The 138,250-nt window shown below is 40.8% G+C and overlaps 12 protein-coding genes and 1 long non-coding RNA gene across 30 annotated transcripts in view; 9 read left to right on the forward strand and 4 right to left on the reverse strand.

Annotated features, from left to right (window-relative positions):
• Positions 1–1,167: 1,167 nt before the first annotated feature.
• Positions 1,168–1,786, reverse strand: LOC141018107 (uncharacterized). Its single transcript, XR_012180697.1, has 3 exons — positions 1,723–1,786; positions 1,430–1,534; positions 1,168–1,311 (listed from the first exon to the last, which is right to left on the reverse strand). It is a non-coding gene; the product is annotated as an uncharacterized lncRNA (long non-coding RNA).
• A 5,303-nt stretch (positions 1,787–7,089) lies between these two features.
• Positions 7,090–15,314, reverse strand: LOC141020171 (P2X purinoceptor 5-like). Its single transcript, XM_073495238.1, has 12 exons — positions 15,178–15,314; positions 14,136–14,286; positions 13,613–13,684; positions 10,278–10,353; positions 9,943–10,039; positions 9,444–9,524; positions 9,196–9,337; positions 8,731–8,867; positions 8,182–8,275; positions 7,793–7,858; positions 7,619–7,701; positions 7,090–7,162 (listed from the first exon to the last, which is right to left on the reverse strand). The coding sequence occupies exons 1-12, from the start codon at positions 15,312–15,314 to the stop codon at positions 7,090–7,092; spliced, it is 1,209 nt and encodes a 402-aa protein (XP_073351339.1).
• Positions 15,315–16,951: 1,637 nt separating this feature from the next.
• On the forward strand, positions 16,952–24,235 carry LOC141015842 (uncharacterized). Its single transcript, XM_073490061.1, has 13 exons — positions 16,952–17,016; positions 17,527–17,871; positions 18,732–18,788; positions 20,885–21,229; positions 21,411–21,509; positions 21,594–21,644; positions 22,636–22,680; positions 22,806–22,826; positions 22,956–23,138; positions 23,232–23,279; positions 23,356–23,418; positions 23,517–23,546; positions 23,639–24,235. Exons 1-13 carry the CDS (start codon positions 16,962–16,964, stop codon positions 23,695–23,697), a joined length of 1,401 nt encoding a protein of 466 aa, XP_073346162.1. The 5' UTR covers positions 16,952–16,961; the 3' UTR covers positions 23,698–24,235.
• A 243-nt stretch (positions 24,236–24,478) lies between these two features.
• LOC141018227 (zona pellucida sperm-binding protein 4-like) lies at positions 24,479–26,869 on the forward strand. Of its 4 annotated transcripts, none has more exons than XM_073493152.1 (10): positions 24,479–24,687; positions 24,785–24,906; positions 24,991–25,093; positions 25,177–25,394; positions 25,469–25,557; positions 25,636–25,763; positions 25,994–26,186; positions 26,277–26,415; positions 26,497–26,575; positions 26,693–26,869. In XM_073493152.1, exons 1-10 carry the CDS (start codon positions 24,627–24,629, stop codon positions 26,782–26,784), a joined length of 1,224 nt encoding a protein of 407 aa, XP_073349253.1. In that variant the 5' UTR covers positions 24,479–24,626; the 3' UTR covers positions 26,785–26,869. The 4 variants fall into 4 exon arrangements, with proteins under 4 accessions (XP_073349253.1, XP_073349259.1, XP_073349263.1 ...); XM_073493158.1 differs by having other exon boundaries at positions 26,512–26,575; XM_073493162.1 differs by having other exon boundaries at positions 26,298–26,415.
• An 861-nt stretch (positions 26,870–27,730) lies between these two features.
• On the forward strand, positions 27,731–33,084 carry dhx40 (DEAH (Asp-Glu-Ala-His) box polypeptide 40). Its single transcript, XM_073491973.1, has 17 exons — positions 27,731–28,123; positions 28,300–28,445; positions 28,536–28,655; positions 28,794–29,030; positions 29,615–29,681; positions 29,768–29,899; positions 30,047–30,146; positions 30,253–30,339; positions 30,490–30,672; positions 30,755–30,835; positions 30,934–31,091; positions 31,197–31,311; positions 31,402–31,510; positions 31,694–31,788; positions 31,913–31,982; positions 32,094–32,322; positions 32,880–33,084. The coding sequence occupies exons 1-17, from the start codon at positions 27,952–27,954 to the stop codon at positions 32,999–33,001; spliced, it is 2,223 nt and encodes a 740-aa protein (XP_073348074.1). The 5' UTR covers positions 27,731–27,951; the 3' UTR covers positions 33,002–33,084.
• A 339-nt stretch (positions 33,085–33,423) lies between these two features.
• akt2 (v-akt murine thymoma viral oncogene homolog 2) lies at positions 33,424–45,309 on the forward strand. Of its 3 annotated transcripts, none has more exons than XM_073491983.1 (14): positions 33,424–33,830; positions 36,036–36,227; positions 36,409–36,540; positions 36,653–36,764; positions 37,765–37,918; positions 38,921–39,052; positions 39,178–39,243; positions 39,350–39,418; positions 40,136–40,258; positions 40,522–40,650; positions 41,129–41,343; positions 42,310–42,397; positions 42,979–43,081; positions 43,206–45,309. In XM_073491983.1, exons 2-14 carry the CDS (start codon positions 36,182–36,184, stop codon positions 43,283–43,285), a joined length of 1,449 nt encoding a protein of 482 aa, XP_073348084.1. In that variant the 5' UTR covers positions 33,424–33,830; positions 36,036–36,181; the 3' UTR covers positions 43,286–45,309. The 3 variants fall into 3 exon arrangements, with proteins under 3 accessions (XP_073348084.1, XP_073348093.1, XP_073348101.1); XM_073491992.1 differs by lacking the exon at positions 33,424–33,830 and adding an exon at positions 33,958–34,145; XM_073492000.1 differs by lacking the exon at positions 33,424–33,830 and adding an exon at positions 33,960–34,123.
• Positions 45,310–47,125: 1,816 nt separating this feature from the next.
• ccnp (cyclin P) lies at positions 47,126–51,623 on the forward strand. 2 transcript variants are annotated; one of them, XM_073489879.1, is made up of 9 exons: positions 47,126–47,279; positions 47,745–47,870; positions 48,154–48,226; positions 48,878–49,047; positions 49,257–49,355; positions 50,027–50,182; positions 50,426–50,584; positions 50,732–50,910; positions 51,094–51,623. In XM_073489879.1, the coding sequence occupies exons 1-9, from the start codon at positions 47,226–47,228 to the stop codon at positions 51,260–51,262; spliced, it is 1,185 nt and encodes a 394-aa protein (XP_073345980.1). In that variant the 5' UTR covers positions 47,126–47,225; the 3' UTR covers positions 51,263–51,623. The 2 variants fall into 2 exon arrangements, with proteins under 2 accessions (XP_073345980.1, XP_073345973.1); XM_073489872.1 differs by having other exon boundaries at positions 47,127–47,279; positions 48,875–49,047.
• A 653-nt stretch (positions 51,624–52,276) lies between these two features.
• Positions 52,277–59,637, forward strand: LOC141009671 (CLOCK-interacting pacemaker). The gene is made up of 4 exons (XM_073482367.1): positions 52,277–52,940; positions 55,066–55,248; positions 55,426–55,625; positions 56,912–59,637. Exons 2-4 carry the CDS (start codon positions 55,074–55,076, stop codon positions 57,923–57,925), a joined length of 1,389 nt encoding a protein of 462 aa, XP_073338468.1. The 5' UTR covers positions 52,277–52,940; positions 55,066–55,073; the 3' UTR covers positions 57,926–59,637.
• A 1,466-nt stretch (positions 59,638–61,103) lies between these two features.
• On the reverse strand, positions 61,104–66,534 carry LOC141020179 (sodium- and chloride-dependent GABA transporter 2-like). The gene is made up of 12 exons (XM_073495250.1): positions 66,420–66,534; positions 66,051–66,138; positions 65,803–65,935; positions 65,586–65,720; positions 65,397–65,500; positions 64,624–64,748; positions 63,571–63,683; positions 63,348–63,485; positions 62,866–62,968; positions 62,154–62,254; positions 61,873–62,043; positions 61,104–61,211 (listed from the first exon to the last, which is right to left on the reverse strand). Exons 1-12 carry the CDS (start codon positions 66,517–66,519, stop codon positions 61,104–61,106), a joined length of 1,419 nt encoding a protein of 472 aa, XP_073351351.1. The 5' UTR covers positions 66,520–66,534.
• An 11,820-nt stretch (positions 66,535–78,354) lies between these two features.
• Positions 78,355–89,179, reverse strand: vwa7 (von Willebrand factor A domain containing 7). Its single transcript, XM_073490774.1, has 16 exons — positions 88,943–89,179; positions 88,546–88,779; positions 86,143–86,239; positions 84,578–84,712; positions 84,270–84,465; positions 83,900–84,069; positions 82,471–82,583; positions 82,235–82,351; positions 81,835–82,056; positions 81,140–81,272; positions 80,866–81,018; positions 80,656–80,748; positions 80,279–80,562; positions 79,613–79,749; positions 79,270–79,429; positions 78,355–79,146 (listed from the first exon to the last, which is right to left on the reverse strand). Exons 1-16 carry the CDS (start codon positions 89,177–89,179, stop codon positions 78,610–78,612), a joined length of 3,018 nt encoding a protein of 1,005 aa, XP_073346875.1. The 3' UTR covers positions 78,355–78,609.
• Positions 89,180–94,748: 5,569 nt separating this feature from the next.
• Positions 94,749–123,794, forward strand: LOC141018381 (von Willebrand factor A domain-containing protein 5A-like). 11 transcript variants are annotated; one of them, XM_073493345.1, is made up of 24 exons: positions 94,752–94,916; positions 95,734–95,816; positions 95,902–96,104; positions 96,197–96,419; positions 97,222–97,397; positions 97,500–97,614; positions 97,747–97,922; positions 98,013–98,101; positions 98,202–98,346; positions 99,267–99,346; positions 99,434–99,548; positions 100,316–100,474; positions 100,630–100,733; positions 101,128–101,345; positions 102,223–102,291; positions 102,688–102,735; positions 103,464–103,565; positions 104,575–104,622; positions 104,889–104,999; positions 106,438–106,470; positions 121,326–121,361; positions 121,710–121,858; positions 122,156–122,279; positions 122,401–123,794. In XM_073493345.1, exons 2-24 carry the CDS (start codon positions 95,774–95,776, stop codon positions 122,478–122,480), a joined length of 2,646 nt encoding a protein of 881 aa, XP_073349446.1. In that variant the 5' UTR covers positions 94,752–94,916; positions 95,734–95,773; the 3' UTR covers positions 122,481–123,794. The 11 variants fall into 11 exon arrangements, with proteins under 11 accessions (XP_073349515.1, XP_073349452.1, XP_073349500.1 ...); XM_073493414.1 differs by lacking the exons at positions 121,326–121,361; positions 121,710–121,858; positions 122,156–122,279; positions 122,401–123,794 and adding exons at positions 106,819–106,967; positions 107,253–107,376; positions 107,498–107,878 and having other exon boundaries at positions 94,749–94,916; positions 97,231–97,397; XM_073493351.1 differs by lacking the exons at positions 121,326–121,361; positions 121,710–121,858; positions 122,156–122,279; positions 122,401–123,794 and adding exons at positions 106,819–106,967; positions 107,253–107,376; positions 107,498–107,878 and having other exon boundaries at positions 94,750–94,916.
• A 314-nt stretch (positions 123,795–124,108) lies between these two features.
• Positions 124,109–132,850, forward strand: LOC141018444 (von Willebrand factor A domain-containing protein 5A-like). Its single transcript, XM_073493427.1, has 19 exons — positions 124,109–124,571; positions 124,664–124,718; positions 124,914–124,961; positions 125,280–125,482; positions 125,575–125,797; positions 126,384–126,550; positions 126,653–126,767; positions 126,900–127,072; positions 127,163–127,251; positions 127,367–127,511; positions 127,607–127,686; positions 127,777–127,891; positions 128,031–128,189; positions 128,299–128,402; positions 130,007–130,227; positions 131,140–131,184; positions 131,769–131,863; positions 132,190–132,338; positions 132,760–132,850. Exons 3-19 carry the CDS (start codon positions 124,922–124,924, stop codon positions 132,761–132,763), a joined length of 2,127 nt encoding a protein of 708 aa, XP_073349528.1. The 5' UTR covers positions 124,109–124,571; positions 124,664–124,718; positions 124,914–124,921; the 3' UTR covers positions 132,764–132,850.
• A 3,306-nt stretch (positions 132,851–136,156) lies between these two features.
• The window catches only part of LOC141018270 (von Willebrand factor A domain-containing protein 5A-like), a 12,008-nt gene continuing 9,914 nt past the window's right edge, over positions 136,157–138,250 (forward strand). For both annotated transcript variants that reach the window (XM_073493209.1, XM_073493203.1), the window contains exons 1-4: positions 136,157–136,215; positions 137,079–137,126; positions 137,386–137,588; positions 137,681–137,903. In XM_073493209.1, the coding sequence (XP_073349310.1) occupies positions 137,087–137,126; positions 137,386–137,588; positions 137,681–137,903 (466 nt within the window). In that variant the 5' untranslated portion in view covers positions 136,157–136,215; positions 137,079–137,086. The remainder of the gene's footprint in view (positions 136,216–137,078; positions 137,127–137,385; positions 137,589–137,680; positions 137,904–138,250) is intronic.

Consider the following 138,250-nt stretch of genomic DNA (forward strand, 5'->3'; position numbering starts at 1 on the left):
AAGGTTGCCTTTACCCTCTCCTGTAGGTTATTCACGATGCCGTTTGTAACCTTTCACCTTTTTAGATTGATTTAATGTCTAAGCTTTGAACAGGACTGGATCATTTCCTGGTTGATTGTATCTGATTATATCACACCACATCATAGATTTCAGCGGGTCAATCTGTATTTTTCCATTCGTTTGATCTGCAGAAGCACTCAAGGTTTAGTTTTGTCACACCCAACCAGTAGCATAACATTTATCCCACAACAGGACAATACCTAATTATTTTGTTTGCTCGTCTTGGCTTTCTCGCCCAGCTGCCCTGCATTATGGTCTTACAATTACCAGTGCCCGAGTTTGGTGTCCTTTCTCAGGACTTTTTGAGAAAGTGGAACTCACTGAATAGAGAGGTGAAGTCACAGCCCTTATGTTGGACCACCGTGGGACCTTATTTCAGAAAAGTATGATTGGTAGTGAATGGCGAGAGATAAATAATTTTTTGACCCTGTTTGAATTGTGCCATGAATTACACGTATGATGTTTGTCAAGTTAAAAGATGTATTTTCAACTCTAGAGGGTTGCAATTTGTCATAAACAGTATACGACTGTGAAAATAGGTCATTAGCAAGACTGCGCACCCAAGAGTATCCTAATTTTAAAGTGTTATTGCACACATAAGCATCCTCATGTGTGTGTTGATAGAGACTGATTAAAAATAAAAACACGAGGAACCCTTAAAGCCAGCACATCTCAGCTACAATATGTCAGTGAAACCACTCATATGATCACGTTAACTGTGTGCCAACTATTTAAATCTTCAGAAAGAGAATTGAAACTGTAACAAAGGACAACTGAAACAAATGGATGAGATCAGTTCAAAGATTTATTCATCCTTCACTCAGTGATTTTGAAACAGATGAGTTGGTAGTCCAACTTTGCATTGCAGCACAGACAGACAACAACCCACATAGCAGTAGGCTGCTGCAGTGACCCACTAAGTGACATCAAGAGGGGATTAAGTATGTTTGCTGGCATGTGTGCCTGTGTGTATGTGCGGCTGCCCTGCTTCCAGCATTATTCATTTGAAAAGAAAAAAATCATGGCTGTGACTACCAGAGCATTGTACAACAATAACAAGACAAATCAAAGACAGGATGTTCTGATTTAAGTTAACATTTGTTTTTCATACTATTTTGATTGAGCAAGAAACAAAAGTGACAGCTTGAAGAGTGATGCCTCGTCTCTAGCAAAGATCTGTTGAGCAGCAGGATACGCCAGCAGCATCTTCAGAACACGAACCCTCACAAGTCCGAGAGGTGATAACACCCTCTGAAAAACAAGCACAACAATATGCAATGACTGAGCCATTCCTCTGTCACTCTGTTATGGTTTTAATCAAAATATTTAAACAAGGGAAAATCAATGCAGTAGGACGAGTTCTACGTACCTGACTCTACGGTCTTGCAGAACTGAGCTGTTGATGAGCACACTGTCTCCGTCCGACAGTCGGGGTCACTTGCACCACCACAGGTGTAGCATGTGAGTGTGAGCACTGATGACAAGACAAAACCCATCAAAATGAACATTTTCATTTGCCACAATATAACACTGGATAGCCTTTCATTATCTAATGGTGCCATTATAAGTTAAAGATTCATATGAAAGCATTCATGTCTTCATTTTGACCTTTGCTTTAGGAAGAATAATGCAAAAATGAAATAAAAACCAAAGTTCCCTCACCTTGAGTGCTACACAGCAGCATCACGAGCGTGAGGAGTAGCAGCTTCATGTTGTCAGATGGTATGTGGACAAACCTCCCGCACAGGCGCTTTTATACTGAGACGCAAACAGCATACCAAACAAAGAATGAGTCCTGCACTTCCTTGTGTCGGATATTCCAGTAACTGCCCTCTAATCCATTTTCCATCTCAACCATGAATGACACCTTGTAGAGCCGGTCCTGTGTATCAGCCAGCTCACAGAACTGACTTACTCAGCTTTCACATAACTGCAGTTGTTAACATAGCCAGATGTATTGTGTGCTTCACCTTTTTACATCATTTTCACTCATTAACAAGGCCTGTGACCTCCACTGACACCGACCCCCCTCCCTCCCCCTTCACTTACATTACATTAATGTAAGTTTTAGTCACTTATTTTGCACATTGCAATATCAGTATCTGCTGCACAATCTAGGTCAAACCTTTTGCAGTACTGGATAAATCTGCACAGTCTTCACCTACTTTAAAATTGGTCACACTCTATTTATTCTTACATTTTTATTGTGTCTTTTAGGTATTTTTAGTATTGTTTGTTGTTTTGCACCTACAGACCACAGCAAATACCTCGTATGTGTAAACTTACTTGGCAATAAAAGCGATTCTGATTCTGATTCTGATTCTGATTCTGATTTTAAAATACTTTTTCTGTGACACAATGGAAGGGGTGTGACTTCCCATCTCTATGCTTAAAGCAGAACTATCCTTGTAAGATATAGCCCGCATCCAAAGGTAGGTTAAAAAAATAGGGGCCAGCTTAGCACCTTTAGCTTACCAGAGTAGCTGACAACTGCTTCTCTACACTCGTTGCTATAGCTATCTTTGGCTATAGCTAGCTGCTGTTAGCTGTACAGCTCAGTTAGCCATGGAGCTAGAGGCTAGTAGCTAGTAGCTGGACCGCAACCTCAGGGAAGTAACCACAGGCAACCGGGCCCAGCCAGTGGACACCAGACTAATAGCCTAAACAGCCTCCAAGACCGATGGAGGTCAGTTTGACCGACAGAGGACACAGTATGGAGGTGATTTACAGCGGCTCCGGTTACAACTACGACCACGCAGATGAGACACAACAGGCAGGAGCAGGAGGCATGCAGTGGAGGACAATAACAATGTGTAGACAGAATTTTGTGGAAACACGAACAAAGACTGTTTTGATGAGTTTTAATTTATATCGATCTTGAAGTGTGAAGTTTGTTTTATGATGAATTGAGGTAATTTAGCTTCTCTTAGATCTGTAAAACAGAGAAACTTGAATCCAGACAGTTGTATTTTTCTGTTTAGTCAGGAGAACAGATGTCCTTTCATTACATTTTGAGAGTTTATTTCATTTACTTATCAGAAAACGTAGCAAACCTGCCGCTGGAATACATCTCCCAGCTGAAAACTACAAGAACTTTACTATCAGATATTTCGATACAAAGTGGAATTAAGAGTTAATGTTAAGGTTAATCTAAGTTCATGTTTCAAACTCAAATTCTGGACATATATTACAAAAACAAGAGTCCACAGTGCTAATGCTAACATGTGCACAATGACAAAGCTAACATGCTAATGTACTGCAGGTAAAATGTTAACCATGCTCTTCATCAGTTCAGTGTGTTAGCACGCTCACTTTTACTGATTAGCACTAAACACAAAGTTCAGTTAGTCTTTGAGAGGATCTGCATTTCCAGTGTGCTCTATATAGATGTGCTAATCCAAAGTCATCGATTTCAACTGCTGAATATCCAAAGGGACGGAGGTAGCACACACACTGTCCCGAAGAAGAGCTACCTTCATCCCTTTGGATATTCACAGCTAAACACAATATGTGTACAAATGAGTTTAAATGTAATGACTGTACAGACACAACACCTTTTTTAGTCCACAATTCAGTAATACTAGTTCAATTAGTTAATCAAATAATTACCTCTTTAATATTATCCAATTGTTAACCTCAGAAAAAGGTGATTGTGTAATTCTGTTATTATGAAAATCTAAATTTACAGTGAGAATGTGAAAATGGAGTTTTAAAACGGAAAATACACAAAAAAGGCGGAAGGCTGTCAGAGATCACATCAATCATGCGAATAAAATGCAGGTTTGATCAAGTACACTTTAAAGTGCACGGGATTGTGACACAACTAAAGAGAAACTGTCACTTAATTTTCCTTCATTAGAATGCGTCTAATATACCTTTATACATGAAAAACAATAACGATGCACCCTTAGCACAACTAAATGAAATAAGATTTAGGCCATGGCATTTCTTTTAACACCCTGTTCTACTGGTGATGTTTGCTTGAATTGGATTGGTGTGTTAAGATCATTGTGTGAAGCATTGAAAGAGCAACATGTTATGTTGTCCTCAACCGACTGCCTCTATGTTATTACATTTAATCACTCAGAAATCATCATCATTGCTCCTCACATCTGACACGCTGATTCTGTGGGTTTATTAAGAGAAATCAAAAGCTGTCTCACTTCCTCTGCGTATTTTCTCATGTTTCTAATATTTTGTGTGTAGGGGGTCAAATAGGGGGTCAAATAGGGTAAATAACATCATACTCTTATTATCTGAATACTCATAAATTCTATACCCCAGGAGCCCTTCTAGTGATTATGAGTAAAGCCTTAATACGATACAATATGCTGTTCAAGCTTGTGCTGACTCTCCCGCTGTGAAGTGTTTATGAGGTTGAATACAGCATGATGTTGCCCTTTAGTGACATCTGTTGGCAATAATGAGGAAGTGCAAGATGTTTTATTATACTGTGCATGAGAATTTATTAGAATAATTTTTTTGTTGTTGTATGTTTTACTCCATTTACAATGAATCGCAAATATTTTACATTCCAAAAGACCCTGAAGGGTTTTAGTTTTTGTGTTTATTTGCTGTCAAAGTTGTTGGCAGGGTAGCTGCATTCACCAAACGGCAAACAGCAAAGACTGCATTGGAAAATACACTTAAGAAATGCAACAACAAATCTCTCCAGAAACAATGTCCTTTGACTTTATATAATCATTGTATTTACCTCCACTGTATTGGAGGGACCAGCCAGAGATAATACCTTTCCCACCATTTCAATCTTTCTGGTCTGAGGTTTAAAGAATAAGTGAAGGATGGTGAAAGTGCTGAGGAGATGACAGATTGGTGTTTACTCGGTACTTCTCCACTCTTCCCCATAGGAAATGTTAAACAAAGAACATGTTTTACTTGTTTTCACAGTTCATTTTTTAGGAAAAGAAAATGTTCACACCCAGAAATAAAGGTATTTCTTGCCACTGATGTCCCTCCTGTGCACTTGGCACTGGCACAGCGTCATGAGTTCAGCTCAACGCCATTTCATCATCTGTACCATTTATTGAATTTATAAACCAGAACTGTAAAAGGCATGCTGGAGAAAAGCCAATAAACATGCTGTCACACAGCAATTATGCCGTGATCTTGTGTAGACAGCCAGAGGCTTCACTGTGTTTGAGCATATTTTACATGTATGTCCAGTTGTGTTATGTTAGCTTCAGGTGCTGCAGCTACTGCCTTACTTAAACTCTTCTTGTGTTTTGCAATTGTTATGATAAACAATGAAGTCAAAATACATCATGTTTCTTATTAAAATCTTTATTTAAAAACGTACTTAAGTAAAAACAAATAATGATTGACCGCTCTGAAGTCACAAATATGTTGGAGAACAAACTGGCACTTCTGTGTTCTCCTTGTGTTTGCTGGGCTAGTAATACACACACAAAAGGAGAACATTTTAGCAAAAAAAAGTGAGCATATTAGCATAAAAAGTTAGCATTTAAGCAAAAAGTCTAAACCTAAAACTAGTTCTGAAATTAGGTGAATCAAAAAAGAGCCTCTGTACAGTTGTAACTACAGTTTTTACTGAGAAAAACAAGTCACCACTATAAAACACCTGCTTTTAGAATGGGGTTTGGTTTACCAGACCTCCAGGAGCAGAGGGTCTTTTAACGTTAATAATACACATAAATTCAGCTGACCTACCTTCTAATAAAGGACCTAATAAACAGCATAAAGTAACATTGGAAGTGGAACTAAACCGACCTGTTGTGATCTCCTCTCAGCTCGTAGTAAACGGTCAGGTAATTAAGCACAAACTGCTGTCAAAACAGAGACAGCGTTCTGCCACGCCACAGGGATTTCATTAGTTTACAATAAAGTCACATTGGACAGATCATAAAACAGCAAAACAAAGTGTCTTAATGACAGAAAAGATGATAGATGACAGGAAAAGGACCTGAACATTCAATAAGGTAGTTGTGTGTGTCAGACAGGACACTCATCATCCACTATTTCGTTCATTAGATAGATCAACTACAACATAACATGATTGCTTCCCTGTCTGACCATCAGATTTGGGCTCCTAATAGCTAAAAATCCATGTGGTATTCTTATTTTATGCCATTAAATTGGCAGAGACCCCAGAATTTGCATTTACCGCCAGTCAAATCAGAGGTGCTGTTTATACCCAAAAGTGGGCGGGGGCTTGACACAAGGGCAAAGTACTTGGATGGGTTGCTCTTATCCATGGGTTGACATGCACACAAAAAAGCAAAAATGTTAGCATTTTAGCAAAAAATGCTAATGCTTACTTTTCTGTGTGGAGTTTGCATGTTCTCCTTGTGTGTGCACAGGTCATGTCTGTGTGTTTGATCTGTCGCCTCCCACAACTCAGGCGAGAAAAGTGGACTTAAAAAGTGAACGCAGTCCCCGGAGAACTGACTCCAAACAACTTAGCACCGCCTCTAATGAGAGTTTGTGCAACATGAATGAGTCTTCCATTCAAAGAGCCACATCAGTGATGTGTGGCATAAACACTGAGCCACAGTGTGAGGCCTCTGTGTAGACATTTGGTGAACAATGACGTTTGAATCAAATATATACAGTATTATACTCCACAGTGTTGTCAAAATAAACTTAGCATTAGTCAGTTGTATCAGAGTTGTCCTTTCTATTTCATCTTTAAGGTGAGGCACTAAATGTGACTTATAAAAAAGTCCTTTTATCCAATCAGCAGTCAGACTTACAACCTTTACACAGCACATCATAATGACCATAAAAAAGTAGAACAACATTAAAAGTGTCCTATCTTGGTTCTTGATATCTTTTAGATTTTCAACAATATTTTCTGCATGAAACATTTAAACATTTTTTACATTTTTTACATTTTTAAAAAAAAATGTTTCCATAAATTAACTGTTGTTTGGTTTAAAAGACTTAAACATACACACAGTTTATGGCTAAAACCTGAATAAAGTCGATGGAATATCTACTCTTGATGGGATTTTTTTGTCTTGGACAAACTTCTCTCACGTAGTGAAAAGACTAAGATGTCAGTGTCTCCTGCTCCACGCTTTTCCCCTCACAGTTGTCTTCAGATGCTGACTTTGGTTTACCTCTGTGGAACAGAGACACACTGTGATGGTTGATGATGTGACATATCAAAATTACTAGCCGAGAACAGCTGAAGATCAGTAACAATTCTACGTTGTTAAACTACATATTATACAGTTATATTCATTATAACAAAAAATTAAAGGTGATGTACATAGCTGTAAGTTAGATAGATGTCAGAAAACTGCTACCAGTGTTACTTTCACTTGATGTACAGATGAATGTCTTTGGAAGAGCTTCACGACTGCAGCACCAAAACAAACCTCATCATTCATTTAAAACTGAGAGCTGGCATGAAGTCACAGACTGATCATATTATAATCCAAAAGTTTGCACATGCACTGTATGCCCTTAAGTTAAAGCATTAAAGACACAAGCAGCGCTAACTGTGTGAGAGCAGTGTGATATGTTCTTAGAAAAATAAATCTCTGCGTCTGTACTCGTGTGTTGCTTTTCATACCTGGATCCTTCAAACTTCCTCTCTCGATAAGAGTCGCCCTTCTTCATCAGGTAGAGAAGGACCATGTCACAGAAGAATGCTCCCTGTTCAATGAAGTTACAGTATATTCAGTGATGTGATCGTCCAAATTGGCAAATATAAAGGTAAAAAAAAAATTCCTGTGCAGTTCCTTACAGCGCCCATCAAAGCCAGTCCTGAAGCGACATTGATGGCTGTTGGGATGATGCTGAATTTCCCCGCCTGTGTATAAAAGCAGAAATACAGGAAATGTGGTTATAGAAAAAGCACAAAAATCATCTTAAAAGCATAAAAGTAAAGGTCTGTCGTTGGTAAAAAAAAATAAATAAATGAACATGTCAGAATTGCAGTCTGCTGAGACACAGTCATACAAACATCACAAACACAACACAAAACGTCTTAAACGTGTTATCTGGGTAATACAAGACCCTGCAAGCTTCTATCAGTTTGTTGTTATGTGCTAACGTTTGTTGCTTTAATCACTTGAACCATGTCACTTCAAAACACTGTGGCAGAGTGGACAGAATTTCACACATTGTCCTTACCTTTCCATGCACCATGATGTTAAACCGGACACCGTAGACTTTGTATAGAGATCGAAAGCTCTCACCAGCACCATCTTTGAAATAACGAGTGTGTCTGTTGGAGGAAAAAAAGAGCAAACATGGAGGCATGAGAACACTAAAAAAACAATAATCTTCAATAGGTTGTGACGACTAAGATTTTTGCATAATTTTCTCCCGTCAAATTGTGTTTTTAATTGTAAATAAAGTTAATAACATTGTCGAAAACATCTGTATCAGCTGATAAAGGCTACAAAACTAAACACAAGCATCTGCAAATAATCATTTCTGCTGACATGACAGGACGGTAAAATGATGTTTTAATTATGCACTCGCGACGAGAACTGTTGACTGAGTAGTTTTCTTATTTCGCCAAGTGAACGTGTACATTTAGGACGAAGAGTAGGCAGAATATGTTAATTCCACAACAAGAAAGTCTCATTGATTGACAGAAACGATGTGCATTTATTTGGCAAAAATCCAATATAAAATGTTGCAGTGACTAAGACAGTGTTTGCAACGAGGTCTCACCTGAAGTTAAATCCCTGGGCGATGGTCTTGTTGGACATACCGATGTCCAGCCGAGTGAAGTGGTACTGTGGCTTGCAGTTGGAGTAGCCTTTGTCGAGGTCACAGTCCCACTCAATCATAATACCAATGGAGCCGCCCTGGAAAACAGAACACAGATTCAATCATATGTCCTATACTCTGATGCCCACTCCCTAACGACACACGTTCACTCCTGCTGTTAAAGCCAGTGTTCTGCCCAAATTTCCAGTGCCTTTTTCTGTTGGTGTGTCCTCATCCTGAACGTAAAAAGGTCAGGTTACAATAATAAGGTCAGCATCTGCACCAGTGTTGTATGGCTTGTAAAAATCAATATAAGCTTGTTGTTTAAAATCTTTCCAGGACATTCAAGCAAGATCTCTGTAGGAGAACATATATACATAAAAATATCTAACAATTAAAATCTAAGTTGCAGAGCGTAATACTAACAAATGTGCTCATGTCCTGGAAGTTGTATCCAGCTCGCCTGGTGATGTCTCCCAGGCGGAAGATGGGGCAGTAGGGATGCAGCTCGTCATCGTATCTGCATTTCTTCAAATAGGAGTTGTCAGTCGTTTCAAGGACATTGGACCTCACAGTGGAAAAGAAAACACAGTGGTGTGAGCTGAAACTGTTTCCAGTTGACCAAAGCAGTACATGGAGAGCTCATGGTGAGTTTGAACACAAAGAGGACTCACTTTGAAAATGTGAATTTGGAAAATAAAATGAAATTCTTGATGTAGATGGTGAAGTTTTCAGCATTTGCCAGCAGAGGTCCTCTGGAAAAAATAAAAAATAAAACAAAGAGGCTTGTTATTACGCTTGTCTGTGCTATGTAATGTGTACTATCATGTGTGTGTGTACTATAATGTGTACTACATACTATCATTGTCAGACGGGAATCTTGCATTAAAAGAAACACATTTTTCAGGAATTGCTGGTTGTTATATCATTTAACATGTTTCCAGCAGGGTTCTGCATTCAGGATAATGTTAAACCAAGAGTTTTTAAACATATATATGTATGAAAATGTAGTTTATTTAATTATTCTCAACCACATTGGCTGTGCATGGTTTTACCTCACCTGAATGTGTGTGTATGTGTGAGGGTGATCAAATCCATCAAAACAGAGAAAGAATATGAGCTTAACTTTTTTCATGTGTGTCACAGTTTTCATATGATTGTATTTCTCCTTACTGTGGTTTGAACATTCTTTCAATAGGACACCAGCCATAGATTTCACAGGTACCAGTGGAGTTTTCATCTTTTCTTACGCATCGGCCACTTCTTATTCCTTAAGAAGGAACAGACGAGCTGAAATCATCCAGTTTTTCACATGTGAAAAGACGCTACGCTTACATTTCTATTGCAAATAAATGGATTATATACAACCAGTTCAAGTGAGAATTCTGAAATTATATTCTTTTTTAAATTTCATTTCATTTATCTGGAAAATACCATGACACAGGGAGTTCAACCTTGCTGGATTTAGACTCAATGGCAATTTAAAATCAGTGATGTTTCTTTCTCACCGTGACCAGCCTCTACCATCTTTCCGTCTTCGCAGTCCTCATCGTCTCGACAGTGGCCATCCAGCACTTTCGGACTCTGCGAACACAGGAAGAAAATGTCACACTGTAAGACGCATGAATCTGGACTTCTGGAGCCGTATGGCAAGGCTCATACTATGGAAGCCCATTAAAATACATACAGTAAGTCAAAAGTGTCTTGTCATGTCGATATAATTTATAATTTCATCTTTTGACTTGGTTTTCATAATTTTGACTTACTAGCTCCTGATTTTGACTTAGTATTAAATAATTTTGATTTAATTTTGACTTCCAAACGTCGGGTGTTGGGTAGCCTTTCAGACGCTGGGGCACCCCGACCGGGTAGAGCCAAAATGTATACAAGAGCAGTGTTTTATGGCTGTGTGTTGCTGTACAGGCTTGCTATTCTCCTTGGCTGTTGCAGTGAGTCAGGAGGCCAAGAGAGGCTGAGTTTACATACCAGGAACCCTCTGGAAATTTGCAGCAGGAGATACAGTTGAGAGAAATGACTAACAGTATAATTGAGACACATGGGCATACACACTCGTAGAAAGAAGAAGGAGGTGTGGGAGCTTTTGTCAAAAGTTTAAAGTCTTTTGTTGTGACTAAGCACTGTGGAGAAAATACAGAGCGGTGGTCGTGCCATCTTCAAGTCATTTGTCGGCATGATACAGAAATCAGGAGAGGGACTATAGACTCTGCCGTCCACTTACATCTGAAGGAGAAAAATAATTCCTTTGAGGACAGCAATATAAACATCTTGGCCAGAGAAGACAGATGGTTTGAAAGAAGAGTAAAGGAAACCATCTATGTCAAACTGGAACGGACCTAAACCCACCTAAAATGCAGTTCCCTCCCAGCTTAACAACCATTCGCACCAGGGCTCACCTAGCCCTAGCAACCCATATGAAGGACGGTTTGACCAACGACCCACAAGTGGCCCTGACGACTCTGTAAGGACACTCACACACAGAGTTTAAAAGCCTGCCAACTCCTCTCCAGTTAGTTAGAACTGAAGAAGCCTCTTGGATGAGAGGTGAAACGTCTTCAAACCTTCATCAACAATAACACTGATGATTCACAACTTTCTATTTCCAGACTGACTTTAGGGGGGTTACGGCAATGTGTCCATCCAACACATACTAAAAACCTACCAATAATAAGTGTGTTTCATACAACTGGGACACCATCTCAGTGAGCAGATGTATCTGAGTAGATTTTTGTTACATTTATGTAAACTTACAGAGGCTGTTTGCTCACCGCAGCGGTTAAGGGTTTGAGTCCGACCTGTGGCCATTTACTGCATATCACCCCATCCCATTTCCTGTAATCTCTCTTAAGCTTTCCTGTTGAATAAAGCCATGAAAAGGCTTTTTACAAAAATACTGAGTCATCCCCATCTTGGCAATTCGAAAATTGTATGGATTTATAATGCCACTGGTAACTGATTGGCACAAGTGACCATTTATCAAGAGATTTAACATGCTTTACAGTTCACTGAATTATCAGGTAAGAAGAAGAAGTTTCTGTTTATTTATGGTTTCATTAATCTTAATTACAACACAGGTCATGTGTAGCTCTTCCCAAACCTTTGTCAAACATTTCTCTCCACATCTTGAATATTGCCGGCTGAAATAGTTTCCAGATGATCAGACGTCAAACAGTGGAGAGTAAATAAAGTAACCTTAAAGCAAACACAGTTAGTCTCTGACAGCTCGAAACTGCAAGCTGAGCAGCGTTCCTGTAACAGAACACAGTGTTTGAACACATCCTGCCCTCCAGCCAGCTGACATGCACAACAGAACACTGACTGTGTTTTACCTTCAACAAAAAAGCATGTTTGTGGTGCTTCCAAGTGACAAGTCCGTAACGCAATAGCAACAGTATGCAAAAACAACAGTATGAGAGGGGTCTGCGTCATTGTCAGTAATACTGAACACTGAAAACAGACTCTTATAAGGAGCAGGCAAAGTTAATTCCCCAAACCAGTGTTTTTCAAAGTGGCGTTCAAGGACCCCACTTTGAGAAACACTGGTTTGGGGGTCCTTGAAGGGGTTCTAGGGGCTCCCCAGCACAAAGGGGAATAATTTATTGTCACTATAATTTAATCCATAAGTTACACAATGACAGAATGAAACTATTTTTGTCTTGGGTTTCATACACTTTCTTTGATAAAACATCTAAAAACAAAATTATCATCAGACCCGGTCCGTGGTCTACTTTGTGTCAGTTTAGGGCTCTTTGACATGAAAACGTTTGAGAATTAGACTTTAGGAGTTATTTATTATATATGAAATAAGGTCTTTTGGAGGCAGTGGGTGTCACATGACCTGCAATTCATGTCCAGTAAACCAAAATCATCGAACCCTCCAAGTGCATTTCCCTGGTGCTCGAGCTAGCCTTCACGCTGATTTATCATCGTTGTCAACTTCGGACTTTGTCGTTAACTTAATGTCAAGATGTAAACTTTTGGAGCACTGTGGGAAAATTAAGCTCCCCTTGTCATAAATCACAAGAATAACGCACATCATGAAATTGGCCTGTAGTTCAGTGAAAATTAACTTAAGTGTAAACACAAAGATTTGCCAATATTTATCTGTCAGGGGTTTAATGTGTGATGCATTTCATGGATTATTGAGATGATTTTAGAGTTTTTTGAAAATGAGGTGACACAAAGATAACATGACTGCTGCTGCAAAATGCATTTGTCAAATACCACTCTGCATAATACCAGGATTATTACTATCATTATGTTATCACATATGTAAATAATTATTAGCACGTAAGATCTAAGAAAACCATTTGACAGCTTCTGTTAGAGAAATACCACATTTTGAGTGTTTTAATTACATGTAAATTCAATCTAATTTGAATACATAAGCCCAATGTAAAGAATCACTATTAATGCAGAGTTTTTCTTTTGTGCTGAGTCCATGTGTATAAAATTAAATAACAACATGCACGATTTATGACAGGAGATAGAATAATCAATTTGAAAATGCATTACTTTTATGTGTAATACTAGAAGTGGAATTTCCCCTTAACTTTATATGTAATAACTGAATAAACACAGAAGGTTTATGTGTAAGTTTTTTATTTAATTCGTGGACATTGACTCTACATGACATGATGAAAAACGCTGCATTGAATGTGACACTGTACATTGAACTTACGTAATAAAATTAGATGGGAAATGTAGTTATAATTAAAATACTTGGAGTCATTGTTTTAAGCATTTTTTTAACGAGAGTACCGTTTACTCATGGAAATCCCACCACAGTTTTACTATTTCAATCAACTCTACATAATATCCTTACCTCAGCACAGTATCCAAGCTTCTGGTTTGGTGTCTCTAAGAAATTTGTTACAACAAACAGAACAGCTTCACCCTGTATGTAGAGAAAACAATGTAAATTAGTTATTTATTGACATCATACTATGATGATGATGTTCACCCGACCCTGCTCCTGCCTGCAGACCACAATCCTGCTTTTTGAGGATATATAAACCCCATTTAAACCCACACACCTCCTACCTGTGTTTGAACTGCTGTCACACAGAGGAATGTGCCTGTTGCCTGTGTGACTATTTGGTTTTTTCCTCCATGCTGCTTGTTCACTGTTTGTTACTTTGCCAGCCCACACTGATGCATCTTACTACTGCAGTTCAGTAAAATCCTGCAGACATGCAGAAAAAATGCTTCGGAAAGTTGTTTTCTTCATTTCTACAGTTTCACTTTCACCAGAGCCCACCGAAGACGTTCACTAGAGATAAAAGACATGAACCTTTGCCCTGAAAAGGCTATATGTTAACATCCTGTAGAGCAAGATGTGAATTCACCTGTGGTGGGATCACGTAGTCCTCTGGTCCCCACACAAGCAGACCAGACTCCGTGGTGTTTGTCACGGAGACTCCTTTCAGTTTAGTTATGACTGAACTCTGGATGGCCTCGTCAGTCTCTTGGTAGCCCTTCTTGCTTAAAAAAACCCACCTGTAAGAGAAAGCAAAAAGATGAATGGCTGAAACTGAAAGTTGTGTTGTATTTTCAGAGGGTTTATGTGTCTATACATAAAACATTTTTAGCAGTAAATACAAATGGAATAAATGGAAAAGGAATAAAAAAGGAGTCTCTATAATCTTCATCGATGAGTTGTTTGGTCTTTTAAATGTCAGAAAATTGTGAAACATGTCATATGAGTGTTTCCCAAAGACCAATGTCTTTTGTCCACAACCTAAAGATATCAAATATACTGTTATAGAGAGTAAAGAAAGCAAAACAAAAAACAAAAAGAAAAAACCAGATGAATCGATCATCGATTATCAAAATAGATGCAGATTAATTTAATTTAGTTGAAAACAAATTGATTAATACTGAGAACCTTCATCAACATAATTGATTAACAGATTATGCATTGCAGCTTTACTATAATCACATAATATTCTGATAAGGAGTTAAAAGTACTGCTAAGATGCAGTCTACAGTATTGTAGAAACACTTTCCTGTCATTTTTAAACCAACAACAATAAATTGAACTAGATAAGGTTTACTGCAGCTTTGTTTTATTTATGGAAATGCTGCAGGGACCACAGAGCCACAAGAGTAGACTGACCATGAGCGAAACTTGGTGTTTAACAGGTTATAGTGTGAAAAACCTGTTCTGTTGCTACATGCAGTCATCAGCCAGCCACCGATACGTTTCTACATTTAAATGTAATCATTTATTTAAAATACCTTTTTAAAGCTACAGCTCGATTAGGGTCAGCATAAACTTCTCACAGTCATTTAGATGCTGATATTATAATTATTTGCCAAGCTTTAGGTAGGCTCGTTTATGTTATATGTTTAACATATGGAATGAGGTCATAAAAGTTGTTCACTTACCCTATAATGTAACCGATGATAGATAACTGGATGAGTCTGTACAAAACTCCAACTCTCTTATTTTTGGCGACAATGTATTTTTCCGTTTTGTAGTCGAACAAGGCGACGAAGTGTCCTCTGAAGAAGCTCCCGGCCATCCTGCAGCTGCTCTTGGATGAACAGTCAAGTGGCCTCAAGCAAAGCAGCAGCGCGGGTCATCACCAGCGTCAAGTCAGCAGCAACAGGCGCGATATCCGGTTAGGGATTTCAAAATAATGGCTGGCCTTCTTGACATCCGGTATTCTCTTGGATTCAACCGCTTTAACGGTATTAGGCTTAAACGATATTGACATTTGATCTGATGATAGGCTGGACCCTAGGGAAAAGGCTGTGGGTCACAAATAGCCCTTTTTAACCAAAGTGAACCCAGTGCTGGTTCTGGGCTGGTTCAACTTGTGAACCTTTTAACAAAACGATTTGTTTTTCCACAGGCATGAGAGCCACGGTAGAGTCATTCCGTCATTGAACATATCTCCAATTTCCCAGCATTGTGAGGAACAACTATGTAACTTTGAACGAATATGACGACATTGACTCTTTACAAGTGTTGCTCCTGGCTTTGCATGTGTAACTGAGTTAGAAAATAGTCTCATTATGAATTTCTTCAAAATTGACGTGTGATGTGTATAGTTTTAGAGCCACCTGGTGGGTTAACACAACTACAACTACATATGTGGGGCTCCTTCTCGCACACCGTACCTGCCCCGGCAAAGGAAAATCCTCGGTGCATGCCAGCTACATTGCAATTTCTATGTCTAAAGACACTTGTGTGCAGAAATAGTAACTTTATCCTTGTTTCACTTTTGTTTACATGTTAAGCTAATGCAAGCTAGCCTCCCAGCTGTAATGTTTTATAGTACTGTGGATAGTAGTCCTGTTATTCTCTGCTGCACAGACCTGAATGCCTGCAGTTGCCTTACACACTGTTATTGCCTGGCAGGCTCATGTTAAATGTGGGTTTCACATATTGTCACTATATGATAAACTTGTAATTCCAGCTTTATGATATATCATGTTTAATGTGAGAAGGGATTTTATTGTGCTTCACATGCAACTGTCATTTTGTATTCCATTTGTGAGTTTTTTCTGGAAGCATATTGTAAATGTAACAGAAAATGGCTCTTATTCCTGGGTACTCTATAAAAAGGCATACATAATGTTACTGCTATACGATCACAACATGTTTGTTTAATGTTAGAACGTTGGCTAAAGGACTATAATGACATTGTGGTGTGAAAATGTTTATTATACTAGTCTTTTGTAAAGAAAAAAAGGAAAATACTCCTGAGCTGGAGACCTGAATGCTTGCAGTTGCCTTACACACTGTTATTGAGGACTGTGTGTTGTTTTCATGCCAGATTAAAGAGTGAGTGTGAGAGCAAGTCCTGTGTGGCCGTGCCATCCTCCCCGCACCATAGACATAAGGGGACAGATCCACCATCATTCTACAGATAAACACCCACAGTTACACATGCCTACATCACTATCCTGGAACAAGTCAGATGCTTTGATGTAGACTGCTTTATGGCCGTTTAATGACAGATACAGAGCTAGGTGAGAGACATTTCAGAGCTTTCACGCATTCTTACATTAGACTGTTGAAGGTGTGAAACTGAAACACAGCAAAGCATTTCCGTAAATGACTAAAGGAACTGTGATGGTCTTGAGGTTTTGTCCCATGATGCTTAGAGGGTCTAGCATGCAGCATAACCACATTGCTAGTTACACTGTACCAAACGCTGACAATGACTGCAGACAGGTTGATTTTAGCTCTGTGCTTCATGTGCGTGTCTTCAAATGGTAAGTTATGTTGAGAGATGTTCATCCTCTTTTGCTAATTGAATTGTTTGATCTATTTGTACATTATTCAGTCGATTTAATTTATCATTGAGTCATCATGTCGTGTTTGGATTTTTGACTTTACATATTGAAAAGTTGGCAAATCTGTTGACGACAACACATTATGATATTTCTACTGTGTAGAGTTGACTACAATATTTTTATTTTTAAATTTTTTCTATTTACTGCTGATCATTATTTTCCCCCTTTAAAACACAAGGTCTACTAACTGATCCAGTAATATTGGACTATTTTTTTTAAAAAAATAGTCTGTGTTATATTTGTAATCAGTGTCTGCAATAAGTTAAATATCATTGTTATGTTATTCTGCTTAATTGGCATATAAACTTGTTATCCAGTTACATGTAATACATTTATTCTCAACCCTGACATTTAATTTGAGGATTTTCAGATAAAAGTTTTGAATATCTTCAGTAACTCATAAACTTGTTCTTGTCTCTTCTTGTCAAGATGAGCCAAACCTTGCGAGTTCCTGTGACGACTCGGGGCTTTGTGAGACGTACACACTCAGTGCTCCACTCGGCTCCTCTGTCCTCCTACCATGCGACTTTTTGACAAGAAGCCTCAACTGGGTGTCATGGGTCCACCTTCCTCAGATGAACCTGGTCCAGCTCACATCTAATGGGCGTGTTAAGTTCGTGGACCCCAGATATGGCCGGGTGAAAGCCTTTCCAAACCAGGGCTCAGAGGGGAACTACTCCATCTGCATTGATGAGCTTGAAAACTCCGACCTGGGGTGTTACCGCTGTGAGCAGGGGAAGGACTGTCTTCAAGTGGAATTAGTAGCTGAGATAGGTGAGAGGATTTCTGTTTCAAGCTTTGAAGGTCTTGCTTTTCTCATTTAGGCCAAACTCGTGAAAGGACAAGCGAAAGAGCATGAGTTTCCTGTGAGATGCATCTTTGTAAAACCACAACTTATCATGCAGGCAGAGTGAGTGAAGAGATTCTGCTGCTGGTTTACATCTGTGCTGGTGTGGCTTTCATTAATTAATGGGTCATGAGCAAAAAAGTTTTTCAACTAGTGCTATAGACATTTTACAAGCTGAGTTTAAGAAAACATAAACATAATGTAGTAATGGGCACACAGGAACTGAGTTGCTGACTGGATACACAGCAGAATTAGTTTGCTGACTGTTTAGATATAGTCTTGTTCTACTTTTCAAGTGAGCTGATGACTGAAATGTTTTAGTAGGTAGTTCTTAAACCAAGGAGAGAAATACTGTGAATCTGTGCTGCCTTGAAGAACAATTTGAACATGGCACATACTGATCACAATTTCATCCACTGTGCTCAATAAGAGCAAAATCTCGCCCTGTCTCAACCCAAGCATGAAGTAGAACTTTATCAAATCATGTAAAAAAGATATAATAAAAATAAAAATGATCATGTTCTTACAATAAAGTTTTCACGTGTTAAAGTGATAGATTTTTTTATATTGCGTGGCAGCAAAACGCCTCCGTAGAAAAGAAAGGGCGACAGTATGTCACCCAGTTTTTCTCAGAGAAAGGTGGGTGTAGTCTGTGAGTGGTTGAATTTAACCTGTTAGCTACATTTACAGATACCTTTCACTCCTTTCTAACTTACATTTAATCAGTGCAGGTGAGTGTTTAGCAAGCTAATTATACTAAATCAGTTGTCCTTGCCCCTCCTACCAGACTCAAGAAAAGATTCATCAGCACGCCGTCCCCGACCCAATGAACCATCTCAAGAAGGTGAGCAATATTGTGTTGAATGACATGTCAGTTAGCATCATTGCGGGGGTCTGTTTTGGGTTTTTTTTTCACTATTATGAAAAAAGGAAACCAAATCTTTTTCAATTAAACACTGTTATTAATTTTCCACATAACGATAATTATATGAAACATAAACAGCCTATAGTTTGTATTGGATGCTGGACAGTTTGAAGCATTGAGTGACTCAGTCTATATTAAAGTTACTGCCAGTACTAAAATAAAACCTTCAAGTCAGATGCTTTGATGCAGACTGAATTATGGCCGTTTAATGACATCTACAGATAAAGACTTTATTAATTGTTTTGCTAACATGTATACTACCATGTGTTCAACTCATTTTCCGTTCAAAAATTTTACAATAAAAAATACATTTAGACTGTTAAACATGGTCTTTAGCACATTTCTTATAGAGAGTATCAGTCTTGCGTCAAATAGTGAATTCCACTGTATGCAGACTGTTGCATGTATGCCTGCACAGTGTTATAATAGTACAGCTCACTGGCAGTAAACATCGTACTGTAAGTGTTGGACTACAAGTTATGTAAAGCTTTGAATGGGTCGACCCGGTCCTGGTGATGTGGTGACAGCAGTTGCACGTGGCCTGTGTTGATGGGGCCCGATGTGATATTTTTTCATGGGGCCGAAAATCCCTGGTGCTGCCCCTGGTCACACTGTGCGAGACACTGACAATAATTGCAGACAGGTTGATTTTTCTTTTATCCCTGTGCTTCATATGTGTGTCTTCAAATGGTAAGTTCCTTTGTGAAATTAAAGGATTAGAGTATTATTTAATTAATAAAATGCGAACTTGCGGTGTTACCGCTGTGAGCAGGGGAAAGACTGTCTTCAAGTGGAATTGGTTGCTGAGATAGGTGAGAGGGTTTGTAAGAGACATTGTTGTTCGAGACATGAATATTTCTGTTTAATCAGCATTTATTTTGAAATTCATTCAGTGAGTGATAATATCAGTATTTAAAGGGATAGGAAGGTTAAAGCCTGCATCTTTCCAAATGACACTCATATAAAATATTATGCAGTAGGGGTGTTTATTGCAAAGCCGAGACTTCTATTTTTCAGGACAGTTTCTCACTTTGCCCAGATTTTATGTTAGTTACAAACATAGATACACCTGAAATACAAAATATTTGTGTTAGATAAACACAGTTGTTACAATCTCGGCCTTTAAATCAGTCCGTGTGACCACAAAGTGTGCCTTCATCTGCGCATCAGAAGCCTACTTTCTTCTGAAGCATCACCAGATTTCAACCGGACGTGGTCTGACAGTGATAGACATTTCAGAGCTTTCACACATTCTCAGTGTTAAAGATACATTTGTCATTGATTTGAATTTAAAGTCTGACCTGATCAGCACACAGTTTGAAAAACAAAACTAGTTCTGTCAAGCATTCAACTGTTGAAGGTGTGAAACTGAAACACAGCAAAGCGTTTCCGTCAATGACTAAAGGAACTGTGATGGTCTTGCGGTTTTGTCCCATGATGCTTAGAGGGTCTAGCATACAGCGTTACCACATTGCTGGTCACACTGTACCAAACGCTGACAATGACTGCAGACAGGTTGATTTTAGCTCTGTGCTTCATGTGTGTGTCTTCAAATGGTAAGTTATGTTGAGAGATGTTCATCCTCTTTTGCTAATTGAATTGTTTGATCTATTTGTACATTATTCAGTCGATTTAATTTATCATTGAGTCATCATGTCGTGTTTGGATTTTTGACTTTACATACGAAAAAGTTGGCAAATCTGTTGACGACAACACAATATGATATTTCTACTGTGTAGAGTTGACTACGATATTTTTATTTTTTTATTTTTTTCTATATACTGCAGATCATTATTTTCCCCCTTTAAAACACAAGGTCCACTAACTGATCCAGTAATATTGGACTAGTTTTTTTAAAAATCCGTCTGTGTTATATTTGTAATCAGTGTCTGCAATAAGTTAAATATCATTGTTATGTTATTCTGTTTAATTATTCTCAACCTGACATTTAATTTGAGGATTTTCAGATAAAAGTTCAGTAACTCATAAACTTGTTCTTGTCTCTTCTTGTCAAGATGAGCCAAACCTTGCGAGTTCCTGTGACGACTCGGGGCTTTGTGAGACGTACACACTCAGTGCTCCACTCGGCTCCTCTGTCCTCCTACCATGCGACTTTTTGACAAGAAGCCTCAACTGGGTGTCATGGGTCCACCTTCCTCAGATGAACCTGGTCCAGCTCACATCTAATGGGCGTGTTAAGTTCGTGGACCCCAGATATGGCCGGGTGAAAGCCTTTCCAAACCAGGGCTCAGAGGGGAACTACTCCATCTGCATTGATGAGCTTGAAAACTCCGACCTGGGGTGTTACCGCTGTGAGCAGGGGAAGGACTGTCTTCAAGTGGAATTGGTAGCTGAGATAGGTGAGAGGATTTCTATTTAAAGCTTTGAAGGTCTTGCTTTTCTCATATAGTGAAGAGCATCGGGCCTCTTCCTTTCCATGGTCACAGACCTCATAGGCCAAACTTATGTGAAAGGACAAGCGAAAGAGCAAGAGTTTCCTGTGAGATGCATCTTTTGTAAAAACCACAACTTCTCATGCAGGTAGAGCGAGTGAAGAGATCCTGCTGCTGGTTTACATCTGTGCTGGCGTGGCTTTCATTCTGCTGATTGTCGGTGGCTACTGCTGCTTGAAGTACATCTGTGAGTATACCTGCCCTGTCTGTCTCCTTCACTGAGCTGATGGATTGGTTGGTTCTTTAATAATACTTTTTGTTTTTATTTCAGTGGGCTATGTTACCTGGACACCCGACAATACAGACAATCCTGTGGCTGCAGGTACTGAGAATGAGCAATAACTTCACAACTGACCAATTACATTAGATGCATCCACGGTTGAATGTTGCTTGGTACACAGTTATTTTAACGTCAGAGCACAGGAATATGAGGACGATTACTAAAGGACGAGTACAACTTTTTATCCAACTTTTTAAAACTTTTATTTATTAGCCTGATAAAGTTTGATTTGTTATAAAGAGTTGCATCTGTTGAAAGTTATCTAAAAAAGATATATCATACAAAGGACAGGGATATATATATATAGGGACAGGGATATATGTATATATACAGTATATATATATATATTTATGTATATACATAACAGGGTAGAAAAAGCATATTGGCAAGAAAGAGTTAGATGAAAAGATTGATAGGGTACTGCTCTCTGTATGCTTAATGTGTAGCCAGAGTCAGGAGGTGATTAGCTTAACTTAGCACAAAGACTAGAAAAAGGGGACACCAAGAGCTGCAAACAAGGTCAGTTGTGAGGTTTTATATTTGTAAAACTTCCCTCAAGCTGAGAAAAGTGATTTCAAAATCTGTGGTGTCTGTAAAGTCTAGGGTCTGAGTGGGAACTTGCAGGCAGGGGAACTCTACTGCACGTATTCAGTGGGCCACATAACCAGGAAGTTAACACGGAAGCCAGAAAACCGCCATCTTTGCATCTGGTATCTAGTAATTATTTAAATCTATGGGGTAGCCATGTGTCTGTCCAAGGGTAACAAATCTGTGGGCACCTTAGGCAAAAGTTTATTAAAACTAATTAACAACATAATATCTTGTTTGCTTAATCTATTTCAAAAAAGAAGGGAAAAAAAAATAAATAAAACTAAAACAACCTTTAAACCGAGCCATGCTCACAGTTTCCATTCTTGATGCTAAGCTAATCTAACAAACTGCTGGCAGTAGCCTTGCATCAATCTCCACATCCAACTCTTGTCGAGACACAAAACAAGCATATTTTCCAAAATGTCTATCTGTCTCACTGCAGGTGCTGGTGCTCCACCTCAGGAAACAGGCAGAGAACAACAGAGAGGTAATCTATCACAATAACGAAACAAACACACACTCTCACTCAAGTAATATTTCTGTTTCTGTTTTATATGACATTTTTCTTTCTTCACAAGAAACTCTTACACAATGTGTTTCATTTTCCCACAGGAGAAGACAACCTTGTCTATGGTGCGTTCACACAGCTCCTCTCTCTCTTTTGATCCTTCATTTCCAAGTCATCTTCATTAATTCACTTTGTTTAAATGTTATCGTATCCCAATGTCAATAAATTCTGAACTGATCCTGTTTAAATGTCAGAAAATGATGACCAAGGCCGAGTGAACCAGTGGGGCCACCCTTTCAGAAATCTCGGCAGTGTACCAGGAGTTCAGCCTCACCCGGACATGACTCAACCCTCTCAGAGTGGGATTTATCCAAACGTGGACCAGTTTAACTTTGAGAGGATGGAAAGTCACAGAAGAAAACAGAGATTTCATAGAGGTGCTTGGTATTCAGTTAAATCACTGCAGTTTGTATTACTGGTGTCTTTTATCACCTTGTCATGAGAAACTCCGTCTTCTCTCTCCCCTCCAGAACTCTTCAACAGATTACGGCAAGCAAGTTTCAGTCGGCATCATTATGGTATGATAAACGTTTGTTATTATAATACATGATTTAAATGCTGCCAGGAATTTCACTTAGTCATTTTATCACTCAGTTAACCAAGTTGACCTCAGCAAGCAGCAAGCCGTGTCGACTCAGGCGAGGAATCAACGCAGAGGTAAGTAGATTTTCTTTGTCTCGAGTCATCTGTCAGAATTATCTGCATGTGAGAATGAACAGCATAAACAAAACTCACTGAGGTGTTTTATTTTGCAGGAAATGTGGGGGAAAAGAAAGTCGATGAAAGTGAGTGCTGACATCATCTGTGGGCATGTTTGGGATGAAATGATACTGTGTGCTGAAACTGCTCTCCCACTTCTCCGTTGTTTCCTCCTCAGATCGTGAATACAAAAACCCGATTTACAACAGGAGCACAGAGCAGCTCAACAACCTGTAGAAAACCAAGGACACAGTTCTGCTGAGGTGTTTTCAACATCCATCCAGTCACTCATGATTCATTTAACACAAAGGGTTTAAACTTGCTGCATGACTTATTGTGTTTGTGTGTTGTAAAACTGCACTGTATTCCACTGCCTGTACATCTATGTGTAAAGATCTTTACATACAAAAAATAAAAGTCTGTATAGTGTATGTGCTGAGTGAGATAAACGTATGTATGTGAGTTGTGTATTATGTAATATGGCCAAATGAAATATCCAAATGACAGAAGCTGTGTGACAAACCAGCACTATAATGTAGTACTGCAGTGCTGCAGAGATGCCCTGGCCTAGCAATCTTGTTCTGCAGATGTAAGAAAACATGTTTGTTTGGTAGAGACCCCAACAAATGTCATGGTTTTAATACTGTTTTCACTGAAAAATAAAATTGTGATGTCAAAATAATGCAATTTTTTTTTTTTCATCATATCGTGTCATCCTAGTTTAATACTTTCAAAATAAACTGCTTTTTGACCAAATAAAACATGTTTGACCTGTGGATAAAACATAAGCTGTCTGTGTGTTTCTCTGTTGATCATAAATGAAAGTAGGTACAGGCCTTCTTACCAAAACGACACAAACACTGTAGCCTGTTAGTAGAAACCAGTTGATTTAAACACTGGACCCCCATTCTGTGAGGTGACAGAACCACTGTGAGTGTCTGAGTTTCTTTTACTCTCGTGCCAATTAAGCCAAACGAGAAGCAGCTGCTCCACCTGTCAGAGAGCGTCCAAAGATGAAGGCTTACAATTCAGACTTATTCTTGGTGACACGTATTTCATTTTGGCTGCTTCTTTTGAGGTGTGAAGCTGTTTCTTCTTCAAAACAATTTGAAGCAGCAATCTACAACACTGTGGATGACAACGCGCTGATTTGCCGTGATGGGTTCATGTCTGTTAACATATCAAAGGGACAATTTGCTGATCTGCCTTTCACTATTTATGTTCAAGGTGAGTCAGACACTAAAAATATATGGTGTTGCTCATGATACAGAAAAAGCTTTGAAGTGTTTGCTGTGCTCTTGCTCGTGTCCAAATTTTCACACAGATGATCACGGCGGATATTACCAAGCTGTTGCTGTAGCAGAACAGTGTCGCTACTTCCTGGAAGAAACTGACACCTTTGTTACCTTCACGGTTGCTTCACATGGATGTTTTGTGAGAAGACAAGTGAGCAGAAAAGTCTCTCAAACTATTTAATTTTAGATTTCAGTGTACAATTGTCTTTTTCATATGCTAATCTTTGTTCAACAGAAATATATCACAAATCTGACGGTTGTCATCATGGCACCTGCGGACAGGGGAAGAGTTAATATTATCAGATCATTACCTCTCGTATGTGAAAGGAACGCTGAAGGTCGTGGTTTCATTTGTACAGATAAACACCGTAGCATGTTTCAGAAGTCAGTTTATCGCTAATTCTCTGCGTGTTTTCTACAGAAGTGAGCAAAAACAGTAACCCACTGGTGTTGAGACATCCTTCCTGCAACAAGGATGGGTTCGACATTACCATTTCTCAGAACGCCACAGTCCCACCTCTGAACCTGGATGCAGTCTGGATCCCTTCGAGCCAAAGCCACAACTGTAAACCCCAAAAAAGATCCAAGGATGCTGTCACGTTCAGCTTTCCATTCTCTGATTGTGGCACGCAGTCCATGGTAGATGTAAAGTCCCTATTCTTTAAAAAGTCTCATGGTATTTTTGTGACTGAATATCTGGTTGTGTTTTACAGATATCTGATGGGACTATAACGTACTGGGTCAACATTGAGGTGAAACAACGTTTGCAGGGAGGCTCAATCTTTCGTGACACTCCTTTCCAGTAAGAAATGAAAACGTGTCTTACTTTTTTTAGGTAATGGAGACTCATTTCAATTGTTTGTTTTGTTTTCTGTTTTAGTCTTACTGTGCGTTGTAGCTTTGCTCTTGCCCAAATGACTCATCTGGGCATCGACGTTCAGGGAGAAAAGTCCCCATCGACACTGAAGAGTGAGGGACTACTGAGGACAGAAATGAGGTTTGCCAAAGGTCAAGTTTATACTTGTTGCATTTCATTCCTAATGATTACTTTTACTGTCCATAAAAGTTTTTTTTTTTTTTTTTATAAATGTATGTGTGTATGTATGTGTGTATGTATGCTTTTATTCAACAAAATATCCTGAGAAAGTTTATACATGACATGAAAATGAATTAATTGCTTTTTATTTTGAAGGGCCAGTAGTAATACTTCTGTTTTTCAATCAACATTTTATGTACAGATTCTAATTACAGGTCTTTCTATTCTTCGTCTCGAGACCCTCTGACAGTGACTGAGCTCGGCCAGCCTGTGTATGTGGAGGTGTTTGTTCTCAAACATGAGGACGAGGATTTGAAGCTGCTGCTGGAGGACTGCTGGGCGACACCGACTAAAAACCCTCATGACCCCAAAAGATGGAAGCTGCTCGTTAAAGGGTGAATCCTCATGGAATCAGCAGTCTATATTTTATGTACATCTTTACCTGTACTTTGATCAACTCAAGCTCAACTTTGTGTCTAATCCAGATGTCCTTTCACTGGTGATAGCCACAGAACTGTTGTGCTGCCGGTTGTCTCCAATAAGGAGCTGAAGTATCCCTCTCTTCATAAGAGGTTTTCAGTCAAGATGTTCTCATTTGTGAAGCCCCCGACATTTGAACATCTGGTGAGAGAATTTCTTTTTTCAAATGAGACGCTGGTATTTTTTAGCCTTGGTGATTTTTTTCCCCTTTTTTTTTTAAACTAGGATGTCCTTCTACAGGTATATTTCCACTGTGATATAGAGTTATGTAAAGGACCAGGTTGCTCACAACCCTGCAGGAATGGTAAGTGGATCTGCAGCCTTTTCATCCTTTTATGAATCTGTCCTGGATAATTCATTTATGCTCTGGTGTGCATGTAACACTGTGAACAATAGTCTTTGTTTTTTCCATGTCTTTCAGGAAGGAGGAAATTGAGAAGAATCACATCAGGGCCAGGACAGACGATTCTTTACAGTGAAGCCTCTGGTGGACCTCTTCTTTACCTGCTGTAAATGATCAGAAAAGGGAGAGTTAGTAGTATTTTGAAGTAACTGTCAATGATTTGTACTGACAATAAATCAACCTTACCATAATGGCCTTTAAAAAGGCAAATGTTATATCATTTTCATTTTCAGATTAACCTTGAATAATGCAAGTTGTCAGAAGGTCCACTTTTCAGTTGAATGTGCCTACCCCAAAACTCACCTCAGTGACCAGCATTACCTCTTGATATTAAAATTAGGTATGCACCTGTCCCCCTGCTCAAACCAGAGGTGTTTTCCTAAGAAGTAGGCTATGGGTTTCTAGTTCCATCTATCTAAGTCGGATTGACAAAGTTACATCTTTGCCAGGTTCAAACTAGTGCAGGGTTTGCTTTTGATTCAACAAACGTATAACTGTTGCGTGTAAAATACAAGACAGTCATTGTAGATCATTTACAATGTTGACTCACTTCTCCTGCAGCAGATTATTTTGGTCTTCAATATTTGATGATGAAATACAGAGGGAAAAGGTTTGCTGTATTTTTAATAGATATTTAATATTATCTGAGTTTTTGTCATCACTGTACTGGCTCTTGTTTGTTTTGGTTGGATGAACAGATAGATGATGTGATGTATGCAAAAATACATCCGAGTATGTAGCTCACTGCTCGGGGACTCAAAGAAAGACCTCAGACAGCATCATATAATTTATTTTCAAACACTTTCACACCCACAAATGTTAAATAAGAGCTTTCATTGAGAGAAAAGGACCAATATTCCGATTAGTTTGATTTAATTCACTAAACAGACTTATGGACATATGAATCAATCTACTGATTGAGTTTTTATTTTCTATTCGTTTGATTATTTGGTGTAGGCAATTTTTAAGTGTTTTAAAAAAAAAGCTTAATTCCCGACGGGCTTTTATTGTGGTGGAGAGCGTTGGTCATGTGCCCGCAGCTCGACCAATAGAAACGCAGAGTGGGTTCGTTTGCGGAAGTTACTGTCCGAGTGTGTCGTCTTTTAAAACGAGTGGAAAAAAGGTGAAAGAAGTTGCTGTTTTGTTCGGTTTGCTGCAGTCTGTGGACACACACACCAACTAAACCGTGTCCCGCATGATTAACGCCGGTATTCATTCCTGTCTGTGTGGCTCTCCGCACTGATATCTGCTGCTAAAGCTGGTCAGAGCTGTCGGTCATGTCCAAATCATCAAGATGGGACTCGACAGAAAACGAGTCAAAACACCTGCCGATCTACCGGCACAAATCCAAGCTGGTTCAGGCTGTTGAAGGCAGCACTTTTCTGGTTGTCACCGGTGAGACTGGCAGCGGGAAAACCACACAACTTCCACAGTACCTGCATCAAGCAGGTGAGCTGTCGTTTTGCTGTCCTGTCCCCGCAAAACCACAATGTGAAGCTTAATATGCAACATGTAGATGCAACTTAATGCGGTTGTGTTGGTTTAACAGCACCGGACTGTATGCATTCTGTAAAGTTAGGGTACAGATGTGTCAAATATGAACCACTCTCTCTTTTTTTGTGCAGGTATATGTAGAAATGGCAAAATCGGCATCACGCAGCCCCGCCGGGTGGCTGCCATCACAGTGGCCCAGAGGGTAGCCCAGGAGATGCAGTGCACTCTGGGTAGAGAGGTTGGCTACCAAGTGCGCTTTGATGACTGCACATCACAGGTGAGAGGCAAAGACGACTCATCTTTTCTACAAAACCCAATGTATTTAATGTCAAATGTTTGAAAGAGTGTTTGATCATGTTTGATCCAGGACACTGTGGTGAAGTACATGACAGACGGCTGTTTGCTCAGAGAGATCCTGGCAGATCCTGTACTTTCTCAGTACGGTGTTGTAATCTTGGATGAAGTCCACGAACGCAGCCTCAACACGGTGAGTCAGTATAGGCCACTGGCCCAATGTCATACACCTATATAATTGATGCACTATACTGTCAGATGCATACATATCTATCTTCTTTCTGTCAATGTTTCAACACACATTTTGACTAAGTGCCCTCATCTGATGCAGGATATTCTCCTGGGTTTATTGAAGAAGATGTTCTCCGACCCTGCCGAGGCCACCAAAGGCCGATCTTTCCCTTTGAAGGTGGTGGTGATGTCCGCCACCTTGGAAACTGACAAACTTTCAGCCTTTCTCGGCGACTGTCCCGTCTTCGCTATTCCCGGGAGGACTTTTCCTGTCACCTGCACATTTGGCACTGCTGTAGGACCTAAAGACGTAGAGAGCACTGGCTATGTAAAAGAGGTAGGAGTTTCAGCTTCATGTAGGATGTTTAGTTTTCTTTATTGTTACAGGGGGGAAAAACATTTACTTAGGCCTGTATCCGGTGGTTTGAATCTATTCATAACTGACTTTCAATTTCAAAGTCAGCATTTAAATGCTGCAAAACTTTTTTTTAATTTTGCATAATCTATTCAGTGATTCTGGAGAAAGATTGTTGAGTCTCATTCCTAGATCGTCACACCATAGATGACTCAGACCGGTGAGCAACTATTGCAGCAATCTGACAGCACCATAAATTGTTTTTATATAACCACAATAACAAGAAGTCTATTTCGGCACTAACACTATTACTTGAGTAATTTACTCTGTGCGCCATTTAATCCAACGAGTCACTTTTTTCAAATTGAGGATGTTGTTTGAGGATTTTTTTTTTTTAGGGTGATGACATCATAAATATGATGACAGGCATTAAAATCTTCACTCGAAAACCTCAATAGAAGCTTCAAATAAAACGAGACATTTGATTCGGCACTGCATTTATTTTCACTTCTTTACAATCATTACTCGTTGATCAAGGTTGGTATTGATTTTAATTTGCTCCTCAGGTCGTTAGAATGGCCCTTGATGTGCACACCAGTGAAATGGCTGGGGATATTCTTGTGTTTTTGACAGGTAAGTCATCATTATCGAGCCCTAAGATCTCATTATACACCTTAACCCTGACAAAATCTGCCACATTGATTCTCCATGTTTGACAGGTCAGTCAGAGATTGAGCGCGCCTGCGACTTGCTGTTTGAGAAAGCTGAGTCTATAGACTACCGCTACGACGTCCAAGACCAAACAGTGGAGGGCCTTCTTATTTTGCCCCTCTATGGATCCATGCCCACTGGTGAATAACCCACAACCGCTGTTACATCTTACTCATTGTTAAGTAGATTGAATGTAGCTTTTTCCAGATTAAGTCGAAAATATTTCTGTGTGATGCTACTGTGAAAGAAAGAAAACGAAACATTTATTATTTTTGGTCTCTTCACAGATCAACAGAGGCAGATATTTCAGCCTCCGCCCTCAAGAATCAGGAAGTGTGTAGTGGCCACTAACATTGCAGCTACATCTCTCACCATCAATGGCATAAAGTGAGCGAGGCCTGTGGTTTACCACTGCAACACTGAAGTATGTGTGTGTGATCAGCACTAAATATATTACGGACTTTCCCACAGAACCAATTATTTTTCTGTAAAGGTACATCATAGACAGCGGGTTTGTGAAGCAGCTCAACCACAACTCCAGGGTGGGCATGGATATCTTGGAGGTGGTGCCCATTTCAAAGTGAGTTTCTGATTGAGTAATGTGACATTGGGAACCTGCAAAAAAAATGTTCGTTAAAGTGATTTTCCTGCTTACACACACACGCCATTAGGAGAGCTTGCCAACAGAGATTTGGGCTGGATTCTTATGGGGGGGATTTTCTGTGATTAGGAGCGAGGCTGAGCAGAGAGCGGGCCGAGCTGGAAGGACCTCAGCTGGGAAATGTTTTCGAATCTACAACAAGGAATTCTGGGAGAAGAGCATGCCTGAGTATACCGTTCCAGAAATCCAGAGGACGAGTCTGACTGCGGTGGTACTCACACTCAAGTGCCTGGGCGTTCATGATGTCATTAGGTACACTAATACATCATCTGTGGCTATTTGCTTTCTTATAGTTCCTTTCACCTCCTTTAGTCATGACTTATTTTCTTTGAAGGTTCCCTTATCTGGACTGTCCAGAGGAACGGTTTCTTCTCGAGGCCTTAAAACAGCTCTACCAATTTGATGCCATCGACAGGTGAGTGGTTATCCCTGTGTACCGGATTTAAGCTTCAAGCAGAAGTGGGTTTGTGTGAAATTTCATGAGCTCTTATCTCTCTGGTCTGTTGGCTATAGGAGAGGTAGAGTGACCCAGCTGGGGGAGCTGATGGTGGAGTTCCCCCTGCAACCAGGCCTTACCAGGGCTGTGCTCAAAGCCACTTCGCTCGGCTGTCAGGACCTGCTGCTCCCCGTGGCCGCCATGCTGTCCGTGGAGAACATTTTCATCAGGCCAGGTCAGCACTGTAAAGGAAAGGAAATATAATACGCAGAGAAGCGTTGAAGTGTAGTGTGAAGACTTTGAATTCACACATTTTTGGCTGATTTCTTCCTTCCTGCAGGTAACCCTGAGAAGCAGAAAGAGGTAGATAAAAAGCACAGAGCGCTGGCTACCAAGAGCGGCGGCATGAATGACTTTGCCACACTCCTCAGTGTGTTTCAGTTGTGTAAATCCAGGTAAGTCATGAAGTCTGAAGTCTCATGAAGTATACTTGTACTGTATTCAGTATTCACTATAAGTTTGAGCCTTTCTCTTGCATTCTACAGTGACAGACCCTCAGCATGGTGTAAAGACAATTGGATCCACTGGAGGGCGCTGAAGTCAGCCTTCAGTGTGGAGACTCAGCTGCGAGAGATAGTCCTCCGCCTCCAGCAGGTACAGCAGTTTACAGAGCTGCTGCGAGAGCTGTTTGCTCCCCACATCAGTGTTGTACTCAAATAACTGCAACAAACCTCTTTGCAGATTGCTGTTGTCAGATGCTCAACTCCGTCATTTGTTCCTCACACTGCTGTGATAATTAGTTTCATAATTAGAGTCTGATTATTTTTCTCCTTTCAGAAGAGAGATTTCCCTGTGGAAACATTCGATGGCAACAAGAGTGAACTCTTCAGGCGATGCCTGTGCACAGGATACTTCACCAACGTTGCCAGAAGGTATCACCAAGGTTCATTTAATATTATCCATATTTAATCTCCTTTGGGATTCCTTGATTATCTCCAAGAAATGGGAGCCTTTGTGCAAAATTGTTCAGTTCATTTTATTTTCTATCCCACGTAGGTCGATTGGTAAGGTGTTTTGCACAATGGATGGCAATGGATCCATGGTTAACATTCATCCATCATCATCGGTAAGTGTGTTTTTAAATTCATTCCAAAAGATCTTGATCATGAGGACACACCAAAACGTTCATGATGCTTCTCTGACTTCTCCTTTGTTTATGATTCCTTGTTGCTCCAAGCTGTTTGACCAGGAGGGTGAGCTGAACTGGGTCATCTTCCACGATGTGCTGGTGACCTCACGGGTGTATATCAGGACTGTGTGCCCTATTCGTTATGAGTGGGTGAAGGACTTATTACCTAAGCTCCATGAGGTGGACGTCTATGAACTGAGCAGCGTGGCAAGAGAAGAAGTGACTGATGAGGAGATGATAAAGTGGGAGACCAAGGAAGCAGCCAAAAGACAACCAGGTTGTCCGAATCTATAATTAGATGTTTATTTGGAAATTGTGATGTTGTACAGCATGATGGTTCATTTAAAGTGTTTGGTTCCTGCTATGGCCACATGTGACATGATCAAAAACTTGAATGGCACTCAGTAGAGTGCATACCTCCGCCAAAGCCCAACAGTTTCCTTTAATTCAGTCAAGCCTAATCCAATCAAACTTGATAGCCCTGTATCACTTTATATTTTAAACCACCCATAACTTCTTAAACATAACTGAAGCTCACCAGATCTAAGATCCACATCAAATTGTTCTCAGTCATAGATACAAACCATCTGATTTATACCTGATTGTTTCCATTAAGATCCATGCTTTATTTGGATCTGCACCAAAAGTTGATGGGGTCTTTTCTGGGCCAAGACCCTTCCTCCATCCAAGCCTTGTGGAAAACTGTTCTGCAGTTTTTGTGTAATCCCGCTGACAAACCAACAAACCGACCAACCAAACACACAAACACACACAGGTGAAAACAAGAGTCTGCCTAAAGCATAAACTAATAGATTACTTTGTTCTTTTTTTCAGAGGTTTCTACTGAGGATATCGTGAAGAAGCTGGAGAAGCGAAACGACGAAACCACCGTCAGCGACGCTCGTGCTCGCTACCTGCAACGAAAGCAACAAAGGCAGCAGAGTAAAGCTCTTTGACGGAGCGTTCATTCGCTCAGTGTATCACAAAGAAGCATTTTTGTAAATATCTGAACAATAAACCTTTATTACATTTACAATAACATTGCCTCTTCCTTCTATTCCCTTCACTTTGCACCTGCTGCTGTAGCGGTGGATGGTTTCATGGGTGCTCAGGTGTGTGTAGTGGTGGCAGGTAGACTGAAAGAGCTACTGGTTTAAAGAGGAGGTGGGAGCTCTGAGTGAAAAGACACATTTTGGGACATCTGACGTTTTTTTTTTTTCTCTGCCTATCTCTCAGACAATCTGCACAGCAGCTCTGTGCAGCCGGGGTGAGGTTAAGGTTACAGTATAGTACTTGATGTACTTTTCACACCGACTGTTCAGGTGCAGTGGACCCTCTCTGGCCTCGTACGTCACTTCCTTTTGTGTGCGTCTGCGAGGCTGCTGTACTGTCTGGCTTGGGACGGAGGGTTTCCACGCTTAGCAGGCGACTAACCATACTAAACCCATAAAGAGGCGGTTTTATCCTTCCGGGATTTGTAAATTATTTGTCGTCGTGTTCAGCACAACTATCCATCAAGTTGGAGCTCGGTGGACTTTATTCTCTCGCTGGCTCGCTTACGCTTCAGTGAGCCACTGCAGCAGCAACAGACCAAGCACGCCGCCACCGCCGCTGTTGTTGTGAGAGAAGAAAACAAGCTCGGCGAGCAGTCCGCTAAGCTGTGTGATCATTGACAGAGTTCAATACACACAAGCTTCAGGTGATAACTGGTGCGAGCTTTGTGTAGCCAACCTCGGAGCCTCTTTGAGAACCGACAGCTGAGAATATTTCGTCGCTGAAGTCGAGGTAAGAGCAGCCGGGGGAACGAGAACTAGCGCAAGTGGCTAACTGCCATGCTAACTAGCCGTTAGCTTGAAAGCTATTTTGGCTAGCTGCCTTGTTTGGTCGTAATGCGGTCGTGGTCAGTGTCCTCACTGCTGTCTGAGGCGCCACTTGGCCGAACCGTCCGTCGGCTGTAGTTGAAGTGTTGTAGTAACTTGTGTACTGTTAAGCTAGGGTAGGAAAGCTAACGACCTGTCTTGGACTTTGAAGGAAACGTTTGTTGACTTTGCCTCAGTTAGCTCGGTACCACACTGAGGGTGAGGATGCGTTAACGTTACGGTAATGTTTACGTTTGGCAGCTTGTGGTTGTGCTGGTCGTAGTTTATAATATGTCATACATTAATTAAATATAATAATCTACCATGGTAGATATGTAAAGTAATGATATCTATGGTCTCTACATTTCCTCAAGTTGTGCTAGCTAACATCACATGTGAACCAAGTACCTTAACGCTTGACTAGATATAATTGTAGATGTCCTCTTTGTTTAAATCCATTGTGCTTTTTCTGGTGTACAATAGGAAAGTTTTGTGCTTTGTGTTTACTAGCTCATAGAGCACCCACTATTATTCTGGCTTCTCAAATTAGTAGTTGTAAAACTATGATAAACAGCCGTAGTCGGACTTCTGATGGCCATAAAAAAGTCCGAAGTCGTGGGAAGCCTTATCTTTTTATCTTTGTAAACAAAGTAGTTCAAACAGTCTTTGAGTTCCGGTGACTGACTGTATGTACTGTAATATCCAACCCCATCACTTTCACTGAAATACTGTGAAATTCTGGTAAACCTATTATCTAACATAAGCTGTTGATTCAGGGCTGACCCTGGATCACCAAGGCCTCTCCACAAACATTCAGCAAGAGCTGTGGGAGGCTATTATATTTAACAATACAGGGCTTTGCAGCCATGTTGCTAATCGTTAGATCACTGGCATATTCCACATTTGTTTTCTACCTGGCATAATTAGAGTAACAGCATTTAAACACACTGTATCATGACACAGAAACACTGGGTTTTCTCAGGGAGACTTGCAAGAGATAATTGAGGTGCCTGAAGTTTTAATATCTAGCTTGTGGTCATGATAGTCATTATGCTAGTCTCATTCTGGATATCACTGTCAAAAAGTGTGAGATGGCCAGATAAGAGGTGGTGAGCAGAGTGCAGATTTCAGCATTTTCTTTGTTGTGGAGTTGTGTTTCGGGTGCCTCAGAAGGTGAGGAATTTATTCAAGCGCAGTGCTGTGGCGACAACACTCAGATAGGAATCAAGAGCAATACACAGAAAGTTTCCTTTGTTTTGAGAAATCGGTTTCACTTTATGTCTTAACCTCCACCTTCCTGGCAGTAGGTTTACTTCCTTTAGGCCCTATGTCGGTTACATGTTTATTTTTCAGTGTTCCTCTACATCCAAAAAGGCAAGTGCGAGTTTAATAAGAATATTACCCCGGGCTGTGTTTTTTTATTCAAAGTGAGGAACTGAATTGTAAATAGCCTGCAGTCACACAGCTCTTGTTGCTCACATATTTACAAGTCAGCTGAGGTTTTATACATGAGTTTTTACAAAGAGTAACAGTGCACTTATGCTAAGTATTCACATGACCTTCTGTTGTGTTTGTGAATTTTTTTTTTCTGGTTTGGGTGGTTTATGGCCCTTTGCACGTGACTGACTGTTGTTGTTCCCCGTGAGTTGTAATTACATATTAATGCCACAAGAGCTGCAACCAACAAAGGATTCTTATTATCAATTTAATGTAGTGATTATTTTCACAATTAATTGTTTGGTCTATAAACCGTCAACAAACATTGTGAAAAATGCTCATCCCTATTGCCCAGAGCCGAAACTGGTGTCTTCAAATTGCTTCTTTTGGCCAACCAGCAGTCCAAACCCCAAAGAGTCTTTATTTATTCTCATAAGTAACTAAGAAAAGCAGCAAATCCTTACATATAAGAAGCTAGAACCAGCAACTGTTTTATTGAATTGTTTTGCTATTGATTATCATAATAGTTAGTAATTACTTTTATTTCAATTAACTAATTTGTTAATCAACTAATCGTTTCATCTCTCAAAGCTACACCAGGCTATGATGAGCATTGTTTTTGTTTTGTATGGAGAGCTTGAAATAATTGTCTATTCTGCACTAACAGTATTTCTCTCTGTTTGTTTTCCTCCAGGTATCACAGTTTTAAGTTTTTTTTGTTTGTTTGTTTTTTTTTTAATCTGAGCCACTGTCGGGCACTTGACCAATAGGAACAGTTTGCACAATTTCCACAAGCTTGTCTGCAGCCCCCTCCCAATCCAGAGAGTCTTCTGCCCCAGCATGAATGAAGTCACTGTTGTGAGAGAGGGATGGCTCCACAAGAGAGGTAAGGGGCCCCTTGTGTTTGCTGTCAATCATCTGAGTTTACATTAAAGTCATATTCCATGTCAAAATCTCCATCTTGAGTATAAAATACTCCCCCTGCAGGTTTGTTAGGTTTCTTCCCTCATTGATGGCAGTCACTTACAGCAGATCTCTATTGTAATCTTCACCTGTCTGTTTTCCAGGTGAATACATCAAAACATGGCGGCCCCGCTACTTCATCTTAAAGAGCGATGGCTCCTTCATTGGTTACAAAGAGAAGCCTGAGGTGTCCAGTGACCACAGCCTCCCACCGCTCAACAACTTCTCTGTCGCAGGTGAATTTGCCCTTCTGGCCAGCAAATTTCAATAAGTGCTCGCTCGATTTTCGAGAAGTGTGTTTATGTTTTGTTGTTCTTCAGTGTTAGTTGATGTGTCTGTGCTTTGTAGAATGCCAGCTGATGAAGACGGAGCGCCCTAGGCCCAACACATTTGTCATTCGTTGCCTGCAATGGACCTCCGTGATTGAGCGTACCTTCCATGTAGACAGCAATGAGGAGAGGTAAAAGATTTTCATTCAAAGGGTTTTATATTGAATTTGATTTTCTGTCTCTTCGGTGGAATAGGCTTTAGTCAAAATGTGAACCACAACTGAAAATTAAATTTTCACATGTAAAAAAACGCACTCGAGGACACTTTTAGAAACATCAGTCAAATCGTGTATCACATGACACCGCATAAACATGAATACAGGTTAAAAGTGACACACAGTTGTTGTATTCAGATTTATAAAGATTGGAAAGGACTGGTGGGCATGTAAAATACTGGTTTAGTGTGAAAATAAGGCCAAAATGAGAAGGAAAAAACCTTTAGATTTCAGATTTAGCCAGCATAGTGTGAACACAGTCATAGCACTCTGTCTCCAGTGTAGATTAGAGTGGAGATGACCGAAGTCTTGTCTGTGTTTGAAGATTTGTTTTCATGAGAAACTCATTTTACCAACTAAAATTATTCCTGGAATGAAATTAAGTTTTGTGACAGAAGCTGAGACAAGTCTTTCTTTAAAGGAAGTAAGGACAGAAACAATCAAGGAACTGCTTTTCCCCAAAATGACTCACAGATGGCCTAAATGGACCATTGTTCACAAGAGGCAGTGAAATGTAGTTTGCGAGAGTAGAAAAGACCGCCATGCTCGAAATAGAATTCAGTGCCAGATTAAACCTGATTTATTCACCCCTAACCCAAGCAATCGTCATTGAGATTTGTTTACATCGGCTCTGCCAAGTACCAAATCCCAGCAGCCCCCCAGATTATCCTCAACCTTCTGAATTTAGCTTACTGAACTAGTGTTTTTCCTTTTAAGATATATATTTGGCACAACATCTATACCATCCATCTGAATACAAAGAGTTTATAAAAATGTTATTGTTAACTACAAAGTGTATCTTAAGGCAAAACTTAAAAACCTGCCATTTCAAATCTTTTTAGAATAGATTCAGAGTGATGTAGACATGGCTTTGGCTAGATTTGATAAGGGCAATGTGTGTTTTCTTCTGGCACAGGAAAGAATGGATGCGATCGATCCAGGCAGTGGCAAATAGCCTGAAGAGTCAGCAGCAGGATGAGGAGCCCATGGAGATCAAATTTGGCTCACCAAGCGACATCAGCGGCACAGAGGAGATGGAGATTGCTGTGTCCAAATCCCGCACAAAAGTGGTCAGTATTTGCACAAGCAGCGGCTGGCAGCTGACTGTTTGCTGTTTGTCCAGCTAAGCTCATCTTTATTGAGCAAGTTGTTTAAACTTTAAGCCTCTTTCTCAAAGCTTTTTGGTGAAGCAACCTTTTAAATGGGCGGAGGGTAACATTCGTGTATATATTTTGTCTAGTGCTGATTCACTTCAAGTGATTTTGAATGGCTCTCTTTTTACGGACTGTATTTATCTTTTGACCGTTGACTTTGTCATCCAGTGTAAAATGTACGTAGAGATGCAGTACATATAGCTGTTATTAAATTAAGCAGATTAGGATCTTTCAAGCAGTTTGATTTACATACTTGTATGGGCCTATCTTTAGTTAAATCATTTCCTGCATTGGATGTGGTATTGTTTACCGTTCCCTGCACGTTACTGTAGATCTGCCAAAGACTTAAGTCATTTTTTGCAGTGTTAAAAAGTCTGCTGTTTGTCAATTGTTAATTTAAAGGCCCAGTACTCAAATTTAATGAGACATTTTCATATTTATTCCAGCATGTCACGTCATGTCTCGCATGAGAGATTAATGTCTAGTATAGAAGTGACTAATGGGGACAACACTTTTTGACTCCATTTGCTGAAACAATCATTTTTAATCATTGTAAAACACACTTCATTCAAACTTGACAGAAAAACTAAATAAAATAGCATCTTTGTTCATCTTTCCACTGTTGCAACAGTCACTTATTCTGGTGATCAAAATAAATCCTAAATCCATCGCTTTTTGGGAAAATATTCCTTCTCTACATGCTGTTTTCCTCCCGCTGCTTCTCTGATGTCAGCCCTACCTCTCATTCGTCTCCCAATATTTTCACATCTAACATCTAAGTTAGTCTTCAAGCCCCATCAAACTCACAGATGTACCATTCATGGTGTGTTTGAGAAAAGCCAGGTGGAAGCTCACTCTCTTGCACCAGCAGATGTGTGCACCGTTGTGAAGTCTTATCTTTGAACCTTGTTCCTGCAGACCATGAGTGATTTTGACTACCTGAAACTGCTGGGGAAAGGGACATTTGGTAAAGTGATCCTGGTGAAGGAGAAGGCCACGGGGATGTACTACGCCATGAAAATCCTCCGCAAAGAAGTCATCATTGCAAAAGTTCGTACTAATCACATCACAGTATGATATTTGCATTAACTTGTTTTGGAAGTGTTTCTATATATTAGTATGGGGTCTTGCTTTCATTGCATATACCAAAGGTGTTTGTGTGTGTATTCCTATAGGATGAGGTGGCACACACAGTTACAGAAAGCAGAGTTCTCCAAAATACGCGGCATCCCTTTCTAACGGTGAGTTACCAGTGGCTGTATTGTTGCCTCAGTTGGTGCTTTCCAAAATGAACTGACCATTTAGTCAGCATAATGCAGTCACTAAGTTTTGTTTTCTCCTCTACAGACACTAAAATATGCATTTCAAACGCATGACCGGCTATGCTTTGTGATGGAGTATGCAAATGGAGGAGAAGTAAGTTGAACTCTTTTCCATCTGGCCCACAGTTGCGTCTGATGTGTTGATATACCTGTGCATGACCCTTTGGAAGATGACCAATTGTAGTAGGGGTGTACAAAAGCCAACACATTGCGATGCATCAATTTAAGGGTGACTCCTGACCTGTTTGGTTAAACGGACACTTGTGTGTTTGCCTAGTTAGTGCAGTTTGTTTGGGCTTCAATTAAACCTGTCAATCAAACCCTGGTGCGGACTAAACAACCGGACCAAGAGCACTTGAAAAGGAGGGTCCTGTTCCACTTCTATGCGTTCCCTGGTGCAGGTTGTTTGTGGTGTAAAAAGGGGGAAACCAACCCACAGGACTTTTGATAGTACATGTGATATAAGCATACTTTCAAATTAGCCTACTCTAAAATCCATCCGCCCCATTGTGAACTGTTCAAGAAGTCCGTATAAGCTGTGTAAATAATGATGCTTATATCAGCCATTGCAGGGATTGCTGTGGCGGCTGCATGTACTGGGCTGATTATGAATGCAAAAACTGATTAAAGAAGCTATTTTCAGAATGACTGTGGACCTACACACAGAAATATTTAAATGCACACACTGAAAATGACCATAAAGAATAACTCAAGAGTTAAGAAATTGTCCAAATCAAGTGCTTTTTGATCAAATCAAAAATCTCAAGAAACATGAAGGATTGTCCCTAATTCTTTCTTTATTCTTTTTCAGCTATTCTTTCACTTATCGCGGGACAGAGTGTTCACAGAAGACAGAGCGAGATTCTATGGTGCAGAAATTGTGTCAGCACTGGAGTACCTACACTCACGCAATGTAGTTTACAGGGATTTAAAGGTACAGCGTCTGCTCTCTCTGATCGTATAGTATTGTTTCATAGTAAATAGCTGCAGAGGGTGTTATTTGATATGCTATAACTGTAGATTGTCATACAACTTAACCCTTTAGCAAGGCATTTTTACAAGTGCTGCAATGTTCAGTCCTCCTCTTCAATCATGTATTGTACTCACAGGTGCTCTCAGCTATATTCCATTTTTCACTCCTTTTCCCGTCATAGCTGTCAACTAATTTGACTCTAATTTGAATCTTTCCCTGTGCAGCTGGAGAACCTCATGTTAGACAAGGACGGCCACATAAAGATAACAGACTTTGGGCTGTGTAAAGAAGGCATCACAGACGGCGCCACCATGAAAACCTTCTGTGGAACCCCGGAGTACCTGGCACCAGAGGTAACTCCATAGTACTTGGGGGCTCTGACATCAATGTGTTTTGTGACCAGATTTATGTCAATAAGCACTGATGCCACAGTGCTGGATGAGCTTGAAATGAGTTAAGTTGGATGTTTCATTTTGGAGGAACTTCATTGTGGGGCACTATGTGAAAACAAGTTCAGACCAGACAGTAGTTCAGCTGGTAGAGCTGGCTGTAAAATTGTATTGTTGGTGATTTGGATACCACAACAATATAATACGAACTCTAAAAAAAGGCTAGTTGACCTTTAGAACATTGCCAATCAACAGGATCAAAATCTCTCTGATTTTGTTCAAAAACTAAATATCCTGTAGCATAGATGTAGCCATGTAGTAAGGGCCTTATTTCATCTGTAATGATGCTGTATAATAAGTCATTTTGGTGTCTGTGAATAGGGCCTTGAAACGTTCGATTGTTTCATTTGTCTCTCATTTGTTTTAATTCCTACCCTGTCAGGTGCTTGAGGACAACGACTATGGACGGGCGGTGGACTGGTGGGGATTGGGAGTGGTCATGTATGAGATGATGTGTGGCCGGTTGCCCTTCTACAACCAGGACCATGAGCGTCTCTTTGAGCTTATTCTCATGGAGGAGATCCGCTTCCCCAAGAACCTGGCCCCTGAAGCCAAGGCCCTGCTGGCAGGTCTGCTCAAAAAGGACCCCAAACAAAGGTTTGTGGTTGGCTGCTGATGTATATTTTAGAATAATTAGTAATAATATGTGAGAATAACTGGGGTAAAAATAAGCACATGATAACGGCAGTGTCACTAATTCTATCAGTATTGGAAGGATGGAAATAAAAATGATGCCTAAAAAAGTTTTACAGATATTAAGACAATTGAAATCAAACATGGGTTTGATGAAAGCTTGAGAATGCCCAGATATTGCTGGAGGTCTGTTTTTGTAAACATCTATTTACTGCAGCCATATAAATGATTTAGGAAGAAGCATTCTTCAGCAGCATCTCGTCAGTTCTCTCAGCAACTTTTGTTTTTTACATTTGTACTCTTCCATTGAAACTTTTGAAAGATTTTTTTTGTTGAAAGATTTTTTGGTGAAAGCACAGCAAATTCAAAACTCAACAACAACAAAAATAATCTGAAATTATGTGTAATTCATTAAATAACAGACTATTAACTTGGGATATAATAAATTCTTATTATTTATGTACATTGTGACTGTGAAAACATAGCTCAATAACTGGCTCCTGAAGCCAGAAAAACAATTTCTTTGCACCTGTCCACTGTGCTTGGGGGCAGCACACATACAGTTATAAAATAAGTAACCACATTATTAAACCCTTGTTCCTTCTTGATTAGTTTTGGTACAGGGTAATGGCCATAAACAAGGGTATAATTGATTGTTGTTTTGGTCGAGCCCTGTTGCTTCTGGGAACAGTCGAATGACATCTAATATTAGCACACTGAGCACTGCCTGCAGGCTTACTAACACATGCACTTGTAAGGAAGGAAATGAAGAGTACAATTTAGCTAAAAATTGGTAAACACAAGTCAGAAGAGAACAACACAAGTGCATGTTGTACATTTCTATTGACTGAGTTTGTACAATTATCTGCGTAAAGAAAAGGTGTCTGCTGAGTGGGTGATGATGATGACAGTGTTTTGTTTTGTTTACAGGCTCGGAGGTGGACCAGACGATGCCAAAGACGTGATGAACCACAAGTTCTTCACCTCCATCAACTGGCAGGATGTTATCGACAAGAAGGTGAGGTGCTGGGACGAAAACACAAATGATGTGACATTTAAAGGGGACCTATTATGCCAATTTCCAACTCGATATTTTTATTCTGGGACTCCACTAGTACAGCCTTGCATGATTCATAGTTCATATAACCTCCAGAAGCCTGCCGAGGGGCAGCATCCACAGATCAATTAGTGCCTTCCTCTTGCAGTTGTGCTTGATGGCACGGTTTATTCACTGATTTTGGTGAAACTTAATCACTTTTTAGGGATAAATTAACTCAGTGAATTACCAGGTTTTCTGACAGACAGACAGTTTTGTTTGTTGCTTAACTATTTAGCTCGTTTAGCTGTGCAGCTAGTTAGCTCAATTAGCAGCGACAGCTAAATTGTAAATGGGCTGCATTTACATAGCATTTATAAACCAGTGGCCTTCCACATGGTGGACGACCAGCTCTACCTCCTGAGACACTGCCGCCCCATGTTTACTCACAGGGATTACTTTTCCCACATTTAATATATTATTTGAAACTTTAAAGCATAATGAGGCCCCTTTAATATAAAATGTGCAGGACGTAAAATGACTGATATTCTGCCTCTCCTCAGCTTGTTCCACCCTTCAAGCCCCAGGTCACATCGGAGACGGACACACGTTACTTCGATGACGAGTTCACAGCACAAACCATAACAATAACTCCCCCTGACAAGTGTAAGTAGATGGGCATCTGTCGTTTGTGCTGTTTTACCCGGTTCATACGTGTTTGTACGCATTTATATTTTTTTGAGCTGTTGGATAAAATTGATTTTTTTCTCTCTTCATTCTCATACTCCAGATGACAGCTTAGATCCAGAGGATTCAGATCAGCGTACGCACTTCCCTCAGTTCTCCTACTCTGCCAGCATACGGGAATGATCACTCAGACTCTTGAACATGCAGGCAGGCTTACACACGATCACAATCCCACATACACACTTGCACTGCTGGGGAGTTGGAATGACACAAACGACAACTGGCACAAGACACATTTTCATTCGGTCTTTAACGCACATATACTCACAGACACTCAAACACACACACATACACACACACGCACTGGCAAATCAGACAAGATGCGATCATAGAGTATGGATTGAACACACAGGCCGTGAATGACTGACCTCAGCAGGTTTGTGTGGATAGACCGGCAGCTTTGTCTCTCTACGTCCTCTCAGGGTCGGCTTCAGGCTTTCCCTGCAGGACCTCTGCTGCACTACACTGGGTACCACATCAAAGCCTTTGACACTTTGAAAACCAGGTTATGCCAGCAAGTACCACCTCTTTACCAGCTGTACCCATGCTACACACACACACACACACCCACCCACCAACCCATGCATAGACTGCATATATATACACACAAACGTACTTGATAGAATTAAAAAAATTATAATCGAAATTAGGAAAATGGAAACGATTTGGGGAAAAAAGACACATTTTTATTTCATCGATTGTTGCGGTTTTAAATGTAAAGCCATATTTCTGCATATTTTGTGATTTACTTTTTCATTTTTTTTAACAAGTGCTCTTTCTGGAACTTGCTGTTACAAATCAAGTGTGGAACTGTTCTTACAGTAGGGGAAATGGGGCAGAGAAGAGGGGAGGAGGGTTTGCCTATTTCTGTGTTTGCACTGCACGTGTATAAGCGAATGGACACGTCAGTGTGTGTGTGTGTATGAGTGCAGGAGAATGTCTGAACAACCATTTTTGATTCTCAACCATCCATTTTTGATTCTCAACCATCCATTTGTGTCTGTTTTGTGCATGTTTTTAAACTGAACTATTGCTGGAATATCGACGCGAGGACACTACTCGGCACACTCGATGGCCTTTCTAAAAGGGAACAAGCAGAACAAGCATGTAATTTATGATTGCTGTGACCAGCTCGGCGCTAAATTGACTCAGTCAGGAATAGAAACTCTTGCATGGCTAACCTTTGCTTTAAAAGTTGCTTAATTTAACTCAAAGTGTTGCAGCAGTCAGGCTCTGAAAGTCCACGTCACTGTGTCCAGACTGACTTATCAACCAACTAGCTTGTGGTTGGAGCTGTACATTTCATTAAGGCCAGTTGTGTGTTATGTGTTAGAGACCATAAAAATAGAAGGAAAGAGGAGAATACAGACTAGGTGCTTGACCACAGATGTTCCCCAATCTGTGTAGAGACCAATGTAGATGAACACAGCCATCCGCTGTCCTCAATACAGTAATTCTCACATTCTAGCTGAAGAGTTGGGCACCAATCTTTTGTTCATTTGTAATATCAGTGTAAGTTTTAAAAATATTTTTTAAAATAAGCCTTTGAGTGTTCCCGTATTTAAAGAAAGAGCGTTCAATTGATGTTAAGTATTTTATAATGAGGCCAAAAATCGACTGACTTGGTGGACATTTATCACTTCGAATGATTCCACATTTGATGTTAAGAACCTTTGGTTTGTTTTCTTTAATGCTGTGTCGAGGCACTTAAATCTACGTAGTTGTATGTCTGGAGCAACAGTCTGCAGGTTTACAATCCAACTAAACTCTGCATGAGCTGGTAGACCAACCTTCAACCTGCTGCAGACAGGAGGAACTAATCAAAACATCAGCTCATGTATTGTCAAGTTGAAACGTAAATCTGCTGGTTGAGTTATGACGGCACATGATTGAGAGAGGTTCTGGACAGCATATTGAAAAGTGCTCATGTTGACGCCAGCATTTTATATTACCTATCGCTGGAAGAGATGTTGGTTGCTCTTCGAGCTTCACTAAAGGAACATCAAGATCTTTTTTTTTTTTGTTTGTCATTGTTTTTGTTGATTTTACTCCTTTTTGTGTCCATCTATTTCTATGATTTTGGAAGACGCATTGTCTTGTTTAAGTATACATTATATAAAATATATATATTAAAGTTTTTAAATGGCCTTCTTTTTGATTAAGTTCTTCATTTCATGGGATTTCCATCTTGATATTGTTTATTTAGCTAACATGCTAACTATCAGTAATTTCATTTTAAGTGGGCAGTTATTTTTTGGTTTGCATTATCACATTCTGAACTGAAGCTGAACTGAATTCACTGTTCATAATTTGCATAATTCAACATATATTTAAGTATTATCAAGATAAATTAACAGCTATTTTATCAGTCCTTTTTTTTCAACTTGATAAAATTCCCTCAGCACTTACATTTTCCTACATAAAATAGTACTCTTTTTAAAAAGTTGAGAATAATTGAATTGACATTTTAGATATTTTTCCACTATTCTCTGCAGATTGCTAATTCTACCGTGATATTTAAAGGTTTTGCAAAAGCAGCAACCAGCATCCACCCATCATGACACACATTAATTTGTTTTTATTTAAGTTTGTGTGAGTGATAGTGAGACGTTTGAGTGAAAGTGATGACAAGGACACAGAAAAAGCAGAAGGTTTTTGACTCCCGTTGCTGGACAGCAGGTGGCCCCAGTTCCTGCGGATGAAAATGTGATCTCTGTGGAAATGGCTTTGATTTACAGTTCACAACTCCAGCACCTCTTCTCACTGGCTCAGGCACAGCCATCATACTCTAGCCTAGTGTCCTGCTTTGGAAACGGCAGGATCGGATATCAGAACCACTGCACTGATGGACTCCACTGTGGATTTGCCTTCATTGCTATCATGGCCATAAGGGGGTGCTGCTGAACTTTTTTAATATTGGTTGTGAAGCCATACTCTGAACCTCGCTGCTGCTGGCCACGCTTTAAGCAATGCTTCACAGCTAAACATGCAAGTTAATACCCCTGACCTCTCCTGTAGGCATACACAGGCACAACAAGTGCCTCCTCACTATTGTGTAAATACCAAAAAAAACAAAACAAAAAAAGCTTGATGGTGAATGCAGCATTAGTAGAAGGGGAGGCCTGCAGCTTTGTAGTATTTGATTTGCAGCTTTACTATGGTTACCTTGCTTCTCTGTATATTTGAATGTGATCAACAGTCACGAATGTCACACCTGATGCTGGTGTAACAAGATTTTGTTTGCTTGTTGCTGTTAGTTGAGGCTCAGAGGGCAATGAAAAAAGCAATCTTTAAGGGGAGGATGTTGTCCTGGTAGACAGTTTCAGCCCCCCTTTGCAAGACTTTACAATGTAACGGGTTATACCTGCTACAATATGGTAGCTTATAACATTTGCAACTATAATGTGCCAGTAAACATTTTTACTGAATAAAGCTTGTGTGGGTGTCTTTTTTTAATGCATTTTTTTTTTTTTACAGTGTACACTTGTCTATTCTTATGAAATACACTGCAACAAACAAGCATTTATGAAGCTTACACTGTAGTATTGGGACCAGTGCTGTAGCTACCACTGATGATACAGAGGTCATGTGACCTGTATTATTTCAGATATCATCTCTGATATTATTTGAGTCAAAATCCTGGAATTTGACAGTTTAAGGCCAGGAACACACAAAAAATAAAAAGTTACATATTTCTTCACCAGAGATATAGTTTGGCATTGTAGGAAAGGCTTTTAAATTGACACAGTCTTTAAGATAATATGCATGAATTCCCATCAGCCAATTAATCCGTGATACCACCAATGCACGTAAAAAACAAACAAACAAATGTTGTCAGTCGCATAAATTAACGCGGTTTATTTTTCAAACGTCGACCGGAAGTCCTAATCTCCACCTGTCTACCTCGACGCCGGTGGCCCCACCCCAATCAGCGCGGCCCACCTGGCTTTATCAGCCGCTGTTCGGGCAGCATGGCCACTCTCTCCGCTCCAGGCCTCCGCTGACACCTGTGGATAAGTAGCTGCAGCGGCCCGACACGGAAACACTGTCTCCGGCTGAGACCATGGCCAGGACTGGTTTCTGCGACTCCAAGCCCCTGCTGGACTTACACAAGAAGGTGAGCATCATCTGCTCAGCGGGCTCAGCAGAACCAGTCCAAATCACATTTTATCCAGAAAGTTAAAAGTTTAGAAGTGAAGTGTCATTCCAGTTTCCATAGGATTCACCAGGTTGTCCTAATCTGCTCTGCTTTTCTTTTATGTTTAATCTTTCCCCCTCAATATTTTCTAGGTATTTGATAGTAGATGCTTTTTTTTGATTAATCTTATGAGGGGGATAACAAAGAAACTCCTCAATTTAACCTTGATCTGAAGTTATTGCATTCACCTGCCATGATCCCAGGTGTGGAGCAGTCTGATTAGAACCTCTTCAGGGACACTCGTTTCATGCCACCACTGGCTGTCATACAGAGCATGAACCAACTCCACTCACTGTCAAAGACATTAGATTAGATCATAGTTTTGAGTGTCCAATATCACATCAGTACCAGTGCACAGACTTTGTGTTTGTGTTGTCCCTCCAGGCGGATGAGAGGCGAGCCCCGTTAAGAACCTGGGCTAACGCCTGTGTGCCTATAGACCGCTGGCAGCCTGTAGAAGTAGACGAGTCCAGGATGGCCTCTGTCAAAATGGAGACTGAATGCAGATGGGTACGCCTTCTCCTTCCTGCTTGTCATCTTCACCCAACACATACCAAAGTGTCCGTCTCATCTTAGCTCCTGTTCTAGTTTCTTATCCCTGCAAACTAGTCTTACATCATGACTGCATGGTTAGAGGAATGCTCTTTGGGAGATGACAATGGGAGATGCTGCATTCACTGTAAACTGTTTGATCAGAACATCAGCTGGGACTATTTAGTGTTTTTTTTCTTTTTTTCTTTCTGTCATGATCACACTAGCAAATGTCTCACTGAGTCAGGCATCTTCTTTGCAGGAAAGGAGGTTATCGCAGACGAGTGAAGACATCATCATGGGGTTCCATGAGGACAGTCAAACATGCTCAGCTGGTAGTGTAATCATTATGAGACGTTCTATTTCTCTTTTGTCTTTTTTAAAGGGGCTCTATTCTGCTTTTTTCATTTTTGTCTGGTCCTTTTAGTGTTTTATTTGTTCTTTTTTTATATAAAAGGTCAAAGTCCGCACCAACAGAAGCTCCTCTCTCCCACAGGAAACACTGCTCCCGAAACGCCTCGTCTGTAGTCTCGCCTTTTTAATTCTGTGACTTAGTGACATCACACCGTGTCAAACATTTGCATAATTTATGCCCAGTCGCCAGTTGGGCATGTAAGAATTGAGTTGGCACAGCTGCTCTGTTGTTGTGAGCGACGCTAGCTCAGGTGTGTGTGAGCTGACCAATCAGAGCAGACTGGGTATTCAGGAGGGGGGCTTAAAGAGACGAGTGCTAAAAGTGTTTTAGACGGGGGGAATTACAGAGCTGCAGCACTGGACAGTATGAGAAAACTGTTTTTCAAGCGTTAAAACATGTAAACCTATTCTGGTAGTAACCCAAAATTAAATGATGAACCTGAAAATGAGCAGAATGTCTCCTTTTTTAAACGATATACCGTCAGTTTGGAAAGTGCAACGACCACAACATAATTAACTTGCATGTTATTCCTTCCTTTCTCCCTTATCCCATTTTCCATCCTGTGTAGCAGATGGGTGTGTGGACAAGCCGTTGCTGCTTCACCCTCTCGGGCTGCAGGGTCTTCACAGCCTCCAGGCACTGGTGCCCAGCTTGCTGCGCCGTGAAGTGGAGATGGCACTGGAGAAGCTGGACCTCATATGGGACCGGACATACGCCTGGGACATGTTCTTGGATATGATGGTGAGACATCGTGAACGGAGGTCACTAAACGGCTTCATTAGTCTTTGTTAAATTTCCAGTTTTTGGATGGAACATTGCGCTGCATGCAGGCGTCATCACTAGTTGCATAGAAGAGGGACAACCTAGAGGACTGGCACAAACACTTGACTCACTGCATCTCTGTGAAATATTTAGTGTCAGCCTCCTGTTTTGTGGTTTTTACCCTGCAGAGAACTCAAACCCAAAACTCTATGCCCAACGCTGACCTGCCCCGTCCTTTCACTGATGTCACTCGTGCTGTCCTGGTGGACTGGCTCATTCAAGTTCATGTGAGTCTCGCTGCAGATGGAGGGTTTCTTCTCCCCCAAAACAAAGCTTGTCTAACCATTCAGATCATGTAAGGCCATATGTTTTTTAAGGTTGGCAAAAGGATGACTCTATTAAGTCTTGGATGTCATTTATATATGTAACATTTTATTATTAACAATAAAGACAACAGCTCCCATAATCCCACAGTACTTACTTTTTATTTTGATTGAGAGACCCTTAGTGGCAGATATTACATAGTGCACGTTTAATGGAATAGTTCTACATTTTTTGTGAATAAGCTTTTATTTTATTTATTTGTTTTACTTTTCTTGCAAAGAGTTGGATGAGAATGATACCACTCATGTCTGTATGGTAAATGTCAAGCTAGCAGCTGCCTAGCATAAAGACTGGGACTGGAGGGGAACTGCTAGTGTGGCGCTGTCCAAAGGTAACGTTCAGCACTCTCAAAGCTCAAGAATTTTGTTTAATATGTACAAATACCAATATGTGAGACTGTTTTTATTTTTACCAGGGGGGTTATGCAACCAGCTGCTGGCTGTTGCTCATAGCACTGAATCGATCAATAATCTTATTTCTCAAAAATCTCAAACTATTGCTTTAAACTTCACTTCTAAACTTATTTTTTTGTGTATAGTTTTTGATCTTGAATGCCCGGTTTATTTCCTACCAGGAGATGATGCATTTTCAAGCAGAGACCCTCTATCTGGCCATACACCTCCTCAACCGCTCCCTGCGTCAGATCAAGGTGAACACAGCCAACCTGCAGCTCCTCGGCATGGTTTGCCTCTTCCTCGCTGCAAAGAAGGAAGAGTGTCTCCTCCCTGAGGTACGCTGGCTCAGCAGCCCCCCCCCCCCAACTATAAAGATGCAGTATGTTAAAACACATGGTTGTGTGTGTGTGTGTGTGTGTGTGTGTGGTGCCTAACATGTAAATAATGCTTGACTGTTTTGTGGCTGGATGAGTGGGCACATTTTTCTTGGTTTATTAAAGTAAGTTGGTAGCTTTAATGCCCAAAGAAAGTTAATTGATAAGTCTGAGATGACAGTATTTTTTTGCTGCTTCTTCCAGGTGTCTGGACTCTGCTACTTGATGGACCACACCTACACTAAGCATCAGCTGCTGCGAATGGAGCGCAAAGTCCTTTGCGGGCTCAAGTTCAATTTGTCCTACTGCCCCCCTCTGCATTTCCTCTTCCTTCTTGGCTCTGTTGCTCGGTGCAGTGCTAAGGTAGCTCTGCAGTGTGTGTTCCTTCCCCAGTTTCTTGTAATTTTTGTATTTCCCTGAACTTCAATTGAAGCATGCTCCAACACACGTGACAGTGATTTTATTTTGAAGTATGAAGAGATTAAAAGTGTTTTGTGTGTGTGCCTCCAGGTGGTGTGGATGGCTCGCTATCTGCTGGAGCTGTCTCTCCTCGAGGGCCAGTGTGTGGTGTTTCTGCCCGTGCAGCTTGCAGGAGCGGCCCTCTGCTTGTCCCGCCAAGTTCTGCAGGAGCCCCCGACCCCAGAAGGGGAGGCTGCCTGGTGTCTGGCCTCCAGCATCCATGTTGGCAGGTGTGTGTCTTGACTCCTAAGAAGTATTCTCCTTATCCAGAGGACCCATGTAAAGCCTTTACACTGGCGCCATTAGCACTCACTGAGCTCTGGCTTTTCTGTGGCCTAAGATGCAAAACATTTCTGTTTTTAGTCTGCCTCTATCCTGCCTGTCAGTCTGATTATATGCTTTTAATTTTTCAGTGAGACTGCCCTGCTGAGGATCATGCACATTCTGGCCACCGCTGCAGCCAAGGCCCACACCTGTGAGACCTGTGCTACTTTTATTAAATTCTCCTCCCCAGAGACCATGCACATCAGCAGACACCCAGGTCTAAATGACGCTCCTGCTCTGCTAGGCATATGCACCTGACATTCCTAACTCCCAGGAACTTAATGATCCCGAAGCTTAAAGGTGGAGATACACCAGTATCACCCGATCACTTTCACCTATAAGGCTGTTTATTCTTTGATGTGGATCCCAAGGAGTTACCATGGACATGGGTGAGGAAGAAGTGTGATTTGACGCCAAAACTTGTTTGACAAAGAATGCCATGCACTTTGCATGTGATGTAATTTAGCCAAACGAGTGGCACACCTGTTTTATGATCTTATCTTGCAGCCGGTTTAGAAAATATTTGAATTGTATTGATGTCGTTGTTGTCATTTGTAAAGAGGATGTCTATCAAGTTATTTCTAAAGTTTTAATGTACAAAATAAAGTGTCTGCTGCAATGTTTTGAGTTTCAGCGATTTATTCTGCACAAACATGCAGTTTCTGTGACTACAGGTCTACATGACAGCAGAGCCACCTTCTGACTGTATGGCTGCATTATTATCCACTCCTGCTCACATGTGCAAGCACGCTGACACAGCGGTCTGACTCTCGAGTCATTCTGGGCAACTTTAATTCCATACAGTAAATGTAAAAAAAACAAAAACTAATGGACATTTGGCACACAATGCATATTGTAAAACATATTTGTGCTGCAGCTAATTCATGAAGTGAACTCTTAACCAGGCGCAGAAGAGTTGTGAGTAATACAGGCTTTTATTCCAGGGAGCAGCAGTGGCTCATTGGCTACACTGGTGCATATCTGTGGTCAATGGTCAGCTGCTGTGTGGGATAAAACCAAACAACGTGACTAAGCCTTGATCTTTGGCTGAAACGCTCTCTCAGCGCATTACTTGTATATTTTTTTGTCTGTAAATCCCAAATGTAACGTTTAACATATGCATACAATCTTAATGACACTTGTTTTCTGTTGTTCTTTGCACACTTTATTTCCCTAGAGTTACTGCCTGCCTCACGTACACGAATTTCTGATTGGTTGCCGTAGTTATGTCATAGACCAATGGGCGTTTAGCTCGCGGACAGAGCTCGCTGCATTGTGTCTGATAGTTGGCTGACAGGCGGCTGAGTGGGTTCAGCTGAGGTGACGCACAGAAGAATCACCCCGGTGCTGAACTGTGTCAAAGGTTCGGCCACGGCCACGACCGCGTGCGTGCTGTTCCTGCATACAGGGTCGAATGACATGACGTTTAAACAACGATTATGGGTTTTCAAACATTTCATCGCTGCATCAGACGGCGGAGTCAAGCTGGTTAGAATAAGCCCCCTGGATTTCAAAATAAAAGCCCAACAGTGGCCACTTTCGGATAAACGTCAACTTAAACCCTCACTGAGGGGATTTAAAAGCAAGAGCATGGCTCGGAGTTGAAGTGGATGTTATCGGACTCGCCGCTGTTAATCTCAAAACCTCATTTTTGTCATTAATCATGTATTTTATTTTGAAACCAATCGGATGTGGTCTTCCAATTCCGGGTAGTTTGACAGACGTCGCCGAATCTCGAGCCGTTTTCGCCGCACGGTGTCTTATCACACACGGAGTGTTTGACAAAGAAGAAAATGGATAATTTTGTACCGCAACTCCCACAGACAATTTAAACATGGCACTGTTGCTTAATGTAAGCGTTGCTCGGCGCATTAAAATTGAGCATAAGGGGGTAAACGACAATTATTGGAAGTGATTGGCTGTCTTGCATTTGGAGGTAAGTTTTTGTTTTTTGTTCCCCCCCCCCCCCCCCCCCCCCCCCCCCCCCCCCACTGTAGAAAGATCAAATAACACGTTCAGTATGTTGACTTTGTGAAGGACGTGATAATGCTAAACCTCTATACTTTCTATTAGAGCTCGCGTTTTTTTTTTTTAAAGTTCGTCTCGTGTGACTTATGTTGACAACCCATAATGTCGTTTAAAACGTCGACCACTTATTTTGTGTGTTTTTTTTCGTGTACGTTCACGGCCAGTGAGAGGAAGTGTGTATGTAACAGAGGGCTGGACTGAAAGTTGAGTTACATAACAGAGGGGGAAGGAAGGAGGGAGGGCAGGATGGGTGCCGCTGTTACAGCTGAGAGCGAGGTGTGATGCCTTCACGGAACCACCGTCCCCTTCGAAAAATGTAAAAATCGCGTGCTGAGCGTACACAAATGAGCTAAAAAGTTTTATATACACCCTCTCAATAGGAACGGAAAGTTACTGCTGCAGTGTAGATGTTGTCGCAGTTTATTCTCGCGTCCGTGTAGAGATTTCCTACTCCTGTTGGAGACAAAGAAGTCATAACAGAGAGCACAGTATCAAATGTCTGTCAGGGTCGACTTTAAGAGTCAGTTATGGCTGATCTGGTTGATCATTTCCCCCTGTCTCACATGTGCCTACGTGCTCTTCTGTTTTTGGATTTGTACTTTGACCATCAGATACATTAATGGCAACCAGTTCTTCTCGAAAGCAATTAAGTCCACTGATTGTTTGACATTGTATTAAAAGTTTTCTGTAAGTGGCAGTATTAACTAAGGATTGATGTCCTTGTATTGATCAAAGAGTAAATGCCTGTTATTGTTTGTTTAGTCATGGTTGCGTACATTTCCTCAGGTCGCCCATCGTTACTTTGGGGATAGATAAGCCAGTGAACACAACTAAACTTAACACAAATAAAACTTATTTTATATGATAGTATATCATATGTTTATTTGATTTACTTGCGCTGGTTATTATTTGCCCCAAACAGCCAGATTACTGTACATTACCTGTAAGATTGCAAGCAACAGCACACATTAAGTGTGTGTGTGTGTGTGTGTGTGTGTGTGTGTGTGTGTGTGTGTGTCTTCGAATTCAGGCTAACCTCTCACTAAATTCAGCACTCACTAGACTCTGGTTCTCTCTTCTTTTCCCCTCTCCTCTCTGTAATGCCGTTTGTGTAGTAATGTACATTACTTTACAGTGAAGTACATATTATTACATCACTCCAGTCAGCAACAATACGGATTGTGCCTGCTGTCAGGTTGATAAGCAGGAGTGAAGATAAATCCAGTTTTTAATCCCAAAAGTTCAAAAGTAATCCCTGAGCTCTCCTCCGGTCTGTAAACGGCTCCAGATCAGAGTAGAATCTGATGTGAAGCTGGGTGTTTATTCCTCCAGAAGGTCCAGCAGCTGCGGTGCTTATGCCACCCTGCTGCGCCCAACCCTCCCCACACAACATGCAGAAAACTCCTTTTGTTTTGTTTGGTTTTGACGGAGAAACCCCTAGCTGCAGACATTACATACTGTGCCTTTAAAACCATATTATTTATATCAGACACAAATTGACACATGTGGAGGACCATTTTGGCTACTATGCCTTTAAGATTGATTGTTGTCATATAGTTGGGTGTAAGAGAAAAAATAAATAAATAAATGTTTAACTTGACTTGGACGAGCTGTAGCAATCTTGTAAGAACACTAGTTGACTCTGTGTGCCATGTGTCTGCCTGCTAGCACCAATTACAACATTTTATTCGGCTTCACGTTGCAGAAGGCTCGATATCTCTGTTGGCTCAAAACAGCAGGTGAACTTTGCATTCCATTGGCTCCAACAGTGGGAAAGAGTTTTGGCACATTTTAAATATACGCAATGCCTCTGAGTACACAGAGTCAGTAGAGTGCTGTTTACTTACTTTTTACAAGTATAAGTATAAATATCTATACCAATCATTAGAGGCTAGATCCTCTCCCAGCATGCAATGAGTAATAGCATTGTGCAACCTGGGCAGGTGTTTCATGAGACTGAAGCATTGTTTGTTCTAATGCTGATGATTCCTGGTGTTCAGAGACATTCAAAATATCACGTATTCTCTAATTAGGGTCCAGTATGCCGAAGGAACAGCCTTGCTCAAACAAGCACAGTGTTTGTGCTCCATCCAGCAAGAATGCTAAAGATAAGAGCAACAGTACGACTCTGATGGCAATCCGTAATAACAAGGACGCAGACAGCTCCAGTGGACGGGGCTCCCGCTGCAGTTCAGAAAAAGACTCTGGCTACTCTGGTGAGTAAATGTAGCAAAAAAATAACTAGAGAATGACAATTTGATGGTAAGATGGTATGAAAAAGGGCAACAATATTAATGCCAGCTTATGTCACAAAAGTCCATCAGTCCCTTAGCGTGGCTTTACTCTGTATCCGTCAGCATTTGTCAGTTTGCTCCGTTCTAACGTCTCTGCAGACGCCTCAGACTGGCAGCAGACAGATGTGGAGGACCAGCGGAGCAACAAAAGTCAGTCCAGTGGCAGCGAGTATGCAGAAACCTCACAGTCAAGTCAAAACCAAGAAATTGGGCAAGGGAATCCTGTGAATCCTACCCGAATGCCAGCAGGCCATCAACTTTCACCCATTTACATCATGAACAACATGGTGCTCAAGCAGGTAAGACAGGAATAGACACTAGTCCTGTGGCTGAGCCAAGTAGAGAGCTGAAGCATAGAATGGATGATGTATAAAAAAACAATGTTAAAAAGTATCAAAGACTAACGAATGTCAATACTAGTTCTGGGTGCCATCTATTTTACATGTATTTGAATTACGTGATGAGTCAGTCTTTAATTAAACATTAAAGCCAAAATGTTTGCAGAAATGTGTCATTTTACAAAAACAATCAGAAAGACTTTCCATCATGCATCCACCAAATAAAGTTAAGAGTAAGAGTGAATTGAATATCTCCCTCAAAAAAATCAGTTGATTGTAAAAGATTGATCATATTATTCACTCAATAACAGTGATCACTTGTCTACAAAATGTCTCAAATACAACCAATGAAGGGTAAACTAGGTAGGCGGGACCAACCTGGAGGAAGGCGAAATAGTGTTCTAGATTGGCTCTGAGAGGTGGGCTGCATCCACATGTCCAGGCTCAACCACTCATGTAGACTGGCAGACTTTCATGGCACATTCATGGGAAGTCTGCAATTGCTGAGGGCTGTCCAAACCCACAATTCATCCAGTCCACACGGACCCTCATGCGGACTTTCTGTAAACTTGTAGACTCCGCTTGAGATGCAGACTTCACCAGACTTTACTGATTTAATTAACAAGAATTCATTGCAATATGGACATGACATTCCTATTTGTAGAACACTGTCATTTTTGCTTTTATGAAACGTTTGCTTTTATAAAATTCAACCACATCATAATATAGATATATGTAGACGTTGACGATGTTATCAAAATGCATTTAATCGCTGTAGTCTTTAGGCCTGTATCAGCTCACACAGACGTTGCGTGATAACAGTCAACATGTCACGGTAAATATGGCGGAAGAGTCCGTGAGAGCTCAGTCTGCAAGTCCAAAGGGTGGATAATTGGATTCAAGCCACCGTTTACAAATGAGCTGCAATCTGTCAAGCTTGTCTGAGCTTGAGCTACTGTTTCATAACCAAAGTTATGGCCACCCTGTTGTGAGAAGGCCATCTCAAAAGCTCTGTATAGACTACTATGATGCATTATGATGTCAGTTATTACTGCACCATGTTAAAACTTCAGATACAATTAGTCTACAACAAATCACAGCATTAACTAGTGGCTTTGATAGTCGATTATTCTGTGAAACCCCTACCCAGTCCTCCCATTTGATTGCTTTATAATCGACTAAATTTACTCATACCCATTAGTTGTATGCTGCCCTTTGCACCCTTGTCTTATCTTTATCTCCTACAGCCGGACATGATCCAGAAAACAGGTCAGCTGCCCCAGAGGAATAGAACCGGGGAGACCGGCAGTTCTGGTGCTGCACACATGATCCTTTTACAACAACCCAACTTGTTGCTGTCCACCCTCCAGCTCCACAAGCCCTCGTCTCGGAAGTCCAGCATCACAGGGAAGAAAATAAATGGCACTTACCTACCAATTCTCAACTCCTACCCCCGCATTGCACCACACCCCAGCAAGAAGCCGCCTGATAAATCTTCATGCAACAATGAAACCCAGAATCTGAGCAAGAGGGTGTGCACGGAGCATAAGAATGATGACTCACTTGTGAATCTGCCTGAGCAGCACCTTAATAAGCAACCCAAATTAGCAGTCCTAACCTCTGGGCTGCCACATTCATCTTCAACCAGAGATAGTCAGTCCCCCTCTAGTTCCACGACTGTCTCCTCGAGCCAGGGCTCCACATCTGGCTCCTCCTCTGTCTCAACCAGAGGGCCTCACAGACACGGCAGCAGCAGCAGCGCTCGCCATCGCCGTTTCTTCAACACAGTAGAAATCCTCAGGCAATCAGGTCTGCTGGACATTACACTGCGCACAAAGGAGCTGCTGCGCCAGAGTAACACCACAGAGCGAGACATTGCCCAGCTGCGCCAGCACACGGAGCTACTGTGTCAGGCTGCCAGCAACCCCACCGGCAGCCTTAACGGTCTCACAGCCTGGGAGCATGTACACCGATCCATGGCAGAGTCTGGCAGCTACCCCAACCTTGAAATCCTGCAAAATGTACAAATACAAGATCCTGCCAGAGAACCACTGAGTATTTCCACAGGTGACACCAAAGGCCCACTAGCTGGTGAGAGCTCAGAGGTGCCGCCGTCTCACTTTGTCTCTACCTTCCCAGAACCAAACCAGACCTGTCCTGTGCCACAGGAGTCTCACTCAGGACAAGGTGGGGAGCTCGAGGCCGGTTTTAAATCTTCAGAGAAAGTCACCTGTATGCCTCCTGATAGTTCTACTGGTTAACACAATCTGCAGTGCCTTTAAAGGAGGAGAGAATACTCAGGGCTGGCCAGTGGAAGACTAGTAGTTAATTTGGATATCATGTGTCAATTTAATGGTTTATCCCTGGTCATTTGAACCTAGTTTTATAGGGGTAATATATCAGCTGATCCATTATACATTATTATCAAAGAATAGCTGACAAAAGAGCTTTGCTAATTCAGTGTCAAAGCCTGTTTTTTAGTTATTTATTATGAAGCAAAATCAGGAAATGTTGGGCTTTTACCAGCAGCAACTTAAATCAGCTCCTATACAGATGAAAGCAAGCTTGATGAAAGAGTAAAACACAGCAGATGTCTGAAAGTCCCAACAGGGAAGCGGGAAAGAAACTAAACTTCAAACCACAGAGAGTTGGTTAGAAGCTACAAAAGTACAGAGAGCTGAGCACACAAGACGTTTAAAACAACTTTCTGTCTGGTCTCCTGCACAGACATATATTGAATATTCAAGAGGGGTCATTGTGAGGTCGCTGCTGTCGTGAGACATCACTGCAACGCACTCGGAGGCTGGATGGACGTGCTTTGGCCTCACTCTGGAGATGGTCCATCCTAGGCATGGCTCGGATCAACTTTCGCAGTTAAACTGGTAATAGAAACTGAAATCAGCGCGGCATGGTTTGACTGGGTGCGACCAAAAGTGCCAATGAAAAAGCCCCATTTGGAATCTGAAAGTTGATCCTTAATTAATGCACTCAAGTGCAATTCAATCCAGAGGCACCATCTTTATTTCACATTGCCACTGCAGACTTTTAAAGGCCACACAGATGAGTAGAAGAGCTTGTGCATGTGAGCCACTTAAAGGATTATGTGAAAATATAATGCATTCCTCTGGAGGCAAAGGAAACTGGCTCACACAGGTGGTGCTTCGTGCAATGATGATAACTATGGTATGTTTTAATCCGTTGAGTTGGTCGTTTCACTGTCATGTCAGACCAGCTTAATTCAGGGAAAAGATGATCCATCTCCTGGTAGGTAAATGTTGACAAAATGGTCTCTTCTGACCTGCTTTACCCAAGAGGGACCCCAGCAGTCCAAACACGCCGATAAACAAGACTGCGGCCTTCAAATCAATGCAGCTGAAACTCACGGCTCCCAGAAAACCCGAGGCTCAGCTGTTCGCCCAATGTCAGTTTCTCTGTAACATCACAAAGTGCACTACACTGGACTGCTGCAAGGACTTCTATCCAAATACTTTTCAACGAAGCCTTAAAAACTCTTTTTCACTTGGTATTTTTTGCATTTCCAGGGCACAACTTTCTCTCACGTTATCACACTCATTTAGCAAGTACAGACTGTATGAATCTCCAAGATAATCAGTTATCATATTCCCTCTCATGCAGCAGCTTCGTTGTCTGCTTTAACTCTGATGATATTTCTTTTTTTTTGCACCAAACTTTTAATTGTTGTTGTTATGTGTTCATCTGTTTTTAGATGGGTTGATGATGTCATGGATAGAGAGCAGTTGGCATTGTGAGAATGGGAGAGTTTGACAGCGTTTAAGTATGAAAGTATGTTGGCTAAGTGGTTATATGCATGTGGTATGTGTTTGATTATTTTTTTTCTTCAATTTCTTTGTGCTTGTGCCAGCCATGCACATGTTTCTGAAATTTAAAGTGGTTTATACGGTATCTTTGTCATAATTTTCAGGTATTTAAATAAAGAGATGCATTAAGAAGAGACCCTTTTGGTGTTTCAATTTGTAATTAATGTATATGCCTCTACATCTTTGACAGCTATGGTCCGAGACATTATGTTTTCAGGCTGCCCATCTGTCCCTTCTTATTATTCTTGTGAGTGTGATATCTCGCTGGAATTTCATCAGATTTGCCAACGTCGTCCTCTTGGACTGATTAGAATTTGGTGGTCAGAACGCATTAAAGGCCCAAACTCAAGATTTCTAACATCTAATTGAATAAAATTATGAAGTGATTACATTTTATATTCAGAAGGTCAAATGTCTGATTCACTGTGACATCATAATATTCTGCAAAAACATTTTTCTGGCAATTTTCGAACAGTATAACTGAGGAACAGAGGGGAGGTGATGTTTAACATTTGTCGGATACTGATAACACTAACACTAATCTTGGATGTCCTCCTTTAAATTGAAGATGTGAGTGAAGAATCCACGTTTTACACTTTGTAGCGTCTTTGCAACAACATCCATATTTGAAGCATTGTCTACTGTCGCGGCTACAACTGTGTGTTGTATGAGAAGCAGCTTTATTGGTCGAACATGTGAACACACAATGAAATTTGACTGACGAGGCTCACTATCAGTCCTCTGTACTCCTCTGTAAAAGATGGCACTCACACTGGAATCATACAAATCTATATAGTGATACATTTTTTCAAATTCCTTCCAAGTTTTCACTACACTCTGTGTATCATGGATGTTAACTGCTACTTGACTGATTGGCGAAGGCATAAAACTACGAGGCAGTAATTCTAGTTTCTACACTCCGTTTGCATCAGCTTGAGCTAATCCAGCTGCTTCCATGGAAACTGATAAGGGTCAACAGGGCTGTGATGCACATGCAAGATACACATGTACACCTGATCGTCTTCCTGCTCTTGAAATCCAGTATCCTTCCCAGTTTATCCATTGAGTGCCATGGTGACAGAGAGAATTCACTTTTACAACAAGTTAAATATGATAGCATTGTTGTCATGGAGCCAGTTGAAGAAGTAAGGAGTGTTTTTCATCAGATAAATCTCCTCCAGTGTATTTCTGGGGTCTCTTTAAATCTCAACAACATTCAGCACAGATAACAATCATTTATTGTTGAATCATTTATGTTTGAGTGTACGTTTTACATTGCACTTTTTTGTTAGATTAGAGTTGGTTAGATTATCACGGTTGTCTCTTTAAAACATTGAAAGTGTGTTACCTCAGCATGGGGTAATTAAAATAGGAAGCTTCTTCGATAACCACAACACTTGTAGTGATAGAACACTTTACAAGTCAAGTATTCATGATCACCGTCATATAACTAAAATTAGTAAAGCAAAGTCTTTGACATTTAAATTGTAGACGTAAAAAGCAGAGAAAGCTACATCACGAGTAACCAGCCAGCTCAGTTCAAGATCCTAGTCGTTGGACACATTAAAGCAGCTGACAGAGTTCAGGATCAATTTACGGTTCATATGAACTGCTGTTGTTGCTGATCGTCCAAACAGATGTGCTGCGGCTCAGTTTCTCCCTTTTGCAGTTTGCAGGGAAGGTCAGGTTGGCACAGATGATGGAAACGCTAAGAAATTGAGAGAAATATTCAGTAGGTGAAACAAAATACGAGACATCTATCACATTGTTTCAATGGAAAAATCTGTATCAGCAATACTGGATGTTTGATCAGATCCCCCCACAAACTAAAGAGCATGTAGTTTGTACTCAATACTGCACCTATGAGATGAAGAATTGGACTCTCACAGTTGACTCACAGATGATCCACAGATCTGGTTGTAACAAGTTTCATGTAGAGCTACTGTGGAGCTGATTTCTTTTAACCAAGCTACACCCGCCAACCTCACCACAGCAGAGGACACGTGCATCTCTTTCTAAATCTCGATGATCCAGATGGATAAATACACTACAGGTAAGTGAAAAAATAAGTGCCCTTTTGCTTTTTATTGACATACTCAAATCTGTTTAATAACTAATGTTTTGCACTCAGATTTTAAGAAAAAGGTGTCGTCAAACACATGACTTTGATTTTCATTTTGAAGCTTCTAGATTACAGCTGATTGAACGACTCTGTCCACAGTCAGTTGGATTAATGCATTATTTTGCATGATGTTAAAATGGCCCAGTAAGACCCTGTCACATTTTATTCAAATTTTAGAAAATTAATTCCTTTTACACTAAATACCGTGTCATTTCCTGAATTATTTATGACAATCCATTTAACCCACCTGACTTAGATTCCCAGTCCCAGTTCCCAATTTAAACAGTGCCCATCCCGGCACAAGGAGGATGGAGGAGACGGCTATTACCCAGCCCAACGTGTACGCCCAGGCTGGGTACACGTACCAGCGATTAAAGGTCAGAGGCTGGTACCAAACTAAAGAACATATAAAAGTGGTCTGAGAAAACAAGAGAAAGAGATTTAATGGCTGGACATTTTGGTACCAGGATTATACCTAACATAAGGACATATTCTTATACTGTATGTAACACTGAGGGCCCGACTCACCAGTGAGACCAGAGGAGTGAGGAAAAGCCAGCAGATTTTAAAGAACGGGTTGGCACGCACACCTGTCATGTCCTTTATGATGCCAAGCAACCGCTCTGCCCCTTCATAGGAGATGAGGTTGGATTAACATTGTATATAATAAACAGATCAGACTAGATGTTTGCAAATGACTCATTTAAAGGGGAACTTAACTTTCACTTAACTAGTCATAGACCATATTCACGTGGTGGCCATTTTTCTCTGGGTGCTGGGATAATGTGTTGCAGGTTGCAGGTCATTTAAGTGTAAAGAATCTGACGAATTATTATCATTTCACCACTTACCGGTTGAGTTGAAACTGAAAAGGTACCGAACAATAAAAATCTGGAGGGAAATTTGGCTGTATTTTGAGGTAAAACGACATATTTGATAACCCATTAGCTAACGTTAGCATCCAGCCACTTCCTAGCTCACATTACTGATTGATTACATCCAGTGTGTTTCACTTCTAGGCTTAAATAAATGTGTCCAAGGTAAATGTTGATGTTTTAAAACTAATTTACACCTTAACACTATCAAACAGTAATGTTAAGTAGGTAGTCCCCTCTGTTTATACAGCTTGCAACTTGGCACACAGCGTGCAAGATTTGAGCTTCCCACCCTGAGAGTGATGTCAGAGGAAAATGGCTATTAGGGGTACTATTAGGTCCCCTTTAAAACAAAGCTCACCTACCAAATAGCCATCCCAGTGCCAGGGTTTCAAACACACACATAAAAAGGATGCAGGCTCCGTTACAGGCGTAGTAGTCAAACAACTGGAACACATACATGCCTCCCTGGAGACAATAGCAGAGACATGGATTTATTCATTCATTTTATCTTGAATGTCAACTTCATATATCAACCAACATCAAGTATAATGTAAGTAAAATGTCATGAGTAGGGATGCAAAATAATAAAACTACTCAATGGTTTGCATCACACGCACGTGATTTGAGCGTTGTGTTATCAGCCTATCATTTCATTTTTAGAGCCTTTATCGTTTGATACCGATAAAATGCTGATAATTTTGTGCATCCCTAATTAAAAGCTTGAAAGCATCTTGTTATTATGATAAGACAAAATCCTGATATAAAAATTGTTGTATTTTGGCAACAATACACTGCCATAATGGATTAATACATAATAGATGATCGTGTTACACTACACGCTGACCTCAGTGAGCATGGCGAGCTGAGAGAAGAAGCACACGAGGCAGAAGAGGAGGAGCAAACGTTCCCGACGGCCTGCCCTGCGCATTGCCATGGGGAACATATCTATGATGGATGTCATTACCACCTCCATGGCAACAAACTGTACAGGGAAGGGAGAGGGAGTAAGTGCATTTGCAAATGTAAACATGATCCTCTGGTAAAAAAAAAAGAGGATTACATCTTACTTGTGTATCCAGACCCAAGAGAATGAGCATGACAAAGAAACAGACGGACCACAGTTGGGGCAGAGGCATCATGGCTACAGCCTGAGGGTAAGCAATGAAGGCCAAGCCGGGACCTGGAAACAACATCACAGTGATGCAACAACAATGCAAGTGTTGTTTTTATTCATGGTTTCTTTTGGTGAGGAAGATAAAAACCCAGCTTGTGACAAAAAGGGGTCTGATTTTGTTTGCACCGAAAATATTTGGGTACAGATTGAAGACACATAAACACAGTTAGGGCCTGACCATGAGGACATAAGTGAAAATTAATGTGTGTATACAGAAATCTATCTACTATATGATACCATGTACACACAGCTCGGGGCTGAGTAACTGTTACAACGCTTGTCCTGTCTCTGGTTGTCCTCAAGATGGCAGCAAAGATTTTAACTATGATGGAAGAAGTGCTGAGAAGTTCTGGTGCAAGTCTGTACTCATTTTTTTACCCTCTCCATTATATTTGATGCCTTTGTGTGTGAAATATTAAGATTAAGACCTCTTTGAGCCTATACCTTATATTTAAAAAACTCTCTTTGATAGTTAAACTACTGCCATGAACTGATGAATGTCTGAAATGTGACAAAAAGCCCAACCAGACACAAGTCAAAATGTTGGGAACCACTGGTTAAACTCAACAATTTGTTGTATTTTAGATTCTTATTATATGTTGATATCATCAGCTACGATGTCGACTTACAGAATATTTTCTGTAGATTTCTATACTATACTTTTTTTCTCAAATTCACAATATTAATCCATTCTTGTCAAAAGAATTCTTTTGATCACATCAAATGCCCCCCCAAAACACACCCTAACAACAACTTTAATTACCTAATTATTTTGGCCTGAACATAACCGCTCTCTTCTTTGCCCACTTCAATCATTAACCTCACACTGGAGGCCTCCTCTGCAGGGCTACAGCATGTTGCGACAAGGCACCAGAGTGTTGTGCTGCTCTGTAACATTTGATGCAGGAAGACAAGATAGTTGCATCTTTCTGACCTGACTACCCACCTGACTCAGCCACTTCTGCAATGGGAATACCCTGCTCATGAGACATGAATCCCAGCACGGAGAAGACTGCGAACCCTGCTACCACGCTGGTGCCACTGTTCAGTAAACACAGCCACAGACAGTCTCTACAAAACATAAAAAACACAGTGCACATCCTATGAGTTCATAGCGTGTGGTTGATCCTTCATAGCAAAACTTTCAACAACCACTCCTAACCTTAACCTAGTAGTTAACCTTAACCTTAGTCGCCAATAATGTTTCTTCGCTATGAATCAATGAAAAACTTTGACCTTCTGCTGCCATCATAGGAAAAAAAGATCTGCCAGGAAAAATCCCAAGTGGTGCACAGTTAGTGAGGCATTGTCTATCACCCAGCAGTGGTTGATCCAGCAGAGTGGGTAGGCGAAGTTAACGAAACAGAATTACCCTTCAGCGTTATTATGGATCCCGCCGCTTTTCTTGCTAAAACTCGTCCTACACTGCCTCTTATTGGCTAGTACTCATTGTCTTTTATCATCATAGCTCATCATAACACCAAAACATCTCACTCCTCATGCCTAAACCTAACCAACCCAACCCAACCCAACCAATGAAGACAACCAATCAGAGGCAAAGTAGGGTGGAGAGAAGAGCAGATGGATCCATGATAATGCTGCTCTTCAGTAGCGTAGACTACTTTTCCAGTCTCTGCTAGCGTTGCGAGTAAATGGTTACTTTGGCCAAACAGCTAAACAGAGATTTTAATGATGTCAGTCATTTTGACAAAAACTTACTTATAGCAGTTGTTGTTGCGGGGGTTGTAGCTGCCTAGCACAATTAAAGAGCCCACACCCACACTGTACGAGAAGAAGATCTGAGCCCCAGCCTCCATCCAAACCTGTTCCAACAAAGCAACAGTGAGTACATTTGTCATTTGTCCACCTAAAATCTATACTGTTAGGATCAAATCCTGAAGCTCCTACCTGAGGGTCTGTGAGTCGTGAGGGTTCAGGCAGAAGATAAAACACCACTCCTTGTAGAGCTCCAGGAAGAGTGAGTCCACGGATCAAAAGAATGAGCAGCATCACATAAGGGAAGGTAGCAGTGAAATACACCACCTGGATAAAAAAGACAACCATCTGGGCATTAAAAAATGCACTGCGTACACATTTACCACAGATTTATAGCTCATATAAATACCTTTCCAGTAGACTTGACCCCTTTCCAGATACAAAAGTAGCAGGCGATCCACATAGCAATTACGCACAACACCACCTCCCACCTGATGCTGCCTATCTCCTCGATCCCCCCTGAGATAGCCAGCACTCGTCGTCTAGAAGGAAAAATTATGGACCAAATAGTGACTCTTAAATAGTGACTGATTTGGACTAATTATGGCACATTTAAAGGAACCTAGAGGCTTAGTTTGTTAATCTAAAGGAACATACTCCCAGAATTCTGTTGCAGCAGAGGTTGTGAGAGTCTGATTGGTCCATTGAGCGGTTGTATTTGGTGTTGAAAAGTCTACACAGTCATCTGAAAGGAGAGTGAAGAAAAAAAGATAATAATGATCATTTATGTCATTTCATTTGAAGCACTTTGTCAGTGGATGTTTTGCCATTATGTACGGAGGGTATAATGAAAAAGTGCATTCATGTGTCAACCAAGCAGAACATGCATGCAGCGAAAGATCTTTCCAGTTATATTATGGGGAATGAAGGATCCAGTGTTTCTGAAATTTGAGCCATATTAGGGAATAAAAGGATATCTTGGCTTCTGGTTGACAACCAAAATACACGTGACAGCGTCCATTGAACCTGTGTTCCAGTAGTTGTTGCAGGTGGCCCAGGGGAGCTGGGGGCTGAAGGAGAACACCAGGTAGAGCAGAGCCCAGGACAGAATGATGATGTAGGTCATACAGCTGTAGAGGAGGATTAACACTCCACCATAGCCAACACCTGCGAGGCCACACGGTAATCTAGGTTATTAGACAAGCAGAATGAAAATTCCTCCATTTATCCAATATACAAACCCCTTTTTGATCAGGGCCACAGGAACATGACTGTCAAATCTAAAACAGCTTACTCACTCAGAGGGACTGACTAATACAAATAGATTTAAAGTGAAAAATAAACAATTCAATTTTTTGTAATTTCTAGTATGATAACTATATTAGAAATGACATAAACAAGCAACTTTTTTTGGGAAACCATACTTGAAATGTTACTTGGTTCTACCCAAATTGAAATATTTGTAGCTAATCCTCTCATGAGCTCAACAATCACCTTTCATAAATTCAGTCTTCAAACATTTCTTTTGTGGAAGAGTTTCATTGTTGTAAAGAAACATTCATGTTATCTTTATATGTTTGGAATAAAAATGTAATCAGGCACAGACAGTGTTTTTAAAGAGTATGCCACGGATTTACCGTTGCCCTGTTACACACACAAATCGATGCAGCCTCGTGCTCAGTAACGCAACTGAAATATTTCCCGTGGCTTAAATATTAAGAGGACATGTTGTTAGTTTTGTCCTCGTACTGACCGCCATGACATAGCTCTGAAGTTGAGATGATTTGTCTTTCATCACTAGTTCAAGTTTGTGTTAATGATAATGTGTTACTGCCTCACACACTGCTTCTTACTGTGATCACCATAATTAAACATTGCAACAAAGTTCTACCTTCTGCAAGCGGGCATAGCTTCCTCCAGCAGGTTATGCCGCCCTCCTGGGTGAACTGACCTACAGTAGTCTCCAGTAGGAACAGGGGTATGCCACAGGTCACCACAAATACCAGATACGGCACCAGGAACGCACCTGCATTTGCAAAGAATACAACAATGCATACCTGCAGCACAGATTTTGGGTAGAGAGTAGAGAGCATCTGGTTTACTTACCCCCTCCATTTTTGTAGCAGAGGTAGGGGAACCTCCACACATTGCCCAGGCCGACGACATTTCCCGCCACAGCCAGGAGAAACTCCACCTTACTGCCCCAGTGTCCTCTCTCCTCCACCTCTGCTTGCTTGTGTTTTGTTGCAAATTTTATATTCAACATCCCCAAAAGCTCAGTTTGAACCCAATACACTCTGTTCAGGTTTTCTCTGCCTTTATATTCATTCCCAATTCTGTGTCATGTAATGAGCAACTGCCTCAACTGTTAATCAGTTCTCAGTGGAAATGATCTCCAGGCTGAACATGTTTTACAATTTCTAAAGAAAAAACTGATTCCACAACTGATGATGGCTTCATCCTGATATCCTTGTTTTGTTTTGGGTTTTTTTCCCCAAGGGTGTCAGTTACCTATTTTACATTTCTTGTCTTGCGCTATAGCTCAAATAATTCACAGGTGCCTCAAGGTTTTCTGAAGGATGGTTAGACAATAATGTTGGTATGTGTGCAGTATTGTGTCAAAACAAGCCTGACACAATCTCCACCAACCAATGTCTGTATGTCAGTCTTTATCTACACAGCGAGGTTGTAAAATATGTCATACAGTATCGATTCATTAAAGGACAGTTAAGTTTGTAGGGGAAAATTCATTATTTGCTACAAATGGCTAATGGTGCTTCAAACACCTCGCTAAGAAGGCTGTAAATGTTTCCCCAAAGCCATAGTGAGCAATCACGAGGGGTGACTCATAAAGTCACATTAGCAGGTACATTTTATCTGATCTCCACACATAAAGGATATCTTTTAAGTATTGTGTCACAAAACAAATTCTGCTGCATCTCAGGGAATAATGTTTTCTACGTAATTCTCACTGGATGTTAAACCAATTTTTGGCTCATGTCAAGTGGTTAAATTATTGCTATACATGTCTTCATGCACCGTAAAGATCCCCTCCACATTTGTCTGATGTCATGTCTTGGATTTTTGGTTTGATTATTTCCTGTTTTATTTTGTAGTTATATCCTCATGTGTCAAGTTTCCTCAGTGTCCCACAACTGTCCCGAATTCTACTCTGTATTGTCCCGGATATAACCAACAGTGTCTCAAATTTAAATTCTTGTCGTCACCCCCGCCAATTATGCAGAATACATATAATTTGATCCCTTTTTGTCACTTAATCATAACACCATGGCCTCTGGTCCACCATATAAGTTTAAAATACTTATTCTTTTATTAAACATATGAATATATTCATATATTATTAATCTGATCTGTTGCCTCTCCTAGAGGAGAAGGGAAGAGAGTTGTTGTTGTTGAGACATGTTTCTGTTGTTTCTCAATATCCAGACTAATTTATCATTATGTCAACATTAAAGTTTTATTTTTCAATTCAATATGGTATGGCTGTATGGTCTCTGTGTTTTATGATTGAAATCCTCTATCTGGCAATAAAAGTGGTATGAATGATAATCAAAAAACAGAAGTTCCATAATACAGTTTAATAAATGTATCTGTTTTCAGTTGTAATTACAAGTTAACATCACAAGTCAGTAGTACTACAGGAATATCATTTTATCTTCTGTTATCATTTATGAATGTCAATCATCTTGCTCTCACTCATTCACCCACCCCACCAGATCTCCCCCTTCACATTTACTCTGTTTACTCCTGCCCCTCCTACACAACACTCCTCTCTCTGTCTTGATGTGTCACTCTCTCACACATACACCTCAAGACCCCAAAACACAAAACATTGTTCAGCTGCTCCCTGTAACCTATGAGTTCTTGTCTCAGACAGAGTCATTGAACATGGGTTGGCGTGTTCTCTGGCCACTTTGCCACCACTTCTCAACTGCCTGCTCTGCATTATAGTCCTCAACCTCAGGGCCATGCAAAGATATACGGAGGAGGGAATTGAGCATTTTGCTAGAGAGTGATCCTCTCCAGTCAGTCCATCAAAAGAACATGAGGCTGCATTTTAGGACGTTTGTATGCATTGTAAGGCACAATTCAGTTGCTAGCGATAGCTATCGCTGAGCACTAGCTAACATTAATAGTTAAGACAACTAACTTACCACAGGGGAAGATGATGAATCATGACCAGGAGTTGGGATGTCTTCGTTTCGGGAGTTGGCAGTATTGGGGCTTGCATCAGGGGGCTGTTTATTCAACCACCTCAGCATTTCTTACTTCTTTTTTTAACGTTAATGATGGTCTATCGCTCTGGCTCTATGAATGTTGCATTGGCGCGAGTCAAGCAGCAGCCAGCAGCAGAGTGAATGATGTAGAATGCATTTGCACAAACAGGCTAACTGCCCTATCGTGAGGTGCCGCGAAAACGTAAGCCTTCTATAGTTTCGCCGTTCACATGTTTTTATTAAATTATTCAAACGACAAAGTAATGTCTAGATACTCACATTTAATGACTGTGCAAATAACACCCATTGTCAAGTGCCCTCACTTTTGAAAGGTATTGGTGCAGAACTCCCCACTTGAAAGGTAGCTAATCTCGGGAGGATTTCACAGGATTCCACTCATCACACCTTTGCTCTTTTTACTTCTTTCTTTTTATTTATGGAAGTTGGTTGCAATTGTGAATAGTGGTCAGGTGAAAAACCTTTAAACACAAACAAACACCATGTTAAGAAAATGAAACAAGATAAACATACAAATTCTTTATATAACCAGAAATAAACCCTGTAAATAAGCAGCAAATAATTAATCCCAAATAAATAAGTTAAACCGTATACAGCTATCACCTTCAAACATTTGATTTAACCTTATGATTCTAAGATTTTAACTTTGCAATAAATCAGCTCTCCAGGATAAATCCAAATATGTGATACTTTAAACTGCATTTAACCATAAAATATTTTAATTTCATTCATTTAACGTGATCCCAACCATATCACCCAAGTGCTCACCACCAGCAGTGCAACAAGCTCACCGGCTGCATCTCCCCCGAAAGCCCAGCTCTGCACAAACAAATCTTGGTAATCTGGTCCAAATCTCAGTCACCTCTCATGCTGCGTGCTCCCACTGCTGCTCTGTAGTGATTGTGAGTGTGTGTGTGACTCCAAACCCAGCTAATTAACCAACCACCCTCACCTGGTGCACTCAGCCTGCTGCATTCAGCTGCGAGAGGCACTCGACCTGGTGTATCCAGGCTGGAGGGGCGTGGCCCACAGTTCAGCTCCACACCTCCCACTCGATCTTTCCAGGGAAACCGCTGGAACGATCGCAGACCCTGGTGCACTTGTGGTCAGAGTTTCCCTCCTGGGTCCCCTGCCTGCTCCTCAATTGGCAGCAGAACAACCAGTCGCCGGACGTCCCGGTGAAGTATTGTGGACCGAAAGTCCCTCTGGATGCTGGAGACAGGATGCTTGGGTACTGATGTTGCTGGTCTCACCTCAGGGATACAGAAGCTTGGAACAATCCTGACATTCACATCCCGCACGATGCCACGGGGGTCCGGGTTGACACTGACAACTCTTCCAAGCTTGAATTGTCCCCTCATGGCATTCTGATCACACAGCCAAATGATGTCTCCAACAGCAACATTCCTTTGTGCAGTGTGCCACTTACTTCTTACAAACAGATTGGGACCAGCAAGCTGGCTCCATGATCTCCAGAACTTGTTTACCTGGTGTTGCATTTCTTGGAGTCTCTTATAGGGATAGCTCGTGAAGTCAAACGTCTTCCAGTCACCACTTGAAGATGCTCGTCCCAGCAGAAGCACATTTGGTGTGATGTACTGCACGGTGTCTTCAAGGCTCTGCACCCTGGCGTTGATAGGACGTTCATTAGCAAGATTAGCAGCGAGCTGGAGGGTTGTCTGAAGCTCACTGTAGCTGAGGCACGACTCTCTCCCCAAACTCTGGAATGCCTTCTTCACAATGCGAACAGCTGCTTCAGCAGCACCATTACGATGTGGTGAATCAGCTGGTTGGATTTTCCACTGCCAGTCGGTCCCATTTTGAGCTGCAGCCTCTTCCACAGCAGACCTGTCCAGCCCATTTAAAAACTTGTACAACTCTTCCAGAACAGGTTTGGCACCGACAAAATTGGTCCCCGGGTCAGACCAAATCTTCTTAGGATGCCCTCGAAATGCTGTGAATCTCTGATAAGCCATCAGGAAACTTTCAGTCGACATGGTATTGGCCAACTCTGTGTGGATCGCTCTACTGGCCATGCAGCAGAATACGACTCCCCAAACCTTCATTGTGACCCTCTTCCTCACATCGTCTTTGGCTTGATAAGGTCCAAACAGGTCCACAGCTGTGAACTCGAAGGGGGCTGCAGGTCTAGTTCTCTCCTGAGGCAGATTTCCCATCACTTGTTGACATTTCCTGGCTCTGGCTTTCTTACAGATCACACACTTGTCAATAACTTTTTGAGCAATCCTTCTTCCTTTGATGATCCATGCTTTCTTTCTCACCTTCAGCAGAGTCGCAGCCACTCCCTCATGACCCTTGCTGTGAGCCTCACGAACCAAAAGCGTTGAGATCCAAGCACTGTAAGGTAAGAGGGGAACACCAGCTTTGTCTTCATTAAAGGCCTGGATCCTCCCACCGCAAATCAGCAGTCCGGTTTCTGGTTCTTTATAGACTACCAGCCGGTCTGTAGTGGTGGTGGGAAAAGTCACGCCCTCTTGTGCAGCAAGGAAAAGGTCTCTTAGGGCATCTTGACGTTCTGTTGCAGTGATGACTCCGCTTGATGAAACTGCCTCCCACTTTGGAGTTCTCAAGGTACTATTTTGTGCTGCAAACCTCTTTGCTGACCTCCAGACCCACGCAACCGTTTTGACCAGGTGAGTCAAATCACTGAACCGTCCTTCCTTCACCAGGTTTCGGATAGCTGCGCCGGCAGGTGGCCTTCGATGCTCTTGATCAGGCGGCTCTTTCTCTTCCTGAGCTCTTGTAAGTGCAGCAACAAAGGATTTCTTCTGCATCTTACTGATGCTCTCTCGGGCAGTTGCCGACACATCCTTTGCAGACTTGATTGGCCACTCATCAGCCGGTAGACTCAGGAACTTTGGCCCCTGCTGCCATACTGAATCTTCACCCAAGTCTTTCGGACTAGCCCCTCGAGTGATGATGTCGGCAATGTTCAGGGGTCCAGGGATCCACCACCAATCTTCAAGTCGTGTGCTGCTTTGGATCTCTCCAATTCTGTTGGCGAAGAAAGTCTGGAAGCCATAGCTCTCACGCTGGATTGCACCAAGCACCGTTTGACTATCGACAAAGTGGTACCACTGCTTGACTTGGATGCAGCCATGTTTCTCAAAGTACTTCTTTAAGCGGGCGGCGAAGACTGCTCCACACAGCTCAGCTTTCACTGCTTCCCCCTTGTGGTCTAGAGGCGTCAACTTTGCTTTAGACTCCACCAATCTCACTGTTGAACCATGGTCACAGGCCCACTGCAGGTATAAGACGGCTCCATAGGCATGCTCACTGCCATCAGAGAAGGTGATCGCATCAGGTTTAGCAGAGACGTCCACAGGGGTCAGGGCTCTAGGAAACTTGACCTTGTTCAGCTGAACGAATTCCTCAAAGAGGCTGATGGCATCTTCTCTGAGCTTGTCTGACAGCGCAAGGTCCCATGTGTCTTTGGTGGTGCTACCTTTAGGTTTGGCTTCCTGGAATGCTCTTCGAACCAAGATGGCCCCTTTCTGCTTTGCAGGCGTTGTCAGACCGATGGGGTCATACAGCCCAGAAACTTGACTGAGCAACTCCCGTCGTGTCAGTGGGTCTGGCGTCTGGACTCTCACTTGCTCCAAAACAAGATCTTGGCCAAGTCTCATCTTTCTCTTTCTTTTTGAGAAGTTTATCCCAACCATGACGTGAAGCTTGTCATCCTCCAAGGTGTAGCCAAGGCCAAGAGCTTTGTTGTCTTCATCTTTAAGCTGGTTCGGCAGGACCACAGTCTTTGCAGTTGCCTCCTGTTGTTGTTTTCCAGCAGGCTCTTCCCTCCTTTGGCCAGAGAAAACCCATGGCTTCAACTCGAAACCCCCTGCTTTCAGGATTTCCTCCACATTTGCTGTGATGATTTTAAGCTCGTCCAGGTTGTCATGAGAGGTCAAGAGGTCATCGACATAGCTGTCTTCTTGTAGCACTCGGCGCTCCTCCACAAGATGGCTAAACTGGGGGAGATTAGCCGTCTCTCTCATGGCTAGTTGAGCAATACAACCTGCTGGTTTGTCTCCAATGTTGACTCTTGTTACTGCATATTCGCCCAGCTCTTCTTCTTCGGAGTCACGCCACAGAAACCTATGCAAATGTACTTCTTGGTCTTCGAGCCAGACTGAATTGTACATTTTTTTGATGTCTCCCAAAGCAGCAAAGACTCCCCTCCGGAACTTGAGAAGCACAGCACGGATTGGGTTAAGGACATCTGGGCCTTTCAACAGGAGATCATTAAGACTCAAGCCTCTGAACTTCTGGCTACTGTTCCAGACAAGTCTTACCGGAGTCGTGACCGAGTGTGGATTGGGTGCGATGAGATGGCTGATGTACCACACTGGTCCGGTCCACGAACGCAGGGCATCTTCAGACAACTTCATTGCAGCCCGGCGGTTAACCATATCGTGAACTTGAGCAGCGTAGGCAGCCTTCCATTCTGGTTCCTTGGCCAGCTGTCTCTCTGTCCTCAGGAAGGTGGCCTCAACTGCCTTCCTGTTGCTTGGCAATGCGGCTGGATCCTCCACCCAAGGGTATCTGGCATGCCAGTGTGGCCTCTCACTGTGGTTATCAGCAGTTGCATATGTAAGGCCGCTCCTCACCACCTCCAGCTCTCTTTCTTCAGCAAGAGTCATTTCTTTGCCGCCTGGCTGGCAGTTTCCACAGCGGCAGCCTCCACATTTTGGGACACAGCCGGCACCAATGCTGTCCCATTTCCACCACTCGAGGAAGTTGGAGGCAGTAGCTGCTGAACTGGAATGCTGACCTTGGATGGCTTTTGGGGCTTGTTGATTTTGTGGAGGATGAATAGGGACCACACAGGTACGTTCTTCATATTTCACAGCAGCAGTTCTCATCGACCTTGCAAAATGCGTTCTAGACGTATGGGCTGATACTGTGACCTCTTCAAACAACTCAGGATGGGCGCCAGCAACTGTCTTTCCCAGTGGTCCATCCCACAGCACAAGGTCCCCCACTGTGCGGATTTTCTGGGGAGCCAGCTGACCTTCCTTGTGACTTACGAGGAGCTGGATCTCTCTTGGCCTTACCAGCTCACCGAGTGGAATGTCTGGGAAGAACTTTTGCAGTTTCTCGGCTGTCACATGCCTATGAACATCTGCAATGCTATCCAGGCCATAGCAAATCAGCTGGTGGGATCTGAATGTGCCTCGTGAGGTGCTAACACGGATTTTTAGGAGGTAACGCTTCGTTTGGACAAAGACTTTCATGCCTCCTACACCATGAACCACGAGTGTGATGTCTTCGCTTCTGAGATTGAGTCGACCAGCTGCCTTGTGGGTGATGTAATTGGTGTCTGAAGCTAGGTCAATCAGGGTGCCAATTCTTTGTCCAGCATTGGCCGTAACCTCCAGTAGCATCATGATGACAGGCCATTCCACCAAGCCGCCTCCCGCCAGAAGACTTGAGTTACTCTTTGCAGAATGGGAGGTTCTGGACACTGTGTTGCTGAATGCATCTCGGCATTGTTGGGCTAACTCAGGCGATAGCTTGCTGAAGAATTCTTCTTGGGCCTCAGTGTAATTTGGCGTAGTTTTGTTGCCACCTCCCACCATGCTGCTTTTCCTCTGGGTTGCGCTGCCTCTGGATGCTTCAGCAGTGGGACAAAGGTAGTAGTGGTGTTCTATGGCTCGCTTGCCTCCGCATTCAGGATTTCTGCACAGGAATGTTGTTTTGCAGTGACCCTCATGATCATGGATCTCCAGGCATTTCCCACAGGCTCCCAGTTTTCTTACTGCATCCTTCTTTTCTGTGAGTCTGAGCGTGCGGAACTTTTTGCAGAAGTAGAGCTTTCTCTTATGCTTGATGTCACCACAGACGACACACTCTGAAGGATGGCTACTTGACTGGTTTGATGCCCTGGTTCTGGCTTGCCTTTGCTCAGACCGGATTTCTCTCTTTGGTGGGTCTTCATCCCTCAACTGGTCCAGCTGTTCATAGATGCTTTCTTGACTCTTGAGGAAAGCTAGCAGACTGTCAAAGCGCCTGTCTGGATCAGCACTGCTCCTCTCAGCTGCATGGAGAAGCCACTCTTTCTTCAATGCATCAGGAAGTTTGCTTTCAATTGACTTAGTCACTAGAGGGTTCTTTAAAGCACCAGTGTCACCAAGGTCCCTCAGGTCTTCAAGAGCTTTCTCAACAGCTTGGATGAGCTCAACAATTTTCTTTGGCTGGTGGCTTTTGACAGCTGGAAGCCTCTGCAGTTCCTCGACTATCTCAATGGCGATTGCAGTTTGGCTTCCAAACCGATTCTGCAGCACACGGAAGATGTCTTCTGCCGTGTTATAAGTTGTCAAGCGAAGATCTCTCATTATTCTCTCATCCAAACTGTCAAGTAGCTGGAACTTTTTGACTTCTTTTGACCCAGTTGGTTCCCCTTGCATCTGGAGGGCCTCCCAGTCTCTTCTCCAGCGGTGAAAGTCACGCTTGATGCCAGTGAATTTAGGGAGGGAGGTTGGCTTCAGTCTTATGACTGATGTTGGGTAGCTGTTAAGAGCTGCAGTCACAACCTTTCCAGCATCTTCTTCAGCTTTTGCTTGAATAAAATCTGCTTTTCTTGACATTAACTTGGGAATAGCCTGCTCAAGCTGACGCATGCGCCACTGGAAGTCTTTCTGCTCAGCAGGAGGGGCCCAACACTTCCACTGCTTATGCAGCTCTTTTGCCTTTTTGACCAGTCTCTCCAGGTAGTCGAACATGAAGTTGAAGGCCTCCTTGTTTCCACTGAGCTCGAAGGACGCCACACACTCTACTTTCTCCTCTGCTGCCTTTACTGCCATAGTCAGTTCCTCTTCTCCAAAGTTGGCCCAGAGTGTCTTTTGGATGAGGTCCTTCACCTCCTTCAGTTTCGTTTCACACTCACTTGCAGTTTTTTCAATATCGGCCTTTTGCTGCTCACTCAACGCAGGACCTCCTTCAGCACCTGCATCCGACTCTGCTTCTGCAATACACTGGGCCTCCACATCCTCATTTGCCTCCATGACTTTGTTGGCCTCAATTGTAAGCTTTTTGAAACTGTCTCTGAGCTCCTCTTCAGGCAATATTGCATGCATCCTCACAACATTGTTGGCCAGCCGGGAGAATTGACGCTTCGCCGTCGTTCTGTTGGCTTTAAGCTGCTCCAGTGACTTTGAGTCAGCCATCTTCTTTTACAGCAGAATGGAGTAAGGTGACGTTCAGTATCTCATCAGGCTTCTTCTAGGCCTGGCCGGTCGCTGTTCTGGTTTCTCTTCTCCAGATGCAGCCGGTTTTTCACTGTCAAGTGCCCTCACTGTTGAAAGGTATTGGTGCAGAACTCCCCACTTGAAAGGTAGCTAATCTCGGGAGGATTTCACAGGATTCCACTCATCACACCTTTGCTCTTTTTACTTCTTTCTTTTTATTTATGGAAGTTGGTTGCAATTGTGAATAGTGGTCAGGTGAAAAACCTTTAAACACAAACAAACACCATGTTAAGAAAATGAAACAAGATAAACATACAAATTCTTTATATAACCAGAAATAAACCCTGTAAATAAGCAGCAAATAATTAATCCCAAATAAATAAGTTAAACCGTATACAGCTATCACCTTCAAACATTTGATTTAACCTTATGATTCTAAGATTTTAACTTTGCAATAAATCAGCTCTCCAGGATAAATCCAAATATGTGATACTTTAAACTGCATTTAACCATAAAATATTTTAATTTCATTCATTTAACGTGATCCCAACCATATCACCCAAGTGCTCACCACCAGCAGTGCAACAAGCTCACCGGCTGCATCTCCCCCGAAAGCCCAGCTCTGCACAAACAAATCTTGGTAATCTGGTCCAAATCTCAGTCACCTCTCATGCTGCGTGCTCCCACTGCTGCTCTGTAGTGATTGTGAGTGTGTGTGTGACTCCAAACCCAGCTAATTAACCAACCACCCTCACCTGGTGCACTCAGCCTGCTGCATTCAGCTGCGAGAGGCACTCGACCTGGTGTATCCAGGCTGGAGGGGCGTGGCCCACAGTTCAGCTCCACACCCATTTCGAAGTTTACTTTGACATTTTTTTTCACTGTCCCGGAATTGTCCCAGACAAAATATATTTGTGTCCCAGTAGGAATTTTTATGGTCCCCAGGACATCGTTAATTTCAAGCCCTGCTTCCCTTTGTCTGTTTTCCCGCTCTTTTTCTGTGTACACCTGTGTCTCACCAGTTAATTACTCCCTGTGTATTTAAGCCTGTGTTTTTTTCTCCCCTCGCTCTTTGTTGGTTCGTCTGTTGTCATCCTGCTTTGCCCTAGTCTTCCAGTTGTGTTAGCTGCTTTTGCTGCCCGAGGCCTCGTGTTGTACTGGTTTGTTTGTTTTATTTTTTTGGTTTGTACTTAGTTTAGTTTTGCTTGTGGGTTACTGTTGTTTTGTTGCTACCATTTTTTATTTTAGATTTCACACTTGTGTATGTGAATCTTGGACCAGGACCAGGACTTTACGTCCTATGAACGGTAACGTAAAAAATGTTGATCTATTTTGTCTGTGTTAGTCAAATATACTGTGGATACATGTAATAGACTTCAATAGTCACACTTCCACATTTCCAATTTTTTCCCCTTTATTTTAAACAGAATTGTATTTCCCGGCTGAAAAGGCAAAATGATTCACCCCATGGCAGGAAAGTTTCAGGTGTTCAGAAGTGGCAAATGTAAAAAATGAAAAACAATACATTTATTCATCTTTATTCAGTGTACTGTCTTTGAAATACGAGTAGCAAGCACATGATCAGCAATGAAGAAAGACATGATTCTTTGCATTAAGTGCACTTATTTCAAACTACATTTGTTTTTTCAGTCTCTATCCTTCAAAAAAGAACAGTTTTGATCTTTTTTGTGTAGCTCTTCCAGTGATCAACAAGTACATTGGTTTGACCTGCAAAACATTTGTAATCACATTGACCTAAATCAGACAAGACCACAGCAGACCCAACAAGAAAAAAACACCTGCTGTGAGTGAAATCCGTCCAGCGCTGCTGGTATCTGTATTCCTGTCTGTAGGCTGCCTCTGCTGGCCAGATGTTAGACGGCAGCGCTTCATGTTTCCAGCTGTGTCCCACACCAGCAGCTCTGCCTGAGCAGAGCAGCAGCTGGATGTGTACCTCGCCCACAGTGGCTCAGATGAGCCCAGTGCCCATTCAGATACATTCAGAGGTGGGTCCCCTTTCTCTAATCTGGACGTGTGGTGGTGATGGTGGTGGTGGTGGCCTCCACTGGCCACCTTATCCTTGTGTTCCTCTACCTGGCTGTCCTCTGTGGGTGGGGGACTGTGGAATAAAGTCAGGATGCCTTCACCTTTCTGTAGCTGGAGGGCAGCGAGACCAGAGCGCCCCCTGTCTGACACAGCCAGAGATACACTCCAGCGAGACTCGTTGCAAATAGAGGGACAGGTAGACTGTACTTGTGCAGCGGAGCAGGATGGTGGGGACGTGTCAGGATCCTAAAAGAGAAAGAGCAAGTGATGTCAGTGCGGTACAAAGAAAAAGCACTGGTAACCTCTGTATAAAACAATAAAAGTAGATTTAAAATGGATTATATTCCATTAGGTTCAGTTCTTTCTCACCGGGGGAATCACAGTTAAGTAGGCCACTGCGTAATTTGAGTCAGGAGAGTCAAGAGCACGCACAGTAAGTGTAAGGCTAACAGTAGCTCCTGCCTGAGCTGTGGCAGGAGTGTGGAGGTCCACCTGACCATGGAAAGATCCATGTTCTGCAACAAATAACCTGAAGGACAGAAGCTCAGACTTAAAGAGGTAGTATGAAATTTTCTTTTGTAAATCAACATTCATTTGACTGTGCATGATGTAAAGACATACAGCATAAGGAAATTAAATGGCAAGATAAGAGTCCTGCTGTTCATTAGTAGCTCTGCAAGATTTGCTTTGTTCAGTTTAGTGTCCGGTCTACCTGTGAGGTCCTCTCTTCTGAAGGTATCCACAGTCGTCATCAGCCGTCAGATTGAAGAGTCGGGCCGGGCCATGATTCAGGATGTCAAACTGGACCATTGTGCTGTGACCAGGTACCAGGCGGGGGACAGACGACACCTGAGGAGATAGAGACACACAAACTATGAAGGTGAGGAAGCCCACTGGTTACATTTTATGCAACTTAGAAATAAATGCATATCTTCAAAGAGAAAAGCAAAGGCCAAATATCACATAGAATTCATCTCAAGCTCTTTTACAAACCCATCCAAATTTTGCAATGCAGTAAATGTAAATACATTCTCTATGTCTATGCCTTCTAGTATCACATTTAATAACTACCAAATAGATAAACCATCAGATATTTGTGATGCTTTTAACAAATATTTTGCTGCTGCTGCTGGAAATCAATTTGACATACTGTACTCAGGTTCTGCTTTTACCAGTCAGCTGCTGCCTAACTTCACTTCCTCTGTTGTTAAGGAGGCACTTCAAGGTGTGGAGATCACGAAAGCAACTGGGGAGGATAAACTATACCCATAGTTTTTAAAGGCTCTGTGCTCCATTTATTTCTGATGAAATTACTTATCTTTTTAAGCTATCTACCAGTTCAGAGGGTAGCATGTGTCTTGTTCAGCATCACGATTACCTGTATCTGAACATGTGTGGGCTGAACCATCTCTGTGGAAACCCTCTCCAGCCTGTTTCCCCTGCTGTCTTGGCCGGTTAGCCGAACACAGAAGGGGACTCTGGGAACAGAATCCACCCATCCCACCAGCTCCTCCACAGAGTAGGTTGATGACAAAGTGGAGGAGTTCAGCTTCACCTGCTGGAGGCTCTCCCCGTCAGCTCCCAGCAGTGTCACGTGACTGAAAGACGCCTCCTCATCTGGAGCCAGGCCTGTCACAGCCAGCACCAGGAAGGCAGAGACACCTAGGAAATTAAAACAGGAAGAAGCCTGTTTTGCTAAATGGCAGGCATGCTGATGCATCACTTACTATACTAGAAAAAATCACAATCCCTTACCTGCTACTGGACTACCATCCACTCTGGCCAGACCTGGATGTGTCTCATTGGTTACAGTGGCAAAGTAGTACAGGAAATCCACACTGCTGTCACCTGGAGGTGCAGATGGAAAGTATTTATCTCTTCTCAGTACTCGTAGTTACAGAATGACTAATGTACTTGACTAACATGTCCAACATGTTCTTTAACATGTCCAACATGTTCTTTTACCTATTACATTGAATGTGAGGTGTCCGTCACCCTTTGCCTTGAGTCTCCACTGGCCTGGCTGTATGGGAGAGAGCAGGCTGATGCGGTATAGACCCTTGAAGTGCTCCAAAGCTGCCAGAGGGCCTTGCTCATTCAACAGAGACTGGCTTTGGTCTAACAAGGAGAGGAGGGTGAACAACAGGGTTTAATTTATTATCAGTAGTAGTGATAATGGAAGACTGCTGAAACATTTATAGCTTGTATCTACCTAATGTAAGCCCTACTGTACAGTTACCTGATGGGCTGGTAAGGATACACTCTGTAAGGGTGCCAGTGACATGTAGTGTGACATTTTTTACTGAGCTGTCAACTCTGAAGGAATGGGAGGACATCAAGTCTTGGTCACTTTCCACATGGAGGAGGGTCACCTGAAGGAAAGAAAAAAACAAATCTTAACAATAAAGGCACATGTTTGAAGAGAAGTGTCTTTCTGTAATTTCTATAATAAAAATGGATCACATGACACAGATAATTATGACCAAACCCAGCAGCTCTACTACCTTCCTAGTACTAAAGTTAGCAGCTAGCTTATGAATATAGCGGAGCTTTCAGCATCTAAATAGCCGAATAATTTTTTGCAGGAGTTGGTGGGGACCAAAAACAGAGCCAAAAGGAGAGCAGATATTGGATTACTGCCAATAGGTGGCCAGAAAAAATGACTCTAAATGGATAATAAAGTAGCTGGATGTGTAAACAGACAACTGTAAAAACTTTGTAAGGTGACAATATGCCATCTCACAGCTTGTTTCCGGTGCCTCGGAGTGCCACACAAAGTGTTTATTTTTTAGACTTTCCTCTGATTTGTGCTTTTGTTTTGTTGTTTCACTGATGCTTCTGATCTGCCTTCTTTGCCTTGTAAACTTGTTTGATTTGGTTCAACTGAGTGTTTAAAAAGTTCATCACCATCAAATGATCTTCTTGCTGCCGTACCTTGTCGGCGGCTATGTTATCCTCCACGATGGTAGAGACGCTGTGGATGTCAGAGTTGGAGGTGAATATTGTTAATCCTCCTGACAGGGAGGACAGGGATGAGTAGAGAGAGAAACGATCAGGGGACAAAGGTTCCTGACTCCTACTCCTCTTCCTCCTCCTCCCCTTCCTCCCTCTGCTGTCTGTTGTGTAGCTGGGGTCTTCAGTTAGGAGAAATGTCACCTGTGGGTAAATCAGCCCATAACATGACCAATGGTTGGTCAAGATTTTTTAAAAATCCATGCTAGAACGCAATTTTTCTAATACTATTCAACTTTTTTGGAACAATGGGAATATCTGAAAACAAAACCTTGTGTCTGAGATGTTATATTCATAAAGAGAAATACAAATTTAAATTTACCTTGCTCTGTTTCTCAAGTGCAAGGGCCTTCACCGCATCAAACAAGTGGGCGTCTTTAGGGGAAGCATCAGTGAATACAAAGATGTCTGACAGTGGCGGACTGTGAGTGAGCGCCAGCTGAAAAAGAACACAGCAAGATGGGAAATTGATCACTGTAATTCTCATACTGTGTACGTGTTTATACAAGTTGATCATTTTACCGTGAGTGTTATGAAAGAAGCAGCTTCTAAAGGTACCTGAATGGCAGAGAGGCACATCTCTGGTTCGTCTCCTCCTCCCAGCGCCATCAGGTTCTCCATGTACTGCATAAACTGGTTTGGGTCATTGGTTTCATGCACTGGTCCCACCTCTGCAGAGCACAGCAGAAAGAAATGTTAGTAAGAAAAAATTCAGCTTTTTCTGCAAAATCTTGACCATTCATTCTCATAGTTTTATGCTTTTAAGGCAAGTATTTTCCAGTATATCAAGCAGTTTGTCGAAAATCATTTCAGCCGTCAGCATTCACACTGTATTTTTGCAGGAAATGCAATTTTTCTAGTTATCTTTATTATTATTCAACATTATGTGACCAAAATAATACCTGTTAAAGGTGCACTATGTAGTTTTGGAGAAGACTATTTAATATTTCCAATATCAATAAGGTAATAATAAAAAATTAGAACACTGTTTGAAGCTAGAAAGGTCTGGGTCTGCAAAATATAAACAAAGTAAAACAGAATAAAATTGTGTTGTCCTTTAAGGTCAGTTTGTTTATTCAGTCATGAAATCAAAGAGAGTTTGTTTAATTAGTTTGTTTAGGCATAAAAAAACATCAGTCAATAAAGATCTTTATCTTCTGATTAGAATTCCTTCTAGTTATAAAAGTTATAAAAGATCATCCATGATAGCAAGTGTTGTGTAGAACTCTATTAATATATTGTGTGTTCAAGTATAATCCTCTGTTACATACTCTGTGTGAAGAGAAAAAAAAACATGTATCCTGAGTGCAGAGTATCATTGACTGAGATCAGAAGGCCCGGCTGCATGTTGTAAGAGCGCTGTGGAGGACACGAGGGGAATGATCACACTAGCCACAAGTGCTTACAGTGCACTTCTTAGGGCGGCCAAGAGTTTAATCATATACTGACCACAGCTTTTACACTTTTTAGGAAAAGATCCTATTGGCTAATATAAGCTAATGGAGGCAGGCCACGTGGGAGAGAAAGGTCAACCAAGGAGAAGGGCCATAGACAAATTGGGCGATGTCATCCACCATTAGAATTGGCCCTCAGGGGCGGGTGTTTAAGAAATAGGTGGAGACCCTTCAGAATAAAAGCAGGAGCGCAGAGAGAACTTTCGCTCCTGGGACCAAACTCAATATTTGTTGGTGTTGCTGCCTTGTACAACCCAATAAACTCATTTGGACCAGACTCTGCACCTCTCTACTGATCTTATTTGAGCCTATTTCTTGACTCCAGCCTACACTGAAGACTACAATTTGGTAAAGTGTTGGACCAAGTACCAGGACCCATCTGGCCCATTTCCCGGTCCCTGGGGACTCAATACAAGTCAATACGTGAGTTTTCCAAAAGTGATTTAAAGAAAGCATACGTAGATCTAGCAGGTGTTTTCAGCTCTATGCAGTACTGTTTTGATTCCTGACTGATACAGTATGTGCACTCTTACCTGGGTCATGAAAGGGTACAAGTATGAAGGTGCCAGGCTGCCCGGGGCTGCCGGCTTGGCTCTGGATGATGGAGTGGGCCCGGAGGCGAGCAGCAGTGATCTCCTCGAACATGCTACCTGTGGTGTCCATGACGAACACCAATGCAGGGACCTGCTTCACGCTGAAGAGACTGATGAAGGAAGTTTAGGAGGAAAAAAAGACATCAGTTCATAAACTCAACAACTGAAAATAAGAGTAATATATTATTTTGTTTAAATGAGCAGCAACAAATACAATATATTAATTGATTAAGGCCGACTTACTGTGTGTTCTTCTCAACAACTACTTGTCAAACATGAGTCGCACTCTTTGTTACACTAGTTAAAATACCTGAGGAAGGTTTCGTGGCCCACAGTGTCTCTGAGGTCTCTCAGTACACTCAGGGTGGCCTCAGTTGCCAACATGGCTGCTTCCATGTGGAGGTAATGGTGGGGGGAGAAGAGAGGCGAGGTGCTGTCCTTGTTGATGCCCCCTTTGGCTCCCATATGGCGACTACTGTCCAGAACACCTCCATGACTACATTTGCCTAAAAAAGAAGTAGTTTCTTTACTGTAAATGGGGTGCTCTTCATTTGGATGTACGTATTTCTTTCCATTTTTTGGCAGGAAGGCAGCTGAAGTTTCCCCTGACATACTTACCTTTAGGTTTTGGAGGGAAAGTGCTGAAGTAGCCAGTGGTGAGCAGCCTGGAGTCATGCTGTGGGTTTATCAGTTTTGGCAGGAGGTTGCCTCGACAGGTGAGACTGAAGCACTCCATACAGGTAGGAGTGTCCTCTGTGCACAGGAAGGAAGAGGGGTTAATGTGTAACTTTTCTTCCATATCAAAGTTCACCATGAGGGTTTGGTGCAGTGTACAATGACTATATCTCACTACAAGTGATCTGATCCCAATCTGTAGAAATAAATGTTTAATCCGGTTTACTGGCCGTGCATCATGTTAAAGTCCAAGGAACAAACATGATTGAGTGATGCTAACAATGATACTGCCATGGCACAAAGATGTTCCGCTGTCCAGCAGTGTGATAAAGCACTAAGCACAAAGAAATACAGCAAATAATCATTTTTTGAAATAATTAATTGATCATCAAAATAGCTGCCAATAATTTTTTTCTGTCAGTTGACTAAGCGATTAATCAACTGATTGTTGCTGCCCTACCTCAGATTGTTGGCTTTTTTTTTCCTTTTGTGCAAATCTGGGTCATCAACTTTTTAATCACAATTCTTTAATGTTTTTTTTCTGTTTCCCTAAAGTGAAGATGATTATTGTAAATTGAAAAGGTATGTTTCCAGAGATTAAAAGTGATTTATTTACAGATATCCAAATTTACTCAAAAGTGAACTTTGGTACCATTACTGCCATGTCATGCCTCTTTTATCTACTAGTTGCTCTCAGTGTTTTCCGGCCTCTGTCTATAAGCTGATCAGCCACCTGCCTGCACAACTGTTTTCAACAGTCATCATCATCCCTGGTGTATAATATACATTGTACTATGGAAACTCTGACTGTATATACACTCTGTTGTTAGGTGTGGTGTGTTTTGTTTACCTGCTCTATCCTCCTTTCCACTGAAGAATCATTGACCTCTCATCTAGTTTGCTTTGCTTTAAGTCAACCTGCCTTGCCTGTGTGTCTGCATTTGGGTCCACATTCCTGCTTGATTAGTGACAAAAGCACTGCCCGTCAACATGTTGGCATTCCCCCCTCCATGAGGACTCAGGGGCCTTTACAAAATTATAACATCAGCGCTCAGTAATCATGGGTCAGACCCCACCCATCTTCAAAGTCGGCTGTTAAAGGCTTTTTTTTTTTCTTTTCACTGTTCACTGTTGTGACACTTTTGTGCTGATAATAATTTGTCCACAGACAGACACACTCAAAACTACTGCTGTGGTCATTTTCACCTTGTGGTAGACTCACAAGGTGAAACATTACCAGCCTACGCTAATAATCAAACCAATGAACGAAACAGTGACCTGCTTCACTGTTATACATTATATGAAACCAAAATATTCACTTATGCTGAATAAACTGAAACCTTGGCACCCAAGCATGTCAAGAGATCCTATAAAAAATCATTAAGATATAATTCTGCTGTAAATTGATAGCTGCCCGGTTATACTGATTCAGCTCCCAGCCCTATGATGACTGCCTGATGTGATAAAGTGGCTGTTTGTGTATTTACAAATGTGAAGATGTGATTTACCTGTAGCCACGGGGACGGCGGGCTCATCTGGCTGCAGCAGGTGGAGGTAAATGAAGCGCTGGCCCATCTCAACCCAGTTACTGTGGCTGTAGAAGTCCTGGTGCAACAGGAGTTTGAAAGACAAAGTATTATTTATTCATTTATTTTGAAAGCACATATTGATTTAATTGTCATGCCGACATTTTCGCCATTTTAACATACAAATTAACATTCATGCAAGCAGCGTGGCCGAGGGTAAATGGATAAAACTTGACTGTTTACTTTGTCAAACTGAGTTCATCCAGGGCAATGCTCATGATGTCAACACATCATGAGCCACAAGTGCCTAAGAAGGTTGTTCATTGCCCATAATCTCAAAATGCAGCACATGATTTGCACAGTTCTTAACTGGTTCACCAAAGTTTATTTAACATGTTGTGTCCCTTGAGGTTAGTTTTATGGCAAATTATTAGCCTTTATGCTCCCACAAGAGGCCAACAACTGGAAGCATGGTCCTGCATGGTCCATTGCTGTTCTAATCCAAACATCCTCCAACTCTTTTTGTCCAAATCTAAAGTCATGACTAAAACTTATTTGAGTTTCAGTTGATAGGTCCTCCGCAAACTTCTTTTTTCTATACTTTTATTTTGATAAACTCACATTTCTCATATTGTCCATTGCTGCATCACTTCTGTTCTCCCTATTCATGTCTTAACACTCTGTTTTGGTGGCTGTCTCTTTAAGGACCGCATACCCAAAGCCAAATTTGCTCTCATTGGTCAGCTCCTACAGGCCTGAACAGACACTGCCTACCTTGTTACAGACTCAGCTCTGCAACCACAGCCATGCTGGGGGAGACTGTGTTGTGACATCTCAACCTTATGGAAGTCCTGACGGCTCGCTTAAGGGGACAGTTTCTTAATATGGTCTGTGTTTATGTAGCACCTAGACCTGGGGGGTATTCCAGAAAGCGGGTTTTGTGAAAACTCTGAGTTTGTTAACCCTGAGATGAGAGAAACTCTGAGTTTTCAGTTCCAGAAAGAGATAGAACTTAAACTCTGGGTCTGTTACTGCAGTAACTTATTCTGTGAACCTAACCTGTTCACTGGCAGGTTTACCTGAAGAAACCCTGAGTCTGACAGAGCGGTCTGACAGCGGCTGTCCTTTCCTTCTCAGTCCGATCATGTTGAAGCAGAAATAATTCACATAGTTTTACACCAGGAGGAGAATTTAGATTCATTTAGATGAGCTCTCACTCCCTGAACCGAACAGTAGACCGCTTCTCATCAGTCCGTCATTTATATTCTCCGTCCGCACAGCGAATATCAGGCTACACGTCATCGCTGACGTGCTCTCAGATCTGAACAATCCTCTTCGTTTTTTGTTTTTTTTTAATCACTTCGCAGGTTAATCAATCACTTTCCAGCAGCCAGAAAAAGAGAAATGACTCACATTTCATTTGGCTTTCTTAATTTCCCACAGATAGCTACAAAAGTAACCATCAGTATAGCCTATTGTATTTTTTCCAACAACGTAATTTCAAAGTCTGTGTTTCTAGTTTGCCGCCACATTGAGTATAAGATTAAATGACTTCTAGTTCAATTTGTAGACAGTAAGTGTGTGTCTGCCTCTAATGTTGGGTCCTGGGGGTGAGTGACGCCCTCAGCCTCTGGACGCCCAGCGACCTGACTCAGGACCAGCTCCTCTGCCTCTGGCGGACGTGGTGGAGGTGGAGGTGAGCACCACTTCATGTTCATCTACTCAGTAGGATGTTAGGACACAGATGTGTGTTAAACAGCATCTGTTGGTGGTAAAAGCTACTACAAGTTAAAATATCCACTGAATAAACTTTTACTTTGTTTAATATGTGAAATAAAACCAAAAGAGGAGCCATCGTGAGACTGTTTTTATATTTCATTTTCAGCCGATTTAAATTAAATAAAATAGCCTAAAATAAAATAAAATAAAACACTGAACAACATTCAACCACTTCCTCAAAGGCTTATATAAAAGAAAGTGATGTTAAATTCAAAATGAAAAGACGACCGCATCTAAAACTCTGTCAGTGATTTTTATTACGACCGCAGCCGTGTTACTGTTTTTTTTTCCCAGAAAATGTCTGCTTCCTGTTTTCTCCCCTGTTGCCATGGTGAATCACAGTATCGGAGCTCCATTGATGATGGCTTTTTACTAGTCGTCAGGCACGAGCTCAACTCAGAGTTAACATACTCAGAGTCGACTTACCTAACTCAGATCAGCTGTTCTGGAACTGAAAACTCAGAGTTTCACTTCACAGGGTAAGTCAACTCAGAGTTCAGGGTTAGCTTCAGAGTTTGTTGAACCTCCTTTATGGAATAGCCCTCTGCTTTGTAATCAATAAAGACATGTATACTTCACCCTCCACAACACGGCATTGCACTGTACCTGCAGGGAGTGAAATAGCTGGCCCAAGCTGTGTCGGGCACTTTGGTACTCTTTGGCCCGTACTGAGAGTAGAGTCTGAGCCCAGAACTGCCGTAACATCCCCATGGCGCTGTCCACGCGCTCTGAATCAAAGTGGTACACCGGGTCAGACTTGGTGGAGTCCAGGAAGTCCATGGCCGCATTGGACTTCACCACCTCTCCAACAGCTCTCCAGAAGCCTCGGCTCAGTCTGGTCTGAGAGGGATAAGCTGATTTTTACCATCATTGGAATGATGTTCAGTTTTTAATACAATAAAGTTCTTATTAACCCCTTTGTATATTCAGAAAAAGAAGTTCTTTTATATTATTATTTTTAGTGAATGTACAATAAATATCCTGACTGCAGACATGAGCTCACCTGTTGCTCTGCATGGTGTTTTTCGGTGCCTCTCAGAGTCTCCAGGGTGACATTGAGAATAGATTGCTCTGTGATGTACTGGTGTGTGTGCGAGTTCCAGGACAGCGTTAGCACTCGAGACCAAAAGTTGGGGAGGAAGCCTGTGCATGGTAAAGCCAGGAGGAGTAGATACGCAAGAATAAACAAGTGTGTATGCTTCCCTCTCCCTTCCCAAATTCTTCCTCTGCCCTGTGACATCATGTCCTGGAGATGGGGTGAGTAGGTCACATCCTACCTGCAATTAAAATAAAATAACACGATTGTTTTTTGTCATTTTCAATCCAAAATATACTCATATATCCAATTTGATGACATACGCTAACTTGTAAATGCACAGTATGTAATTTCTGCTGCTATGGGTGCCTCAGTTAAAACAGTGAAAACAGAAGATGTAGTTTGAAGATATTGTGAAAGAAGCACGGGATCATGGGAGTTGTCTTCACAACAACCACCAGACAGAAATGTTCAAGGATGAGGTAATGTCTTAAAGCTTTATTCATGTTACGTTTAGTCACATTTAGTCACGTCTGCAGACTTCCTCTTCACTCTCTGTGGTATCATCTGATACATGACATTAGCAACAGGCGACCCAATGAAATGCACAGTTAGCTTGGGTAAAACTAGGGATTTCTTTGGATTTGAACCTTGTTGGAATCATTTCAAATAATGAAAGTACACAACTTGACAAAATATATAAGGACAGACACTTTAATGCAGACATGTTACATATTATAAGTTTAAATTTGAATGTAATAGGTTATAATTAGCATAACATTTACATAATAAATGTTCTAAATCACAACAAAACTGAAATTTACCAGAAATATAGAGTGATACTACAATACTGACATATAGTGAGCTTGTAAAGTTAATATGGTGACAAATAACTGCCATTTAAAAAATAAATAACCATTAATCCATACAGCAGGCATTGAGCAGTATTAGCATTAAAGGTACATGTGAGGATTTCAGTTGACAGTATTCAAAATTTCTGAATGTGTAGAAATAACAGTTCTGATGTTATTATGTTTATGTATTGTGTTGCAGAAATATACTGAAGTTAGCATGCTAACCAGCTAGCCCCATCCCAGTCCAAACCTCCTGTGGTAGCTATGTAAAAACCATCACTCCCGTGGTACCCAAGCTCACAGTCTGGGGACTCTAGCTGCATGGCTAACGTAGCTTATTTGCTGGAAAAAAGCCACCTGATGTTGCTGTGAGCAGGAACGGTAAAGTCGTGGACAGGAAAACCAAAATATGCTTAAATGCTCTGCAGAGCTGAGGGGAAACTCCAGAGTGGACTGATATTTGTCTGTGGGTTACATTACACATAGTCATTGTATCTACTGTTCATATAAAAATATTGATTAGAGCAGCTTTAATAAATCTGTTTTCTTTTTGAGCTGTTTTGTGAATTCTTTGTTTTTTTCTGAAGCTGTGATTGCAAACATGAAAAGACATTAAGATGAATGGAAAATCCTAACCAAATCAGTTCTTTAATGATTCATTAATTTGTCATGCAACATTTTCCTCTCGCTTAATGAATGGTTATAAATAGACTCAACCCCTGTTGCTAAAGATATTTTGTGCTAATTGGATCAGTTTGTGCCAGTCATCCATGTGTCCTCTCCTGTCATTTCCCGCTCCTTAACCTGCCCCCTCCGAAACCTCCTCTCACATTTTTCTCAGCCTGGGCTGCACAGAGGCTCCTATTGTTCTTCGTCATCTTTATTCTGATACAATACTTTGGTTTTGTTCTCATAGTCTGTGCTGTCACAAGGGGAAGACTGAAACAAAGCAACGAGGCCTATAAACAACTGCTCCCTCCGCTCAGCCAGCCTCCATTCAGCGAATCAGTTTTAATTGATTGGCGTGGTCTCTTAAATTAGGAGCACAAAGACTCCTCCTTTCACTCATTGAGCAGGAGTGACACAATATCTGATACACATACAGTGATTATTATTTTTGACATGTATTACTTGTGTACTGTCATTCACTTTGAGTCAGTAGTTCTCAAACTTATTTAAAGTCAAGGACCCCTAAACTGACACAAATTAGACCCCATCTGATAGGAATTTTGCTTTTAGATGTTTTATTTTAGAAAGCTTATGATACCCTGACCAAAATAATCGTACATTATGTCACTGGAACTGCTTTAAGTAACTGCTAATCATCTTTTGCTTCGTCTGTAGCCCATTTACAGTATGTTACCTCGAGTTATGCTTCACAGCAAACTTCCTCCTTCATGCAATAATGTGAACTAGGAATGAGGAACTTGCATGCTGTATTGTTTGTTTTTTATATTAATATTTGTATATTACCAGGCAACTACAAACATTTTCTTAGAGCTGGTACTATAATCTCAGAATTTTCACACAAAAATAAAAATGTTCTCACCTCGCTTCATCCCGGAAGACTTTTCAGATTTGATTCGAACGCCACGGTGTTTAGCACAGATGTCACAGGCGCAGAGGAACACCACAAATGTGCGTTCATATGACAGTGTAGACTTTCACCACAACCTGTCAGCAGAAGAAACTATCACAGCACAGTCTGTGCAACAAAAAATTATTGAGTCTTCACATTTGTCTGTCCTTGGGCTCTTGTCTCCTGTCGGCTCCTCAGTAAGAAAAATAACAACTGAGATATGAATGGAAGAAGCACTTTGTTTGACTAAGATGAGAGTCCTGGGTGTGTTTCTTAGCGAGGGGGGGCACACCATGCGGCAGAAGACATCTCGTCATAGCTCCCCTACAGCCTTGCGCCCCTCCTTAGCCCCCCATTATTGCACGGTGCATTGATTCGCCACAATAGGGCCGCATATATTACCAGGGTGTTCAACTTAGGCCTTCCCCAACCCCCCCTGCCATGCATCCATCACTCTCTCTCTTCCTCACAACACCACAAAAATCACTGCTTTTCACAACTGCAAACACTACAGCACCTTCATCTCTCCATGGTTACCCACATTTCTAACAGCAATGCAAAGGAGGGCATCGGTTGCTAGCCAACGCTAGGGTCAGTGTTGAACTTCAGTTTGTGGAATTGAAGGCTGTAAAAGCAGATGAAGTGAGTGATTGGGGTTTTTTTTCCAGCTTTGATCTTCTGTTGTTTCAGGGGTTTCACTCTGGTACTGTAGTTTTTTTCAACTACCTCATAAGAAACTGTTATACAGACCAAAATATTTTCTCCTGTTTCACTGATGAGTGAATCAGAAACAAGAAAGTTATTTTGCAGAAAGTTGTTTGTGTCTGTGTTTCATGCAACCCCGTGGCCGACCACAAAAAAAGTTTCTGTGTTTGGCTGATGAAGGATTCAGACAGTGAAAGTAGACCTGTGGGAGGCTTGTCTACACACATTCACACCAGAGAATCAGGGAAGAATGGGTTAAAACATTTGGACAGTGTGCAATGCATGCTCCCCTTACATTGTTCAGGAGGGGAACTATTCTGCAAAACCTTTCAATTTACGGGCAGCCGGCTGCAGGTGAGGTTAGTGCATATTTCCTGTTGACATGAGGTAAGGTAACCCAGTTTGGTTTGCACTGATTCCGAAAAATGTGTAATGACTGAAGATTGGGGTTTGGTACACAGGTAGGACTACATACACTAGAGGGCATGTGGGTAACACAAGGGCAAGAATCTGAAACAAGAGACGAGGTGAATATATCAAATAGGAGTGAGTGATATGAAACGATGAAACATATCAGGGATGTCACAAGATCCTCATGACCCAGTTTCAACACATCAACCACATACAGATAAGAACAGGTGCTCCTCACGGTTTACCACATCATCAGCCTGAGGACAGAAATCTGTTCTTTTTACTCATCTGATAAGCTGCTGGTATTTGTTTTGTGTGTTGGATCATTACAAGTGTCAACCTGCCATACAAAGAAATGAAACCATGATGCTGGCTTCAGGCAGATCAATCCCCACAGAGCTTCATGTTAAAATGCAACTTTACTGCTGAAGTTACATGTTTACAGCCTGGTATAAAAGACGGTTATGACAACTGTATGTGGGGTGATTTTTTTTTTTATATAGCTCACTCGTTTGAATTATATTAAGGCTTTAAGTTACGCATAATTAAGGGTATGGACACTTTGAGATTGCTAAGCAGTGACGGACTGGGAGTGGAAAAACAGCCCTGGCGTTTATGACTCACAGTGGCCCACTTTCCGAGCCCAACAATAACCCTGATTTCTGAAAAACCACATTGAAATCAGAAACCCACACACTGCAGACCCTGTGAAAACACACAACCAAGAATTTGTTTTTATCACAAAATAGATGAACCAGTATCAGGCATAAAGCCGGGAAGGCAACGCGACCCAAAACCTATATTATCCACCCTTGACTTGATATAAAGGCCCTGATGGAGGTAGTTATTTTTCCATTCTCTAATATGTCTTTTTGTTGTTCTCATGCTGTGATAGCTTTCAACACCACCTTCTAAGTTGCCGGATGATGCAGGATTTTTACAATCGCTGGGACTGGAGTGTTTATTCAAACACAGCACGGTTCTGATGCCATCAGCTCTGAACACGTACAGGTTATTCACAAAAGTCTGAAACCCCATCAGATAATGTCAAGTGACTCAGTTGAAAGGAATTGATCACACCCTCAGAACAAAACAAAATTTATATTAGATTGGGAAAATAAGACACTGCCACTGAAGCAGGACCCCTACATGAGAAGACCTTGTAGGTTAAAACTTTCCATGAATTAAACTTTTGGGAGCTTGCCATTTGCTGGTCTGTGTATCATCTGTACTTTCATGTCATTAAGTCAACCTAGAAAATGTAAGAACTACTCAGAGTTTGACATTTGATATCAGAAAAGAAAATGATAGATATAATGAACTGAATGGTCAGGTTCTGAATCACTCATTATTTATTGAAGTGTCTAAAATTTCAACTTACTTTCTACTACATGTATGTGTATTAGCTATATGGGGAAAGTACAGAAGAGTATTAGGGCCAGGGGTGAGAAAAAAAAGGGATGGGAAGATGTTTTTTCATTATGCACTTCATTATGAATGAAGTCGATATGTCGAGAATAAACTTAACATTTCCAGATTAAAGTTGACCTTTTGAGACTACATATGAGTGCCTCAACAAAATGCCTGATGCGGATCAGTTGGTGAAACTATACTTAACAAAGACGTTATCTGTCTTTCAGCTCATTAACACAGTGTAGTTGTCAGTATCAGGACTTTGAAGAGCTTGTTACACTACACACAGAACGTTACACTCCAAGGATGTAGTAATAGCTGCCAGTCGCTCCCCTAACTGGATTTGATGGACCAGAAGAGTTGACTTTATTCTCCACATTGCAACTTTATTCACAAAATTCTACTATATTTCAACTTTATTCTTTACATTGTCCATAATAACTTCCTCCTCACATTTTTTTTGTCTCTCACCCCTGGCCCTAATAGTCTTCCATAGAAAAGTGACTTCGGATGACCCCCAGATTTTATTTTGAAATAACTTCCGCTCGAAAATGAATTCCTGGTCAGAGTTTTCATTACAAGGTGCTTAACTGACGAACTAAATCTGGGGACGAGCGCTGGTTCCCTTTAATAAAGCTTATTAATACAGCCCACTATTATAAACAAGTAAACGGCGCGTGAAAAAAAATGACAACGGAGCACTACTGTTTCCTATTGGGCACGCGCACATCATCCTGAGTCACAGGAGCACGAACTCACGAGTAACGCCCGTTATATTTTGCAGCGTCACTTGCCGGACAGCATTCTGCTACGCGCAGTAAGCTGGTCTGGGAAAAGTAAGTGGCTCATACTAACAGGAACAGTCCGCCTGTCACGAACCCGTGGGCGTGGTTTGAAGGCTTACAGCCAAACCCAACCTGAAAACTTCCTTACTGCATCTCTGGACGCTTCCTGGACAGAGTGGACTCTCTTCATTAAGGTATCTGATGCAGTGACTTCATGGGATATATGTTAAAAACAATGACTTTTATTGACTAAAGCGTACTGTGGTGTTGCTGTGTATGTTAAACCTGCTGTATCTATAAGGTGTGTGGTACATCATGTGATCAGTGTCACACCTGCCATGTTTTATGTGGAGTGTTGTGAAAAGTACCCCAAAGAACACTTGAGTAAAAGTACAGATACCGTGTTAAAATTGTACTTGTGAAAGTGAAAGTGAAAGTCACCAGTATGAATAGTTGAGTTAAAGAAAAAAATAAGTAGTTGAGCTAAAGTCTTTATGTACCAGATATTAAAAATCTTAAGGATCAAAAGTACAGCAAAAGTAAATTGTACATATTTACATGTTTTCTGTGGGTCGACCGATTATTGGCAGGGCCGATTATCAGATCCGATATTAGACATTTCAATCTAATTACTGATAAAATAGATTCATTTCAAAATGTGCTACTTTGGCTCTGATGCACTATCCTCACACACACTGTCCTGCCCACATCAATATCTGATTGGTGACACATTGGAACATCTGCAAAGGAACTTGTAACTTTATTGATAACTTAAAAGCATTGCAGAGGAAGTGTAAGGTACCTGAAAATTGGAATTTAAAATGGTACCTGAGTAAATTGATCACAATTACCACACTGATTTAAAAATCACAGCTCATCTCATGAAAATCAAACTGTAGGCTGCTTGAATGTAGCTATTTAGTCTTGTATAACTCATGTCCAGGGATTGCTTTGCTGTGACTTTTTAGCATAAGATATTGAGTTGAATTTCCCTTTCCCTTTATTTTACAGCAGTAACTACCCTGACAGTGTAACTTGTTCAACGGGCATCATGGTGAACTGCTGTGGTCTGCTCACTGCCAATAAGGAACCAGGTACAGATCAACTGTTTGTCAATAGATTCTCTCGCAAAACCTGCACAGTCTTTATTTATTGTGTTTTGTTCTGTTTCTTGGTCAGTTCCTCTGAAGAGTGTGGAGGTGGAGCTGCAGGTGAGAGACCATGTGGCTACAGTGGTCTCCACTCTGAACTATGAGAACAAGGAGGACAAACCACTAGAGGCTGTGTTTGTCTTCCCTCTGCCTGGAGATGCTGCCGTCTGTCATTTCAGTGCTACAATCGGACAGACGCAGATTGTTGCTGAGGTGAAGGAGAAACAGCAGGTGAGCTGCACAGTAAAGACTTTCTCACTACAGTGGAGCTGAAAAACACAGTAAACACAGTGAAAGTGACACATGTGTCGTCTGTACTCCAGGCTCGTGAGGAGTACGATGATGCTTTGAGCTCCGGTCAGCAGGCCTTCCTATTGGAGGAGAGTGTGCAGAGTCCGGATATATTCTCTCTGAGTGTGGGCAGTCTGCCTCCAGGAGAGAGCGCCTCCATCAGGCTGGAGTACGTCACTGAGCTGGCTGTGCAGGCTGATGACGGGCTGAGGTTTTGTCTGCCTGCTGTGCTCAACCCTCGCTACCAACCTCTGGGTATGAAAACTTTGTTGGCTTTGTCTGAAGTGGAGATGAAGGGCTGACTGTTCATAGTTTAGCCTTGTCAGTGTTTTAAAGATGAAGTGTCAGTTAGTTGGTCAGTTTCGTCCAGACCGATCTCAGGATATGTTAGACATTTCATTACTTCTCCCACAAATACAATAAAAAACACAAGTATAGTCACCACCAGCCTTCAGTTTGTCTGCACTGAATTACAGCTCACTCTTTATGGTAGATAGCGGCTAGCTGACATGCAAACGAGCCACAGTAACATTAACCAGTGATTGCAGTACCAAATGTAGCTGTAGTTTTCCTTTGCTGGCACGATGACATGTAGTGTTCATTAGCAGAGTTAAGGCACTACTTTCTGACGTCTCCTTCAGGAATTTGTTTTGAGAAAATTTAACATAGTTGTCCCCTCCAAAGTGGATACTAGATTGTCACCTCTGTTGGTGATCCACTTAGCCCCCTTCGAGCACCACCATCATGTCAAAATGTTTCCACTGCTTTGGTTTGTAACCAAATACCTGAAAAGTTAATGACATTCACATCACTCTCAGCTGTGTTCATTGCTAATCAGCAGTTCTTATGATGCCAACACGCGACACTAAGATGGTTAAAATGGTAGACACTGCTGCTAAAAATTGGTATAGCATTGTCATTGTGAGCATGTTAGCTTAATGATTAAGACTCTTAGTGTTTTATGCTAAACATTATTTAGGGTTAATATTGTCTTCTTTTTACTGTCTCAAATGTGATTTAATGCTCTTTGATTATAGCATTCATAACTTGTTCACAGAAAGTGGAGGCAGTGAAGGTGCCAGTGTTCAGGTGACCTCTGTTCCAGCCTCTCTGGTGCCCTACAGTCTGTCTTTCTCTGCCCGAGTGTCCTCTCCTCATCCAGTCTCTAAAGTAGAGTCCAACTGTTCCCTGGACCCTCTCCAGTACCTCAACACAGAGCAAACCCAGGCCACGGTAGGTGGAGTGCTAATGTGTCTGCTGTGTGTGATTGTTGCTCAATACTGACAACAACATACATCACTTTCTTTATATTTATGAGTGTTTTGTGAACTGCAGGTCAAGTTGGCTGCAGGACACAAGTTTGACAGAGACGTTGAGGTGCTGATTTATTACAAAGATGCCCACCAGCCCACTGCTGTGGTGGAGGCAGGACAGGCCTCTGCCAAGCCTGGTGAGTTAGTGAATGAGTCCAGTTGTTGCTTTACAAATAAAAAGGTCATTATCCTCCAACTGATGAGTTTGTTGTAACAACTGGTAAAAGCCAGATGTGTGGTCATGTTTCTGTCTCTCCTCTGTGTTTCAGGCTCTCTGATGGGTGATCCAGTGATGATGCTGAGCCTGTACCCTGAGTTCCCCCAGGCTGTCATGTCTTCAATGGCCTCCTGTGGAGAGTTTGTGTTCTTATTGGATCGATCTGGAAGTATGGATTGTGCAATGAACAACAGCAAGAGGGACCAGACTCGCATTGGCAGTGCCAGGGTATTCATTATGTGTTGTTTCTGTCATAAGATCATTCATAGTGTCCCTCTCACTCAGTGGCCTTCAGTATCTTTTCTCTCTTCCCTTAAGGATACTCTGCTGCTCCTGTTGAAGAGCTTGCCAATGGGCTGCTATTTCAACATCTACAGTTTTGGGTCCAGCTATGAACACATCTTCCCGTAAGCTATGCCCCCATGTCACTAAGTGAAAAACATTTGTTCCTGTCTTTGGTGTTGATGCTTGTACATTGGTGATGATGAGGTCATATATCCATGGCAGTAAGAGTGTGGAGTACAGCCAGGAGACCATGGAAGAGGCTCTGAAGAAAGTTACAGACATGGAAGCTAATCTGGGAGGAACAGAGATCCTGAAGCCCCTCCAACATATTTACAGCCAGCCCTGCATTCCTAATCAACCGAGACAAGTAAAACACACACACACACACACAACATGGTGAACAAGTTGCACAAACATCCAAACCCCCCCCTCGCTGTACCAACCCCAGGATTTTGTGATATACGATTTTAGTCTGATTTCAAAGCTAAACTAGTAATAAATCCATGTGCTGATCATGAAATCTATTCAGGAAACGATATTACTTGTAGTGTGACAGTGATTCCATGATAATAAGCCCCGAATCATTAGGCTGCAAGATGCCTCCTTTCCATCCAGTCTCTAATTGTTAGTCATAATTCAGAACATGCAGTGAAATTGCAGTCTAATAATAAGAATAATGCTAATAATTAGATATTTCTGATCTTTGTGACACCAAAGAGAATGCGTCTGACGCCTACCGGAGGACAGTTGCCTCCAGGGAGTCCATGAATTCCTGGTTATGGATCCCTTGAAGGGCATTATTCTGCTTGTACCATGGTCACTTGCCAGAGAAGAAAACATTGAGACCATTTCTGTAAAATTTGTGTACAAGACAAGCTAGCTAAGCAGCCACGTCATTGTCCCCAAATCGGTGAAAAAGAATGTCATGAACAAAGGACTGGCTGCAGCCGAACGGAAATAATGTCACTTTTACCAACCTTTTTAAAGTAAAACGGGGTGTACTCACCCTTTATATGAGTTATCCATTACTTGTTATGGATAGTTTAGCCAGCGGACACTTAGGTTGTCCACTTTTTAATTTACTACAGCCCTGAGTGTAGGCTGACATTACTTCTTGCAGCTTGTGTCAAATGCAAGGAGACGATTTAGCTTTTTTTTTTTTTTTTGCGGCAGTAACTGCTGATGGTACCAATTCACAATAAACACAAAAGGCAGATGTCAGTGGGTGTTGGTGGGTTTTTTGTCCAGTGAATGGGTTATTATAGTGATATGTAAACTCTCCTATAGGTATTTGTCTTTACTGATGGAGAGGTGGAGAACACCAAAGAAGTTATCAATCTGGTGAAGAAGAATTCAGGCTCCCACAGGTGAAACCACAACAACACAAAACACAACAAACACCCACACAGTTCCCAGAATATGTCTCATCATCATCAAACTAATCTGTGTTGTAGGTGTTTCTCTTTTGGGATTGGGGAAGGGGCCAGCTCTGCTCTTATCAATGGGTTGGCCAAGGAAGGAGGCGGTCACGCTCAGTTCATCACAGGGGCTGACAGGATGCAACCCAAAGTAAGACAGTTACTTAATTTAAAAGAACCTTTTTGAGACAATAAATTCAATAACCATTTTGTATTTGGAGAGAAATCCTAGTTCCATATAAATAAGTAGGGAATTTCCTTCAGTGCCTTTTAGAGTTGTTCCGATTCCGATACCAGTATCGGAAATTCTGTCGATACTGCAGAAAATACAGGTATGTGAGTCTTTGCACTGATCCGATACCACATAATTTAGAAATGGAACCCGGCTACTTCCCAGTTAGCTCCGTTAGCTCTGCTTAATGTTACAACCCGGAAATCAATTCAGATTTTCAGTTCAGTATGCAAGGCTGTCATTTTCGAGGGGTGGCACGAGTGTTGCCAATTTCAACACCAGCAACCTTATAAAGCATTATAAGACGCATCACGCGAAAGAGCGCGACCAAACTGCTCCCTGAACTTTATAAGACAGTGAGGGAGGCTGAAAGACGTGCAGGCAATCAACTTATGGCAATCATTCTCTGCAAGGTTTTACCTGATCCAGGACATACAACAATGATAGCAATCATATCACATCCAACAGGGTTAGTAGCATATACAGCTGTTACAAGAAAAAAAAAATCTCCTCCTCCTTTTTTTTTTTTTTTTTTAAAATAATTTTTTTTTTGTTATTGGATGGGTACTCAGTATCAGCCACTACTCAAAGCCCAGGTGTCAGAATCGGTATAGAGAAGGAGAAAATGGTATCGGAACCTAGCTAGTGCCTTTCCCATCTTTTTGCAAACTGTTTTCACTCATCAGGTGATGCAATCGCTGAGATTTGCTCTGCAGCCAGCTGTGGTGGACATATCAGTCACATGGGATTTGCCAAAGGGAGTCTCTGTCGCTGTCCTCTCTCCACCAATCACAACAATTTTCCAGAGTCAAAGGTCACTGGTTTATGCCCAGCTCAGTGGACAGGTAGGAGCAACACCATCTCATAATGAAAACCCTCCCTGGTTTGATGTTTTTCAGCATTTAGCTTTATAAAATATATTTTCAAATGCAATGTTTTTCCCACCAGATATGTGATCACTCTAACAAACATGTTTTCCAACCCTGTAATGCTTTGTCAGAGTTCAGAGGCAGCAGAGGGCTGTGTGACGGTGAAGTACAGCCTGGCAGGTCATCCCTCTCAGAACCAGCTCCACTTCAGTCTCACACCTGCACAGGACACTGGGTAAAACAGGTTGTGGCTCAATGCATAACTGCACTGTTATGCATTGAGTCCTGATTTTACAAATGCTAAGTTTAGTTTAATTATTTAGATGAAAAAAAGGAAACCAGCAAGGTGTGAGAAACATGTCGCTATTTGTAAAAAGAATATTGCACTGATACATGACATTAAGTGTCAGCTCAGTGGTTGACACACACACACACACACACACACACAGTGCAAAGCGAGTTGTTGGTATTTTGATGGAAAATGTGTCTTAGATGTTCATGTCAGTCTGCTTCCAGTGTGATGATTTTTATCTGGAAGAACAAACTAAATACTAGGAGCAAATAGACAGGTTTAATATATTATTGTAAATCTGTGTACTGATATATTTACTTCTCTGTCTTGTCTGCAGATTAACAGTCCACAGGTTGGCTGCTCGGACTCTGATTCGCTCCCTGGAGATGGAGGAGAGAGAGAGCAGAAGAGAGCAAGATGGAGGAGTGAAGAAGGTGGTGGAGCTCAGTGTCCAATCAGGAGTGAGCAGCGTCTTCACTGCCTTCATCGCTGTCAACAAAGGGGACAGCGAGGCGATTAAAGGACCTCTGTTACGCAGAAATGTTCCAACACCCAGTGAGTGTTATTTCATGAAAACTAAAAAACAAAAGCCACGCTGTACTGAAGACATACTATCGCAGACGATGAATGGTAATATTGAGAAGCATGATGGTGTACCGCTTTCATATTTAAGGTTCTAGAAATAAGGTGTTAAAATTAATATAACATCAAACAGTTATCTCCTATGTAAAGATATAGTGGTGTAATGGCGTCCTGAGCAAGCAGCAACCTCTGCGGTGAAAAAATTAAGCTAATGCAGAAGTGTCAAAAATGCAGTTCCTTGAATGGCCACTTGAGGCTGGCTCCAAAAGTGAGTCAATGCCCATACGACCATCTTTACAACAGAAATAAACATGTTTACAGACGGGTACAAAAAAACGGTTTTGCTCTGTATAGCTAATTTTCGCGATTACATAATTACATAATTGTGAATAACTCACCTGTTTAAGTTATATTAAGGCTTAAAGTTAAGCATAATTAAGGGTGTGACTGCTTTGAGCGACAGTTAGCTGCTAGTCTCATTCAACAGAGATATTCATTACATGAGCTGATATTCATTATTACAGCATGTCTTAATAGAGACTAAATTATATGATTAAGCCTCTTGATTTTACTGTCCATGCCCATTATCACCATTTTTATTTATTTCTTTGATCAACCAATCACAGCTTTTAAAAGAATGTGTGACACCTAGCAACATAGTCAACCACGCCTCCTCACCGAGATAAAAGCTTCTGTCCTTTCCTTGCTCGGTGTTGCTAGTTATTGTGACTTAGGAGCTCTCTGAGACAATTCTCTGAATGTTTGTGAATACAAGTTGTTTAGTTGATTTTTTTTTTGTTCACTGATTCTATTAATGTCTTGACCTCATACTCTTCTTTTAAAATCTCAGGAATGATGGATTGTGCTATGCGATCCGTGTCATCGATGGTGTCCTGTTCTGCTCCAAGAGCCATGTATAGTACGTATAGAATTAATCAAGAGTGAAACATACATCAGTGTATTTCTATAAATACACACTCTGCATTGTAAATTGAGAAATACTGTATTTACAGTAGGAGTTGCTTTAGTTCTGTTGTGCTTTGGTCAGTCATTGGGACAGACATTGTTTACATTTGCCTTGAGTGAATGTGTGTGCCTGTGTGTGCCTGTGTGTGTGTGTGTGTGTGTGTGTGTGTGTATAGATACATGTGTGCTCCTGACATATTGTTATGTTTTTAACACTATAAATATTTAAAGTTCTACTTGTTTGCTGGTCATTGTAATAATCTCATAAACCAGCGGTTTACTTGTTGATCCTTATCTCAACTCAATCTCATGTAATGTCCTGACCTGACACCTTTTTCTAATCTCATAGTCAGAACAGCAAGAAGTCGTGCTGCTCCACAGGAAACAATAATGAGATGTAAGTATCAAAGCTTAATGGGATTTTAACATATCTGTGTATTTCTATAAATACAATTTATGGATGAACACTGAGCAAACCAGATGAATGACTGTTTGGAGGAATTTTTGGATTAGGTGATTGTGTGTGTGTGTGTGTGTGTGTGTGTGTGTGTGTGTGTGTGTGTGTGCATGGAGGTATGTGTGTGCCCCTAACATTCAACAAAATGAATAGAATCTGGCTCTTTAATCAAGACACATTATATTTACAACTACAAACAAAGCTTATTATGTCATAACAATGTTATGTGTTGAAAACTTGTACATATGTTGATGTAAACATGTATGTAACGCTGTGATCCTACCCTCTCACTGAAGTTACATAGTGAAGAAACAAGCGATAGGGAGCGGAGTGGCTGAGACAGAGACACCATTCACCCTCACAAGACACTGTACCATCAACATGACTTTGACGCTGTTAGTTTTAGGTCAAAAAGTTAGATAATGTTGCTTTAACAGTCTAGTTAAAAGTGTGTTTTCCTCTACATTTGAATGAAGCTTAGAAATAGATCAGGCTGAGCACTGAAGTCACACTTCTATTGGCTGGTTGGAATCAGCCACTGTTGCAAAATGCCGCACAGTGACTGGCTTATTCACAAATATGTGTGTAGTAACATCAAATCATATTCATGCAGATATACAGCGTGGCACAACGGATATCATGCTGTGTTTACTCTGCTCTCTCTGTAGCTGCTAAAGTTTTTCATAGGTGGGAGACGGATAAGATCTCGGGGGAACCAACTAAGATGTCTGCCCCCCCTCCTCAGCCAGAGTCAATTAGAAATGCTTCTTGTAAGTAGACACATGCCACAGCTGCCATTATTTACAGCATGTCAGGGCAGATATTACTTTGTTCACAGTTTACTCTGTATAACTGAACTGTTTGCTCTGATCTTCTTAAATTCCCCAGCAGAATAGTGGACGTGCGTTGACAATTCAAAATAATCTCAAAAAAATAAAACGTAAAATAATTTTAATTGATGTTTTATATCAGCAAGATTTTGTCATATACCAGCACAGTCAGACTTGTAAATTGTGTTTTTTTTAAGCACCTTGTGAATTGTTTTTGATAAAATGCAGCTGGCTGGAGTCATATACACTTTAAATATGTGAGAGCTAATGATTGATATTTAGTTGTTGTACGCTGTACGTCAAAATATTTATTGCTTTTATCTTTCATCATGTAAAATAGAAAGGCTTGAACAAGGTTTAGTTCAATAGCTCAGGCACGAAGCTTCTGATACTCAGTTTGCTTCTGTCCAGTAACTTCAGTAAGTTTTATAATCTGATAAAACATCTGTTACTTCAGTGCCAAAGACCAGTGATAACGCACGAATGGTGACAAGTGTGGCCACTAGTTATCTTGGTGCTGGATTTGATGTTTGGTCTATAACTTGTCACTGTGAAGCATGTAAACAGGGCACAATAGTAAATCATAATATACTTAACATGCATCATACATCAGTGTATTTCTATAAATACACACTCTGCATTGTAAATTGAGAAATACTGTATTTACAGTAGGAGTTGCTTTAGTTCTGTTGTGCTTTGGTCAGTCATTGGGACAGACATTGTTTACATTTGCCTTGAGTGAATGTGTGTGCCTGTGTGTGTGTGTGTGTGTATAGATACATGTGTGCTCCTGACATATTGTTATGTTTTTAACACTATAAATATTTAAAGTTCTACTTGTTTGCTGGTCATTGTAATAATCTCATAAACCAGCGGTTTACTTGTTGATCCTTATCTCAACTCAATCTCATGTAATGTCCTGACCTGACACCTTTTTCTAATCTCATAGTCAGAACAGCAACAAGTCGTGCTGCTCCCCAGGAAAGAATAATGAGATGTAAGTATCAAAGCTTAATGGGATTTTAACATATCTGTGTATTTCTATAAATACAATTTATGGATGAACACTGAGCAAACCAGATGAATGACTATTTGGAGGAATTCAGATCATATTCATGCAGATATACAGCGTGGATGCTTTAGACTTATCACTGTTACTCTGCTGATTACATTATCATTATTATAGTTTTTGGTCGACCAAGGAGTTCTGTGGCACAGAGGCACAACGGGTATCATGCTGTGTTTACTCTGCTCTCTCTGTAGCTGCTGGGGGCGGTGCTGGAGTTTTTGCTAAGATGAAGAAGAAGTTCTCGAGGGGACCAACTAAGATGTCTGCCCCCCCCCCTCAGCCAGAGTCAATTAGAAATGCTTCTTGTAAGTAGACACATGCCACAGCTGCCATTATTTACAGCATGTCAGGGCAGATATTACTTTGTTCACAGTTTACTCTGTATAACTGAACTGTTTGCTCTGATCTTCTTAAATTCCCCAGCAGAATAGTGGACGTGCGTTGACAATTCAAAATAATCTCAAAAAAATAAAACGTAAAATAATTTTAATTGATGTTTTATATCAGCAAGATTTTGTCATATACCACCACAGTCAGACTTGTAAATTGTGTTTTTTTAAAGCACCTTGTGAATTGTGTTTGATAAAATGCAGCTGGCTGGAGTCATATACACTTTAAATATGTGAGAGCTAATGATTGATATTTAGTTGTTGTACGCTGTACGTCAAAATATTTATTGCTTTTATCTTTCATCATGTAAAATAGAAAGGCTTGAACAAGGTTTAGTTCAATAGCTCAGGCACAAAGCTTCTGATACTCAGTTTGCTTCTGTCCAGTAACTTCAGTAAGTTTTATAATCTGATAAAACATCTGTTACTTCAGTGCCAAAGACCAGTGATAACGCACGAATGGTGACAAGTGTGGCCACTAGTTATCTTGGTGCTGGATTTGATGTTTGGTCTATAACTTGTCACTGTGAAGCATGTAAACAGGGCACAATAGTAAATCATAATATACTTAACATGCATCTAAACAGAAATTGTTGAGATCAGAGTCAGAATCAGAAATACTTTATTGATCCCTGAGGGGAAATTGCATGCGTTACAGCTGCACCCATTCAAAGTCCCAGAAATATACAGAAGAATAAAAACGATTGTCTGACACTCAGAGTGAGGAGTTGAACAGTTTGATGGCCACAGGCAGGAATGATTTCCTGTGGCACTCTGTGGTGCATCTTGGTGAGATTGATTACCCTCCATGAAATCAGAAGCTGTAAGTTGCGGTGCTGAGCACTACAGGAGTTTCTACTTTAAGGAATGTGTTGAGATGATTGTAAACACTGTATTTTCTATGTGGTATGGAAGCCAAGAACGGCCATGCTTGCAATTTTTCCTTTTTTATGCTTTTGCAATGAAAGGTATTTTAAACTGCTTGATCCCTGTCATACACTGTTACCGTGCTTGATGTCAAAAGAGCATCATGCTGTGGCGGTCACTGATCTCTAGGATTGGCTATCAAGTCTCACAACAAGTTGTTGACTAGTGATGTCAATAATGCCTTTAAAAATAATTGAAAACTTTCTCGGCTTCTGTAATGTTGATTTAGTAAGATTATTTTTGCTGCATTGAATCATGTTTCTTTTAGAGTTGTTGTATTTGTATCTAGTTTCTGGTGCGGTGCTTTATGCATTGGGTTATACTGCTAAATTTTTGTGCATTACAATTTAATTTCTTTGTATTTTCTGTTGTTGTCTTTTTATAATGTTCCACCTCTCTTTGAATCTGCATGGCCTGCTCGCTGAAGATGAGTGTTTTGTTGGATCACTTGACTTGGAGGGTAAGTGACAAAGAGATTATTAAAGAAACACCTGTTGACAACTATTGGATTGTTTTGCCATGAAATTTAGTGCACACATTCGTGTCTCCCTCAGGATGAATTTGTAATAACTTTGGTCATAAACCAAAGTTTTGGACCAATAAAAACTGATGAAGGCACTGGATGAAAATTTTAAAAATGACCAAACACTTCGTAGTAATTTTAAATTAAAAAGTAATTTAAAAATATTTGAATATCTTCAACTCTAGTTTCTCTACACATTAATATCAAATAGGCAAAGACTAAAAAAAGATTTCTGCAAATACCTACCACTATAAAAATGTATCTTTGCTTTGATTTTGTCCTCAGAAAGCTGCTCGCTCAAACAGCCTCCCAGGGACCCTTTGCTGCAGCTGGTCTCCCTCCAGAAGGCATCTGGCTGCTGGGTGTTGGATCCAGCTCTGGCTGCTGCACTGGGAAAGACCAGCGAGGAGGTGGAGAGCACAAAGCCTGCATCGGTGGGTTACTGTCAAATATAATAACACAATTAATAACTTGACTTATTTTAAAACACATTTCATGACATGGTTTATATAACAAAACATAGGGTATGGTATTGTATTTGCTATATCAGTCAAAAGTGTTTAATTGTCTTATTTTATTGTTGTCATGTTGGTGGGAAGTCAGACTGTTCAAAACCATCCAGCAGCATTTTCCTTCTGTGTTGTCTCTTCTGTGTTCTCTTTGATTTCTTTCTCCTGTCGTGACTGTTCCACATTTATTTCTTTGATTTGGTGAATTAGGTGAACCAGGAAGTGTGGGCCACCATTCTGGCTCTGATCTGGCTTCATGGCTTCAAGATGGATGCTCAGGAAGAGTGGGAGCTTCTGGCTATGAAGGCTGCTTCATGGCTCCGTGCTCAGAATGGTAACAACCATAATAATAAGAGCTGATCTGTAGTTTTTAACAGTGTGAGCTGGTTATAATCTGTTGTTTGCCCACATTCAGTCTCCTCTGCTGATGACTTGTTTTGTGTTTTTTATTTCAGCACCATGTGTGACAGAGTGTGTGGAAGCTGGAAATGCTCTGTTGGGTTGCAACGTGCAGAAAGACGCCCTGGGGCTCTGAGGTTTTCATTCAACTGGCTTCTCCTTCAGGATTGATGCACAGAAGAAGATTCACTCCATCCTCCAAACTTTACTTTATTAAAATTGCACCATACCATCTACCTTGTTACAATTAAATCCTGTTCTTTGATGTTTTTTTTTTCTTTTTACTATCATTTGGTGTTTCCCCTTGTTCTCATGTTCATTGGTCTTTTGAATTTGTGTACATTAACTGATTGAACTGAAGTATTATCACTGAATTAGTTACACATTATTTGTCAGTTTGTGTCTAAAACAACATAAAATTGGAGCTTTGGAGAAAATGAGCATTAATGGCTTAATTTGACACTTCACACCTGCTCTTTTCATTGTGCGGTTAAAGCTGTGTCACACCAGGTACACATGTGCTTTAGCCAACACTAATCAAGCCTTGAGCTATTAGCACACATTTCTGGCCTCATTGTACAAACTTAAAGAACTTCATGCTCTCACCGTGATGTTTTTTTTTTAACTAATTAACTTCAGATTGCTGCTATTACTGGTTGTGTCTTAGAAAGAAAAAATCGAAATATAACTTGAAATCAGCTGTATAAAGAAAATATTTGTTTTAAATGTGTTTCTGCCAAAATGCATGAATTTTACACTCAGGTTTATAGAAAATAATGTGTGCATGCTACTTGGTTGAATTTAACAGCAACCAACTTCCTAAAAATATACTGAAATACCTATAAGATATAGATACATATATAAAATACAGATATTAATGTACACTCATTGACTTGGCAGGGGAATTTCAATTGTGTGTCTGTAAGTGTGCAAAGAGTTAGAATAGAGTACAAACTGCAGGCAAAAACACAACTGGTGTGAATTTTTGTAGTTTGTATGACACATTATAAATGCTCCATTTTAATAGAGCAAGTATGTTTTATAGATTCATTTTGCCAAATATGGCCCTGTGAGCATGAATTGAAGAGGGAAGTGCACTTAAAATACTTTAAAATATATTTTATCATAATATTATACGGAACATGTTATATACAAAGGTTTTTTTACTTAAATGATGAATCATTATATAAGTAGTTTTCTCTGTTCATATACTAGTCAATTGATAATCGTTTAACTACTATTATCAAGTTTTGATATAAAATAAATGTCAAAGAAAATATTTCTTTGATTCTAAAGTAATAACAAGTTCCCTTATTATTTTCCTAATAAGAGCCCACATCAGTAACGTGTAGATGGTAGTCATGATGATGACGATTCATTCTGCACCTGAGCAGTGTTTAATTGTTGAAAAGTGAAAAATCTGAGTTAAGAAAACAACTGTGTTAAAGTGCTAACATCAGGAAGTGAGAAAGCAGCTGTTGCAGTGGGGAAAAAATGGCCTCCTGTGTTTCATGACATGAAGATAGACTCACCTGCAGTAGGCATCCTCCGTTTGCTGGATGAGCACTCTGGTAAAACACAGACATGTCTCTATCATTGTCATCATATAGTGAACTGAGGATTTAATTTAAACCGAACATCCTCATCCTGCTCATGTTCAGGAATAGTTTCACTGTAACACTGACACGTTGTTGGCAGGATTCAGACCTGCAGAGAGCTTGACTGATGTCTGGTCCATCATCTTAACAACTTCTCTATATTTGCTTTATATGATTCACAAATGATTATGCGTTGACCTGTAGCTGTTAAACTATCAGACAATATGTGCAGAGGATCTGAAGTCCTGTTAAAGACAGTGCCAATGACAAGTCCACCAAAGTCTCACATCATCATATCCATCAGTAAAATGCCTGTGATGACCCCTCCCAGTCTCTGTCAGTCATATGTCAGTTTTCGCTCTCTCTCTCCTGCCCCTCCCAGCTAGCAGGGTTTGGTTTCTTTGCAATAAACATGTATTATGTATTGTAGTATTATGTGAATAGTTCATATTGGTCAAATAAATGTGTTTTACCTAACCCACAATTATCTGTGAGCATCTAATAATAAATAATGTCATATTTTAGAACCATATCTCATATGTTTAATCACACTTGTTATTTACTAGTGTATATTGTGGAGATGTGCTGTGTCCTGCTTGTCGGGGAATCCTTTTCCACATGTGCATTTGACCTCACAATCAGTGAATCATTAAAGGTGACAACAGGACTGAAACTTGGAGGCTGTGTTAAATGACAGCAGCCGTGTCTTTGCCCTGATCGATCAGCTCGTCAAACCGGTCAGAAGAAAAACATCCTATAGCGAGTTGTTTTGTTTTTTCAGTAGCAGGTGAACCAGTCAGTTCAGGTATCCAAATCACTAGCAAGGCAAAAGTAATGAAGCTGAATCCATTGTGTATATGGTCCTGCATCACAGTGAGGTTGAAAAAACACACAAAGATATATCTATATAACAGAAATAGAGCCATAAATTAAAGATATGTCCTCATTGAGGCTTGTTTCCTGATTAATGACCAACTTTTACCAACTAGTCCTTAAATTTAATCTTAGTTAGTCATACATTATTTGAGGCCTTTATTGATTTGTTCATTGTTTTATTTTTCTGATAAAAATATTTTTCTTTTCTATTTTTTTTTCAGAATTTACTTTATTTATTTTAACTTTTTGATGAATTAATCATTTTTTAGCTCCATTCAAAGGCAGAAAAAAAGACAGAGTAATGCAGTGATCTGTGCATGATCAAATAACCTTGATACCCTGGATATACATTATTAATGTTTTTTTTAATAAATAAGTGATGAATGAACATTTTCTGTATTTAACTCTGAAACTCCAGCAGGATAAACTATATGTACAGAATGACAATAAAGTCTGTCTAAGTCTAAGTCTATATGAAACAATATGATCCATATGACTGAGGATACTTAAACCTGCAACAAGCTGCTGCTGATGGAGCTCTCGCAGCACTTCAGCGGCATTTTGGAAACAAAAACCGAGTTGGACATTTATTGAAGCTTTTGGATTCAAGCTCCACCCGCCCGGCGTGTCTCTTGTGAGGAAATGGAGCGTACCCGGTGGGCGTGGCTTTCACTTTGCCTTCAGTTGACATGATCTGGATAAACTCTTCCTGCTTTACAAACCTGCAAGTTGACTTCACACAGGCTGTTTACGAGAGGGAGCAACAGTGAAACACACATACCTGTCCCCAGAGGTAGGTCTCCTTCTGCTGTGTGTTTATTTAAAGAGTCTGGTTAGCAGAGGCATTGATTTGTACAATACACAGGGAAGTCTTATTAATAAGCAAATTGCTGCTGTTATCACACTGGCATTATTATACGAACTTTAGTTAAATCCGTTATTATAATCATACAAACAAAACAAACAATGTTGAGTTCAACAGACAGGAGCTTGTTGCTGTTTGGATCATCATTTCCCGTCAGAGTGAGATGTCTTAACATGCTATTTTTAATCTCATCTGTAGTCATGAAGCAGACAGCTGCCTCAATCTATTTATAAAATATAACACACAAATTAACAGTCAATAATAATAAAGACTCAAGACGACAGGAAGCGTTATTCAGACTGAAGCAGGAAGGGTGGAGTAGAGACTGGAGAGAGCAGGAGAAATCAATATTTATTGATTAGTGAATGTATTGATTTACAGTAGATGATGACAGGACATATGTGGAGGGAGATGGGAAGCATTAATGATAATAATCATCATAACAAAACTTATTATTATTATCATTATTATTATTATTATTGTTAGTAGTAGTAGTATCATACATTATATATTATTTAGTTATTTTTGTTGTTGTTTGTTTAGTTTGTAACTTGATTTTGTATTAACCGTTTTTTTTTAATCCTTTTTAATCTCTATAGTGAATCATATTCTGTCCGTAATAGGTCTAACCACAATGCTTTGTGACATTCTTTAGACAGCAATAAATGTATTGACTAGATTAAAAAAGAAACACATTTTAATTGCTGAAATATGTCCAGTATGGACAGTAACATCATCACTTCAGCACAAAGTCCTTAAATGTCCTTGTTGATTGTTGTACAGGTACAAAGATGGACTGCTGTGGTCTGCTAACTGCCAACAAGGAACCAGGTAAAACATAAATGTCAAATGTGAAGGCTTTAAAGCTTGTGTTGGCTGCAATGGCACGTATTTGTATCACACTATTAGTCAGAGACTTGTTAGATGATAAGCTTGGTTCACAGGGAGATAACAGGTGCCACTATTCGGTACAGAAGAAACATTAAACAGCATCCTCAACAATTTGAAAAATGTCTTTACCCACAGAAAACAAGCTCTCACACAGTTTATGTTCATGTGGTTTCCTTCTGTTTCTGGGTCAGTTCCTCTGAAGAGTGTGGAGGTGGAGCTGCAGGTGAGGGACCATGTGGCTACAGTGGTCTCCACTCTGAACTATGAGAACAAGGAGGACAAACCACTAGAGGCTGTGTTTGTCTTTCCTCTGCCTGGAGATGCTGCCGTCTGTCATTTCAGTGCTACGATCGGACAGACGCAGATTGTTGCTGAGGTGAAGGAGAAACAGCAGGTGAGCTGCACAGTAAAGACTTTCTCACTACAGTGGAGCTGAAAAACACAGTAAACACAGTGAAAGTGACGCATGTGTCGTCTGTACTCCAGGCTCGTGAGGAGTACGATGATGCTTTGAGCTCCGGTCAGCAGGCCTTTCTATTGGTGGAGAGTGAGCAGAGTCCGGATATATTCTCTCTGAGTGTGGGCAGTCTGCCTCCAGGAGAGAGCGCCTCCATCAGGCTGGAGTACGTCACTGAGCTGGCTGTGCAGGCTGATGACGGGCTGAGGTTTTGTCTGCCAGCTGTGCTCAACCCTCGCTACCAACCTCTGGGTATGAAAACTTTGTTGGCTTTGTCTGAAGTGGAGATGAAGGGCTGACTGTTCATAGTTTAGCCTTGTCAGTGTTTTAAAGATGAAGTGTTAGTTAGTTGGTCAGTTTCGTCCAGACCGATCTCAGGATATGTTAGACATTTCATTACTTCTCCCACAAATACAATAAAAAACACAAGTATAGTCACCACCAGCCTTCAGTTTGTCTGCACTGAATTACAGCTCACTCTTTATGGTAGATAGCGGCTAGCTGACATGCAAACGAGCCACAGTAACATTAACCAGTGATTGCAGTACCAAATGTAGCTGTAGTTTTCCTTTGCTGGCACGATGACATGTAGTGTTCATTAGCAGAGTTAAGGCACTACTTTCTGACGTCTCCTTCAGGAATTTGTTTTGAGAAAATTTAACATAGTTGTCCCCTCCAAAGTGGATACTAGATTGTCACCTCTGTTGGTGATCCACTTAGCCCCCTTCGAGCACCACCATCATGTCAAAATGTTTCCACTGCTTTGGTTTGTAACCAAATACCTGAAAAGTTAATGACATTCACATCACTCTCAGCTGTGTTCATTGCTAATCAGCAGTTCTTATGATGCCAACACACGACACTAAGATGTTTAAATTGGTAGACACTGCTGCTAAAAATTGGTATAGCATTGTCATTGTGAGCATGTTAGCTTAATGATTAAGACTCTTAGTGTTTTATGCTAAACATTATTTAGGGTTAATATTGTCTTCTTTTTACTGTCTCAAATGTGATTTAATGCTCTTTGATTATAGCATTCATAACTTGTTCACAGAAAGTGGAGGCAGTGAAGGTGCCAGTGTTCAGGTGACCTCTGTTCCAGCCTCTCTGGTGCCCTACAGTCTGTCTTTCTCTGCCCGAGTGTCCTCTCCTCATCCAGTCTCTAAAGTAGAGTCCAACTGTTCCCTGGACCCTCTCCAGTACCTCAACACAGAGCAAACCCAGGCCACGGTAGGTGGAGTGCTAATGTGTCTGCTGTGTGTGATTGTTGCTCAATACTGACAACAACATACATCACTTTCTTTATATTTATGAGTGTTTTGTGAACTGCAGGTCAAGTTGGCTGCAGGACACAAGTTTGACAGAGACGTTGAGGTGCTGATTTATTACAAAGATGCCCACCAGCCCACTGCTGTGGTGGAGGCAGGACAGGCCTCTGCCAAGCCTGGTGAGTTAGTGAATGAGTCCAGTTGTTACTTTACAAATAAAAAGGTCATTATCCTCCAACTGATGAGTTTGTTGTAACAACTGGTAAAAGCCAGATGTGTGGTCATGTTTCTGTCTCTCCTCTGTGTTTCAGGCTCTCTGATGGGTGATCCAGTGGTGATGCTGAGCCTGTACCCTGAGTTCCCCCAGGCTGTCATGTCTTCAATGGCCTCCTGTGGAGAGTTTGTGTTGTTATTGGATCGATCTGGAAGTATGGATTATGCAATGAACAACAGCAAGAGGGACCAGACTCGCATTGGCAGTGCCAGGGTATTCATTGTGTGTTGTTTCTGTCATAAGATCATTCATAGTGTCCCTCTCACTCAGTGGCCTTCAGTATCTTTTCTCTCTTCTCTTAAGGATACTCTGCTGCTCCTGTTGAAGAGCTTACCAATGGGCTGCTATTTCAACATCTACAGTTTTGGGTCCAGCTATGAACACATCTTCCCGTAAGCTATGCCCCCATGTCACTAAGTGAAAAACATTTGTTCTTGTCTTTGGTGTTGATGCTTGTACATTGGTGATGATGAGGTCATACATCCATGGCAGTAAGAGTGTAGAGTACAGCCAGGAGACCATGGAAGAGGCTCTGAAGAAAGTTACAGACATGAAAGCTAATCTGGGAGGAACAGAGATCCTGAAGCCCCTCCAACATATTTACAGCCAGCCCTGCATTCCTAATCAGCCTAGACAAGTAAAACACACACACACACACAACATGGTGAACAAGTTGCACAAACATCCAAACATCCAACCCCCCCCCCCATACATAGTGATATGTAAACTCTCCTATAGGTATTTGTCTTTACTGATGGAGAGGTGGGGAACACCAAAGAAGTTATCAATCTGGTGAAGAAGAATTCAGGCTCCCACAGGTGAAACCACAACAACACAAAACACAACAAACACCCACACAGTTCCCAGAATATGTCTCATCATCATCAAACTAATCTGTGTTGTAGGTGTTTCTCTTTTGGGATTGGGGAAGGGGCCAGCTCTGCTCTTATCAATGGGTTGGCCAAGGAAGGAGGAGGTCACGCTCAGTTCATCACAGGGGCTGACAGGATGCAACCCAAAGTAAGACAGTTACTTAATTTAAAAGAACCTTTTTGAGACAATACATTCAATAACCATTTTGTATTTGGAGAGAAATCCTAGTTCCATATAAATAAGTAGGGAATTTCCTTCAGTGCCTTTTAGAGTTGTTCCGATTCTGATACCAGTATCGGAAATTCTGTTGATACTGCAGAAAATGCAGGTATGTGAGTCTTTGCACTGATCCGATACCACATAATTTAGAAATGAAACCCGGCTACTTCCCAGTTAGCTCCGTTAGCTCTGCTTAATGTTACAACCCGGAAATCAATTCAGATTTTCAGTTCAGTATGCAAGGCTGTCATTTTCGAGGGGTGGCACGAGTGTTGCCAATTTCAACACCAGCAACCTTATAAAGCATTATAAGACGCATCACGCGAAAGAGCGCGACCAAACTGCTCCCTGAACTTTGTAAGACAGTGAGGGAGGCTGAAAGACGTGCAGGCAATCAACTTATGGCAATCATTCTCTGCAAGGTTTTACCTGACCCAGGACATACAACAATGATAGCAATCGTATCACATCCAACAGGGTTAGTAGCATATACAGCTGTTACAAGAAAAAAAAAAATCTCCTCCTTTTTTTTTTTTTCTTTTTTTTTTGTTATTGGATGGGTACCCAGTATCAGCCACTACTCAAAGCCCAGGTGTCAGAATCGGTATAGAGAAGGAGAAAATGGTATCGGAACCTAGCTAGTGCCTTTCCCATCTTTTTGCAAACTGTTTTCACTCATCAGGTGATGCAATCGCTGAGATTTGCTCTGCAGCCAGCTGTGGTGGACATATCAGTCACATGGGATTTGCCAAAGGGAGTCTCTGTCACTGTCCTCTCTCCACCAATCACAACAATTTTCCAGAGTCAAAGGTCACTGGTTTATGCCCAGCTCAGTGGACAGGTAGGAGCAACACCATCTCATAATGAAAACCCTACCTGGTTTGATGTTTTTCAGCATTTAGCTTTATAAAATATATTTTCAAATGCAATGTTTTTCCCACCAGGTATGTGATCACTCTAACAAACATGTTTTCCAACCCTGTAATTCTTTGTCAGAGTTCAGAGGCAGCAGAGGGCTGTGTGACGGTGAAGTACAGCCTGGCAGGTCATCCCTCTCAGAACCAGCTCCACTTCAGTCTCACACCTGCACAGGACACTGGGTAAAACAGGTTGTGGCTCAATGCATAACTGCACTGTTATGCATTGAGTCCTGATTTTACAAATGCTAAGTTTAGTTTAATTATTTAGATGAAAAAAAGGAAACCAGCAAGGTGTGAGAAACATGTCGCTATTTGTAAAAAGAATATTGCACTGATACATGACATTAAGTGTCAGCTCAGTGGTTGACACACACACACACACACACACACACACACACACAGTGCAAAGCGAGTTGTTGGTATTTTGGTGGAAAATGTGTCTTAGATGTTCATGTCAGTCTGCTTCCAGTGTGATGATTTTATCTGGAAGGGCAAGCTAAATACTAGGAGCAAATAGACAGGTTTAATATATTATTGTAAATCTGTGTACAGATATATTTACTTCTCTGTCTTGTCTGCAGATTAACAGTCCACAGGTTGGCTGCTCGGACTCTGATTCGCTCCCTGGAGCTGGAGGAGAGAGAGAGCAGAAGAGAGCAAGATGGAGGAGTGAAGAAGAAGGTGGTAGAGCTCAGTGTCCAATCAGGAGTGAGCAGCGTCTTCACTGCCTTCATCGCTGTGAACAAAGGGGACGGCGAGGCGATTAAAGGACCTCTGCTATGCAGAAATGTTCCAACACTCAGTGAGTGTTATTTCATGAAAACTAAAAAACAAAAGCCACGCTGTACTGAAGACATACTATCGCAGACGATGAATGGTAATATTGAGAAGCATGATGGTGTACCGCTTTCATATTTAAGGTTCTAGAAATGAGGTGTTAAAATTAATATAACATCAAACACTTATCTCCTATGTAAAGATATAGTGGTGTAATGGTGTCCTGAGCAAGCAGCAACCTCTGCGGTGAAAAAATTAAGCTAATGCAGAAGTGTCAAAAATGCAGTTCCTTGAATGGCCACTTGAGGCTGGCTCCAAAAGTGAGTCAATGCCCATACGACCATCTTTACAACAGAAATAAACATGTTTACAGACGGGTACAAAAAAACGGCTTTGCTCTGTATAGCTAATTTTTGCAATTACATAATAACATAATTGTGAATAACTCACCTGTTTAAGTTATATTAAGGCTTAAAGTTTAGCATAATTAAGGGTGTGACTGCTTTGAGCGACAGTTAGCTGCTAGTCTCATTCAACAGAGATATTCATTACATGAGCTGATATTCATTATTACAGCATGTCTTAATAGAGACTAAATTATATGATTAAGCCTCTTGATTTTACTGTCCATGCCCATTATCACCATTTTTATTTAATTTTTTTGATCAACCAATCACAGCTTTTAAAAGAATGTGTGACACCTAGCAACGTGGTCAACCACGCCTCCTCACTGAGATAAAAGCTTCTGTCCTTTCCTTGCTCAGTGTTGCTAGTTATTGTGAGTCAGGAGCTCTCTGAGACAATTCTCTGAATGTTTGTGAATACAAGTTGTTTAGTTGATTTTTTTTTTTGTTCACTGATTCTATTAATGTCTTGACCTCATACTCTTCTTTTAAAATCTCAGGAATGACGCTCTGTTCTATGGTATCCGGGTCATCGAGGATGTACTGTTCTGCTCCAATGGCCATGAATAGTACGTATAGAATTAATCAAGAGTGAAACATACATCAGTGTATTTCTACATGTGTGCTCCTGACATATTGTTATGTTTTTAACACTATAAATATTTAAAGTTCTACTTGTTTGCTGGTCATTGTAATAATCTCATAAACCAGTGGTTTACTTGTTGATCCTTATCTCAACTCAATCTCATGTAATGTCCTGACTTGACATCTTTTTCTAATCTCATAGTGAGAACAGCAAAAAGTCGTGCTGCTCCCCAGGAAAGAATAATGAGATGTAAGTATCAAAGCTTAATGGGATTTTAACATATCTGTGTATTTCTATAAATACAATTTATGGATGAACACTGAGCAAACCAGATGAATGACTGTTTGGAGGAATTTTTGGATTAGGTGATTGTCCAGAGCAGCAAGTGAGGAACATTGAGCTGTCGTGTGTGTGTGTGTGTGTGTGTGTCCGTGTGTGTGTGTGCCCCTAACATTCAACAAAATGAATAGAATCTGGCTCTTTAATCAAGACACATTATATTTACAACTACAAACAAAGCTTATTATGTCATAACTTAAAGTTTAGCATAATTAAGGGTGTGACTGCTTTGAGCGACAGTTAGCTGCTAGTCTCATTCAACAGAGATATTCATTACATGAACTGATATTCATTATTACAGCATGTCTTAATAGAGACTAAATGATATGATTAAGCCTCTTGATTTTACTGTCCATGCCCATTATCACCATTTTTATTTAATTTTTTTGATCAACCAATCACAGCTTTTAAAAGAATGTGTGACACCTAGCAACGTGGTCAACCACGCCTCCTCACCGAGATAAAAGCTTCTGTCCTTTCCTTGCTCAGTGTTGCTAGTTATTGTGAGTTAGGAGCTCTCTGAGACAATTCTCTGAATGTTTGTGAATACAAGTTGTTTAGTTGATTTTTATTTGTTCACTGATTCTATTAATGTCTTGACTTCATACTCTTCTTTTAAAATCTCAGTAATGATGGCCTGTACTATGCCGGTGGGTGCTTCGGTGAGCTGTTTTGCTCCAATGGCCATGAATAGTACGTATAGAATTAAGTGAAACATACATCAGTGTATTTCTATAAATACACACTCTGCATTGTGAATTGAGAAATACTTTATTTACAGTAGGAGTTGCTTTAGTTCTGTTGTGCTTTGGTCAGTCATTGGGACAGACATTGTTTACATTTGCCTTGAGTGAATGTGTGTGCCTGTGTGTGCCTGTGTGTGTGTGTGTGTGTGTGTGTGTGTGTGTGTGTGTGTGTGTGTGTGTGTGTGTGTATAGATACATGTGTGCTCCTGACATATTGTTATGTTTTTAACACTATAAATATTTAAAGTTCTACTTGTTTGCTGGTCATTGTAATAATCTCATAAACCAGCGGTTTACTTGTTGATCCTTATCTCAACTCAATCTCATGTAATGTCCTGACCTGACACCTTTTTCTAATCTCATAGTGAGAACAGCAAGAAGTTGTGCTGCTCCCAGGAAAAAAGTAATATTGAAATGTAAGTATCAAAGCTTAATGGGATTTTAACATATCTGTGTATTTCTATAAATACAATTTATGGATGAACACTGAGCAAACCAGATGAATGACTGTTTGGAGGAATTTTTGGATTAGGTGATTGTCCAGAGCAGCAAGTGAGGAACATTGAGCTGTTGTGTGTGTGTGTGTGTGTGTGTGTGTCCGTGTGTGTGTGTGCCCCTAACATTCAACAAAATGAATAGAATCTGGCTCTTTAATCAAGACACATTATATTTACAACTACAAACAAAGCTTATTATGTCATAACAATGTTATGTGTTGAAAACTTGTACATATGTTGATGTAAACATGTATGTAACACTGAAGTTACATAGTGAAGAAACAAGTGATAGGGAGCGGAGTGGCTGAGACAGAGACACCATTCACCCTCACAAGACACTGTACCATCAACATGACTTTGACACTGTTAGTTTTAGGTCAAAAAGTTAGATAATGTTGCTTTAACAGTCTAGTTAAAAGTGTGTTTTCCTCTACATTTGAATGAAGCATAGAAATAGATCAGGCTGAGCACTGAAGTCACACTTCTATTGGCTGGTTGGAATCAGCCACTGTTGCAAAATGCCCCACAGTGACTGGCTTATTCACAAATATGTGTGTAGTAACATCAAATCATATTCATGCAGATATACAGCGTGGATGCTTTAGACTTATCACTGTTACTCTGCTGATTATATTATCATTAATTATAGTTTTTGGTCGACCAAGGAGTTCTGTGGCACAGAGGCACAACGGGTATCATGCTGTGTTTATTCTGCTCTCTCTGTAGCTGCTGGGGGCGGTGCTGGCATTTTTGCTAAGAAGAAGAAGAAGAAGTTCTCGGGGGGACCAACTAAGATGTCTGCCCCCCCCCCTCAGCCAGAGTCAATTAGAAATGCTTCTTGTAAGTAGACACATGCCACAGCTGCCATTATTTACAGCATGTCAGGGCAGATATTACTTTGTTCACAGTTTACTCTGTGTAACTGAACTGTTTGCTCTGATCTTCTTAAATTCCCCAGCAGAATAGTGGACGTGCGTTGACAATTCAAAATAATCTCAAAAAAATAAAACGTAAAATAATTTTAATTGATGTTTTATATCAGCAAGATTTTGTCATATACCACCACAGTCAGACTTGTAAATTGTGTTTTTTTTAAGCACCTTGTGAATTGTTTTTGATAAAATGCAGCTGGCTGGAGTCATATACACTTTAAATATGTGAGAGCTAATGATTGATATTTAGTTGTTGTACGCTGTACGTCAAAATATTTATTGCTTTTATCTTTCATCATGTAAAATAGAAAGGCTTGAACAAGGTTTAGTTCAATAGCTCAGGCACAAAGCTTCTGATACTCAGTTTGCTTCTGTCCAGTAACTTCAGTAAGTTTTATAACCTGATAAAACATCTGTTACTTCAGTGCCAAAGACCAGTGATAATGCACGAATGGTGACAAGTGTGGCCACTAGTTATCTTGGTGCTGGATTTGATGTTTGGTCTATAACTTGTCACTGTGAAGCATGTAAACAGGGCACAATAGTAAATCATAATATACTTAACATGCATCTAAACAGAAATTGTTGAGATCAGAGTCAGAATCAGAAATACTTTATTGATCCCTGAGGGGAAATTGCATGCGTTACAGCTGCACCCATTCAAAGTCCCAGAAATATACAGAAGAATAAAAACGATTGTCTGACACTCAGAGTGAGGAGTTGAACAGTTTGATGGCCACAGGCAGGAATGATTTCCTGTGGCACTCTGTGGTGCATCTTGGTGAGATTGATTACCCTCCATGAAATCAGAAGCTGTAAGTTGCGGTGCTGAGCACTACAGGAGTTTCTACTTTAAGGAATGTGTTGAGATGATTGTAAACACTGTATTTTCTATGTGGTATGGAAGCCAAGAACGGCCATGCTTGCAATTTTTCCTTTTTTATGCTTTTGCAATGAAAGGTATTTTAAACTGCTTGATCCCTGTCATACACTGTTACCGTGCTTGATGTCAAAAGAGCATCATGCTGTGGCGGTCACTGATCTCTAGGATTGGCTATCAAGTCTCACAACAAGTTGTTGACTAGTGATGTCAATAATGCCTTTAAAAATAATTTTTCGAAACTTTCTCGGCTTCTGTAATGTTGATTTAGTATGTAATTCTTTAAAGATTATTTTTGCTGCATTGAATCATGTTTCTTTTAGAGTTGTTGTATTTGTATCTAGTTTCTGGTGCGGTGCTTTATGCATTGGGTTATACTGCTGAATTTTTGTGCATTACAATTTAATTTCTTTGTATTTTCTGTTGTTGTCTTTTTATAATGTTCCACCTCTCTTTGACTCTGCATGGCCTGCTCACTGAAGATGATTGTTGTTTTGATGGATCACTTGACTTGGAGGGTAAGTGACAAAGAGATTATTAAAGAAACACATGTTGACAACTATTGGATTGTTTTGCCATGAAATTTAGTGCACACATTCGTGTCTCCCTCAGGATGAATTTGTAATAACTTTGGTCATAAACCAAAGTTTTGGACCAATAAAAACTGATGAAGGCACTGGATGAAAATTTAAAAAATGACCAAACACTTCGTAGTAATTTTAAATTAAAATGTAATTTAAAAATATTTGAATATCTTCAACTCTAGTTTCTCTACACATTAATATCAAATAGGCAAAGACTAAAAAAAGATTTCTGCAAATACCTACCACTATAAAAATGTATCTTTGCTTTGATTTTGTCCTCAGAAAGCCGCTCGCTCAAACAGCCTCCCAGAGACCCTTTGCTGCAGCTGGTCTCCCTCCAGAAGGCGTCTGGCTGCTGGGTGTTGGATCCAGCTCTGGCTGCTGCACTGGGAAAGACCAGCGAGGAGGTGGAGAGCACAAAGCCTGCATCAGTGGGTTACTGTCAAATATAATAACACAATTAATAACTTGACTTATTTTAAAACACATTTAATGACATGGTTTATATAACAAAACATAGGGTATGGTATTGTATTTGCTATATCAGTCAAAAGTATTTAATTGTCTTATTTTATTGTTGTTATGTTGTTGGGAAGTCAGACTGTTCAAAACCATCCAGCAGCATTTTCCCTCTGTGTCGTCTCTTTTGTGTTCTCTTTGATTTCTTTCGTGATTTCTTTCTCCTGTCGTGACTGTTCCATGTTTATTTCTTTTATTTGGTGAATTAGGTGAACCAGGAAGTGTGGGCCACCATTCTGGCTCTGATCTGGCTTCATGGCTTCAAGATGGATGCTCAGGAAGAGTGGGAGCTTCTGGCTATGAAGGCTGCTTCATGGCTCCGTGCTCAGAATGGTAACAACCATAATAATAAGAGCTGATCTGTAGTTTTTAACAGTGTGAGCTGGTTATAATCTGTTGTTTGCCCTCATTCAGTCTCCTTTGCTGATGACTTGTTTTGTGTTTTTTATTTCAGCACCGTGTGTGACAGAGTGTGTGGAAGCTGGAAATGCTCTGTTGGGTTGCAACGTGCGGAAAGACGCCCTGGGGCTCTGAGGTTTCATTCAACTGGCTTCTCCTTCAGGATTGATGCACAGAAGAAGATTCACTCCATCCTCCCAACTTTACTTCATCATTACTAATTGCACCATACTATCTACCTTGTTATGGTTAAATCATGTTCCTATGTTTTCTATTTTCAGTTGGTGTGCCCTCTTATTTGTATGGTCATTGGTCTTTTGAATTTGTATCTGGTTTGGTTTTATCATTAGTAAATAAGTAAATCGAGTAAGTTACACATTTTAACTAAATTTATGTCCAAAACATTTTTACATGAAACTTTGAGCTTTGAAGAAAATGAGCATTAATGATTTAATCTGATATTTCACACCTGCTCTATTCATTGTGCATTACAAACTGTGTGACACCGAGTACACATGACAGTAAACAACACTGAATTGCAAAAGATGTCTTGAAGATCAAATCCTAAACTATCAGCTCACATTTATTAGCTGAAGAGCTACCTGTGGCAGATCTTTTTTTAAAAAACATCTGTTTATTGTTTTTTAAAGTGTTACTGGAAACAGCAGAACAACCATACAGACATACAAATAAAAACAAAACAACATTGGCAGTGCCACACAACAACAAAGAGGTTACAGTAAAATGATCTCACAGGTTATAGGGTACCAACACATGACATTAAGACATAGTTAGCCTATTAAACCATTAATCGTTCATCTTAACTTTTCAATCAGATTAATGACAGGTTGCCAGATTTTCTGAATCAGTCCCCCAGTTTGCCATAGTGAATCTGTTTTCTCTAGATGTAGTACATTCCCTATTTCCTTCAGCCATATGTCAAATATTGGGGGCTTCTCAGATTTCCACAATTGTACTAGTAATTTTCTGGCTAGCAGTGTGGATAGAAAGATGACCTGGGCTTCATGTCTGTTCATCAACCCACCTGGTTCAACCACCCCAAAAAGTGCAGTTAGAGGGGCAAGGAAGAACTCCTTGTTAAAATCTTCTGTCGCAGATCTTCTGATCAAAATGTCCAAGCAAATCAGAATCCACTGTACATGTCTGTACAATAGAGCAAACAACAACTCAAATTATCTGTTGTGTTGCTCTTTCACAAGTTAACAACCTTACTATTCAAAATATGGTATCCAACAATCATATACTCTCAAAATCATATAACCCTGTTTAAGCTTTTAAAAGTATTCTCGATTGATGATGTGTCTTCAACATTTATGCTTCGATCAGAATCAATTACGGTAATGTTTTTTTCAGTACAATCAACTATGATGATCTTGTTCTACATCTAGAAAGTTGAACGGCTGCATTCAATAAAGTGAAAAACACGTGTGGCATTGTGCTAGAAAGTTTTCAGTCACTCCTTCACACTCAGAGCACTGCTATATGTATATATTTTATATATATATTGTATATATTATATTATATTATATAAAAATATATATATGTTATATATATATATACAACTTTAAATCATCTGCATATATAAAATATTCGTACATTTAAAATGTGTTGCTGCAAAAATAGTATTAGTATAGGTTTTTAAAGTATGTAGCAAATACTGTATGTTGTTTGATTGACTTTAATAGCAGCCATCTCTGTGAACATACACTAAAATACACAATAACTTAAATATATAAAATACAGTAAAATAAACAATAACATAAATATATAAAATACACTAAAATACACAATAACAAATATATAAAATACACTAAAATGCATTTGAATTCTCAGTGACATTATACAGTGATTAGATTGCAGGTGTGTGTCTGAGTGAGTTTGGAAAGAGGAACAACTGAATAATTTCTGCAGACGGTAACACAACTGTCAGACATTACTGTGTGGGCTGTAGGACACATTATCAATGCTCCATTTTAGCAGAGGATGTAGTTGTAGTTTGGAGTTATGATTTTAAGTGTAGCAGCTGCATCTTATCACTTCATCAGCAAATATTATATCCAGGCCTTGCTGCACTTCAGAAGCAATTAGGATCCAAAACAGGTTTCAGACATTTGTTTTTTCTAACATAAAGCTTTTGGGACAGGACTCAAATTGAAATTCAAGCTCCACCCTCTCTCTCTTCTGAAAGGAAACTGAGTGCACCAGGTAGGCGTGACTTTCACTTTTATGTCACTTTCCAGCTCTATAAGTTCTCTCTGCTTTGTAAACCTACAAGTTGTGTCTTCACACATCTACAGGAGGGAATTGCAGTTAAAGGGACTGTCACAGACTCATAAACATCTTTCCTTGGAGGTAGGCTTTCTTGTGGTCATTGCAGGGTTCTAACTATAACTTTAATAACACAGTTTTAATGACATTTGTATGTAAATATTCAAAACAGATGAGAATAATGTTTGATTGATTGAATGTCCAGAATGCACAGTAACTTACATTAACATCATCACTACAGCACAAAGTCCTCTAATGTCCTTATGAATTGTTGCACAGGTACAAAGATGAACGGTTGTGGTCTCCTCAGTGCCCAGAAGAAACCAGGTAAAACATAAATGTGAAATGTAAAGGCTTTAAAGCTTGTATTGGCTAAAATAGCACATAATTGTATCACACCAAATTCAGAGGCAGAGGAGGCATGAAAATGTTGAATAGTAGAGGCCCCAGAATGGAGCCCTGGGGTACTCCACTTGTCATTTTTATCCGTTCAGATGTGTGATTACCTATAGACACAAAGTAGTCTCTATCATTTAGATAGTTAATTCAGTACAGAAGACCCCTTAAACAGCATCCTCAACAATTTGAAAAACACAAAACTCTCACAGTTTATGTTCATGTGGTTCCCATCTGTTTCTGGGCCAGTTCCTCTGAAGAGTGTGGTGGTGGAGCTGCAGGTGAGAGACCATGTGGCTACTGTGGTCTCCACTCTGAACTATGAGAACGAGGAGGACAAACCACTAGAGGCTGTGTTTGTCTTCCCTCTGCCTGGAGATGCTGCCGTCTGTCATTTCAGTGCTAGGATCGGACAGACGCAGATTGTTGCTGAGGTGAAGGAGAAACAGGAGGTGAGCTGCACAGTAAAGACTTTCTCACTACAGTGGAGCTGAAAAACACAGTAAACACAGTGAAAGTGACTCATGTGTCGTCTGTACTCCAGGCTCGTGAGGAGGACGATGATGCTTTGAGCTCCGGTCAGCAGGCCTTCCTATTGGAGGAGAGTGAGCAGAGTCCAGATATATTCTCTCTGAGTGTGGGCAGTCTGCCTCCAGGAGAGAGCGCCTCCATCAGGCTGGAGTATGTCACTGAGCTGGCTGTGCAGGCTGATGATGGGCTGAGGTTTTGTCTGCCTGCTGTGCTCAACCCTCGCTACCAACCTCAGGGTATGAAACCACCAGACACTTTCAGCTTCAGCTCAGTGCACACCACAACTGTTCATACAAAGGTGTTATTGCAATGGTGACTTGCTAGTGTACACCATTACAATGGTGAGAATAAAAAATGTTTTGTTTCTCATACTGGGACAAAAAAGTACTAAGGTGTGACCATAAAACCATAAAACCATACATGCTCATACACTACTTTTGTTTATGTCAACACTTATAAGGAAGACTCATACAGAATAACAATACAATCAGTTGACAAAGAAAAGAAAAAAATGACTCAAGAGTTGTTTAATTCTGCATTTGTGTTCCTTGTTTAAAATGTTCTAACTTTGCAATGGCAAAATGCAAAAGGCAATGTCACTTAGCCAATGTGATTGTGATTTTGGGCTATATAAATAAAATTGACTTGATGTGATAATTAAAGAGCTAGTCAAGAAATGTTTATCGAGATATGCAAGTAACATACAGACAAGCACAAGCATAATACAGAGACACAGACAGAGATTTCTTGCTTTATAGTTAGATATTGGCAGGGTTATCAAGTACTTTTGGTGATTTTAAATCTGTCTCATGTTATTTACAGGCAGTGAAGGTGCCAGTGTTCAAGTGACCTCTGTTCCAGCCTCTCTGGTGCCCTACAGTCTGTCTTTCTCTGCCCGAGTGTCCTCTCCTCGTCCAGTCTCTAAAGTAGAGTCCAACTGTTCCCTGGACCCTCTCCAGTACCTCAACACAGAGCAAACCCAGGCTACGGTAGGTGGAGTGCTAATGTGTCTGCTGTGTGTGATTGTTGCTCAATACTGAAAACAACATACATCACTTTCTTTATATTTATGAGTGTTTTGTGAACTGCAGGTCAAGTTGGCTGCAGGACACAAGTTTGACAGAGACGTTGAGGTGCTGATTTATTACAAAGATGCCCACCAGCCCACTGCTGTGGTGGAGGCAGGACAGGCCTCTGCCAAGCCTGGTGAGTTAGTGAATGAGTCCAGTTGTTGCTTTACAAATAAAAAGGTCATTATCCTCCAACTGATGAGTTTGTTGTAGCAACTGGTAAAAGTCAGATGTGTGGTCATGTTTCTGTCTCTCCTCTGTGTTTCAGGCTCTCTGATGGGTGATCCAGTGGTGATGCTGAGCCTGTACCCTGAGTTCCCCCAGGCTGTCATGTCTTCAGTGGCTTCCTGTGGAGAGTTTGTGTTGTTATTGGATCGATCTGGAAGTATGGATTGTGCAATGAACAGCAAAAGTGATCAGACTCACATTGGCAGTGCCAGGGTATTCATTATGTGTTGTTTCAGTCATAAGATCATTCATAGTGTCCCTCTCACTCAGTGGCCTTCAGTATCTTTTCTCTCTTCCCTTAAGGATACTCTGCTGCTCCTGTTGAAGAGCTTGCCAATGGGCTGCTATTTCAACATCTACAATTTTGGGTCCAGATATAAACACATCTTCCCGTAAGTCACGCCCTCATGTCACTCAGTCCAACAAATTCAGTCCTGTCTTTGGTCTTAATGCTCGAACAAGTATGTGTACATCTGTGCATGTGTTTGTGTGTTTATGTGATGGCAGTAAGAGTGTGGAGTACAGCCAGAAGACCATGGAGGAAGCTCTGAAGAAAGTTGAAAGGATGGGAGCTGATCTGGGAGGAACAGAGATCCTGAAGCCCCTCCAACATATTTACAGCCAGCCCTGCATTCATAGTCACCCTCGACAAGTAATACTAACACACACACACACACACACACACACACAGCATGTTTCTGTGTGTGATGTAATGTAACTAGTTGTGATATGTAAACTCTCCTCGAGGTATTTATCTTTACTGATGGAGAGGTGGGGAACACCAAAGAAGTTATCAATCTGGTGAAGAAGAATTCAGGCTCCCACAGGTGAAACCACAACAACACAAAACACAACAAACACCCACACAGTTCCCAGAATATGTCTCATCATCATCAAACTAATGTACTGTATTGTAGGTGTTTCTCTTTTGGGATTGGGGAGGGGGCCAGCTCTGCTCTTATCAATGGGTTGGCCAAGGAAGGAGGAGGTCACGCTCAGTTCATCACAGGGGCTGACAGGACGCAACCCAAAGTAAGACAGTTAATATAAATAATACATTTTTAATAAGAAATGCAATAACACATTTGTAATCTGACAGAAGTCATGCTTCCAGTAAGTAAAATCTTGCAGTGCCTTTCTCATCTTTTTGCAAACTGTTTTCACTCATCAGGTGATGCAGTCACTGAGATTTGCTCTGCAGCCAGCTGTGGTGGACATCTCAGTCACGTGGGATTTGCCAAAGGGAGTCTTTGTCACTGTCTTCTCTCCACCAATCACAGCACTTTTCCAGGGTCAAAGGTCACTGGTTTATGCCCAGCTCAGTGGAAAGGTAGGAGCGACATCATCTCAAAGAGAAATACTTCTCTGGTTTGATTTGCCAGGTGATTATTATGTAACTATGTCGATGAGTTTGGTTTCTAACACTAATGCTTTGTCAGAGTTCAGAGGCAGCAGAGGGCTGTGTGACGGTGAAGTACAGCCTGGCAGGTCATCCCTCTCAGAACCAGCTCCACTTCAGTCTCACACCTGCACAGGACACTGGGTAAAACAGGTTTTTTCAAATGATCAAAAAGCATACAGGAAGTTGAGGTGTGTAAGGGTTAAAACCAGATGAGGCAGACAAAATGGTCAAACAAATCCCACAGGGAGCAGGCAAAAATAATAAACCCACAAAACAGGTAAGCATAAACAGGAATATCACTACAAGAAGTTTATCGGGAGGAAAATCACTCAGAGTATAATCAGAAACTGCTCGAATTCTTGAACAGAGAAGAAAGATTAACAGGCAATGAATGAAGGGAACACACAAATACACAAGATAGGAGCAGGAAGATAACGGACAGGTGAGACCAATCAGGGCACGGCAGACAAACAGGCTGGAAAACAATTAACACACAAGAAGAAACATGTCACTATTTGATAAAAGTATATTTTACTGATACATGACATTAGGTGCATCCCGTAGCAGATACATAAAGAAGGCTACATAAACATAAATAAAACTCACAAAACACATCAACTGTTATGATCTCAAACAGGGGACTCAAAAGCAGCTGCAGACTCAGGGGTGGATTGAAAGAGCTTATTGTCCAAAAACTGTTTCAGAGGGTGAGGGGAATGGAAGGGAGTGAAGTCCAGGCTGGAGAAGGCAGGAGAGGTCCAGGTGGTGGTGTGGCAGGCGGGCAGGCAGGCAGCCAGGGAGACTGAGAATGAACCTAGGCACAAAAAGGCAACAGTTAGTAAGCAGAGCCAAAATCACAAAAGAGCAAAAAAAACACAAGGAGCTGGAGTCACTAATACCACGGAGGGCAATTAACAATCTGGCAAGGATGGAGGGAAGAATCAGAGTAGATATACTGCAGAGTTGATTGCTGGATGCGTTGCAGGTGAGTGGCTTGGAGCAGGTGTGTAGATGATATCAGGGAGCAGGGAGAGAGTGAAGCCATGTCCACGACACAGACACACACGGGAGAAAGAAGGGGGGGGGGGAGAAATCAAGGGTACGTCCGAGGCCGTACCATCAACATGACTACAGCACCATGTAACCGTAGTGGACAGTGATGAAAGAGCTGTATGGTTAGTGTTCATATGGCAATGCTAACAATCTCTTTAATGTCACACAAACCAACAGCTGTAACGTCACCGCCAGTTTCCTGTTAAAATAAAAAGCTGTAGCTGAACACAGAATCCAAACAACAGAGATCTTAATTACCAGCCCAGCTGGTGAGAATATACGTCTCAGAACCCTGTGTGTTTCTAGCACAACGTCAATCTAAACTAATAATTTGGAGCGAATGCACAGAAACAACAGACTAATGCTAAAAATCTAAATCTGACAAGTTCAGGTAAACACTCTCCAGCTTGTGTATCTCAATATCTCGCGCTGTCGCCTCACAGTAAGAGGAGCCTGGTTTGAATCCACAATCCAGCGGGGGCCTTTCAGTGTGAAGTTTTCATGTGTCTGTGTGAGTTTGTTGTGGGTGCTTCCTTCTCACTGTACCCTGCTTCTCACCCAATATGTTCTGGGTGAGGCTCCAGCTCTTTATGATCCTGGACAGGACCCACTAGTATAAAACAGATGAAGTGAGTTAATAGAATTGAGCAAATCTGTGTGCAAATGAGTTGACACCTCTCTCTTGTCTGCAGATTAACAGTCCACAGGTTGGCTGCTCGGGCTCTGATTCGCTCCCTGGAGCTGGAGGAGAGAGAGAGCAGGAGAGAGCAAGATGGAGGAGTGAAGAAGAAGGTGGTGGAGCTCAGTGTCCAATCAGGAGTGAGCAGCGTCTTCACTGCCTTCATCGCTGTCAACAAAGGGGGCGGTGAGGCGATTCAAGGCCCTCTGGTGTGCAGAGATGTTTCAGTACTCGGTGAGTGTTATTTGTGGTTACTCTGTTCTCCCAACAGCTTGTAAGGACACAATTTTTAGATTTTATTCTCTGGCGACAAGTTGAAAAAATCTAACATTAGTTACCCGAACACTTGTTTTTCCATACAGCAAGGTAACCTTTTTCACACAGACTTCATGATTATATTTATATCTCAGCAGGTGGCTGTCAGGTTGTGTCCTACATGTAATTAACATCATGATGATATTATATTAGCGAGTTGCAACTCTGGATTTACCACTCAGGCTGAAGGTCTGAGACTGTTTAATCTAGTCAGGGTCATAGGAGATCATGTTATCGCCTGATGCTAAACATGACATTCTGAACATGACTGAACATGATTCTTCTGAAAAAGCAGATTTTGATGACGAACAGTTTGTAGAAGGATGTGAAGAACCATTGCCATTGGGTGAGGATCCCAGTGATGACAGTATCTGTTTTGTTTGAGTGGTACTCACTCTTTATAGACTTGACAACATGTATTGATTCATTTCATGAAAGAAATTACATTAGATTACACGTGAAAGAGATATACTGTACCATTGCATTGGGTGACATCTCAATAGCATCAGTATGATTTGGGGATATACTGTACCTGAAGTGGCATTCTTACCTACACTGACACTTGTAATTACACATCCAGATTGAATTACTGTATATCTACACATCAGTATTAAATAGGCAAAACCCAGAAACAAGGATTGCAGCAAATGCATACCATTATAATAACACATGTTCTGCAACGGCTCAGAAAGGAGGGATAAAATCTATGAGATTTAACACAATAAATCTTATTAGAGATATGGAATATGAAATCATCCATCTTTGCTCATATTGTGCATACCTAACTGATTCTTATGTGATGTCTTGACCTCCTGTCTTTAAATCTCAAAGGGGTGGGGAGACACTGTAGTTCACGGATGTCTTGGAGCCTCCCTGGTAAGTAGTCACTGTAATAATCTCAGAAACCAGTGGTTTACTGGTTCTTACTTAACGTCCTGACCCAATACTCTTCTTTTTAATCTCATAGTAAAGATGCAAGACTTTTCTATACCACATGGTGCTCTGGATAAAAGATGTTATTCTTGGGCGACAAGTTGAAAGAATCTAGTTAATGATCAAGTTATAAAATCTTGTTTCTTCTATACAACAAAACAGAAAAGTGTTTGTTCAGGCAGAGAACTGTAGTCATGCTGATATCAAGTTTTGGTCATTTCAACTGTGATGGCATTTTTTAAAGGCTGTGTTGTGTAAATAATTGTTCTGGTGACAAAAATACTGAGGAAAATATATAGATATCCAAGGAGATCCAAGGATCCAAGGATCCAAGGAGCACAAAAATATTCAAGGGCACATGTTACTTTTTGTAAGCCCTGTCAGTTACAGTATAAATACAATGACTGAATGATTTTCTTCCAGAAAAAGCAAACATTAGTTACCCAAACACTTGTTTTTCCATACAGCAAGGTAACCTTTTCCACACAGACTTCATGATTATTTTTTTTAAATGATTTATATCTCAGCAGGTGACTGTCATGTTGTGGCTGACGAAGTATATGACGATGGATGTCCCATCTGTAAGGCTCCCAGTGATGACAGTATCTGTTTTGTTTCAGTGGTACTCACTCTTTATAGACTTGACAACATGCATTGATTTATTTCATGAAAGAAATTACATTAGATTACACGTGAAAGAGATATACTGTACCATTGCATTGAGTGACATCTCAATAGCATCAGTATGATTTGGGGATATACTGTACCTAAAGTGGCATTCTTACGTACACTGACACTTGTAATTACACATTCAGATTGAATGACTGTATATCTACACATCAGTATCAAATAGGCAAAACCCCAAAACAAGGATTGCAGCAAATGCATACCAGTGTAATAACCCATAAAGGTTATATATCTTTACACTTGCTTTGATTTTCTCCTTAGAATCGTTTTCCCCCAGTCAGCCTCCCAGAGACCCTTTGCTGCAGCTGGTCTCCCTCCAGAAGGCATCTGGCTGCTGGGTGTTGGATCCAGCTCTGGCTGCTGCACTGGGAAATACCAGCGAAGAGGTGGAGAGCACAAAGCCTACATCGGTGGGTTACTGTCAAATATAACAACACAATAACACAATTACTAACTTGACTTAATTTAAAACAGACTTTGTGACATGGTGTATTTAACAAAACATAAGATATAGTAAAAAGCCTGTAAAGATACTTCACTAGGATCAAATTACTAGCGGGGCTCAAGTCCCTAACACCCACTGAGCTGACACCAATATCTGGTGTCATACAGTAACCACCTGGCTGCAAAAAGCATTTGCCACGTCAGTCAAAAGTTCATGTGAAAATATTGAAGTGTCTTATTTTATTGTTGTTATGTTGTTGGGAAGTCAGACTGTTCAAAACCATCCAGCAGCATTTTCTCTCTGTGTCGTCTCTTCTTTGTTCTCTTTGATTTCTTTCGCTTGTCGTGACTGTTTCGTGCTTTATTCAATTTGATTTGGTGAATTAGGTGAACCAGGAAGTGTGGGCCACCATTCTGGCTCTGATCTGGCTTCATGGCTTCAAGATGGATACTCAGGAAGAGTGGGAGCTTCTGGCTATGAAGGCTGCTTCATGGCTCCGTGCTCAGAATGGTAACAACCATAATAATAAGAGCTGATCTGTAGTTTTTAACAGTGTGAGCTGGTTATAATCTGTTGTTTGCCCACATTCAGTCTCCTTTGCTGATGACTTGTTTTGTGTTTTTTATTTCAGCACCGTGTGTGACAGAGTGTGTGGAAGCTGGAAATGCTCTGTTGGGTTACAACGTGCAGAAAGACGCCCTGGGGCTCTGAGGTTTTCATTCAACTGGCTTCTCCTTCAGGATTGATACACAGAAGAAGATTCACTCCATCCTCCAAACTTTACTTTATTAAAATTGCACCATACCATCTACCTTGTTACAATTAAATCCTGTTCTTTGATGTTTTTTTTTTCTTTTTACTATCATTTGGTGTTTCCCCTTGTTCTCATGTTCATTGGTCTTTTGAATTTGTGTACATTAACTGATTGAACTGAAGTATTATCACTGAATTAGTTACACATTATTTGTCAGTTTGTGTCTAAAACAACATAAAAATAAAATTGGAGCTTTGGAGAAAATGAGCATTAATGGCTTAATTTGACACTTCACACCTGCTCTTTTCATTGTGCGGTTAAAGCTGTGTCACACCAGGTATACATGTGCTTTAGCCAACACTAATCAAGCCTTGAGCTATTAGCACACATTTCTGGCCTCATTGTACAAACTTAAAGAACTTCATGCTCTCACCGTGATGTTTTTTTTTTAACTAATTAACTTCAGATTGCTGCTATTACTGGTTGTGTCTTAGAAAGAAAAAATCGAAATATAACTTGAAATCAGCTGTATAAAGAAAATATTTGTTTTAAATGTGTTTCTGCCAAAATGCATGAATTTTACACTCAGGTTTATAGAAAATAATGTGTGCATGCTACTTGGTTGAATTTAACAGCAACCAACTTCCTAAAAATATACTGAAATACCTATAAGATATAGATACATATATAAAATACAGATACTAATGTACACTCATTGACTTGGCAGGGGAATTTCAATTGTGTGTCTGTAAGTGTGCAAAGAGTTAGAATAGAGTACAAACTGCAGGCAAAAACACAACTGGTGTGAATTTTTGTAGTTTGTATGACACATAAATGCTCCATTTTAATAGAGCAAGTATGTTTTATAGATTCATTTTGCCAAATATGGCCCTGTGAGCATGAATTGAAGAGGGAAGTGCACTTAAAATACTTTAAAATATATTTTATCATAATATTATACGGAACATGTTATATACAAAGGTTTTTTTACTTAAATGATGAATCATTATATAAGTAGTTTTCTCTGTTCATATACTAGTCAATTGATAATCGTTTAACTACTATTATCAAGTTTTGATATAAAATAAATGTCAAAGAAAATATTTCTTTGATTCTAAAGTAATAACAAGTTCCCTTATTATTTTCCTAATAAGAGCCCACATCAGTAACGTGTAGATGGTAGTCATGATGATGACGATTCATTCTGCACCTGAGCAGTGTTTAATTGTTGAAAAGTGAAAAATCTGAGTTAAGAAAACAACTATGTTAAAGTGCTAACATCAGGAAGTGAGAAAGCAGCTGTTGCAGTGGGGAAAAAATGGCCTCCTGTGTTTCATGACATGAAGATAGACTCACCTGCAGTAGGCATCCTCCGTTTGCTGGATGAGCACTCTGGTAAAACACAGACATGTCTCTATCATTGTCATCATATAGTGAACTGAGGATTTAATTTAAACCGAACATCCTCATCCTGCTCATGTTCAGGAATAGTTTCACTGTAACACTGACACGTTGTTGGCAGGATTCAGACCTGCAGAGAGCTTGACTGATGTCTGGTCCATCATCTTAACAACTTCTCTATATTTGCTTTATATGATTCACAAATGATTATGCGTTGACCTGTAGCTGTAAAACTATCAGACGATATGTGCAGAGGATATGAAGTCCTGTTAAAGACAGTGCCAATGACAAGTCCACCAAAGTCTCACATCATCATATCCATCAGTAAAATGCCTGTGATGACCCCTCCCAGTCTCTGTCAGTCATATGTCAGTTTTCGCTCCCTCTCTCCTGCCCCTCCCAGCTAGCAGGGTTTGGTTTCTTTGCAATAAACATGTATTATGTATTGTAGTATTATGTGAATAGTTCATATTGGTCAAATAAATGTGTTTTACCTAACCCACAATTATCTGTGAGCATCTAATAATAAATAATGTCATATTTTAGAACCATATCTCATATGTTTAATCACACTTGTTATTTACTAGTGTATATTGTGGAGATGTGCTGTGTCCTGCTTGTCGGGGCATCCTTTTCCACATGTGCATTTGACCTCACAATCAGTGAATCATTAAAGGTGACAACAGGACTGAAACTTGGAGGCTGTGTTAAATGACAGCAGCCGTGTCTTTGCCCTGATCGATCAGCTCTTCAAACCGGTCAGAAGAAAAACATCCTATAGCGAGTTGTTTTGTTTTTTCAGTAGCAGGTGAACCAGTCAGTTCAGGTATCCAAACCACTAGCACGGCAAAAGTAATGGAGCTGAATCCATTGTGTATATGGTCCTGCATCACAGTGAGGTTGAAAAAACACACAAAGATATATCTATATAACAGAAATAGAGCCATAAATTAAAGATATGTCCTCATTGAGGCCTGTTTCCTGATTAATGACCAACTTTTACCAACTAGTCCTTAAATTTAATCTTAGTTAGTCACACATTATTTGAGGCCTTTATTGATTTGTTCATTGTTTTATTTTTCTGATAAAAATATTTTTCTTTTCTATTTTTTTTCAGGATTTACTTTATTTATTTTAACTTTTTGATGAATGAATCATTTTTTAGCTCCATTCAAAGGCAGAAAAAAGACAGAGTAATGCAGTGATCTGTGCATGATCAAATAACCTTGATACCCTGGATATACATTATTAATGTTTTTTTAATAAATAAGTGATGAATGAACATTTTCTGTATTTAACTCTGAAACTCCAGCAGGATAAACTATATGTACAGAATGACAATAAAGTCTGTCTAAGTCTAAGTCTATATGAAACAATATGATCCATATGACTGAGGATACTTAAACCTGCAACAAGCTGCTGCTGATGGAGCTCTCGCAGCACTTCAGCGGCATTTTGGAAACAAAAACCGAGTTGGACATTTATTGAAGCTTTTGGATTCAAGCTCCACCCGCCCGGCGTGTCTCTTGTGAGGAAATGGAGCGTACCCGGTGGGCGTGGCTTTCACTTTGCCTTCAGTTGACATGATCTGGATAAACTCTTCCTGCTTTACAAACCTGCAAGTTGACTTCACACAGGCTGTTTACGAGAGGGAGCAACAGTGAAACACACATACCTGTCCCCAGAGGTAGGTCTACTTCTGCTGTGTGTTTATTTAAAGAGTCTGGTTAGCAGAGGCATTGATTTGTACAATACACAGGGAAGCCTTATTAATAAGCAAATTGCTGCTGTTATCACACTGGCATTATTATACGAACTTAGTTAAATCCGTTATTATAATCATACAAATAAAACAAACAATGTTGAGTTCAACAGACAGGAGCTTGTTGCTGTTTGGATCATCATTTCCCGTCAGAGTGAGATGTCTTAACATGCTATTTTTAATCTCATCTGTAGTCATGAAGCAGACAGCTGCCTCAATCTATTTATAAAATATAAACACAAATTAACAGTCAATAATAATAAAGACTCAAGACACCAGGAAGCGTTATTCAGACTGAAGCAGGAAGGGTGGAGTAGAGACTGGAGAGAGCAGGAGAAATCAATATTTATTGATTAGTGAATGTATTGATTTACAGTAGATGATGACAGGACATATGTGGAGGGAGATGGGAAGCATTAATGATAATAATCATCATAACAAAACTTATTATTATTATTATCATTATTATTATTATTGTTAGTAGTAGTAGTAGTAGTAGTATCATACATTATATATTATTTAGTTATTTTTGTTGTTGTTTGTTTAGTTTGTAACTTGATTTTGTATTAACCGTTTTTTTTTTAATCCTTTTTAATCTCTTTAGTGAATCATATTCTGTCCGTAATAGGTCTAACCACAATGCTTTGTGACATTCTTTAGACAGCAATAAATGTATTGACTAGATTAAAAAAGAAACACATTTTAATTGCTGAAATATGTCCAGTATGGACAGTAACATCGTCACTTCAGCACAAAGTCCTTAAATGTCCTTGTTGATTGTTGCACAGGTACAAAGATGGACTGCTGTGGTCTGCTAACTGCCAACAAGGAACCAGGTAAAACATAAATGTCAAATGTGAAGGCTTTAAAGCTTGTGTTGGCTGCAATGGCACGTATTTGTATCACACTATTAGTCAGAGACTTGTTAGACGATCAGCTTGGTTCACAGGGAGATAACAGGTGCCACTATTCGGTACAGAAGAAACATTAAACAGCATCCTCAACAATTTGAAAAATGTCTTTACCCACAGAAAACAAGCTCTTACACAGTTTATGTTCATGTTGTTTTTTCTTCATGTTCTGTTTCTGTGTCAGTTCCTCTGAAAAGTGTGGAGGTGGAGCTGCAGGTTAGGGACCATGTGGCTACAGTGGTCTCCACTCTGAACTATGAGAACAAGGAGGACAAACCACTAGAGGCTGTGTTTGTCTTCCCTCTGCCTGGAGATGCTGCTGTCTGTCATTTCAGTGCTAGGATCGGACAGACGCAGATTGTTGCTGAGGTGAAGGAGAAACAGGAGGTGAGCTGCACAGTAAAGACTTTCTCACTACAGTGGAGCTGAAAAACACAGTAAACACAGTGAAAGTGACTCATGTGTCGTCTGTACTCCAGGCTCGTGAGGAGTATGATGATGCTTTGAGCTCTGGTCAGCAGGCCTTCCTATTGGAGGAGAGTGAGCAGAGTCCAGATATATTCTCTCTGAGTGTGGGCAGTCTGCCTCCAGGAGAGAGCGCCTCTATCAGGCTGGAGTACGTCACTGAGCTGGCTGTGCAGGCTGATGACGGGCTGAGGTTTTGTCTGCCTGCTGTGCTCAACCCTCGCTACCAACCTCAGGGTAGGAAACGACCAAATACTTTTTAGCTTAGTGAACAGCACACTTGTCTATACAAAGTAGGGCAAAAGCTGTTGTGTAATACACTGGCAGAGCATGTTATTTCACAAGTCCTTTAACATCGTGGGAACAGTATACCAGCCAATTGTGCTGACATGTAGATGCCAAACAATCTTAGATTTTTGAAGCTGAAATCAATATTGATATCAGAGAGTTTTATGCTGGCTCATATTCCCTAGCGCTGCTCGTGGTCAAAAAGGAAAGCTTCAACACAAACATTTTTGGCAATTATGTTTTCAAATTTGAACTTTATTTCAAAGATATTTTTTAATAGTTTAATAATAAATGTA

The sequence above is a fragment of the Pagrus major genome, chromosome 2, assembly GCF_040436345.1.
Source record: "Pagrus major chromosome 2, Pma_NU_1.0".
Taxonomy (NCBI): Eukaryota; Metazoa; Chordata; class Actinopteri; order Spariformes; family Sparidae; genus Pagrus; species Pagrus major.

Excerpts from the sequence above, each read along its gene's own strand:
- LOC141020179 (XM_073495250.1), bottom strand. The coding sequence starts at position 66,519 with ATGACCTACATCATCATTCTGTCCTGGGCTCTGCTCTACCTGGTGTTC. Across the intron at positions 63,684-64,623 it reads TGCAGAAGTGGCTGAGTCAG|GTCCCGGCTTGGCCTTCATT; the intron begins GTGGGTAGTCAG and ends TGTTGTTTCCAG. Across the intron at positions 63,486-63,570 it reads TCTTGGGTCTGGATACACAA|TTTGTTGCCATGGAGGTGGT; the intron begins GTAAGATGTAAT and ends TTCCCTGTACAG.
- LOC141018227 (XM_073493152.1), top strand. The coding sequence starts at position 24,627 with ATGTCTGTTAACATATCAAAGGGACAATTTGCTGATCTGCCTTTCACT. Across the intron at positions 25,094-25,176 it reads ATGTGAAAGGAACGCTGAAG|AAGTGAGCAAAAACAGTAAC; the intron begins GTCGTGGTTTCA and ends TGTTTTCTACAG. Across the intron at positions 26,416-26,496 it reads CCCCGACATTTGAACATCTG|GATGTCCTTCTACAGGTATA; the intron begins GTGAGAGAATTT and ends TTTTTAAACTAG.
- LOC141020171 (XM_073495238.1), bottom strand. The coding sequence starts at position 15,314 with ATGGCCGGGAGCTTCTTCAGAGGACACTTCGTCGCCTTGTTCGACTAC. Across the intron at positions 9,338-9,443 it reads TCCAAATTCACATTTTCAAA|GTCCAATGTCCTTGAAACGA; the intron begins GTGAGTCCTCTT and ends TTCCACTGTGAG. Across the intron at positions 8,868-9,195 it reads TCCAGGACATGAGCACATTT|GGCGGCTCCATTGGTATTAT; the intron begins GTTAGTATTACG and ends TCTGTTTTCCAG.
- LOC141015842 (XM_073490061.1), top strand. The coding sequence starts at position 16,962 with ATGACTGCAGACAGGTTGATTTTAGCTCTGTGCTTCATGTGCGTGTCT. Across the intron at positions 18,789-20,884 it reads CAATGAACCATCTCAAGAAG|ATGAGCCAAACCTTGCGAGT; the intron begins GTGAGCAATATT and ends CTTCTTGTCAAG. Across the intron at positions 23,280-23,355 it reads TTTCAGTCGGCATCATTATG|TTAACCAAGTTGACCTCAGC; the intron begins GTATGATAAACG and ends TTTATCACTCAG.
- ccnp (XM_073489872.1), top strand. The coding sequence starts at position 47,226 with ATGGCCAGGACTGGTTTCTGCGACTCCAAGCCCCTGCTGGACTTACAC. Across the intron at positions 50,183-50,425 it reads AAGAGTGTCTCCTCCCTGAG|GTGTCTGGACTCTGCTACTT; the intron begins GTACGCTGGCTC and ends TGCTTCTTCCAG. Across the intron at positions 50,911-51,093 it reads TCCAGCATCCATGTTGGCAG|TGAGACTGCCCTGCTGAGGA; the intron begins GTGTGTGTCTTG and ends TTAATTTTTCAG.
- LOC141009671 (XM_073482367.1), top strand. The coding sequence starts at position 55,074 with ATGCCGAAGGAACAGCCTTGCTCAAACAAGCACAGTGTTTGTGCTCCA. Across the intron at positions 55,249-55,425 it reads AAAAGACTCTGGCTACTCTG|ACGCCTCAGACTGGCAGCAG; the intron begins GTGAGTAAATGT and ends ACGTCTCTGCAG. Across the intron at positions 55,626-56,911 it reads ACAACATGGTGCTCAAGCAG|CCGGACATGATCCAGAAAAC; the intron begins GTAAGACAGGAA and ends TATCTCCTACAG.
- dhx40 (XM_073491973.1), top strand. The coding sequence starts at position 27,952 with ATGTCCAAATCATCAAGATGGGACTCGACAGAAAACGAGTCAAAACAC. Across the intron at positions 30,340-30,489 it reads GAGGTGGTGCCCATTTCAAA|GAGCGAGGCTGAGCAGAGAG; the intron begins GTGAGTTTCTGA and ends TTCTGTGATTAG. Across the intron at positions 31,983-32,093 it reads ACATTCATCCATCATCATCG|CTGTTTGACCAGGAGGGTGA; the intron begins GTAAGTGTGTTT and ends TGTTGCTCCAAG.
- LOC141018444 (XM_073493427.1), top strand. The coding sequence starts at position 124,922 with ATGAACGGTTGTGGTCTCCTCAGTGCCCAGAAGAAACCAG. Across the intron at positions 125,483-125,574 it reads AGGTGAAGGAGAAACAGGAG|GCTCGTGAGGAGGACGATGA; the intron begins GTGAGCTGCACA and ends TCTGTACTCCAG. Across the intron at positions 128,190-128,298 it reads ATGCCCAGCTCAGTGGAAAG|AGTTCAGAGGCAGCAGAGGG; the intron begins GTAGGAGCGACA and ends ATGCTTTGTCAG.
- LOC141018381 (XM_073493345.1), top strand. The coding sequence starts at position 95,774 with ATGGTGAACTGCTGTGGTCTGCTCACTGCCAATAAGGAACCAG. Across the intron at positions 106,471-121,325 it reads TGGATCACTTGACTTGGAGG|ATGATTGTTGTTTTGATGGA; the intron begins GTAAGTGACAAA and ends TGCTCACTGAAG. Across the intron at positions 121,362-121,709 it reads TGGATCACTTGACTTGGAGG|AAAGCCGCTCGCTCAAACAG; the intron begins GTAAGTGACAAA and ends TTTTGTCCTCAG.
- vwa7 (XM_073490774.1), bottom strand. The coding sequence starts at position 89,179 with ATGTCACAGGGCAGAGGAAGAATTTGGGAAGGGAGAGGGAAGCATACA. Across the intron at positions 88,780-88,942 it reads AACACCATGCAGAGCAACAG|ACCAGACTGAGCCGAGGCTT; the intron begins GTGAGCTCATGT and ends TATCCCTCTCAG. Across the intron at positions 82,584-83,899 it reads TGTACCCTTTCATGACCCAG|AGGTGGGACCAGTGCATGAA; the intron begins GTAAGAGTGCAC and ends TGTGCTCTGCAG.
- akt2 (XM_073491983.1), top strand. The coding sequence starts at position 36,182 with ATGAATGAAGTCACTGTTGTGAGAGAGGGATGGCTCCACAAGAGAG. Across the intron at positions 36,541-36,652 it reads CAACAACTTCTCTGTCGCAG|AATGCCAGCTGATGAAGACG; the intron begins GTGAATTTGCCC and ends TGTGCTTTGTAG. Across the intron at positions 40,651-41,128 it reads CGGAGTACCTGGCACCAGAG|GTGCTTGAGGACAACGACTA; the intron begins GTAACTCCATAG and ends CTACCCTGTCAG.